We start from the raw sequence: 144,179 nt of genomic DNA on the forward strand, positions 1-144,179 counted from the left end.
CAGGAGATAGCGTGAGGCTAAGGAAGGGAGTGGATGGGTCTCAACAACAGCTCAGTACTGAACATTAACCCGTTAAATTGAACGGAAACGTCGAGTGACGTCGTCGAGTGACGACGTTAATTGCCGAAATTCACTGTTGCGAACTTCCACTGCGCTCGTTACACACACTATGACTGCAACAGTTGAGTTTACACGGATAGTACACTTCACACATTATCCACATTTATCAAAGAAAAATGGTCAAACAATTTACCTCCAACCGCGGACTCACGCGGCGTCATCCCTCATCTCACGGACGCACGGTGCAACTGTGTTTCAGCGCGGATCTCGGAGGAGAGCGAGAGACACAGAGGAGGAGCGTGATTGGTCGAAAGTGAGTCACGAGGTAGGAGCGTGATCAGCTCGTGCTCTCACCGGGTGGACGGGCTCGTGAAGCATCGCTAGATTTCGGACACAGTTCGTATCGGTTTTTTTTTTTTGTTATTCATTTGTTGGCCACGCACAGTTAAACGAAACTTCAAAACGGATATTAAAAAAAACTATATTTGTCACCCACACTGTTCTCTCCTAAAACATGAGTGTTTATGCGATGACAAATGTGAAATATGTTTTCCACCATCGGTTTATTCACATTTAATTCTGGTTCAACAGCAGCTCACTGCAAATCAAATGACTAGTATAACGGTTTATCCTGAAATAAAGCAACATGTATTGGTCTTATTTGATTGAAAAACTTCTACGTTTGATGTACAACATTCCGCGAGTCACTGTCACTTTATACTTGGTGTAATATAGTGATATATTTACTTAGTTGTTCTGTGGGTATTGTTGAATATGTTGTTATTAAGGTGCTGTATAATTGTGTGGTGGCGTACGTAAGGTACGTACGCTGTGGCACTAGAGTTACGCTATATAATAAAGAAACGTGCAAGTAACGTCCACACGAGTCTCTGTCTCTTTCGGATAAGAGCCAGTAAAACGGAACCCGAAGATATTACACTTGGAGTAATTTGCAGAAATGCACGAACCATCTTCACCAAATAGTTTTGTGTTTGTGTGTGTTTGGCTTTGGCATTGTAAATATCGGACTGACCACAAAAATACTGACAGAAACGTCACACATTTTAATCTCAATTCCTCTTAACAAAAACAAAAACAAAAACACTAATGTGTTCTGTTTAGCACCTTCAAGGTAGATTTGGCTGATATTTTTATCATCTGTATAATATTGCTCTCAATTAAAGCACCAGTAGTGTCATTCTAAAGTATTTAATCTCCAAATTCTAGTTATAGGGATATGAAATCCTGCTTCTATATGCAGATGAACAGGATTCTATTTGGCGGTCTTTGATAGCGGAGGAAAATCATTCAAGAATGAGGATGTAATCCAACCCTAAGTAAGATTCATGGGGATTGGAATGAAAAGTGTATTTTCTTTTAGGCGCTATATGTCTGTAAAGCCACAACTATTTGAGGCGCTAGGATTCAAAGCATTTACTGTGGAAGATTTGTCCGGAGAGATGTTCATTATAAACTTAAAATGGCCAGTCAGAAAACCCTAAACATTTGCAGTAATACACATTAAATTGGTTTGCGATATGAATTCTGGTGAGTCATGATTAGGGCCATAAACATTGAGAATTGTTACATGTTGATTCACAACAGATCCTGTGATCAAAATAATCCTCTTCCCTCTGGCAGGAGGCTACGGTCGATCCAGACCAGAACCTCCCGTCACAGGAACAGCTTCTTCCCCTCAGCCATCAGACTGCTAAATTCGTGATCAGCCTATTATTTTATTGAGGAATTTTATTTTATTTTATGAACAGCACTTTATTTCGAAGCACTTTCCTAGTTGGTGGAACCCCCACTGACCATGGCAATAAATTCTATTCTATTCTAAATAAATCTCGCCTCTGGTTCTCCCTCTGTGTGCTCAAAAACAAAAGGAAGATTCTTATTCTTGTTCCTTTCTTGTTTTGTGTATGGGATGTACATCTGGCCAACCCAGTCAGTCCCTCTTGAGCTTGAAATGTTCTGCATCAGATAGTCTCGGAGTCTAATATCAGATTTTTGTTTTTTCAAATATGTTTTTCCTCTTTTCCTCAGTTCCTTGGTGCTAACTTTAGGTGACTCATGCATTAGTGTAGTGATATTCAAATGTATATGGATGTAGACACTTAGTAGCACAGAGAGATGGCAGATGAGAAACAACGTTAACATAAGTCAGTCCAGTAAAGGACCCCTTGATGTAACCAATTTAACAAGAACTAGAAAGTAATTGTGTCCAAACAGAATAAAAATATGTCCCCAAAAAGTAAAAAACTAATGTCAATATCAAGCATCATTCTGACTTGTTGAACTCACATAACTGTGTTCGCCTCCCAGAAGAAACCGGGGCTTAGTAAAAACACGTAAACAAGTCCTGTTTAAACTCAAACAAAATAAAATTAAGTCCTTAGATAGAAAATGAAACTAAAATTCACAATATTTTTAAACAATTATAAAACAAGTAAAGTTGACATTAATGTCTATATAATTCAAGTGCAGAAAGTTTCATTCCATCAGTCTGTGTGAAAAGAAAAGTAACAAATCAAAGTGTCCTTCATGAAGATGATGATTTTTTTGAGTTTTGGCATTTTGAGTCAATTTTTCCAAAATTTAACGTTTGCATTTTAATCAATTTCTTCGCTATTGTTGCCGTTCAAATTGTCCAAAGATGTCATACAAGTTGTTCTGCAGTCATTTTTTCAGTTTTGAGTCACAGCCGGCCCTGTCATCGTGATGTCACAACCAGTTTTTCCAAAATTTGACTTTTGCATTTTAATCAATATCTTCGCTTTTATTGATGTTCGGATTATTCGCTGCAGAAATTCACTGGCCTGCACTTTACAACTCACCTTCACTACAGCAGCCTTTTAAAACGGTTCAGACCCAGATGCTCAAAATTACAGGACACAACACTGTAGCATGGAATCTTGGGACTGAAATGAAATCGACTGCTGCCTCTCGAGGCCAGATGCCTTTTAACATCGACCCACTAGCGGCTGAAATAAATGTTCACTAACAACAGCAGACAAATCCATTAATATCTTTAATTCTCCTAAATTATTTACATGGTCCAGTTACTTTGCCAACAGTGACCGACGTGGGTCAACACTGGAAAGGAAAAATATGGTTTAAACAAAAAAAAAAAAAAAACGCTGACAAGATGATGGATGAAGGAAGCAGCTCAGTGGTGACAAAGTCACATTAATTTGAGACAAAAACATCGTTCCAGTACGAGACATTTCACATTTTTTTTAAGAATTGAAAATAAAACAAGAGTAAAACATGTCTGGATGAGGTCTGTGAGGAGGAAAAAATGACTGAGCTGCTTCAGATTGATGATTGAACTGTAACACACAAGATCTCATCTTGATGCACATGTGACCAAAGTAAACACCCGAAAAGTCATGGAACAGTCGCAAACATTAAGACTTCAGCAGTAATTACACTTCACATTCTGAGGACAATGTGCGTTGCACCTGACTGTTTACTGGCGAAATAAAGGAGGTGGAGGACAGCGCAGATCTGACCTGCTGACCGACGTTCAGACCCTTCAGTTGTTCATGTTCGGCGGCTGCAGCCGCTGTGGGGCGGAGCTTATATCTTTGGCTTTATTTCTTCATCAGTAGACGGCTCATGTCGCTCGGGTAGAGGTCCGACGTTATCCCTTGGTGACCAGCTGGGACGCAGTGGTGATGAGGTATTTAGAAGACAAGCTTTTTCGGAACCTCCCAGGAGAACTCTGGCCGGCCGAAGTGGCCGTAGGCAGCTGTCTGCTGGTAGATGGGCCTCTTCAGGTTCAGTTCTCTGAGGAAACAAATGGAGGTTATTCAGTTCTTGGTTCTAGGTGTCAGAGGTAGGATGGCCATGGAGATATATATATATATAAGAGGGAGGGGGAAGGCATCTGAAAAACATGAAAAAATGCCCGACGCCCGATTCTCGACTGTAGCTTGGCTGCCAAATGCCGCCATATACTAGCGTAATCTGGCGGCCAAGCTACAGTCGAGAATCGGGCGTCCATTTTTTCATGTTTTTCAGACGCCCTCCGAGCTAAAACAAACTTTTCCTCCAGATCTTCTCATTAAAAAAAGGGTCAAAGTCTGGTGTTATGTACAGGGGATGGGGACAAAGATCGCGTGATTACCTGACGATGACTCCTGGCCGAAGGTCAAAGTTCTTGTTGACAATCTGAAGCAGCTCAGACTCTGATTTCTGGGAAGAGCCGTAGGTGAAGAGGGAGATGGAGAGAGGCTGGGCCACACCGATTGCGTAAGAGACCTGGAACAACGGCGACCGTCACTTTTGTGGGTTCCAGCTGGTGTTATCTGCATTGCTTGTCTATATCTAAATGTAATGTAATGTGTGGTTGGGGGGGTTCTTCTCGAAGCATGTGCAGCACTAACTCCGTCTTTTGAGGAAATTTCAATAGATTATTAGCTGGACAACCATTGAGCCAAATACGAGCCTCATTTCCCCCAGGACTCACCTGGACCAGAACTCTCCTGCACAGTCTGGCCTTCACCAGAGACTTGGCCACCCAGCGGGCGGCGTAGGCTGCAGACCGGTCCACCTTGGAGAAGTCTTTCCCAGAGAAGGCTCCGCCGCCATGAGCGCCCCAGCCTCCGTACGTGTCCACGATGATCTTCCTGCCCGTCACTCCAGCATCACCCTGATGGTAGGAACCAGGATGTCAGAGGGGAGACTTCTAAGGTTCCACGCAGCTGTTGAGAGCGTCACCTGGGGCCCTCCGATGACGAAGCGGCCGCTGGGCTGCAGGTGGTAGATGGTCTTGTCGTCCAAATACTGAGCAGGAACGACGGCGTCGATCACCTGAAGACACCGACGGAACACTGAAGATCTCGGACGATGAACAGGTCAGAGGTCACAGAGGTGCTCCACCTTCTCCTTGAGAACCCGTTTCTGCTCCTCCAGAGTGATGCAGTCGTCGTGCTGCACGGAGATCACGATGGTGTGGACGCGGCGAGGGATCACGGCTCCGTCCTTCTGCTCGTAGTGGACGGTCACCTGCGAATTTGATCATCTAAATACTGTGCATCTCAAAACCGCTCTGAAGATCCTTCACACCTGAAGCCTAAATGCGACAATAAGGAGAGACTACACACCTGTGTCTTGGAGTCCGGACGCAGCCAGGGGACGGTGCCGTTGCGTCTGAGCTCAGCCATCTTTGAGTTGAGCTTGTGGGCTAACACGATGGTCAGCGGCATGCACTCTTCTGTCTCGTCTGTGGCGTAGCCGAACATCAGACCCTGCAGGAACAAATTTTAACAGATCACTGCGATGATCTAGTTACCTCTTGTGAACGTAGCAGTAGCTTTTGGATAGACATGAAGACTGACGAATGACTGCATTGACATGTTCAGTTGGAACTAAACCTGAACCCGAGATCATCTTCCAGTCGACAGTGAAAGCTGGAGGTCGCACCTGGTCTCCTGCTCCGATGTCCTCCTCCTTCCTGTCCACATGGACGCCCTGAGCGATGTCCGGACTCTGCTGCTCCAGAGCCACCAACACGTTGCACGTCTTGTAGTCGAAACCTTCCCATCAAACAGTCAGCTTCAAGGTCTGTGCTGCAGTTCTTCACACATGGCTCCTCTCACCTTTCTCTGAGTTGTCGTAGCCGATGTGTTTGATGGCGTCCCTCACCACCCGCTGGTAGTCGACGTTGGCCCGAGATGTGATCTCCCCGCAGAGGAGCACCATCCCCGTCTTGCACACCGTTTCTGTGAGCAGCATTTAATGTATATTGTTTTCATTCTTTCATCCGCAAACAAACATCTTAAGACCTTCAACCCTTCACGGTGTCGCAACACCACAGTAAAACCAACACAGCTATCAGCCGGTTCACAGGGCTGGGTTCATGTTGTGGCTTCTGCAGGTTGGGTAAATACTTGGTCAATCTCTAATCTGAAGCTTTTGTGTGAATTTTAGGAAACTTAGGTCCCTGCGCTGCAACTACTGACCAGCTACTGTAGCTATTGTTAAACTAAAAACAGATGTTATCAACTTTAAGACATGAAACAGACGCAATAATGTTTTGAAGAAGAGCCGATCGGATCAGTCATCCGCTTTCATCTCAGCTTCTTCAAGAGGCTCGTCTGAAACAGAATTACAGGAGATCATGAGTCATCGGACTCACCACAGGCCACTTTAGCGTCCGGGTCCTGCTTCAGGTGAGCGTCCAGGACGGCGTCACTGATCTGGTCGCAGATCTTGTCTGTGAAGAGGCAACAGGATCAGTTCGGTGCTGGACAGTGCAGGACAAAGCTGATCGCTCTTGTGAGCCGTGCAGCTGAGGCGACGTGTCGTCATGGTTACATCATAAAACGCTCCAAAAACTTGGGAATGATGGATGATAAATGGGTGATGTATCAGTGGGAAGGAGCCAGACCTCGTGGGATCAGGCCTAAGCTCTTATCACTTCAGGTTCTGCTGCAATAGTGCCCTTAAAAAATACTCTTTTTTTATCATGACGTGTTACATAATATCTGGACCTGAAAACTTGTGTACTCAACTTGTTTACTCATTATTGATGGGTCAGGCAGGACTTTGTATCACGTATCGGTGACACAGTCGAGTCTGAGGAGAACAGCTGGAAAACATTGTCCTGGCTTAGTTTTAGTTCAGTAACACAAGATTTGATTTTAGTTAAGGTGAATTTAGTTCTACAGCTTTGACTTTAAATCCACCTGCTGTCAGCCATTTCTTCCTCAACATGTTGCACATGAGTGAGGGCTTGTAAACTCATGCTGCTGTGAATGAGATACTACGCCTGGACCTGGGCCAAGGACTTATTTGGGAGCTCACTTCACCTGCCTTCGTGGAATGCGTTCCACTGCGCTCACCCGGAAGAATCACACTGAGATTAGTTTCTGACGGACGTTCATTCAAAGTTCTCTCACCTGGATGTCCCTCTCCCACAGACTCGGATGTAAACATGAAAGAGCCATCGCTTAGCTGGTCGCTCATTGTGGTTTTGGGGTCGGTGGCTCCGGAAAGATCTGCTTTATATCCCAGCTGGTTTCTCTTCAGGAGATAAGAGGCAGCCCTGCGGCCAACACAGCGTCAGTGCGAGTGATCTGTGTCCACATGCTTCTATATATATGGCAAAGAGGGCACACTTGGACACACACACACACACACACTCGTGTCATGTGAATCTGTGGGACAGTCCATCCTGGGGGGACGTGAACGGTGGGAGGGACCTGGAGTGTGTGGTCCAGTCCTTGAGCAGGGGGTAGATTTCACATGTGTTTACGTTCACTGATCACTGGAAGACTTTATGTTTGGATGTGTTGCCGCTACAGCATCACACAGGGGGTGGGTTCACCGCCCGCCTACTCATATCCTCAGATGGGCCAGCTCTGTTCTTGTGGGTGCAGCCAGGTTGTAGCAACCTGAGGAAGTTGTTTAGCTATTGACAAAGTTTTGTAACTTCCCAACAAAGTTTTCTTTTTTTAGATTCATTATTTTATTTTATTATTATTTATTTAATAATAATAAGCAATTGAAAAAATAACTTGGTTTTCAGTGAAGCATTTGGGGTTCTTCGCGTACCCCTCCTCTCCTCCGTGCATCCTCAAACCCACGGTCTTGCCAGGCTAAACACAACAACAAACTGCTGCTGACTCAGCAGGGACCAGCTGCTGGCCGAGACTTATTCACAAATCAAGTTTGACAATGCAGCAGAGACCCATTGGTCAGTGCAGCTGGATGAGCCTGGTACTTCCATTCATCTGATCATATCACAAAATATCCGCATCAATTGAACTAAAAAGTTGTATTTCCTCCCTCTAACGTTCAGACGTAACTGACTTAAGAGTGAAATAGAGTTATATTTACATTGTTTTTATTATATTCTTATTAAATATTGATGAAATTAATCACTATGGTGAAGGATAATAACAATACAGTTTCTTTAAATATGTGTTTTTGTTGTACAGTACATTTTGTCATTTCATTTAACCAATATTGACAAACCAAGTGTTTACATTCATGTAACATACTGTAAAATCCTGATTAAACAGGATCCATCACCTGTTGCCAAGCTTTGACTGAAGAACGCTGAGATGTGTCCAAGCCAGAGTGTCGCTGTTGTCAGCCCTGAGGGCAGGGTCACCAACCTTTTGTGAGTCCACATTAAAGAGCAACTGTAATGGTCAGATCGATGTCTCTATGCGAGAGAGATCCCCACTTCTACAACGTGATACTGAGAGATGTCAGCACATGTAGCTTCATCCTGTGTCATATCTCAGAAGGCTGTTGTTTTCTGTCGTTTTAAATGAAGTTTTAAATGAAGTTTTAAATGACATCTTCGGGTCACGGTTTGACACTTGTTATAAAACTTTATCTACACAGCACTTTTCAGAATGCTGTTCACAAAGTGTTACATGTAACATAACAAAATATTGTTTATTTTGCATCAGTTTGACAAAAGCAAAATAAATAAATCAGGATGGTGGCTGTATTCAAGTTTTTACATCACCTTATTTAAACTAAAGCTCTTTCAATGTCTTGAAAATATTTGTATAATAATTTCAATTTTATACGAATTTCAAATGCATTCAGGGTAGTGTTCATTAAGTGTAAATTAAATGTATTTTGTTGGAATTAGTGAATCGTAATAATGTAATTCATTTATATATATATATATATATATATATATATATTTTTTTTTTTTTTTTTTTTTTTTTACTTTTTTTTTTTTTTGGGGTGGACGCACTGACACTTGACCCTCAGATCCGAGTTCATTCACGAGAAACGAGGAAGCTGATTGCGGCTCCTAAACCAGAGGTCGGAGGTCACGAGGGCAGACGTGAACAAGATTTGACCGGAGTGGAGCGGCAGTCGAACAACTCTTGTTTGTCCTGTTTTGAATTTCGATGAAAGCGGGTCAACGGCCCGGTTGCGTGTGCTGCATGTGCGCTGCCGTCAGAGACGTCTCCACTGCTGGTTTAAGGGCTCCCTTCGTCTTTGTTAATCACGGAAGCAGCAGGAGGGATGTCTTTTTCAGCAGCAACACGATCGTTCTGGTCATGCTGACTGATAACACCTATCTGAGTTGGACTACGTGTCAGTACAAAGCAAAGAAGAAAACAACTGCACTAATATCGTTTTTAATGAAATACAGATCATTCACTCTATGTCCTTTGAGCAGTTTATTCTTGACTTTTCACAAAATAGAATTTAAAATAATAATTTTGTTTAATATAACCATATCTTAATAAGGGGAATTACATTCACTCTCAATACAATTTAAAAGCATGTTTGTATTGAGCATGTTCCTCATAAAAATATCAGTGCGACATGTGACTTGTATTTTCAAAGTTAAATCATTTCCCGATTTCAGTTTACAAGTATATTTATTTCAGTTTATAAGTATATGCATTGTCAATGCGATTCGCAAGTTCACCACTAGATATCAGGTATCTGGTTAAGATTTTAATTTAAAAATTGTCTTCTGAACACCTGAAATTTATGGACATAAACCGAGAACTGTCATGATTCAGCTACCCAAAAATACTCCAGCAAAACTATATGTTACTGATGGAGGAAGATAAAAAAAAAAAAAAAAAATCACCCATAAGTAAATTCTCTTCACTCCATAAACCATTGTGAAATAAGAACTACATGTCAAACAAACAACACAAGTGCTGGAGAGGATAAAGTTTATGATAGGTATCGGGAGCACTGTGGGTTCACAGTTCAGTTCCTCGCGAACCTTCATCTACTTGTTTACAGTGGGGCCCCTGAGAGGCGCAGGAGCATTAATGAGAATGAAACGTCTTTATTAAAAATATTTATATATAAAAATGTATTTATTATGATTCGTACTGGTATGTCAATACAGTATTCAAAAAAGGTATTCTCACACCCGAAGTCATGTTTAAACATCTATTATTTTCATTTATCTTTGATTCCACTTCGGACCAAAACTATTAAAAACAAAAATGCAAAGGTGAACCTTCTAGTTGCCTGTATTTTATTGTATGGAATGCAAATAAATAATGTAAATAATTTTGGGGGGTGATTTACAGGGTCTTGGAAAAGGTAAGAAACGTTGTTTAGTCGGTTCACATCCGTAACACGCGGCACCTCTTCAAACTAAATGGGAACAAACGTGACGCCTGTGGATGTGACTGTCACATACAAGTTCTTACTCCTTATAATGTCTGAAATGCAACGGGAGAGTCAGGGCCTTGAGTGCAGCATTTGGGAAAGTTCTGATGTGTTTGGCAGCAACTTGACAGAACAGGTTAAGATAAGAGAATCCATCGCGAGTCTGTTAACAAGTGTTTGCCTTTCCTGAGGTTCAAGGACACGAGGTTCACCTCCTGTGCTCTTTTGGTTCATAACCAGTTTTATCTGGCTGGATATTATGGCAGCTAGGACCTGTTTGAACGCCCCAGTCTTGCGTGTTGCGTAAGGAAACGTGGTTCACATTCTTTGTTGTTACGAACAGCCATTTAACGTAGGCACATTCTACGACTGCTTATCTCTTAAACTATGTTGCTGGCAATATTTCAACACTTAAAAGGACAAGTTTTCCTCACTGTGAACACAAAGTTCACTGAAATGGAAGCTCAAGAGGTGGATCTCGCGCTGACCTGTGCACACACAAACCGCACCTGAACTCATTAATACCCGACGACTCGAGGCCCTCTGATTGGCCCCGCTGCCACAATTGCGACGCCACGTGTCGACCAATGCCTCTCACTCTTTATTACACGCAGGAGGTGGGGTACAAACCCCAGCATGTGATTGGCTGCTGGCCCCACACACTCCCCTCATCTGAGGCATTGGGCCAGACTGTTCTCTAGTTCGTGCATCTGTGTTTGTGACCAGCACTTGACGCTCAATCTGTGAAACAAATACTGTGGTTTGTCTTAAAACTGAATACCTTTCCATTATTATCATATCTTCAGGTGTAAACCTACGCAACTTATATGAGTGAAACTTGTTTTGATTCAGTCTTTATTATGCTGGTCATATATTGACATGAATGAATGAATTGGATTAAAACAAATACATGTAATAATGAGGTTAAAAACTAGCTAAATCACCGCCTCACCATATCTCGGCAAGTGTTCCATGCGCACACACACACTCACACAAACTGAAGGGAATGGAGCAGCTGGGGTCATACGGTGTCATCTTATCCATGTGGATCTTAAGCACATTCCTTTGACGCTGAAGCCACAACTAGCAAACAGACCCAGCCCAGTAGTTGCTGCCTGAATATTTGTCAATGGAAACAAAATGACAGTGATAAACCTGTTAACTAATCTGAAAATTGAATCCATGTTTCATCGGTCAAAGCAGCCCTTCTATGCTGTGACATGATAACAGGAATAACAATAGGATGTTTAAATGTTAAAGATCACTTGGCCTGATCTCAAAACCACAATAATAGTTATGATGTAACAGCTGTAATCTGATGAACCATCACATGTACTGCTGTGACCTTAGTGGACCTCTTGGTGGAAACTCAGACACAAGCAACATAAAGAAACACACAGCTTCATATGCAGAACCAAAGATGAGACCATTATCTTGAGAGGTGACCAGGGTTAAACAGAAATATCTTCATTTTTTATCTCACAAATAATGTATACATTTTCCTCGATCAGCGATCAAACAATTTGTTTTTTTTTGCCCTTTATATTCATTTTTTAAATATAAAAATATTATGTTAAATATACATATTTCATTCATTGAACTCATTTGCTTATTAATTACATTTTTTTTCTCTCCTTAGATTAATTTAATTTTTACTTTATGGGGATTTTTTTTATTTTATATTTACTATTTATATTGACAATCTCTTTTGGCTGTTATAATTATAATTATTATTTTATATTGTTGTAATAATGACAACTAACGACTTGAGTACAAACCATCTTTAAGGTATTTTCTTTAAATTAATTTACAAAGATGCCAGTTGCAATTTAATAAATAATAATAATAATCATTTAATTACAACCTAGATGTGTGCAACAAGTATATGTTGAATTCAATACATTAAAAAAACGTTCTTCATACCTTTGATTTAGTGTATATTGGATGAATGGAGTCAATTGTGCAGTTTGGCTGGTTTTACGGTAGGGGGCGGTGTTGCTTAATATAAATAATCATGGGTAAATATCCACATTAAAACCTATTTTACAAACGTTTAAACAAACAAATCGTTCACCGTTAGCTATAATGTGAACCACGTTTGTGTTGACTGAGCAACAGGTGTAATTGTAGTCACATGAAAAGCAGGACAATAACTAACAGTGATGCAGTTGCAGGGCTGCATCAGTGTAGTTATAGCAGATCTAACAGCAGGCGCTCGGCTCAGCCTGCTTCACAGCTTTAAGGAATTCCTTCCCAGCTACGCTCACATAAGCAAGGATTTCACACTAATTGGGCTGAACCGAGTTTAGCCGGCTTAAGGCAGCTGCAGAAAACTTGACATTTCTTCAGCCACCGCAGACTGGTGAGTACCTCCTTCCACCGCTCCTGATATACTCCAACTGTGAGCTGTGGCGAAGGCAAAGGGGAATAAAAACCTGGATGTCTCTGGGGTCAGCAGGTGGTCTGAGGTCCGAAACCATGGTGACCGTGAGCGGGGCCCTCAAGGCGGTGGGCTGGTTTGTCGCCGAGCTCATCTCCTCCGTCACGGACTGGTTCCAGACGGCACCAACATGGGCCGACCTGAAAGTATTGGAGGAGACAGAGCTCAAGACCACTGGAGGAGGTGAGACAAAAAACAAATACATCTGCTATTGGGGTTTAGTGTGTTACATTCCACCATGTTTTATATATAGGACTCATTCAAAATAGTGTCCTTCCATCAGAACATTAACAACCTCTCCTGTGGTTAGTTCACGAACGGCACAAGGCTAAAACTCTGTGGGAGAAAACCGGAGCGGTGGTCATGGTTGTGCGGCGGCCCGGATGATTATTGTGCAGGGAGGTGTGTGATCGCTCTCTTTGTGTCCCAGTCACATGACTCATGTCTCTGTTGTCCTGTGGCCAGGAGGCCGCCGAGCTGTCCTCCCTGAAGTCCCAGCTGCAGGACATTGAAGTGCCTCTCTTTGCCGTGGTGAAAGAGAACCTGGGCAAAGAGCTGGACTGCTTCAAGAAGTACTTCACTGGGAAGGTCTACGTGGATCAAGAGGTCTGGTCACTCAAGCAAACTGTTGAATAACTCAATCCAAATAAGCGGCTTATGTCCCTCTCTCACAGAGACGTTTCTACGGGCCTCAAGAGCGCTGGATGTTTCTCTCACTTTTCCTGCGGTTTGGCGTGTGGAGCAACCTCTGGCGGGCATTCAGGAGGGGCTTCAGAGGGAACCTCAGGGGTGAAGGACTCGTCCTGGGTGGAGTCTTTGTCATTGGCCCAGGAGACCAGGTGATCATTGATGAAATGGAGAAACTGTACCTCTACAATTTTGCAATTCTGTTGTGTGATTTCAGGGGATCCTACTTGAGCACCGCGAGAAGGAGTTTGGCGATAAAGTGAACATGCTAGCGGTACTGAGGACCGCGAGAAAAATGCGAGATGATGCACGATAGAATTCAAACGTGAAATGGGCCGCAGGTATAAAGTGCAGCCGCTGGATCACGGGTTTCTGGAAACACTTGAGCTGCTGCCTTCAGCGGCCGTGTTTTGTGTGGTTACATGAAGACCTGTCTCTAAACTCTGCACTGAGAGAGCTGGTCTGATGCTCTGCACACAAACATGGCTCTGATATGGATGACGCAGCTGCGGATGTTTGTCAGCCGTGTTGTCAGCAATAAAGCGTTTATGTTCATGATGAGTCCTGTTCATTACCATCTCATGCTGAAGCTCACAGGCACCTCACGAACAAGTTCCTGTATTACACATAAATTAAAACACAAAACAACAAAAAAAAGTTTGAATGTCGATGCTTTACATCCTGATGAACTTTGAAATACAGTGGTGCCTCGGTTCTCGACCACAATCCGTTCCAGACGGCCGTTCGAGAAGCGAATTGTTCGAAATATGAATCGATTTTTCCCTTTACAATGAATGGAAAAAGAAAGAATGCGTTCCAAGCCTTAAAATAGTCTTTTGTAGGAGTGAATGTAGAGTGTCTGCTGCAGGTGCGCTGTTCCTCTATGTGTGTGGCCGCTGCATGTGGGAGGGGTTGCCGAGTGAGTGACGTCTCTCCAGAAGTGAAGAGGTGCCCGGTGCGTGTCCAGCTCTGAATGTGCACCTGTGACACTCTACCATGGTCCAGTGCGGAGGCAGGAAAGGTTTTACACCTCAATATGAAGAAAAAACACTCAGTAAATGTAGCGGGATACGTCTGCATACAGAGGCTTCGTTATACACAATAACAAAGCGCGCCGTGGGTCAGCTGATCAGGCCACGTGCGTTATGTTTTTTCCTTTTTTTTTCGGGGGCGTTCGAGTTCTGCATTTTCGTTCGAAATCAGAAGCAAAAAAATCTCGAAATTTTTGTTCGAACTCCGATTTGTTCGGGACGTCCGGGACATTCAAAAACCGAGGTTCCACTGTATATCACTGCTACTTACTACTACTACTTACTTATTTATTTTTTTTTTTTAAAGGACAAAAACCTGATGTGTCAGCTGTCGGAGGAATTATAAGAAACATAAATGTTCCCAAAAGTACACGTTAAGTACACGTAAAGGTTAACCAGATTTTATCGCCTTTAATCTCTACTCAAAGCATATGCTAACATGCTACTGTAGGGAGCTACGGTCCCATCGTCTTTGTACGCATGCGCGGTGCAGTATGTACAATCCGCTGGTTAAGTAACCGGCTGTGCGCGCGTCCTCGTTGATCCTGGTGAGTACGTCGATATTATTCCGTGGGTTCATTGATCAGTTTAACGGTTACTTCATCGAAGAAGTGGTGGTTTGATGCAGACATCAGACGGACGTTTGTGTTAGCCTGCTTAGCTGCTAACCGCTCGGTTGAAGACGTCGTGTCATTGGCGGTGAAGACCGGTGAAACGTTCAACAGCAAAGTATGACATCGAATCGCCAAACTAGTTTGTTGCTCCGCTGTTAAAATGCGAAGTACGAGGAGAAGCGCGTTGAACTGTGTTGTACATCAGGTCATTGACTGACAGGTGAACAATGGTTTCTGTTCTTACGTCAGTGAGTTTGTTACTTTCGTTTGACGTTTTACAACTGTAACGAGTAAGAAAGAGGAAAACAGAAGTAGAAGGGCTGAGAATTGTGTTATTATATTGTTTTCTCACGATTAAAAATACTGTGAAAGGAGCACAGTAAATCGTGTTCTGTGGGTCAGTGCGTGACTGTTTGCTGTCCTGGTGGAGAAACTGCAGGTCAGTGGGACTGAGGCGCCTCCAAGAGGGCGAGAGGTCAGTTAGTAGGTCGGACAATAACCGTCACCTAAACCACCATTCAAAACATACAAAACGTCCAGTTGTCTACCGTAATGAAAACAAGCAGCCCTAAGAAAAGCATTGGCCGGAACACGAAGACAAAAATGACTTTATCTTGTCATGAAACAACTCAACTCAAATGAAAGAGATGTGCTGTCACGCTGACCCGCCCACTCTAACTCAGCCCTGCCTCTCTTGTTATGTCGCTAACTTGTCACGATGACCCTCCTTTATGTGTCATCATAGCTGGCGACAGTTTCGTTTTGTAGATGTTTCACTGACTTTAATCTGAGGTGTGCTTCGGTTGTCACCGATCTCTTGAATATACGTGCTTTTATCACTTGTTTAGATGTTAAAATATCAATATTGAGTGACTGTACGAGTCACGATGAACTCATGACCACCGCTTGGAGAGCCAACATGGAGTGAATATACCTGTAATGCCACTTTGAAAGTGGAGTGTTTCACCAGTCGCACCACCCTGAGCGTGAAACGTAAGCTGTCCTTGTCACGGCCGTCACTCCTCCTCTTGGTGCTGCTGATATCAAGTGTTTTTTGTAGCTCTGTCGCCGCCTCTGTCCTCAGACACGTAGTGTTTGAAACTTCAGTTAAGTTGGCCTGAATTGAAGGGGATAATCTTTGGAGACAAGTTAGTACATTTTTTTTTCATTTTTGATTCATTTCTTTTGTTTGTTGTCAGCTGCTTTCCTGCGTCAACGCAACCACATGGCACTTGTCTTTATGATTCTTTTTATCTTACGCATTTTGTGTTGCTTTACTCATGGAAGTTTAAAAATGGTCCACCCGTCTCCTTAGTAATAATAATAATTAAAAAAAAAAAGTTTGGTGTTTGTCGTCGCCGAGACTTCAGAGCTCAGGTTGTCGACTCTTCTGTCTTCCAGTGCCGTCTTCAGTAGCAGTGTGTGTGTAGTGGCGACTTGTTCCATGCTGCCCATGCTAGCTGTGCCGAGAGCTTTGCGGTGGAGTCGCTCTCTCCGTTGTTTCCCCCTTTCTCCTGCAGCGGCTGCTCACTTTCACCAAACTAAAGCCAAAGCCAGGCCTGACTCTCTCCCTCCTGATCCAGGCAAGGACACTTTCGCCCGCCATCTTAGCTGCCTGCCTGCTGCCTCCACCCAAACATGCCGTCTGTGTTCGCTTGATCGTGTCTTGAAACGGTCGGCTCAGATATAGGGCCCATGATAGAATATATTTGGGATTAAAAACAAAAAAAGTGAGACAATACACATTACCCAATAAAAAGAGTTTTTTTTGTTGATGATGAAAAACAATTGGAAAAGTTGGTGACTGGTTGTGGGAGTGTTTTGCTTTCTGAAGAGAATGAAACCTCAAAAGTTCTTGTCTTTAAAGTCTTTATACCTCAGGCTCTAAATGCACAAACTAAGAGAATTGCAAATGACCATTGTTTGGTCTGTAGAACGTAGCATGTGCTTGTCGGTGTGTTAGCATGAGGCTGTCATGCTAGAGTTATATTGTGTAGTTGTTTGGCCTTATCAGCGTTTCCTGGCCTCCCTGCTGGAAAACCCAAATGACTTGTCTAAACCGACGGAGCCCCTTTATCTCCTTATTTTTTAAGGATGATAAGAGTGAGACAAGAATGTGGTTTCTGCGAACAAGATATATTTCAAATGACATGACGTGGATGGCCACCATCCCACAACTCACTTCTTTGTCAACGGACTCGCATTGTTTTCCTGGAGAACCTGCATGAGAATGAATTGAATTTGTCTGGTCTGTGCAGTGTCCAGCCTGCAGGGGGAGCTGGTCGGAATGGGCATGTGGTCGTTGGGTCTGGGCGCAGTGGGAGCCGCCATAGCTGGGATCTTATTGGCCAACACGGATCTGTGTCTCCCTAAAGTGGCCACTGCGCCGCTGGAATATCTGGAAGATGCCGACCTGCGCCCCATTGTGGACGGTAAGTTTGTGTTGCCGCTATGAGTTTTTTTCAATCTTTGAGTCTATGGCTGTAAATATATTTTTTTTTATAAAATGTTTTTGCTTGAGCTTAGAAAACAGATGACTGTTTGGCCGAGTTTTAAATGTGTTTTTGTTTACCGTGAGTCAGGATGTCAGAGATGTTGTGCTGTTCTGTCTGAAGCAGGTGAGGTCATCAAAGCCAAGACTCTCTGGGAGAAGAGCGGCGCCGTGGTCATGGCGGTGCGGCGGCCTGGATGATTTCTGTGCAGAGAGGTGACTCACCTGATGGAAGGGAGAAGGCGGCAAGAGCCTCGGCACTCATTTTCTCTGGCTTCCGTCGCCAGGAAGCCGCTGAGCTGTCCTCTCTGAAGCCCCAGCTGGAAGAGCTCGGGGTCCCTCTGCTCGCTGTGGTCAAAGAGAACATCGGCACAGAGATCCAGGACTTCAGACCGCACTTCGCTGGAGACATTTATGTAGATGAAAAGGTCAGATTCAAACTTGAAGGGAGAAGAGTGGTTGGTTTCATAAGTGATGGTCGTGTTTGTGTCTCTGTAGAAACACTTCTATGGGCCTCTGGAGAGGAAGATGGGCGGCTTGGGCTTCATCCGCCTGGGGGTGTGGCAGAACTTCATTCGGGCCTGGAGGTCCGGCTACCAGGGCAACATGAACGGAGAGGGCTTCATCCTGGGAGGGGTGTTTGTCATCGGCGCTGGAGATCAGGTTGGAATCCCGGAATACAATCTTATGAGGAGAAGTTCAACGTGAACAAGGTGTGTTTCGCTTTTAGGGAATTCTACTTGAACACCGGGAGAAAGAGTTCGGCAACAAAGTTGAGAAGTCGGCCGTTCTGGAGGCAGCCAAGAAAATAGTGCCTCAGAAATAGCTCCGTTTTGTGAGGGGAGTTACTGGGGCATTAGAAAGCAGCACTTTGGAGCAAGAACCTAGTTGTTGACTGGGCACAGCACTGCACACCCTTCCCCGAACATCCCTGAATACCTCCGTCCTGCGGTCACACCTGTGAAATAAGCCATGAACACGACCAACAGGACTGGTGTCTCTCTCTTTACCTCGGAACATTCAGGTGGTGAATTATTTAGTCACTCAAAAAACAGATATGCTGAGTCATGTTTCGACACGTCCTTGACCGTGAAATTTGTGCCTCGTCCTGCTGCACATGCAACATGGTGGAAACAAGTGTGACATGAGTGTGTGCGTGCGATAATGACAACTTGACTCTAAACTCTGGCCTGAGAGGAGCAGGTTTGATGCTCCAACACACAAACATGTCGCGCTGTTGTCACGGTGTTAGTGCATGCGCGCGGACTGAGGCAGCTGATGTTGTACAACTGTATATTTAAGTCTCAGTGAGTAAAATCTTGACCACAATTGTGGCTTTGTCGTCTTTGTGTTTGTTTCATCAGAATTTCTATCCAGGCCGCGTTGTATTTACAAAAGACCTAAACACTAGTGGGCGCCAAAAACCCATATTTGTTTCTGTCAACATGTAGTGAAGAGTGAGTCGCAAAGACAGCGCTCCCTCACTGAGGTAGACCGTTAAACTGGACCGTGAAAGATGTACAGCAGAGGTGAGCCGTTCAGTTTCCTAAAGGGCCACGTTAGAAACTGTGACTGTTGTGAGGGGCCATCATGCCAAAAGAAAGACGACGATGACTATGAAACGTGATGGAAAAACATCGTAACAAGGCGAAATGAACCATCCCACATGGATGCAAGGACATTGAGAAGTGTAAATACGGCATGAAACCTACAAAAGAAAACATTTCACGTGTATCTTAAATTAAGAGAAATCATAATAAAACTATGGACATTGAAGCTAAAGACCTGACATGGCAAAAAAAAAAAAAATGTGGCCACAAAATAAGTGAAACCTGCCCACGCATTAGTACTGTAATTCGAGGGAACAAAGTACTCATGTATGTTTGGGTCATTTCATTTTTTTTTTTTTGTATAAAAAATGAAATGACTTAGAAATACCATAAAATACAGTTAACATTCACAAAACTAAAACACAATTTTAGTCAATACAGTTGCATCTTTTATTCTATTGCTCTGAGTAAAATACATTTCACATCAAAGTAATATGTAAATACGTTACAAAACAACGTACACTGTGCACCAATAATGACAAACAAAATGTGTGTGGACTGACATGACAAAGGAGAAATCATAACCGGGGACACTTGAGAAAATGAAAAGGTCCAGTTCTGTGGTTTGTAAATAAACTTGTAACCGGCATCTCAAACCTGTACTGAGAGTAGCTAACACATTTTCCCAAGATCACATGAAATACTGTGTTTTGTGCTATAGACTTATGATCCAGCCTCCAAGATTAAAATATATCAAAGTAAATAAAGCTCTGCCACACATTCAGTTAAAATGCTGATCGAAACCTTCAACTTTGTTCTCCACTCTACCTTCAATCTACATTGCAAAAATGAAAAAAAAAAAAACCATAACAGCACGAAAACAAGGAAACTACGAGCAGCAGAAGCAAAATGTACGTTACAATCTTTGCAATACAAAGCTACATAAACACCAAAGCCCAGATAGCAGCACGGCAACGGTTAAATAGTGCAATTTCACCCCTGACACAAACATTTTTAAATCATAACCATCATTTGGTTTGGTAAAATCTTAGTAGCTAAAATGCTCTGGATTTGCGCATGTGCTTATTTTTTAACAATTTGGAAGATGAATTCTTGACTTCCTTTCAGGACCATGTGCGGATTACGATCCGCATTGTTAACCAGCCAAACAATGCAGCGAGTCTCAGATGAACTCGCCCACATGCATAGGAGTGTTGAACATTGCACACAATATTTGTTTAAATATCTTCAAGAAAATAATAGCTCTTTACAGCATGACACCCACTTTTGCCTCGAACGCCACCATCCATCACTACTGACTTAAACACGACATCGACTTTCATGTGGCACTACAACTATTCCAACAGCCAAACGACAAACAAACGCTTGCATACAGGAACCCTGTGTGAGAGTGTGCTGGGCTGCTCCATCCATGGCTACTTTACCACCACACGAAGAGCAGATGGAACATTCAACATTGTGTCAGACGCCGGTTTGGTAAGAAGCACGTGGGTCACCGGTTAAAAACTCACTCTACCACCACACGATAATATCAGTCATCACTTAATATTGATTGTGTTTTGTATGTTCTCTGTACTTCACCTCAGTACCTGCTCTGCCAGGGCAGGGGTATAAGTACACTTGAGGAGTCTGGGATGACAACAACAACACGGCTGTGTTTCAATACATTAAAGATACATGTCCTTCACAAACAATATTTCCCGGACAGCTAAAAGCGCTAGCTAAAACAAAGAGGTGCAGACAAGTGGAGAGACAGAAAGGACATTGAAACGTAGAAAGCGCGAGCTGCACTTGTCGCACACTAAAACCTTAGCATCTTCATGATCTTAAAAACTTATTTAGGACATTTTTTTTCAAGGACAATCAGGTGATTGTGTTCACAACTGACACACTTAAGTGGTCAGTTGTGCTACAAGACTCCACAATCTTCATTCAACATGATACATTTGTGCCCACGTCAGCTTCAGGCGTGTGTGTGTGTGTGTGTGTGTGTACAAGTGAGAGTCGACCTGTCGTGAGTGTTTGAGTGTGTGTGTGTGTGCTGGTCCTACAGGCCTTTATTGAAGTAGACGGTGGTGATATCGGGGTTCTTCTCTCGTATCCTCTCCTGCAGGTCGGCCTCCAGGCTGCTCACCTTCATGGAGCTAAAACCAGAGGTTGGTTCGTCACTTGGCTTATTCCCGGTGTGATGAGAGGATGTTGTGCTCGGAGGTCTTACCTTTTTTGCGGAAAGAGAGCGCAGCAGAGAGGGGTCGCGAACACCAGGCTGGAAGAACGATTGAATCCATTCAATCCAACTGAATTTAACACAGCTTCGAGAACAGAGCTTTGCTGCCGCCTAGTGCAGAACTTTGTGACAACAACAGCAAATACCTTCGACGTCACTCTTGACATCAAACACCATCTTTAAAATTCTCTTTTTTTCTCTTGAATACAACACCAATGACTAATTTTATAGAAGCACATATAGTATGTATATAGTACTTGAATGGAATATTTAAATCTGAGAACTCAATATTCACCTCTGCTCTAAATCCTGTTGAAATAAAGAGAAATTGAGCCTATAACAATAAACAATACAAATAATTTCTTAGTATATAACAATATTAAAATGGAAGTAATAATGTGTATGAACATTTTTTAGTTAGAAAACAAATACACTGGATTATTATTATTAAATCTAGTTATTATTTTGTCCCTTTTATTGATTTCATTTTTCTTATTTAATTTCACAGAACAATTAATCTAAATAAATGGTGGGAAGAAAGGATTAGTTTTTGTACTTATTTCCTCTCTATAAAACACGAATATAACATTCAAAGTGACTGAAATCCGTCGCCTCACCATTCATCACAGCTAGGGATCACGTTACGATGAGTAACAACTGATGCACTTACCACAGGCCCACCAGTCCCACCTGGACTGGAGCGTTGAGGATTGGGAACCGCTGCAAGAGGACAAACACAGAAGCCGTTAAACAGGAAACGTGAACTTTGACTGAACAGACCCGGCACATATTTGGTCCCCTCAACAAATAGACCAGAGAATATGTGCAAAAGTTCAAGCAAGGTGTGGAATGTGCAGGCAGCTCACCTTCATGAAGGCTCGCTTCTCCAGGGCATCCATTATTACGGGAGGAATCGCTGAGAAAGAGCAGGAAAACATGAAGAACATATGCAAAAGTTAAGCTAGTCAACAACCGTTTCAGTTTTATTTTGGGGCCGGTGAAACGTCCACACCTGCTATACTATAAGGGACGTCACTGAATTGACATAACCTGGATTTTCCCACTCGGCGTGAAAGACTGACTGCACACAGTTCTTACCCATGGCTGGCACCGCCATGCCGATCCTGGACACCACCACTTGTACGATGGCTTGCTTAGCAGCGCTGGCCGACTCTCCGAGTCGGTTGCCGTTCTCGTCTGTCACAGGGATGCCGTACTTCAGCTCCCTGTCAGCAGAGCCGATGTTGGTGAAACGTCTGAAACGGAGGGATTCCCAAGACTCACCTCTGTCTCATGAAGGGGATGTTGATACAGTTGGCAGCAGCAACAGCAGCGAAGGGAACGAACCGGCTGACGATTGGAGGAAGACGCTGCAGAGATGGGGAAACACCCTATGTCAGTAACTCAAACGGATCCACCCGACTCACACTGGGTTTTAAGAGCCTCTAGTGATCACAAACTCAGCTGGTGCTGATAAGACAAAGACGATCGCACACTTGAAAATTCAACGTGGAGTTTGCATGTTCACGGGGAAAACATGCAAACTCCACCCAGGAAGGTCCAGAACTGGATTCGAACCCTTGCTGACAGGAAGCAGTGCTTGCACTGATTTCCTCCCAGCCTCTGCACATTGAAGGACAGACAGGGGGCGGATCAAAAGAGTTGGTCAGTTGGAGATTTACTTAAAATTGCATTGCCAAATTGGTAGACTCATTGTTGGCATTACAGCTGGCTAAGGTGAATCAAGGCGAACCAAAGGTCACTTGGACCACCATTCCCAGACCAACAGGAGAAGGACGTGATGTTCCAATTTGCTTGAATTTCAACATGCTTTCAACCAGAGGTGTCTCAGTTCCAATTGTCAATAATTGTGGTAGAATGTTCTCCGGAAAAAAAAAGACATTTTCCTGCCTGACATAAAGGAGGCATGAGAGAGTCTGACAACACATTTGTAGAGCTGATCTCAGACATTACCGAAGCCAGAGACTTGAGTCCGAGGGCCGTGACCACAGCTCCAGTGGTGGCACTGACGTACGCCGCACCCAGCTGACTGGAGACAAGACGCCACATGTTAATCGCTCACATACATAACACACACCAGCACACGCTGAATTCAACACGCTATTGACCTAGGCGTTTTAAGCAGCTAGTCTAGAAGGACCACTGATGATGAACAGGCTGTTTGACCCTTTAGATCATGTGAAACACAGATGGAAATCAGCTGTTCACACCTGACATGGTAAATTACTGTGGAAGCGACGACTGAGCGCATTGTGACACCACACACACAAACATTGGTGCCACATTAAACAACCGTAAAAGGAGATGTCAGTGTGGCTATAACGTTTGGCAACAGTGACCTTACTTTACTGTGATGGGGGCGTCGCCACTCCGATTGGTGTAGTTGACCACAGCATTGAAGGACTGGTTCACCCACTGCCAGAACACCACAGCGGGGGTCGTCCTGGGGACATAAGCAAACGCCCAAAACACATGAAGTTATGCTACACATTAAAGCTGTAGTGTCAACACACAATATTTTGTTTTTGACAGGATGCAGGATACAAAAATTAAACTTGAGTCCGAGTAATCGTTTGGAATGTGGATTACATTTACTTTATTTTAATTCAGTAGTCATTTAACTCGTGATGTAAGCTTTTTTTTTATTAATAAGACATAAAAAAAAAATATCGTCATTGTTAAAAATAACATTTTTTTCTCACTGGGTTCAATTAAAAACCTGCTCTTTATACGAGATACATTTTTACCAGATGCTACTGACTTCCACCCACATTCACTGTGTATCAGTTTTGTTTTAATTTTCCTCATATTTATTGGATTACAGTCGCTGATGGCTACCTCAAACGTAATCCATCCCCAATACTTCTGATTTCATAAATTTGCTGACATATCTGAATGCTTTTACAGAGTTTTGTCATGTTTTCTTCAGCCGACAAACCTGCCTGTCCAAACAGCAGCACAACAAAATGCCTGTGCTCACACGTATTCAGCTGTTAAACATACATATTTGGACAATGGTGGAAAATCAATGTTTGCCTTTGTACTTTCTAAGAACTTTTTTATTTGAAGACTGTGTCAATAGAAGGTTAGAAGTCTACAGTACGTATATATATATATATATATATATATATATATATATATATATATATATATATATATATATATATATATATATATATATATATATATATATATATATATATATATATATATATATATATATAGACTTAGACTTAGACTTTCTTTATTGTCATTGCACAAAACATATTACTATATGATGGCAACGAAATTTCGGTCCGAGGCCTCCAGTTTCCAAAAACAAAACGAAATGTCCAAAAATAAATAGATACATAAATAATAATAAAATAATAACAGATAAGTGCCAGTCCAGAGGATGTACAATTGAACAAATAAACAGTATTGCAGCTATTGTCCAATGTTCAGCAACCTGACAGCACCAGGAACAAAACTGTTCCTGAATCTGGTGGTTCTGCATCGGATGTATATATATGAATTCAATTCTGTATGAAATTTCTGCACTTTAAGAGGATTTTCACTCTTTCTATTCATGGAGATAATAATCTGCTCTGGTGAGGATGAACTTGCAGTGGCTCAGATAATCATTCAGCGTGACGACACAAAAAAAAACACACCATTAAAATCCAAAGTACCTGTAGAAGGTGAGCATGCAGCCTGTGATGGACATGTTCATTGGCACCTGAGCCGACATCCGGCCAATGACAAACATCTTCTCCCCCGTGTCGGGGTGGAAGGCAGAGTCATAGATGTACTTGGCCCTCCAGAGCTCGTCCTCCGTCAGGCCTGGCTTCACAATACCGGCTCTGGGGGGGAAAAAAAGGAGTCGTGTTTTGACATTTTGCACATCATTTACAAGACCACTGATGCATGTGTGCAAAATATTTAAACTCCATCACGTCATGCTCATTCTATATACAGTATCTATTTACAAAACCTATATGTGTTACGAGTGACTGGAAGGTTAATACTTCCTGTAAATATCAACATAATACAGGAATTACATGGACTTAAAGGATGTTTCTGCTTCAGATTTACTGATAAACTCTCACACGTATGTCAGGAGACCTCCTTACCTGTAGTCCTCCACGATCACTCTGGCCTCATCCAGCGCCTGAGAAGACAACAGGACTGTTCGAGGGTCTGTGACCTTGAAGAAGTGCTTGGCGCGGCCCATGAACGTGCCCTGATCCCATCGTGGCTCCTTGATGTTGATGTTGAGGGAAAGCTCTTCAGACATGGTGACTTTCCTTAAAGACAACATTTAACATATTTATTGACACCTTTAGAAACAAGATTCTTTTTAAATGGTGTGGTTCTTTTTAATACATCAAAAACATCCGATGATGGATGATAGAGTCGAGCAGCTTTGACAGCATTCAGACAAGTTAGATAAGCGAGTGGTCTCCGTCACAGGAACAGCTTCTTCCCCTCGGCCGTCAGACTGTTGAATTCGTGAACAGCCTTGTTGTTATTTTATTTATTTATTTATTTTATTATTTATTTACTTTTTGACTGCATGTTATTCAAAAACACTTTCCTAGTTAGTGGGCTCCCCACTGACCATGGCAATAAATTCTGATTCTGATTCTAATTCTGATTCTGTAGCAACCAGCAACAAGCGCTCTTATTCCGAAACTTGGCTGGTCCAATAAAGATTTATCAGAGAACACGGTATCACCCCATAAATATTCAGAGATGATGAGAGTGAACTTAAACTCCTGGTCATTACTCCTTTTTTTCTCCTTTGTTGAGGATGAAAGAAAATGGAATGAAACTTCACAAAGGTTTGTTTCAATGAAAATGCATGTCTGAGTTCCAACAATATGTTGATGTTCAGACCCTGGTTGGGAAACACACCACACGAGCCAAACTAAAAATACCACTGAAGCATCACTTCACTCACATTAGGACGCCTACATACCCAATGTTTTGGCTGATGCAATGCTTTAGAGTAATTACTTAGTCGTAAGAAACTCGCGTAAGTAATAATTACTCATTACTTACTCGAGTTTCGGTTGTTTTCATCTACGTTCGTTCTGTTCGAGGCGAGTATCGACGACTTCAATCGATGTTTGGCTATTGTTACCAGTGGGTTTTTCACGGTAAAAAAACAAAAAAAAAACAAGACTCAGTTACAGTATATATTCGCCTGTCTCAATTCAACACTATCTCATTCCGTAACGAGATGTTCAGTTCAGTGTATTTTGATGGCAAAAAAAATTCCTAAATTCACAGACAATGAGGTTGAAAGTGCCAGCGAATGAGTCATGATCGCATGTTGCCAGCGAGGGTTTCATCGTGGAAATTGCGTGCAACGGCACCGGGACTAGAAAGTCACGACACCCTGCGAGCACTAAACGACCATGCTAATGAAAACATATCCGAATGATGTGTTTTAATAAAGCACCGCAACATTTCACGGGTGAAAGAGCGTGAAATCATCCAAACATTTCGCTGTTCAGCTCGTCACCAAGCCAACCGGTCTGGAAGCTAGCAGTCAAGCTAACAGGCTAGCGCCAAAAGCGTCTTGACACGGAGCTCGGCGAAATGAAATTCAGATTAAAATGTGTCTAAAAATATAGCATGCAACAAAGCGCGAGCGGCGAGTCCTCACCAGATGCGTATCCTTGGAGTTTTGATAAGAAGTGACCTCTACAGCGCCGCCGGGTGGACTCCTGCTGCCTTCAGGGACTGAATGGAAAAATTGAGTCACACTGTGTTTGGTTCATCACACTTTTCTAACCTACACTTAAAGGAATATTCTTGATTTATGTAGTATTTAATTTGCATGAGGGGAAAAACTATCACAAATACTAAACATCGTATAATATGAGAACAAACCGAAGTAACGCTTTATCACGAGGTCATTGAACGCACCACAGTAGGTGGCGCATAGATGGAGTGTAGTGGGTGTTGTCGGCGGATGGTAGCCACGTGGGAGGAATGACGGACAGTGATTGGTGGGTTCCATGTTTTCATGTGAAGGAATAAAACTCAATGGATATTTCAACTCAAATGTGACGATCGTTAGCGATGCGTCCTCTGTGGTTCAGCAGGTCATTTTGACACGTGACTTAATATTAAAATAGCCACATTTAATTTTTGTTTTATTTTTCAGTACACGTTCCATGGACAAACCACTGCCACAGTGGAGCCTGTTTATATCGTTCCAGCCATCGCTTGTTTTGCTCTGTGATTGTTTGTTTTGTGTATTTTGCTTCATGATTGTATGTTTTGTTTTTCGATTTTGTGTATTGTTTGGTGATGTTGTTTTATGAGCGAGTGTTTGTTAGTTGATGTGACATGCTTATAGGTTATTTGACCATCATTTTTTAAAACTATTTCTATAAATAACGTTACAACAAGTTGATATGATGTTCGCAATTTGTTGCTGAAAATTGACAATATATTATATATATTTCAAATATTGAAGTGAGGCTGTTGTATAAATGTGCGATCATGTGATTTCAAATCAGTTTGTTTGGTTGTTGAAACAGTCACATATTTCTTGTGTTGTGTCAATATTGACATGAACTTTTTCAATATTTGAAAAATAAATAATACCAATAATACATTTTTGAAGAATAAACCAATAGAAATACACTTTTTTAAAGTAAATAAAAATCTAAAGGGGGAAAAAGATAAGTAAATAAAAATATTGATGTTTTGATGAGTGGCTTAAGTTTATATGATTTGAAATCCTCAAGCTCAAACATCTCAATGATTTGGTCTCAGAAACTTACAGTTTCCTGTTTCCAATAAATGTGTTCATACAAGACATTTAAAAAAAATTCAAAGTGCACACTCAGAACACACATGATTGTGTACATTCCAGAGAAAATATTAGTTTACTCACAGCAAAAAAGAAGCTCCTTGACTCGGGCCATTTTGTATCTGTTGTAAATGTAAGTTAAAGGAAGCCATTCTGTACACCAGAGTGGTCAATAATGCTTTCCTCATAGAATCACTTGTTTGCTACAATAACCCAACATAACAGATGCTGCCAAGAACACTTTTCAGAATAACCTGAGAGGCACTGAAAATGTTAAAAAACGTGCTAAAACCTCAACATTGTAAGCATTAATGTGTGATTCAGCCAGACTAAAATTGAATTCTGCCTTCAGAATTGTTGCTCACGACTGCCACCCAGTGGCAACTGAAGAACCATTGCCAAATTGAAGCTGTCGAATCGATTACAAACGTTTATTTAGTATCAAAAACATGTAAAAGATTAATGAAAACATCAGTGTTAACGTAACACATCAGTTTGAGGTATGAACATTTAGGTTCAAACGAACTTCCCTCATGACACCAACAGATCCGACTGGTTGAGAGAGTTCCACTGCCGACTTGGTTAGTGCTTGGTAACCAGTCAGATACAGTGGACGATGAGAACCGAGAGGGCGGATCCGACCGCGAGTCCCAAAGTCAGAAAGAAGGACATGACTACTCCGGTGGCCTCGGCCAGCTCTCGCGGGACCACTTTGGGCCCGTAGATCATGGGTAGGGTACCGAGGTAGCCGTTGGTGAGGCCCAGGAGGCAGTTAAAGACCACTGGGAAGGCGTCATGGCGGAAAAAGACGGTGTGGAGGTGGTCCCGAGGCTGGAAGTTGCAGAACATGATCAGCGGGACGAGAATTGTCCGACAGAGCACCAGCGCAGGAAGGACCCTGCTGGTGGGTCCAGGGACCTGCAGCCAGGCAGTGGCCTGTCGACCGCAGAAGTCGGCAAAGTTGTACACCAGGAAGCTGGTCAGCGGAACAAAGTAGGTGCTGGTGAGCAGGCTGCCGCTGTCCTTGTGCACCGACTGGATCCCGGAGGACACGGCGGGGAAAACCGTGATGGAGATGCAGAAGACGTAGAAGACGCTCAAACCCAGGACCCACGTCTTCCTCAGGATGGGCTTCAGAGGTGGTATGGAGCGCACGGCTGACCCTTGGTCACTCATTCGTGCAGCACTGGAGGATGAGGCAGCCATCATGTAGTGTCTGCAAGGAGAAGAAGAGCACAGGATCTCTGAATATCACAGACATAGGCATAAAACAAACAGCAGAGAAAACATCCAAGCATAAATGGCAGGTCTGGTGGGAAGGGTTTGCGCTTTGGTGACCCAAGGATCCAGTCACTGCTATGAGCAGATGATTTGGTCGTCATGGCTTCATCATGGTGCGACCTTCAACTCTCGCTGGATCGGTTTGCACAGAGTGTGAAGTGGCTGGGATGAGGATCAGCACCTCTAAGTCCAAGGCCATGGTTCTTAACTAGAAAAGGATGAATTTCTCTCTGCTGGTGAGGAGTGAGTTACTGTCACAAGTGGAGATGTTTAACTATTTTGGGGTCTTGTTCTCGAGTGGGGGGGGGATAAGGGAGTTGGAGATTGGTCGGCGAATCAGCGCAGCAGGGGTGGTATTGCGGTCACTGAACCGTTGTGTTGTGTGTAAAAGAGAGCTGAGCCAAAATGCAAAGCCGATGAGTCTTAATCCCGACCCTCACCTACGGCAGGTGGTCACGGGTGAAAGAACAAGATCCGGGATACAAGCGACTGAGTGTTCTCCGACGGGTGGTGGGCGTCTCCTTTAGAGATAGAGCGAGAAGTTCTGCCGCTCGGGAAAGACACGGAGTAGAGCTGCTGCTTCTCCACGTTGTGAGGAGTTAGTTGAGGTGATTCAGGCATCTCATCAGGATGCAACCTGGACACCTCCCTGTGGAGGCGTTTCCATCACGGTCAGATGGGACGAGATCGAGGGGTCGGCCCAGGACCAGGTTTAGGGATTATATCCTTTCACCCAGTCGGAGTTGGTGGATGTTTCCTGGGAGAAGGCCGTTTGGTGCGACCTTCTGAAGCTGCTGCCCCCATGGCCCGGCAACAGATAAGCGGATGAGGATAGATGGATGGATTGAAATGGAAATCTAGGCATCACAACTTAAAAACCTAAAAAAATACTTGTATTCATCCTGAGAAAAAAAATCAGAACGCAGGTTCCTTCAATGACCACCAGAGGGAGACATTCCGCAGACTCCTATAACACTTGACCATTAAAGTGGAGATCAGTTCTCTCCTCCGCCATGTTGTTTTCGGCCCCAAGTCTTCCATTCCTATCTAAAATGTGATGGTATGCATGACACATTTCCACCAGACGACTGACCGTGAATAAGCCAGTTTGGGCAGCAGCATGTAAGCAATGATGCAGAGCAGGATCAGCACGTCAGCTGTCAGGAAGTAGGCCAGGGCGCTGTCCGTCACGTCCTCTGCTGCAGCCAGGTCAATGATGGACGCCACAGCGGTCAGCGTGCCTCCCATGGCCTGACCTGAGAGGAGCACATCGCTCATGAGCTGTGAGATCAAGTCAGCCAAGGGAAAACCCCAACATGTTGACCCCAGTAACATCTATTTTGGATTGAGTGAATAATACACAGACAGCGCCACCAGCTGGCCAAAGAAAGACTCAAGTTCAGTGTTCCAGCACCTGATATTAGAGCTTGAGAGATCCTCATGGGGAAATGCCCGCTGATGCCAAAAACGCTGCCACAGAAGACGTTGGAGGCGCCACTGACCACTGCCACGCTGACCAGCGTGCAGGCGAAGAACTCTACCCTGCAGCTGGACATGTCCACCTTCACCAGGACGGTGGTCACCACGAACACCAGCAGGATCAGCACCAGGGTGGACAGGATCCGAACGTTTGAGGACAATCTGCAGACATTTGAGCGACGACAGTCCAGCACTTTGTGGCGACATCTGGACGACGCTCGTGTGTGTACCTGTTCACCAGGAGATAGTTGAGGACCAGGGACAGCACGGAGGGGATCGTGGAGGCGATGACCAAATAACTTTCAAAGTAATCCTGTGACAAGCCACATATACAAACAATGACCACCAAAAAATCCAGTCTGCATGAAAGGGGAAGCGAAACTCGCAAGGAAGGTTTCTTCTGACAGAAACTCTCCTGACCGCTGCGGTTTCCTTGACAAATTGAATTAGGCTAGTCAAACCAAAAGTGTCTTTAAGGCGTAGTGGCCTCTTTAATGTCCACTGTGAAGTCGCACAGAGAGCTCACTCAGATGGTGTTGAGAACATCTGTCTGCACTTAGAGCCTCGCTGTGAACTGTCATGTGGTGCGTCTAATGGTTTAACCTGGTGAGGCGGGGACACCGTGTCGTACACGACCAGTGTGTGTGTGTGTGTGTGTGTGTGTGTTCTTGTACTTCTGTCTTTGTGAGAACCTGTATGAGTTTTTAATCAACAGAGCGAGGACCTTTTGGCTGGTCCTCACTTTGTCAAGCCTGATTTTGAGGGTTAGGTTTAGAGGGAGAGGCTGAGGATGTATGTCGATAACAGTCCTCACTAAGATCGGAAGACAAGTGTGCGTGTGTGTGGGCTTGCTTATACCGCCTTGTGAGGACCAATTCTTGACAAAACACTATCCTCGTGCAGACCTTATGTCTCCGTGGGGACCTCTTGCTGGTCCCCATAGGTCCAAACCTCAATTTGAGAGTGAAGACTTCAAAATAACAAGATGATAATAACTGTGTTTCAATTTGGTTCAGAGTCCTGGTTCAGACGAGAACAAGTTAAGGGTGAGAGGCTGGGCAAAGCATTATGGCAATGAGAGGCCCTCACAAAACTAGCGAAACATGTCTAAATATGTTCCCTCCTTTACTGAGACAGGTTAGCCAAGTGATTACAAAAGCAAGTTCTGCTCAGTGGGTGTGGGCATGAAACAAAGACAGCATGAGCTGCCTGGCAACAAACCAGAGGAATAACAAGAAGACTTGAGCAGAAGAAATGTTTTCGATTTGAAGCTGTAAAAACATATAAGCTACTATACAAGCCGTGCTTGGTTGAGAACTTTATAAGGTGGCGACTGAACAGTTTATTTTAGCCGTCTAATTTCTCTGGTTTCCTCCCACTCTTATTCTAAAATATTTTGATGCCGAACACAGTCAAAACGTTGACCAGATCAGAACTTTGTTCTTGAATGTTTTGACACAGTATTGCTTTCATGACTTCCAGATATCAAGCAGAACCTTTTCTACTTAAGTACCTACCTGGTGCAAGAGGTGGAATACACACTTAAATCATGTTGAAATGACTGTTGAAGGTTGCAAACAGTCATTTCTTGACTGATACCATGGGTTAAATGATACGTTTTTCTATGATCTTTGCCTTAAACTTAACATGATCTGATAGTGAATAGTTACAGTAGAATATATTACGTCATTACTTTTGTTGCCTAAATCAATTACCACATAAAAATATAAGTCGCCTCGTTGTTCACATTGTACTCACGCTGAGCTCAGATCGTTGCTCTTCAGCGCCTCCTTCTGAGTGGTTGCTGAGCTTGTACATCCAGTAGTGTTTGGCTGTGATGAAGAAGTTCCATGGCAGCAGCGACCCGATGCCCATCAGGAAGAAGATGATGTAGACCAGGCAGTAGGAATCCGTCGGGCTGTAGCGCACGGCCAGCGGCACCGAGGAATGTTTGGGAAGGAGGTTGGCAGAGGGAGTTTGGTCGTCGCTCTCCTCTTCGTCGGACACGGCATGGTTAGCGAGCGCAGCTGGGATGTAAGCGGAGTTAAGACTGGGCACGATCGGCTCGTCCATCTTTGCAGAGAGACGACGGGACGGTCAGCCAGAAACGGAGCGATGACAAAAGAGGAAGGCCAGGAGGGAAGGAGTGAGAAGTAGAGGCAGGAAGTGTTACAATGAGAGCTGTGAAAGAGAAGAAGAATGCGTGTTGAGAAAATCCATTGAAGCCTCTGACACAGTGATTTGGATGGAACTAACTTGAAATGCGCTGTGTGCAGGAAGGAGGACACGGGCAGCCATAGCAGGGGGGTCTGAGGAGTTCACTGAGGTGGTCCGAACATGTGTCAGCACCGGCTGAAAAACAGAGACCATTCTGGTCTAATACATACTGGAACTTTAACCCAACCCTCAGTTTTGAAAGTTTATTAATATGAATTTATTTAGCTCTTAACTAGTCCGCTGAAATGTATAGAAAAATAGATGGGTTTCTCCTCTTGTTTTCAGCATCAACACTACTGTGTTTGCCTTCAGAATCGGAGTTCGGGGTAATGTAGGACGGCGCTCAAGCCTTTTTTATGCCACATGCATGAGCCATAACAATGCAGTTTTCCTATTTTGTCGCTAAAACACCACCACCTATTGGCCTGGCATGTGTGCTACATTGTTTACAAGTCACTTAACTTATCATGAACCTTCACAGATTCCAAAATAACTCTTCACTAACACGAACAGATGTAATGAAGACATAAAATAACAAAATTAAGACATAAAAAAGCAGGACGTAGTGCTATACTTAAAACCTAATGAGTGTTTCTTGGGTTAAAATAAAATGGAGGTCATGGAGGTTCTCTAGTAAATGCAGAACAATTTGTGAGTGACCCCTGAGCAGCCAGCTGACCTCTTAGTTTGCTACCCTACATTTAGCGATTCTACGGTTAAAACCCCAGCGACGTGTTGAGCACTGTGTCAATGAAGACTTGAATCATGGCCCATATGATTCGGAGAACATCACATGACGAACAGGATTTCAGGAGACCGCAAATGCGCAGCATGATCAGAGCTCTCTGAGGATGGTGACGTGATCCAAATATTTTATGAATTACTGGTTGCATCTGCGAGAAGAACAAGTTTCCAGTCGATACATTCACGGTGCTTCTTGTCACTGAGGTTGCGATGTCAGAAATTGACCAGATCTTCTTAAAGTTTCATGAAGATCTAGTTTCCGTCTGTTCACAAGATAAGAAATACTTGCGTAAAAACAGGAAAACGGAAACACAACAACTGCTCATATCATGTAGAACTAGAGCTCAACAGTTGGAAATGCAGATTTGTACCTTAATATATATGTATTATTAAATATAAACATATAATATATATATATTTAAATATGTGTAAATACATTTAAATATTAGAGGAAGACAAAATAAACAAACAAAAACTTTTTTGTTTCGTTCATTCTCTTTTTAAATCCAACGAGTCTCAGGAGCGCATAAATGGAACACATGCTTTCATTGACACGGCTATGTAAACCCTTTACACACGTCGCCTCATGAGAAATCACACACGACAAATCACACACCGCGGTGCAGCAGTTCCGTCCCGCTCACACTGAACGCACCAGTGAGTGGAACACCAACCTCGCATGTGTGTTTCTGATGAGGAACCGCATAATGCTGAGCCAGGGGGAACAACAGAATGCAGATGTAGGACTTGGGTCTGGACGTTTCCTCCATGTCAGCAGCGTGTTTACACTATGCCCCACTGTTATCTGACGACCGCAACCTGTTCTCTTCTCGCTGTACGTGAACTTGACGCACAGTCCACCGAACGCAGCTAAGCTAACACATACAGAGCGCGTGTCTGGTCTCGATACTCACCTCCGTGAGAGGGTCGCCGTCACTAGAGACTCGGAACTCTGTCTTCCACAGACAAACAGTTCCATTCCACACCGCACCAGCGCTGCCTGGTCAGCTGATCAACACGCAACACTGCCGAACACCCACCTCACAACAACTCCACATCCCTCGTAGAGCTTGTCGAAATAAAAGCCTTCACTCTTTCAATCGCATAAGTTTCACATTTAAAACGCAAAATTTTGGCATGTATAATTCTGGAATCAGTATAATAGAAATAATTAGTAGATACATGTTAATAAATGGGCAGGATAAAACTATCAATAGATATTTTTAAACAATACTGCTTTTATTTTGGTAACAGCAATTCTTGCCTCAAGAAGCATATTTCCGTTGCTGCTATCAAATATACGACCTGTCGCAAAAATACTGTCTGGAAAATCAATGTTTTAGTTGCGATACTAAGTCAAACAAAATTATCTGAAGGCTGAAAAGCTGTCAAGCACAAGATTATGAACATTTAAGATACTACAAAAACCGAATGCATTTATTGTCTCCATAAAAAAATAAAAAAAAAAATCCTACATTGCTCTATTGTTCTTGGCTGACTGATATCAGGAGTTATTTCCCAATATAAAACCAAACCCACGTTTGTTTCACTCAGAGAGGTTGACCTTCTTGGAGACTGAAGTTTGTATGGACGTTTCACTTCCCTACAATGATGCTGCTTGAAAGGTTTGTCCACGAAGCAGTTTTCGCTTCAACCATGTCAGACAGCGTTGACCTTTCAACTAGTCGAGAGATGATCGCGCATAAACCACGTCAATAAAGCGTGTTACAGATTCATAATACATCGCAATGTCAATATCACATATAAATGGTTTTCATCGAAGGGTGCAGGTTGGAGTGTCAGACAGCAGATGTCGCTATAAAACAGCGTCTGCAATAAACTAAGTGGATCGCTTGCTCCGTGATGACACGCTGACATTAATTTATATTTACTAAGTATGTATTAATATTCTTGTGTGGACCAATCTTTGACGAGACACTGAGGATGTTTTGCCTTAGGAGATGACATTTTGGGCGGTCCACACAGTGTTTTCAGGGTGAAAACGTCAAAATAGCTGGATCTTTATAACTAGGTTTAAGTTTGGTTCAGGGTCCTGGCCAACGTTAATCGTTTATTTTGGATGGATTAAGGGTGAGAGGCTGGGGAAAGGGTTTTGGCAATGAGAGGTCCCCATAAGGATAGTCATACAAGTATGTGTGTGTGTACTGTATAGCAATACTTGTGAGGACTAATTCTTGGACAACACATCTACTTGCCAGTACTCACAAGGTTAAGACAGGGTATCTCTGTGTCCCCTCCTCACAAAGATGGTGGTACAAGTGTGAGTAGATGACCAACAGACTCAGTTGATACTTGCCCACAACGCTGGACAGTCCCTACACAGAGAGACATTGAAAACAACGCTGACGTTTACACCAGTTTTGATCATAAATCCAAGTTGAATCAGTGCATTTCTCACTAGTCACCGTAATTGAATGATGAATCGATGCATGTCTGTTCAAGTAGCACATTATTATTATTATTATTATTATCTCCATCAAGGAGGTTAGGTTTTCGACAGAGTTTGTTTGTTTGTTTGACTGTGTTCAAAATATAGATAGATTTGGAAGAAACTTTCAGGAAATATGTGAAAAGGAACAAGGAACTTTTTCGGCATTTGGATCCAGGAATTCATTGGGAGATATGTGGTGATGGACTGTCACTGCTTGGCGGAGATTAAGCACTCTCTGAGTGCTTTTGGAATTGTTATGATAACATGAATGTCCTTATAAATGTGTATTAATTCTATGTGTAGCAGGTTCAGTCAACGCGTGAGTTGTCCTCCTGTCCAATGGCAGTCGGCCTAGGTCCTTATCCATCTGTATCTTTTGGTTTTGAGTCCAGACAGTCCAGTCGAGCTGGATGTTCCAGACTTTCTGCACCTTATCAGGTGTCTGGCTTTGTCATCACATGAAGAGCTTTGCCTTTTGACCCTGCTGGGCCCAGATCAAATCTGGTCAGACCGTTCCACTTACTTCTGCACTGAGAACTACGGTCTCTGACTTTGAGGAGTGGATCGTCATCCCAGCATCACCAGACAGATCCTGCCCAGCACAATGATGCTGCGAGCATCATGTTCATCATCATCATATCAAGGTTGAGCTGAGTCTTCTTCACTAGCTGTTGGATGTTTCACTTCCACCAGACAGAGCCGCCACATCACCAGCCGCTACTGCTACTTCAGGGCAAAACCAGCCATCAGCTTTAATTCCACCTCATTCACTGCGAAGGTTTAATGAGGGGTGACGTGTCGGCGCTAAATTAGCCGTCCGTCTATGGAAACAGGTGCAGGATGCTGGTGCCACTCAGCGTGGAGACAGAGTCTCCCACAGATGAATCACCGGCCGATCCAAAACCCGAACTCATGAAACATTCAGGACGGATTTCTGGCTTAAAAAAAAACCTCATCCAGGGCCATTATCAGTGATTCTAAAACCTTGTTGTTTTGAGGGTCGGTCAAACCTCCCGGTGAGAGGCTTTCCAAGCTAAATGGACCAGAGGGGAGTTCTGCTGAAAGACATGATGTTGTTGAAGAAAATCTCCATCATGGTGGAGAAAGAGCTGAGGGATGAAGCTCAGTTTACCTGTCCTGCCTGTGGTAGAGACTAAAGACCCAAGCAGATGGACTTCACTCTTAAAGTTTTAAAGAGAAGCTGGACCATCAAACCCAAGCCAAAGGTTTACACTAGTGTGGTCGTCTAATCCAACCCGCGGAGACAAGATCACCAAAGACCGAAACCAGAGCATACAGACACAAAATCCAAGACTGTGAAGGCCTGATACTGAAGACTGAGACGAAAAGGACGGTTGCGACCAAGAACAAAGTGAATCCAGAAGCACAAGTCTCTTATTCATTTGAACACACTCATTATTTCTTGTCATTGCAGCTTGTTTTCAGTTTGGTCTTGGTCATGGTCTTGTACTAGTTATGGAGAGTCCATAACTAGTCTATCCATAACATCTGATCTCTCATAACACAAGATATACTTCTGTTTTTCTTCTTCATGCACGAGCCATTAACCCATTTTCTTTTGTCTTTTTTGGAAGGCGACCAGAAAAACTGTTGAATTGAATTTGTTTTTTATTAGTGGTGCGACTTTAATGGGTCAATTACGATTAAAACAAAAAAAACATTTCAATTTAATTTAATTTAACCGTTTGCTCTCCAGACACCAGGGAACCTTTGTAAGTGCAGGAGTACCTGGTCCACTGATCACACTGATGCACAAGACACGTCGCAGCTAGGATGATAACAACAACAACAACAAACATGGAGGAATCCCTGAACAAAAGCATCTGTTTGCTTTAGTTCAGGGTTGTTTTTCACTACACAATGACCAGGGTTTCCACTACTCTGGATGTACTTGAAATTCTTACAAAATTAAATTCTTACACAAATATTTTCAAGACATTAAAATACCTTTAGTTTAAATAAGGTGAAATAAAAACTTGAATATAGCCACCTAGTTCTTATCCAACAATAGGTCTTTATCTATCTTGTGGTCCACATGAAATAACTTGCAGGGCCAGATCTGGACCCCGGGGCTTGTGTTTGACACACACTTGAAACAGAACCTCCTTACTAAGAGGAGCAAGTTGCCAGGACTTACCAGGCTTGACTCAGGTCCAGTTGACCAGGGAACACCTCGGGCAAGTCGGGCCAAGCTGCCGCTGTTGAGCAACACATCAGGAAAGGAAAAGGCCAAACACACATGCTTTGTTTAAACTAAGAAATATAATTTATTGCATAAAAATTATATTTAGTTACAGGTAAGAAGGCTAGATGTTTCCAATCGATACTTTTGCGAGATAAAATGTCACTGAATCTGTTTTTCAATCCTTGTTTTCATCCTGAAAAAGTTCCTGGTCAGCAGTCTCTGTCATACACAGTCTGAGAAAAAGGGAACCAAATCCACAGTCCGGTCGTGTTCAGAAGCGACATCTTGTCAGCTGTTCAACATGTCGGCCCTTTGTGATCATTTGCGCACTTTGTCAGCAGTGTCCTGTCGCCTTGCCGAATTCCCACCAATGCCAGCGCCACTTTAAGGATACAAAATCAGAACCCTGTCAATGCCCTGATTTGAAAAAATAGAGTTACTCTTCCAGGAAACAAAAGAAATCAAATGCTTTTCTTTTCTCTTTTGCATAGCACTTACAAAATGATGACAAGTGCACACACGCATTTAACATTCATACAGATACACAGCAAGGCTGCCAGAATCGTGACACTGTTTTGGTATTGTGACTTCAAACATCAGCGTTTTTTTGCTTAGAGACGAAGGAGGAATGGAGAAATGAGGAAAGCCTGAAGACCCTGACCACAAAGCAGGCAGCTTCGTAAAACGCTTCTGTCATCAAATTAGAAGATTGCGTTGTGACGGTTGCTCACTGACAAAAACGCACGCACACAAACACACACACACCGTTCATGTTGAGGTAAATGTAATGGTCTCCTGCAGACTCAAGGCAAAACTAATCTCCGCGTAATTCATCTCCGAGCAGCGAATGCAGACGAAGCACGGCGCTCAGACCTGCTGCTATCATGGTGTCTGACAGTTGAGCTTCAACATTTCACGCTAACATCGTCATCTACAGTCAGAAACGGCAAAAGCAGCTATGAGCAGAACAAAAAGAGAATCCACAAATATGGATAAAAAGCTCACTGAGCGTTCCCCAAAGGAAACTTTTAAGAGACTGTGGAGAGGAAAAGGAGAGATGGATTCAGCAACCACTGGCATTGTTTATTTGGGTGAGAAGAGGAGCAAGAAGGTGGGGCTGTGTTTACATGTGCTACGGATCATTTAACTTGAATGTAGTGGGGTTTTAATGGTGCGTCTTCGTGTAGGTTGTACGCAACCCCCTGTGGAGCTGAGCTCTGTCTCACAGACGTGGCAGGTTAGACAGCTAAAGCCTTGGAGAAGAGCTTGGTGATAAGCCAAACCATCCCTTGGACCGACAAAGAGCCTCTCTTCTAGATTACTCAACCCCCCCGGTCGTCAAAGTGAGCCGTGCCTCCTCCTCCTCACTTCACACAGGTTTCAGAAAAAGGCTACCTGTCACTGAGACATCTAACCGGGCTTCAGGATGACAGGAAAGTCTGCCAGTCAATGGATCAGTCGGGAAGACCACTCGCAAATGGGCTTGGTCTAGGAAGCTGGTGCCTCTTATTATTTGAGTCAATCTGAATATTTCCTTTTTACATGGACTGATGTGAACCGGATGCACCTGAGACCGTTCTGTGTGGTGCATTCAATGTATCTGTAAATTTGGTTGTTAACTTTTAAGAGACATAAGTATTCAAATTTAAGCTTTTGACTTTAATCTCCTCACTTGTGTCATGCATTTGCTCTCTCTTCACGCACCTGTTCATAGTCTGCTTCACAAGAATCCATGGAAAATAAAATAAGAAATTTATATTGGACCCTGGTTGGATTTAAATGCAAGTCCCACATAGAATCTGCACTTAATGTATTCAAAGTTTTGAGGATTGTGCATGCGAGTTTCTTTCAGGCGCAGAGGTGGCATAAGCTTGTATAAAATAGAACTGGAGTTAGACCCAGGTAACTCCAGGTCAATGACACCACAGACAGCATCACTCAAACCCTTACACCAAAGTCTTGAGTCAGAAAGTTGCCACTATGATTTACTGTTTTGTTTTTGGTAGTCAATCTTATATGTTAAAACATTCTTATGTGAATGTCTTAAAAATGGATGGTCCAAAAAAAAACAACGCCAAATAGAAGTGGCACCGGTTCATCTGGCTGAACTGGACACCTCCAGGGTCAAAGGTTTTCCCTCTTGACAAGCAGGTTTAAGTCCTCCTTTCAAATTGGTAAGAGGCAAACCAGTCTCTGTGGCCTACTGATACCTGTCAGGAGCAGCTCTCCTTTGTTAGCCAGACAGTTTCCTTCAGCCCTGCGCTGACTTCCAGGGTCAGGAGGTTTCCAGCTTGACAAGCAATGGAACCCATCCTGGCTCCACGTCCTCTGCTTAATGAGCGTGAAGTGGGAGCGGCGGATCTTTCCGTCCGGAGACACGGACTCTACTGAACTGCGCAGGCTTTCCTTTGAAATGACTGACAACAGAGATTCTTGAGCACCAGTTCTTGAAACACAAGCCCCCAGACCTGCCCATGTTACTGCCAGCCAGTTCATGACCAGCTAGTTTCCAAGCCTGACACAATAGTTTCCATGTAAACACAGCCACCTTCCTCCAGTTCATAGTGTGGGGTGAAAGTTTGGGCGCTTCCACTGTAATGACTGTGATGGAGTGTGGGCTGAAATCTGAAGGTGCCCCCCAGTGAGAGCAGGCCGACGTAACCCTTTCAGAGAAGGGCGGCGTTTACTCCGGTGATTTGGCCCAAAACCTTGCGGGTCCAGTTCTAATGATTAGTCGTCGGAGAAATTGGACTATAAATTCTTGATGAGTCCATTAATGACCGCTTGATGTGTGTGCAGCCTGAGGAGGTTGTTGCTGTCAGATATTGAGCGCACACACACCGATGACAATGATTTTTCAGTAGAAAAAGCCCCTGCCCTGAGGTGAGACGGTGTTCAATCATGCACTCTCATGCTGCTACTGAATTGTGGCTAATCCCTTGTTAGCCTGTGTTTGCACTTCGCTGTTTCCTTTTTCGCTGTTTATGTACAAGAAAAGCAGAAAGTCAACACGACGTGACAGATGACTTAACACCCATTTTACGCTTCTTTACCGACAAATTGCCTCTCAATCTTCACCACTTTTAAGGATTCCGGTCGAGTGAGCAGGGCATTGGTCGCCGGATATCCCGCGTGCCGGCGGTGCATCGCTAAAGGGGGCTGAAGAGTTCCGACAGGATCAGGCGCCGCTCTTGTGAAACCAAAAATGCGCCGCGTGTGCATATTCATTGGCAGGTATTTGTCATATCCATGTGTATATATATATATATATATATATATATATAGTTCGTTCCCTTGGACCAATCAACAATCGCCGTCCGTCGTCATGACAACAAGCACTTCACTTTTGCCCATCTCCTCCAGCGCTGTTGCCAAAGAGACCAGGTCTGCATCGCCTTGGTGACAAGCTTCCCATAGGTCCAGTAGAACACCTGTGGGGCTGGGCTTTGTCGCAAAGTAGTTCAGGTACCTGAGGACAGCAGAGGAAGGAGAGCGCGCTGTTAGCCGGCTGAATTTTGGTTCGTCCACCGCTGACTCACCGCACAAGCCCAATGAGATGTTTGACTTCTAATTGAGAAAGACTCTGATATAATTATTATCAAACAATAGTAGAATATTCATGATTAAGTCGCACTGAAACACCCAACGTGTTTTTTTTACAGTCCATCTTTTATCCTGTTCCTTGCTTGTATCGACTAAATATTTCCAAAAATGAAGCACCATCCTGTGCTGGTCACCGACCTGTCGAAGCCCAAACTGCGGGCCAGTAGCCTCCAGTCGCAGCCTCGAGCACTGGGAGCGTCCAAGCTGGCGCAGATCTTCAGCCGAATGGACTCAGGCAGGCGAAAGGCATAAGGTCCCACTTGAGAAGCAGGCAGGCAGCTTCCTCCAGATGGGAGTGGGGAGTGAGGTGGGAGTGTCTGGACACACAATCAGTTACACACATTAAACCGGTGTCACAGGGAGGAATGATGGGGGGTTGTGTTGAAGTACCTCCTGGATGTCGGTGTGCAGCTGGAATATCTGACCTTCACCTTCCACCTGTCGCACGCAGATCTTGCAAGTGAGCTGAGACACCACCAGGCTGCTTCGCTCCAGGCTGAAGGTGCAGTGCAGAGGTCTTTGACTGCCGCTCCAGATGTGGTAGAAGGGGATCTCCTGTAGAGAGCATGAAATGAAAGTCTCAGTCTCGGACTCAAATCCTTATCACACAACTTCACTGTCTCCTGAATCACTTTTTTTCCAAGTCAATAAACTTCAGTTTGGAGCCCCACACTGGCTCTCAGCAGGCTATAATTTAATTCTGCCATGTTTGCATTGGTGTCCCAGTTTGTTTATTCAAAGCAGTTCCAATCTCCATAGCAACCCATCCAGAAGACACACAGCGCACAGCCGTGCAGCAGCACGGCGCTTGATATTCATTCACACAGGAGGTGCCATGCAAAGCCTCCGACCTGGTACTTGGCCAGCAGCTTGCTTCTCCAGTGAGCGTGCGGGATGTCGTGGATGGAGAGGCGCAGGTTGTGGTAACTGTCTTTAAACAGCAGCGGTTTAGGATCCTCCAGCAAAACCCCGCCCAGACTCCGCTCCAGGTCCAGCACCTCCTGCACACACACAGAACAGAGTGGGTTTACTATTGCTTCAACAAGATGATGTGGCGTGAGGCATCATCAAAGAGGGTGGTATCTTAGCGTAAACATTGTCAATTCTCGCTCCACAGTTTTCGAATGATCACTGCAGTCGACTTCAGGAAGCAGGACGAGAGTGGTGTGAAATCAACTCAGCTGTGGAACATCTCTGGAGTCTCCTCCACAGTTGGCCAGGCAAACTTCACTTTAAAAACATAAAGCGATTCACCAAAAAAGGAAAACTGTTTAATCCTGCTTTCAAAGCCAGAACTCTCTTTGCTGTTTATCAGGCGGTTCACACTCGCCACTTTCGGCTTCCGGTGGGACAAAAGATGCCAATATTTGTTTGCAAAATTAAATTTAGGAAACACCAGATGCACCTGCAGGGTTTGAACGACGTGCAGCTCTCCTGCAGCCTTGTGTGCTTTTTGCTTTAATTTACTCATTTGAGAGCGGCTGCCACGACTTGAAACAGAATTGAAATAATGGATAGTTCGCAAATGAGCTGAAACTGGCGATGAAAGCTTCATAAATCTGAGGAGAGCTGTAAAATTGGGTGATTATTCACGAAGATTTATGAGTCTGTTGCGCGAGTTTGGAACTTATTTTAGAGAAACTAATGACACGCTGGATGAAAAGGTGAAAAAGGACCTTCAGCGCATGTGGGGTCTCGTGGATGCAGTAGATCCGGAGGCTGTAGTCCAGTGACAGGCAGGGCGCTCTGGGGGCGAACAGCGCCAACTGGAGGCGTTTGCAGGCCGGCTGAGGTGGGCAGGACTGTCCCACCAGACCGTACGTTCCGAGCTGCTCCATCAGAACGTGACAGCACTCCTCCTCCAGCTGCAGGTAGCAAGGAGACGACAGGGTTTCCTCTCCCACCGTCAGGACCTCCTGAGTAAGAGAGCAGGAACGTTACTTGAGTCAAGAGCAGTGGAACTTTTTAGTGAATAAAGACAGTAAAACAAAAGGAGAAAATAAAATAAATAAAAAATCAAAAGCTGCAACATGAATAGATAATCGACTGAAATGAAATAGGAGTGAAAGTGACAGATATATAGAAACTTTAGAATGTAAGAGTACAAACTGTGCTGCAACATATATTACTAAAAAGATTTCAAGTAAAAAAAAAATGAGCAGTGATAAAACTACAGATGCTAAAGATGAAAGAAACACCACTTTTTAGGAACTACATTAATCTGCAGAAAAAGTTTGGGATGTTCCAGATGAAAAAAAATGGATCAAGCCAAAAAGTAAAAAAGCAGATTTTTGGAACTTCATCATGTAATTCATTGAATGAAATCGACATAACACAAATTTAAATACTTTAACAGTGATATTAAAGGAGGATATAATAATTAGTAGTAATGTATTTGATAATAGAAGGATGGAAAATAAATGTGTGGGAAGAAGAAAAGCATTCAATCTAAATTTCATATGAAACATTCTTCATGATTAAAACTAGACAAAGGAAAGCATTATCCAAAATAAACACATTAATTTTCGACTCTCATGCAGTCATACGGGTATCAAAGTCCATCTCACCTCCCAGGCCCCTTGATGGGTCTGTGTCTTGAGCGTGAGGGTCCAGTCCGGCGTCGGTGTGTCCAGTTGGGCGCAGTGTGGCAAGGTCAGGACCACGGGACGATTCAGCAGCATGCCGGACGGACCACAGCTGACCACTGGGCTGAGAACAGTCTGGCTGCCCTCGGAGGGAAGGCTGGAAACAACCCAAAAAGACAAGTGCCCTCTTTAGTTCAGAACTTGAAGTTTCATCTCCGTTCTTTCATGCACATTCAAACCAGTACATTCGCAGTAGTAGGAATGAATTAGTTAGTGGATGGTGCCAGATATAAAACAGAGCGCCACAGAGTGGCAAGGAGGTGCCACAACATACAACACTCCTTATTGTCACACTCTTATCGATCAACACTCACGTTGTCTTGTCCCACTTGTTGATGATGAGGTACATCTCGTAGAACTTCCCCTGTGGAATGGTGCCAGGAGGAACCAGCAGGCTCACGCCTACAACAGAAGTTATCGTTTTCAATCTTCTTTTTGGGTCAGCAGCACCGAGCCGAGCCGTTAGACCATGACACACTTACAACAAGTCTCCAACGAGTGTGACTCATAATCACCTGTGTTTGGGATGGTGAGGCGTCCACCCAGGTGACCCAGAGTGGTGCTGGTGCTGAGCCCCGGCTCCCTGGACAGGGTATGATAGGGGTACTCTCTCCCCATCGTCCCCACCGACTTCAGACTGAGGATCTCACTGTCAGCCGTGTACATGTCAGCAGGCAGCTCCAGAGAGGAGAGCGTGGACGAGTTGTACACCTTTATCTTCAGGCTGGGTAAGGGGTCCAGCAGAGGGGAGGTGGTCATGGGGATTTTGTGCAGGCTGTCGTTGACCCCCTGCTGGAGGGAGAAGAGAGGGCTCCGGAAAGCCCCTGCTGTGGCTGTCAGATCTGGAGGAGCTGATGGATGCAGAGGATGTGGGTTATCTGTGAGGGACAGAGAGACTGTGACTGAACCAAAACAGGAAGTCCAATAAAGACGTGAAATCAAAGAGTGAATAAAGACGATGAGTCATTCGTTAAGCCTGTGCTCACCTTGTCTGGGTGGCTTGTAGTTGCCAGGGTGAAAGGCGGCGGTGAGAGCAGACGAAGAGTCCGTGATGTCCCCGTGGAGATGGCGACATCTGCGGCGGTATGCCAACACGCCAACACACAATACGAGTATCACACACAGCAGCAGGGCTCCGACCAAACCAGCGTACACCGCGACGCCCATTCCAGGAGCCAGAGCTGGAAACACAACAACGACATTATAGCAAGGACGAAGAAAGGAAACGAGAAACCCATCACTCAGTTTGTGCAGAGCTTTTGAGGAGACATCATTTGCTAACAGTGCGTGTACATTTTTAAACCTTCACAAGTCAGTTGAATGTGTAATTACGTATTTATTATTGCATAATGTATTTAAAATTTCTTCCTAGTTTCCTATTTATTTATCTATTTATTCACTGTAATTAGGGAAGTTACTGAGTCTATTTCAACTTTTCTTACTTGTTTTTAGGGCTATCAATAGATTCCATTTTTAATCTCAATCTCAATCTTAACTCGCGATTAAATTTATCACACATTTTAGATCTGTTCTCTACGTAACATAAAGAAAGATTTCATCGATTTTCTGAGACTCTAAGGTTCTTCTTTTTCGTTTGTGACCTGTGGCTGTTATGTTGCGTTGTTGCTGTAAACAAATGTTTGCATGAAGAAAGCATTAATGGCCACAGTAACATCTTCCTTCAAGTTACATTTAGAACAGTTCCAAAATATGTGATACATGTGCCATTAATTTCAAGTTAACCCAGCTATAGTGCGATTAATTAAGATAAAATTTTAATGTCTTGACAGCTCTACTTGTTTTATAAGAAAAATCATTTTGTCTTTAAAGGACAATATAAGATAGCTTTAGTCAACACTCACAGAAAAGACATACAACCAATGTTTCGATTTATTACTTAACTTGACTGTTAAGTAATAACTAGCACATTTCAGAAACGTGGGCTTCTATGAGCTACAAGACAACAGAGAGGTGACACTGTACTCTTGTTTCAGGATAAACTTAAGATATATGGATTAGAGAAATTCAACACCACATTTAACGTCATAAATACATTTTTTTTGTGAAATTACTGATTCAATTTGAACATGCTATTTCTCTTAGCATCCAAGGAACTGCTCTCTTCTGTATTTTTTCTCCTTTTTTTAAGTCTCTTGTCACTCCTACTAGTGTTTCCTACACTTCCCGCTGACTTGTTGCTTGAGTTTATCTTACGATTCAGACAGTTTCATTTCACAATTCTAAATATTTGGCCGATACATTTCACCTATGTTAGTGTACAATGTAAAATTATGTTTGATCATAAGATGTTTTTGAGACATACAGTGTATATTTTAGTTTAAACTTCAGTTGGAGTTCTTCAGAGCTGGAAGCACATAAAAGACCGGATAACTTCTTAGCAAACGTGGACACAAAGAATGAAAACACCGTTTAGAAGACCAAACAGGAAGTGCCAAAATGGCGCCTGCGTATTTCCTTTTGTTACAGCCCAACTGAAATATCTTCCATAGCTGGTCTTAACTTCACATAATCCTTATTGGATTGCACCTCCTCCTCTGCTCCTACTGGGAGATTGATCAGCAGGACCACCGGAGCAGCTCTGATTCCCAAACACTTGCAAGCCAAGCTGACACGTGAACCAGTCACACCATGGAAAACAAAAGCAAGGTTGGCGATGGACAAAGAATGAAAAAGCCGCCGTGGGTAAACAGAGGAGGATTGAGAGCTACCAGGGAGGCAGTTTGGCTGGGAGGATTGTGGCTTTAATTTCGCGAGAACACAAGGGTTTGAAGCGAGGTGAGTAGGAGAGCGCAGATAAGGACAGAAGTGTTGGCGTTAAAGGCTCGTGTTAACAGAGCAGAAGAAGTCTGAGGAAACCACAAACCCAGCGGAGAGACGGTGGAGGGGAGCTGAGCCGGAGGCAGACGTGCCGGCGCACAGAGCGCTCCAAAGCTCACGTGGCACGATGGAACCAAATCTGACAGCCGTCCACACTTATTTCCAGACACAGAACAATGGTGAATTAGGTGCATTACAGCTCTCCACTGAGCTGACTGACCGTTTCATTTTGAAGTGGACATCACAGATCAACACTGTCGGATTGTTAGCAAATGTTTTTGGTCTTATCTGCTTCCACCTCCCAGCTCTTGGATCAAAGAGTCCCATTATTTGGTCTGCTAACCGCTTCCCCGGATTCCCTCTCTCTTGTTGGATTACAGAGACATGAATAGATTAGAGGGTTGTTAAATCACTCCAACGTTTTCCAATCAGTTTGTTTGCGTCGCTTCTTTCTCATCCGCTGTAAAGTTACGCAACGGTGAGCCATTAGGAAGCCAGTTCAGAAACCTATGCTACACTTGCACACAAGACAACAACTCTCGTGAGCAAGGGAGACAAGAAGGCCAGGCAAGAGATGGCTGACGGAATCCACGATGACACACAAGCAACAATCTCCCCGTACAGATGTTAGGACTCACAACACGTACAGATGTGCACACACACTCTCTCACACTGAAGCACGAGTGCGGGTAACAGAGTGCAGTCATGGGAGGGTGAACTTACGATGGCTTGCATGTTCAATAGAAATCTTTTTATCTGTTCGAACAGGAGAAACAAAAACAAACAGAAGAAAGCAAATATAAAAATGGATGAACTTGTTATTATGCAAATCATACAGTTACGCATAGAACTGAAGGGAATGTAAACTCATCAATATGAAAATAGAAATGTGGACATGAAAGGAGATGAGCGGAGAAGAATCATCCGAATGGAAAATAATAAAGATGAGTGTGTTTCATAATTACCATAATATGAAAGACACAAGTTCAGTTGCCTATGTGGGACTGAGGATCAGAGATTAATGTGCACACATTGTAGATCACACATGTATGTCATTGGATTTTAGATTGAAAATTAGGGATTCCAAAATGACTTGTCTCTTCGTTTAATTAATATGGCTTATGAAAGCGGTAATTGTGACAGTCATGATGGAGTGTTTCAGCATGAAGAAGAACGTGATATTTTACAGCCTGTTTTAGTCCCATATACGCTTCACAGGCCATATCAAGGTTTGTTGCTTTTCAATTCATGACCATATGGTGCAAATGCTGAAACAAAAAGTTTGTTTGGTTTTTTTTTTATTGATGATAGTATTTCTTTTCATATGTTTCAGAAATCTAATGTAAGAAATGAATAAATATGTTTGTATATTTTAACTTTTTACTAAATTATTTTGCATTATGTTTATTATGAAAACATTCAAACGAATTTTGTCTAAAATATCATGTTCACCCCTGAAGACTACAATATTTATTGGTATGTTTATCATCTAAATCTATCATCTAAAACCATAAAAGCATTTGAGCACTGGTGAACAATGAATTCATGGTTAAACTTGTGCAGCGATTGTTCATGCTGTCGGTTCCAATCACTTCGGTAAATGTTGACTTATCAGGGGAAGGAAAGAAAAGAAACTTCAGTTAGCTAAATCTGTTGTCACACGCAGAACAAAAAAACTTCAGGCAAAGTTAATTAAATCCAAATTGGATTTACAATTATGTCAACAATTCATCAGACTCCTTGTTGAAGCCAAAACAGCTGGCAGGGCAGTTCATACCCCAAAACTCCTGTTTGTTTTGTAAATGCTGCGTGACTGTTACAGTTACAGATTGTCTCCAACACTGTGCTCGCCCCGGGTTCACCTCTGCCGGAGTCAGTGCCTGTTTTCCAGACGTCCTCCTGGGAAGGCGAATCAGGGCCCAGTGCTGTTGTCTGCTCTGTTCCTGTCAGGCCGTGCGTGCTTGTCTGTTGGTGTTCTACTCCGAGTGTGCATGAATGATCCGCGAGCACGTGTATTGAGGGAGCTCTGCCCGCATGCTCCGCCGTGACGCTCTTTGGAGAACGTCTTCTAAGTGTGTTCTTGAATGTATCTCTGCGCCTCTGCGGATCTGCGTCTGTACTCTAATGCGCTGTCAGCTGGATTCCACCCAGCTCATCACTTGCCGCACGTCGGGTGTCAGCGTGCGTCTGACTCACTTTCATATGCTTTTCTCTGTGCTAATTTCCCGCCTTGGCTGTGTCATGCTTCCTCTGCCACTCTGAGCGCTCCTCCAGCCGACGCTCATTGTGTCTCTCCTTCTCTCCATCTGTACTTCAGAGATGCAGATCCATCGCCTCTTTGTGAACGTAAATTCACCCTCTTGAAACATCTGCTCACGGCTTCTCTCTCAACATCACTGATATTCTGTTCAGTGTAAACACCCCAGGAGTACAAATCTGTTGCTATCAAACACAGCCCACCTTACTGCTCCTCCTGGGAAAACTCCTTTTGCTCCTACGCCTCAAGAAATCACAAGAAGTCATAGCAGAATCCGTACTCGAAAACAAAGGCGCGGATGCCAAATTAAATTACGAAAAAGTATCTTTTGAAGGCCTTCACCAAGAGAAAACCAGGTCCAGATGATGACCTGGATACAGCTACGTGTCTATTAATAGCACTTTGGAAGTCAAGTTTATCTCCTCCCTCTGAGCTTGTGTTTCTATAAAGCACTGTCGTTTTAACTCAAGTGACCTGAAGCGTTCACTTACAGCGAGCGCAAAGCCCCTCTGTACAGTTCTTGCTCTCCATCATGCTGCCGCTGCAGTGCTTCCCACCATTCCTGGGCGGAGGGGCCTGGCATTCTCGGCTTCGCCAGTGGGTGCACTCGGTCCCACAGGCGGACCACTTGGCCCACTCCGTCCAACCTCCGTCCACTGGAATGGGAGAGAGGCGAGTTCAAACAAAGCCAAAAATAGTGAACTGCAGAACACTTCCATCAGCTGAGGTCGAGCCAAATAAAGTGTGATGTTAGCACATGGCAGGATGAACATGCAACGGTCTGAGTGCATAATTTAGCAAATTGCAAAAGCATTTAGGGAACTCAGTTTTAGTTAGGGTGATGAAGGGATAAGTAGGAAAATGAGGGGCACTTGGAGATCCGGAGCTACTCTAAATGGATTATCATGATACGGCACGACGTTTTCACTAATAAAACATCATCTAATGCATTTCAATTTAGCCTTAAAAGCTTAAGACTTTTTTTCTCATTCTGTGCAGGAAATATGATAGATGCTGGTGCGTGACTCGACTTTACCTGGACAAAGAGTGGTGCAGGTGATTCTCTGAAATGGAGGCCCATCACAGAATGCGCCGCCATTGAGAGGCGTGGGATTGGTGCAGCTACGTGTCCGTCGTTGCCAGCCCCGCCCACATCGGGTGTTACATTCAGACCACTCAGTCCATGAAGACCACCCTCCACTCACTGATGGACAAACACACAGGAAGACTGTTAAAAACCTCACCACAAGCCCCGCCTCCTGTCAGCCATCTTGCCCACACCCATAACCTACCGTTCCTTCTACCCTGAATGAAGTTGCATTCTCCAAGCTCTAAATGTGAAAGCTGGAAAACTGCTTTCCTCTCAGCTGTATTTGTGACCTTATGACTCTTCTGCCTATCTTCCCCTCTCCTTCATTTCGCTTGCTGTTTAATTAGAGGATTTCACTTTAAATTCTGCTGAGGATTGTGTCGCCGTCATCACTTTTTCAGCTTCTGACGGCGATATTTAGGCAGTGCCTTTGACAAGAAGGTTAGAGGTTTGCAGTGGCCTGTTCTTCACATAAGATAAAGTTCTTTATGGGGCTCACAGGTGGGAAGTTTCCCGTGTACGAGCGGTGAGGGTCTGAAGTGATCTGGAGATGGATTTGTCAGTTGGTGGAGCACAAATACATAAGAGAGACATACATGGATGCTAAGCCCTGTAGCCATACTTCCACATGGAGGTGTCATCGCTAAACCAAAATATACACATAGAAGTGTATGTTTTCAACACACCTACTGTAAAATTCCGGTACAGTTTAACAGTCTTGGCAACAATGAGAACAGATAGGGCTCGAGAGTGGTGATCACATTGGAGTTACATTGTTATTCAGTATTACAGCCACTTTTTTTCCTAACAATCCCCAATAGCGCATGAAAACGTCCATTATCTAGCCAGTTTTTTGAAATATGAACATTAAAACTATGAGCCAAGAATCTGCCACCACCGGCCCACTGGTTGCTTTTCTATGGAATGAAAATTTCTGCAGCGCTTAAATCAACACCCACTTTTCTAAAAAAGCTGAAGGGCAGCCTGAGACATAGCAAGCTGCCCTTCACAAATATACCAGTTGTATCCGACTTCTCACAAACAGTCCAGAGTCTGTTTTGAGTTTGTTTTGACCTATAAACTTTCATGGAGATCTGCAAAAACATAGCTATTCATTTCATTAAAAAACAAAAGAATGGTGGAGGTGTGTACAGTATGTGTGTTCATGCAGTTCTTGATTCACTTAAGTGTTGGAACAATGAATACGTAATTAAAAAAAAAAAATGTATCAAGCATCTTACAGTGTTTTCAAAAGAAGTGAAGTTGGGATTGGAGTTTTCACCCACATACTATGACACGTAAAGTCTAAAGGAAGTTGACAAATCCGCACTAGTGGTTTTAATCAATCCATCATTGTTATTTGGAAACACTGTAAACTGATGGTCTTCAATCTTCAATCTCCAACACGCAGTTGGATGTATCTTTCAGTATAATTGAGCTGCTGATTTTTTTCATCACAACATTGTTTGACCTTCCTGGGACCTTCATCTTCCATCTCAGGTGTTAATAAAAAAGAGATTACCGTAGACGATCAGAGTGGCAGTGCTGCTCCGTCGTTTGGCCACCACGTTACGAGCCACGCAGGTGTAGTTGGCGGTGTCTGACAGTCTGGCCTGCTTAATGATCAGATCGTGATCGATGGTAATGAGGAAGTTGGAGTCCTGTGATGGATCGATGGTGTCTTCGTTCTTCAGCCAGTCCACCTACGAGCACAGACATCATAATACCAGTACATACCTTCATGAGCTAAGTTCACTCACAGCGCTAGGTGCCATGGAGATATTGTCATGAGCGAGTGTGAATAAAATTGAGTTGTAAAGTAGGGGACATACACTTGAGGGAAGCTGGAGTGGAGTGACAGAACAAGATAAAAAATCTGATTAGAATAACTGTGTCGAGACAATTTGTTACTCAGCATACTATCTGATCTTTGAAGGACATCCAAACTGGATAGAGTTTTTGACAAGCTAAAATAAATGGGATAGTGTAAGTGTAATTTGTCCAAGGAGTCAATCATAGAGGGGGTCAAAACACTTGTTCAAATGTACCATAAAGACATTTCATCAGAACTACTCATACTCCTGGAATACCAAAAGGCTCCACAATAGACTTTCTCTCTTTCTAAAAGAACTGCCTCTCCACGCTGTTACTATCTCATGAATTAGCCGGAGAGAGAGCCAGAACCATGGCTTTAACCTTGTCATACAGTGACAAGGTTACCAACATATCAATTGGCTTTTAAATCAAATCATATTCATGTCATACATTTTAATTACAATTATTTATGTTTATCTGCATATTTATTGGTTATAATGTCAACCTACTCTTTTATTTTCTCTATATTACTTACAGACTAACATACTGTATAAACTTACCTCAGCGACTGGCATGCCCTCTGGGGGGCGACACTGCAACAGCACTTCCTGCTCCAGACGCACCTCTCGCCCCAGTGGCTCCTGCTCGAAGTTTTTCCTCAGATCTGTGGGTTGTTAGTAAGCAACAGTTGACTGTCACAATGTTTGCACACTCATTCACACTCCAGCTCACGCCCCAGGGGACGACGACAAAGCGCCACAGATACACAGTATATATTTAAAGTGACACACTTGTCAGCAAACATGTCTGCTGCTGCCCAGCCTTACATTTCTTTTTGCTATATTTTGACCATCTGCCGGAGACTCGGACATTGTTAGGTTTGACAAACATGACGCAACACCACCAGAATGACCACCTAATACAGGGCAATGTTTCGGAAGAGGACAATTTGGTTGGGCAGACTTGATACATACATGCAATGCGAACGTAGGCACGGTTGCTCTTCGTGGTGCCCGCTGAGCTCCAGGCGACACACTGGCACCAGTAGTCCTCCAGCCCAAACAGCTCCTCCACCTGGGTCCTTGACACGGAGATGTCCACCTCTCTCACCACCAGACCTGCTCACAGATACGGACCGGTAGAGAAAATTAGTGGGGCATATTTAACAGCTCGCATATAAACAGTGACTTGGCTGCCGGCCGAATCCAGTTAACAAGCTCATAAAGTCCTATAGGAGCTAATGGATTATGTAGTCGCTAATGATTTCTGTAATCGACTATGATGTTGGGGTCTGTTAAATACAAGGTGACTTTACAGTGGGATGAGTTCACCTCGTGGTACAGTGTTGCCATTCCACCAAATAGGTGCCTCCAGTGTCAGGACCGTGCTCAAAAATGGATTTAAAAGGGTCAAAATATCAATAGAAGTGCGGTGAATTACATAATGCTATGTGATTGTGAATACAAATGATGGCCACGATGACACGATGGCCACAAGTCGAGAAACCCCCAGTAGCATTAGCATCAAACATATTCATTAAAACTCTGACTTTTTATCCAAATAAATATTAATTGCATAGATAAATTATGTCATTTACGTTCGGAAAAACAAAAGCACAATGCCTAAAAAAAATGTGAAAAATGCCCACCTAATAACACTACATTGTTAGCTTATGGCTATGACAAAGACCCTGTTTCTTCAAGTTGACAGATGACATCTCTCCATCCTAAAAGCCAGTTATTAACTTGTTCCTTTTTAAAACCTGTATGTACCTGTACACATTTTTTTCATCTGTAATGCTAAAAACCTCTCGGTCCCAATTAAAAGGAGAACATTAATAGGGATTCAAAATAGCTTGCGTGAAGTTAGCTGCTGGATTCTGTGTGCCCTACCTGTGATCTGGTCCACGCTCTCTCTGGTCACATGATCGTTCTGGTTGACCCATTCTCCGTTGCATTTGAAGTAGATCTGCGTGGCCGGCGACGCCCTGCAGCGGAGCTGGACTGGGCGGTTTTTGACAATGAACGCATCCTCTGGTTCCAGCAGGAATTCTGGTAAAGGTTCTGCTGGTGCCGAAGGAAAGGACTCGGGGAGAACCTCTGCGTCGCTGTAGTCTGTGCTCTCTGTGGAAACACAAGAATAGACCATTAGAATTGGCAGCTACTTATGAATCTGTGTTGCCGTTGTATCTAACAAGACAGTTTATTTCCCATCAGGGACACATTTACAGGTCACACGGTAAATAAGGGGCCGCATGACATTTTCACCTCCTGCATTGGAGGTAATCTGGTCAATGCAGACCTTCCACAGAGACCACAGCGGGCCGAGTCCAGGCCTCTGCAGGAGAGAGGAGCCCATGACCTTCTCCAGACAGATTCCTGTTGATCGTGCATTATCTCCTGACATTTTCCACGAGATGCAGTGTGACAGGAATGATGCCTTTTACCCAGCAAACTCCTAAAACGTTAATAAGAATTCAGGCAGTTTTGTTGTAGTTCAGAGTGGAAGATGAGGTTGAAGTCTGTGGCTAGAGACATGGAGATGATCCACCTTATATGTCTCACTAATCTGACTTGTCCTTTCTCCAAAAAAAAATCTTTTAAAAAAATGATATATATATATACTGTATTTTTGGGATAACACTACTAAAGGTCAAGAAAAGCTGATAAATTAGATATAAAAAATATTATTAATATTTAAATATTGAGTTATAAGTTGCGTGCCTGAACTACATCAGTTTGTAATGTGCCAGTGGTAGGAAAAAAGAGGGAAGGATCTTCATTTAAGAGGAAACAAGAGGAGAGCAGTAAGAGACAAAAAGTGGGGGGTTTTCCAAGTATATAAAATTGTTGTCACTTCATTCTCTTTTCTATCCCATGTAATACTATTTTATGTTTCCTCTGTGTCGAGCAATTCCTTGCGAATGAATCGTGCTTCACAAACTAGCTTAAAAGAGCACACTTAGGATGATCCATTTTCAAACGTGAGCCAATAGAGGGGGCTCCAGGAGGCACATTTTTACTTCAGGGGTCGATAAAAGTGAGATAATTTCACTTGATCACATCAAAAGAGTCAATATTGCTATCCATTTTCATTTCACTGCACACTTCGAGCACACATAAGCTCATGTTCCTCCAGGTTTTAAGCGTCTCCTGGATTAGCTTGACACCTCACCTGAGTGACAGAACCAATGACGCAGCAGGCACATACAAGTCTGTTCCAATTACATCCACGCAGCAGGCACGGAAGCGCTCCTCCCTGGCTCTGGATGACTCAGCCGCAGCATAGACTGAACTAGGGGCTTTTGAACTAAGTTTTTGCGGTGGCTTCACACCACACTGGAACTTGATCACAGAGGAGGCCAACATGTCGCAGACCAAACAGGACTCAAGGAAACTTTGGACTTCTCAAAACTTCAGCAGCAAAGATTCTCAGAAAACAAAAGGAATCGTCATTAGACTGTCGTGTTCATAGGAAACTGACTCATCTAATGTCTCGCAGATCGTGTTACACACTTCCCATAGATGTTGGAGGTCAGCAAGGCTTTCGCCCGTGGCCACTAATAATCAAGACGCTAATGAATTGGAAATTAATCTGCAATTGAAACCTCCTAAACCGGCTTTATTATGAATAAAAGAGAGAGCGGCACGAAGCATAGGGAGAGGAGGTGTGACGGACGCTTGTGCAGCTCCCAACAATGAGACGTCAGGCAGACAAATCTACGGTGTTCCGCTTTCAAAATGCATCAAGCCCAACACGATCAGTTATTCTGTGACCACCGAACATGAGAAACTACTTAGAAAGATACCATCTCGTATTTTCACTTCCCCGACTCCCCCTGTCTGATTTTTTCCTCTTGACAGACTTTGCGCTCAGAGCAAGGCGGAACACTTGGAGGAACCAGGCGAAGGGCTGCAGGGATTTATGGGGATATTTGAACAGCATTACATCGTGACCCTAATCTCCAACACAGGTGGTTTCAACTCAGTCTCTTTTCATCCGTCAGGTTGTTATAATTAAGGCAGACTCATGCGCTGAGGTGACCTCAGGATTACACAATTAAAAGGCAATATTAATTTCTTAATGGCATTACATCTCATGCTCAAAGGTTCAACTGGCAGGGGCGGACTTGAACACGGCAGAATAAATGACCAATTACCAGACACTCCTTTGTTTTCACTTGAAAAAAAGCTTCTTTTTGCTTCTCTTAAAAGCCTAATTATCAGCTCTTAGACAGCGTCACAGAAACTAATTAAATGATTTAATGGTGTCTTTTCATCATCAGTGATATAAAATATCCCTCAAAACCACTGGCAAAAACCACAAGTATACACATTAATATAAATGGACGGATGTAAAAATATGTTTCAATAAGAAATGGCATGCATTTATCACAGTAAAACAGCAATATAAACCATAAAACAACGACATACAGTTTGTCTTTCATGATATATGTTGGATTATACAAGCAAAACACTTCCATTGAGTCCAAAACTCTATATCAAAATATAAATCAGACTATTAACTATGAATGCCATGAGAAACAAATATTTAAATAGTTTGATATGTGTTTATACAGTATAAATATCATATCTTATATCAGGGATGGGAAAAGTAGAACTTTTTTCAAAGTGTTTCCATTTTTTGTGACCCAAAATTAGGCAGATATTGTTTAATAATGAACTGAGTGGATGGCTTATTTTTCTAAATAATATTTATAAATAATAGAACAAAAATCTTCATAACATGTATGACAAATTATGAAAAAGAAAAAGTAAAATAAAATAGGATAAAAAAGGTCATTCAGAAGTTTAGCTCAAAGCTAACCCTCATTTATGGGTCAATCGGGGCTATTTAGCTTCTCCCTGTTCTCCAGTTTCCCCCGAGGTCCTCGACATTGATAGCTGTTGTGAGTGTGACTGAGTGGTTGCCTGTCTGTACTCTATATGGTATGTGTCCAGGGTGTGAACTGATTTTCACCAGATGCAGCTCGGCTCTGTTACACCGACATACCGGGCTCAAAAGGTCAGACCTGGAAGGAAACAATTGCTTTCAATTTTAGTGAAATAAAGGAATGTAAAATACCAAAGCTGTGAAGCTGAAATGGGATAAATTGACAAAGATATTCTGCTCAACGTAGAGCAGGTCTGCATGGCCACCTTAAACAGGTCACGTGGCCTGAAACAGTTAAGAAGAGCTGTTTTACATTTTTCATGACGTCAAGTCAAACCATGCAGCATGGTCTGGATTGTTTGAAACAATATGTATCACTTGCCTGCCATGCTGAGCCTATTTAACACCTGGAGACCCACAACAATGACAGAAGTCTAATTCCAGTGTGACTCACTTCCAGTTCTGCTGGTTAAAATCGGAAGCACAGTCATGACGTTTGTGTAAATTCAGTGTATCAACACGGCAGACATCTAATCAAATTCTGCACATTTCAAAGCCAAGCCATGGAAGTTCACCACGAGGCTGTCTCAAGCCCCCGTCTCTCTGTTGTCCCCTCAATCCTCTCGCCTCTACTCTTGCTAAGCCGCCGCCTGCAGTCTTCCAGACTTTGAATTCCCTGTCAATAAGCAATTGTGCTTCCCATCCCCACCCTGCAACCCCCCCCGCTTCTTCTTTGTAAAGCATTGATCGTCCTGTGTTCAAACATCAGCGGCAAAACACAGCCTGTCAGTCTTCATACGCGAAGAGAGCGTGCGCGGCGAGAAGAATGGCAGCGGAGACAAACACGGAGAGACGGCAGTGCAGACAGGATGGGAGGACTTCTCTGCTTTGTGTTTGGGTTCTGGGGCCAGTGGAGAGGCACGGTTTAATTAAAACACTTGTGGATGACAGAGGAGGAAGACAGCCTCTTTCCTTTGCCAGGTCTCCCCGCATCTCTGCGTCTGGGAGAGCGGAACGGCGGGGTTTAGAGTGGAACCTGTGTTTTCAGGCCGGCATGCTAACATCCATCTGTGCTCAGCAGCCGGCAATTTGCACGGAATGAAGGAGCCTTAAACATAAGACGTCCTCGCCGTGCAGCACAGCAAGTCTTTTATTACTCTAATGATAGACAGCAAGAAAGCAAACTGCATTCTGGGTATTCTTTTCTTCAGCATACAATCAAGTCTACAAACACACTAGCAGGATTATTCCCTCTGCACGGAACCATCCAAATCCACTATGTGAAGCTCAAAGGTTATCATGTCATATACATATTGATAAAGGGGAGGAGTTAGCATCAAGCTAACATGGCGGCAACTTGTGACAGGAATGACGTCGACATCACATATCTAAATTAGAAAATATAGAGTCAGTCAGCAATGATAGTAAAATGCTAAATGTTGCCCGGCTGGTGTCACTTTTGGAAGACTTTTTGGTGCGTCATCTGGAGCATTTCAATATCATTTTCTTAAACTAAACACAAGCACTAGCATGTGACCTCTTTACAGTGAACGGTCAGACCAGACTCAAAACTAGTGAGGAGTGGTGTGTACAGTCGTGCACATCGATGGTTCAATCGCTGATCGCTATGAAGACTATTCAAACACCAGTCTTGCCATCATATAACTGTCATTATCATGGTGGGTAAAAAAAAAACCTTCCCTCAGCATCGATTCTGTAAATCTGCTGAATTGATTCACCACCTGGCCAAAAGAGGCGCTCTGCGCGTGACTCATATTTCGCGGATGGAAGCCTCATATGACCAAACAACACAAAAACAAAGGAGAATCAAGTGGGAACCAAGTGGGCTGGACGTTGGAACAACATCCAATTGATTTCACCCCAGTTCTACACCCCAATATGACCCTAAATCGAATGATGGGGTTAATCCGGCATCAGCAGGAGCCACACCCAGCAGTGGTTAGCAGAACACGCTAACTGTGTTAGCAACGGCTAAGTGGATCCAGCAACAATGTGTTGGTAAATGTGACCCAAGTTCTTGTTTGAGTTGGGTTTGAAAATAAACGTTTGCGTTGAACATTACACTGAGACATGAACTTTCTGAGATACCTTCAAGAGACACACCTGAGTTCATCTCAGCGATGGTTTACCACGTTACCGCGCCACGTCATGGCTGCCCATCAAAATGTGAAAAAATAATAATCCATATTGATTCTAAGGAGAAGTATAGACATTACATGAAGCCCAACACACTGGGAGACCACCAGAAACACTTCACATTATGACAACTTTGGTACGATTGTTCAAACGTGAAAAATCCAGATGGCTTTCTGAAAGCAGAAAACTATGCATAACTGAAAAAAGTAAAAATTTCAGCACCAATTATTTAACGAAAAAGAAACAAGACGAGGAGTCTTATTAGTGTTTATTAGTTGATTTTATTTCAGAAAAACACCAGCCCCTCCAGCTAAAATCACCTAGACATTATGCTAATCCATGAGCAGAAAGAGTGAAAAATGGAAGGGCAGGGGCAAAATTTTGTCGCAGTAAATATGTAAAATAAATATTGATTCAGTTTAGTTTAGTTCTTTTGAGTTCCAGTTACATTATCAGACTTATAACACCGGTGACCTAGACGTAACTGTGGTCGTAAAAGGTTCGTTCCCTGACCATGACACACAGTTATTGTGTCATCTGAAAAATATATCTGCATCAACAGAGTGTCTAAAGTGCCGTGTGTGTGTCACAGCGGCGGACTTTGGTGAGAGTTGGAGTGACAGCAGAGGAACGAGGCCACACAAGCCGGCAGGACTGTGTGGGAGAGAGATGAAGTGAATCTGGACAGAGGTGACAAGACAGGCGGGCCCCGGGCCGGTCAAGAGACACTAATGGACAAGAGAAGGACAGCGTTAGACAATAACGGCTGAGGAGACTGAATGGAAGCAATGTCCGCCGTCGTCTCCGCTGAATCTTCCTCCTCTCTCTCTTCCCCACGCACACACAAGCGTGAGGGCGAGCAATTTCGCGAGCCACACTGCCTGTAGCCAGAGTGGAGTCTGGAGCGTCTGTACTTTATCATTACCTTTACAGAGTTAGTCATTACTGTCCCCTCCAGTGCCCTCAACATCCCAACACTCACAGGAAGGAGGACAAAAGAGAGAGAAAAGCTAAATAGTTTGAAAGAGTCGGACAAGAGAAAGACTTGAGGTCACAGCGTGTTCGGCAAGGTCCAGTGTCTTGATTTGCCCTTCTATTATGCCGAAAGTGCCCTCCCTGCGACAATCGAACACAGCTTTAACGGCTTTGAAGAAAAAGGAGTACACTTAATTAAACTCAAGTTGAATCTTACAGCCTTGGTCTATATGGGTTTCCTTTTAAGCCACCGGGCAACCCTCAAACTACCAAAGCATGAAACACTCTACACACTGTATCAACGCTGCAAATAAGATATTTGTATATTTGGTTTGAGAAAATGCACATCCAAGTCGCTATTGTTAGACTGTTGCTGTTCATTTAAATGAAAGGATGAAGATATGTTGATTTCTCTTATAAGCTCAACAGCTGTGGCCAAGTCGGCACAACTATGGGGTCCAGGTTGAAGTGCAGACTCTTGGGATGCAATTACGTCCTCATGTTTAGTCACTTCATGTGTAATACAAGTCAGTTTTAATAAGCATAAGATTCCTCTTTTTTTTAACTCATCATCAGCATCATTGACATCTTCACATCTTGTTTAGTTTGTGATTTATTTGAAAGGAAAAAGACCAAGTCTTGATAGTAAAAGTCAACTTTTCCATTTCATTCTGTTTTCAAGTTACTGATATTGGAGTGAGCCCTTTCGGCTCATACTTCTAGCCCTTCATCTACCGTCTGATGGATTCAAGCACTTTCTTCCTCTTCACTTCAAATCACATCCTCCAGGAGTAAACAACTGAGGACGCGGCCACTCAGAGTGACTCGCTGTGACCAATAAACAGGTCAGAGAACACAGAGCAGGTCAATAACTAAAGCTGATAAGAAGCTGTGACGGATTGAATCTGTCTTCTTGCACCTCATCCTCACCATCGTCATCGTTCTCAAGAGAAAGGTGCAGTCAAAAGAGATGTATGGAGGGAGATGGACTCTCCCCTCTGATGGACACAGAATGACTCCATTGACATTCATTCTAATCAGCTGAAAAACATCTCTTCAGATGAGCCAGAAATGAAGGTGAGAACTGAGAGAAGCTGATATTTTTCTGAGGTGCGACGACAAGTGTCCATTTGAGAACGTATGCCGGAATCACGGGGTGCAGGTTAGAGCGACACTTTCACAGGGTGTGATGATGTTTGTAGTTCAACACAAATTCACACACTCTTAACAGCCTCTCCGAGGACGGACGGAGAGAGTCAGCAGTTTTAAAAGTGCAAGTCATTCACATCACATGTTCCATTAAGTGGGGAACAGGAAAAACTAATTCACGATTCCAGCTTGTTATTTTGAAGAGGTGTGAAAATCCTAGGAGTCAGAATGTTTTCAAGCATCAATTACTGACAAAAACCAGCTAGAGACGACAATCAAACGGGTCGTGGGGGCAGCAACCAGAGTGAAGAAGCGCAGACTGCTCCTCCACACCTTCTTAGCTCAGAACCTCCAATTCAATTTTAGGGCCATACATCAGAACACCATCAAACAAATGTACATCTGTCTCCAGTCAATGTAAACTTTCAGTGGAGGCCACCTGTCCATCTCATGGACACAGGACTGGACTTCCACCTATGGACAGTTTAGAGCAGGGGTGTCAAGTTGAATCACACAAGGCCAAGAATTGAAACTATCCAATTCAGTGGTGGAAAAAAATGCAAATGACACTCATTTAAGCGCAATTATATATCACCGTCCTCATCTTTCACCTAGTTTTAGGACCACTCCAAATGAAAATTTGACCCATTACCACACCTGATTTGGTGGGTCAAATTGACGCCATGGGTTTCACACTTTATCAACAAACTCCTGAACGGTTTGGGAGTGCACAGAGGAAACTTGTTGGTCGACATTAGTTGATGCTTAAATAAGGAAGAGAAGGGTTTCTAAGAATCACTGAGAGGAAATGTCGCACCTCTGATTCGCGCGTGTTAATGAGGAAGCATGCACAGGGGCTATTTCTGTTGTGAGAAGCCTAACCAGGTTCCAAGTGTGAGCATGTAATTGATTGTGCAGGAAAGTGTAGGGGTCTGTGTGTGTGTGGCGAGTCACACAGGCAGGCTGAAAAAGTCTTGAAAACTAGAGGGAGGTGACAGGAAGGAGTGACAGCGGAGGGGTTGTGGGGGGGGTGGCGACGGAGACAGAGGGTGACAGAGAAGCTTTGCTTGTCAATCCTACAAGTCTGGGCGGTGATGGTTCAGGACTCTGGACAAACAAACTCACCGCCTGACCCACTTTGCAGATCACGTAGTGTCTCATTCTAAAGTAGTACTTCGATGTTCAACACCATGAATCTGAACTATCTAATGTATGGATCTACGACTGCAGTGAGGCGTGTGGAGTTGCTATGTTCTCCTTGAATTTGTGTGTTTCCTCCAGGCACCACGATCCAAAAACTTAAACTGACGGACAAACAGACAGATACATACACAGATTAAATAAAAATAAAATACAATGGTGGTCTTAGGCAACACAATAGGGGTAAAAAGCCTCAAGGCAAACTTCTAATTTATTTAAAGAAGGTGTAGGACAGTGGACCAAACACACACACACTCACGAAATACACAGAGAGAATGCTGCAGATGTTTTTTTTGGGGGCACACGGAGTGTAACAGAGTGGAATATATCTACACAGTGTGCATGTTTTCAAATAAAGGTGGGTGTTTCTGTGCCTGCAGCAGTGGGAAGCCTAAGAGGATTTGCATTTGTGTTTGTTCACCAGTGATATCGCTGCATTTTCGGGTGCTCACTGGGAGGGGGAGTTGCCGAGATGTTCACAAAGTTGCAGCTAGAGGGCGCCACCCCCTACTGAGCTTTGTATTAACAGCCCCTCAAGATGTGGCCCTGCACAGCTTGTGTGACCTACAGACCACCTACCGCATGAGAACACGGTGGTACACAAGTTACACCATCAATCACCATCACAGACGGTGGAGTCAGAGAGAAAGAGGGCGACGGAGGGGGAGGCAGTGGAGACAAAGTGGGTGAGACTGTTATTTTTCAAGTATCCTCAAGAAATTACAGAGCAATGTCACAGCTATTACAGGGAGGTCATCTTCCCGTGTGTGGGGCGTCAACTCAAGCGCAAAGCACAATGCACTTATCAGCTTTCTACATTTGTCTTTTTTGAATAAAACATATTTTAACAAAAAAAAGTGTAAGTGGAGAAGCCTCTTTTTATTGTAAATAGGCTTCACTTTTGTGTGCCTGGCAGCAATTGCAGTCCTCGACTCACTAAAACAAAGTGCAGTGAATAGATGCATACATTTTTCATCGCCATAGCAACCACCGACAGCATTCCACAAGCTAATATTTTATGGAGCTTCTGTTGCCACGGCCTGAACTGTTTTTTTTCTAGAGGTTATGAAGACATAAAACACCTTGGTGTCTCGCAGTTCAAGACTTAGCAAGCCTCTACTATAGGAGCATTCGATTCGGCCTGTAGATCAATAATGACCGCTGAAGATCAGGTTATTAGGACTATAACACTCAGCTGGTTTTCTTGCAGGTTTTGGATGGGAGCACTAGCACCCTCAGTCAACGCCATGCTCAAGCACGTTCGACGTGTCGCTTTGTTTAGAGCTTAGTTAAGGTGAGTCAAATCCAGTAGCAAAAATGTTTTTTTTTAACTGAATTATAAATGGCTTCCACCAAAAGCCCAATGAGTATAAAGGTGAACAAACTTTAGCTATGTTTGACTCACTTAGTCAAACCTGTGATTTGGTAACCTTTGAATTAATATAGCAACACTACAATCACCTTCCTAGATCCAAGGTATGACCCCTGGTTATGACACCCGATGCAGGATGCAGGAAAGTTGGAGAAACCTCTTCACCCCGGCGAGTATGCAATCCAACATGGCTTCCACCGAACGTAAATAGGAAGTAGAAGTTTTGAATCGCAGATATATATCAAAAGAAACAAACACATTCAGCGCTTTTATGTTTCCTCTTCCCCCGGCGGGATTTGTAGTTTCAAACAGAGTGTGTGAGAATCGCTTTTGTGGACTTAATCTAAAAGCTAAAAAAAGCTAAATCTAAGCTAAAATGTAATTGCAAGTTTGGACTTCCCACTTCCACGGCAGCATTAGCTAGTGCTAGCAGGAGCTCATTTGAACTTCTAGTAAAAGTTATTACCTTGATGACCTTCACAATGTTACAAAAATAATCATCTGGCAGTTATTATAGAATGAATATACCGTAGGACAACACCTTTTTCCATTAAACAAGACAGGGACTGGAGAGTTATTGATATAGAGTGAGTTTGAGGGAGTAAAAAGAATAATCTAGCAAGCTCAATTGTTGCTTGTCCAAATGTGTTTAACTCTCAACGGAAGGTGGCAGAAATACAGTGCCATAAATAGCATTTTGTGTTTGCACAGAACTCTGGCGACACACACGCAGACATTGTCTGTCCGTAGCTTCTTCTCCCTCACCTTGCCTGTTCCTTAATCAGTGCATATGTGCACGTAAACATTGTGAATAGGTGCGCAGTACAGTGGGACGAGTGTTTGGAAGCCGAGGCCGTTTAAATGGGAGTAATTACATGAGAAGATGAGCTGCATTCCTTCCTGAGGGCAGGCTGATTATAGGCCTCTCCTCTCCGGGCCCCTGTAATTACCCACTCCAGCCCCCCTCCTTTCTCACCCCATGCCTCACCCAATATTCAACTGTACTTGTTCCGACTGTGCTCCGCCTCAACAGGGACCCCCACCTTTGTCCTCGGATCCACCTTTGCCAACTTCCTCAGCCCTCCATCCCCTGAGCAGGTCACTCTCTTGGCTGCTCTTCAGCTGATTAACACTCGCACAACAAATTAGAAGCCCACTCAGAGGACACTCACATAACAGAAAAATCTCAAGCCCTTCTCCTTCTGGACCGAGGTTTCGGCAAATGTCAATCATTCCTGATGGCCACTCCTTGAGTGGAGACATTATGACAGCTCCTGCCTGAGAGATTTATTCCATCAGCCTCTTGCCCCATTTCAGTCTCCTTCACACAAAGAGAGGGTGGAGTGGAACCGTTCATGACCTCACACTCTACAGACATAACCAGTAAGTCCACCCCGGTCGAGGCATTCCAGTAAGTCGGACGCACAGTCAAATTACACATTTGGGATCCAAACCAGCATTTGTTGCAACTGTGACTACTCCTCTTTCATTTGACTTGGAATTCTTTTGTCTGGCCGACATGATGACTTTTTACAGGAAACAAATATGGCACGCCAGTCTGTGTTGACCAAAGTTTATCTTATATATGGATTCATTTAAACTTTTACTACAATCTCAGTGCTGGGGTTGTCTTGAAATCAATACCCAGGGAGATATTTTATACGCCATGCCATTTTTCAATACTGCAGGGATTCAACAGAATCGCAGAAAATCACTATCAGAAAATGAATTTAGAAAACTATAAAAACGACAGTCTCATATTCAGTTGCTAATGAAGGAAAAATAAACAACCCAGCAATCTGTTAATTTTCAAAGCTTCAGGAGAATTGGGATTATGTTTTAACGTTTTTTTTTTTCAAAGACTAGTGCTACAATTTTAATTCCAAGTAGACTTCTGTCTGCTTCAGTTTGTGTCAGGGAAACAAATTTGAGTCACGACAGCTCAGGACTGCCAGCCACAGCTAAAGGCTAATAGCAAAACAGCCTACATACCGTACATTGAGGAGCAAGCTAAACATTACTCGTGTGGACTCAAGTACAGCATCAGTCACTGCTAATGACATAACAACCGATGATGTTGGTGCCAACAAGATCCAAAACAGAATTCAGTTTAATATAGTAAAGATAAACAATGTACAGGACATTAAGTATCCTGTTGAAAATCGGAATTCTGTGCTTACTATTGCACAGCTTTATTTTCATGAACTACTGATGATTTTTTAAAATAACGAACCTATATCAACAGTCTAAATTTTAAATAACATCTTGGTGACCTGCCAGCGTGGGACAGGCATCAAGTGTTTTGAGTGACTTCTGATTTCATTGTTTTGTTGTTGGTCAGTCGTTGGATTTTTTTTTCTTCTCTTTTTCCAATTCTCAGCTACTATGTGAAATTCAAGTTAGTCCTGCCCAAGCGTAATATGTTTAGTCTGAGCTCCATGAACTTCTACGCTTCACAAAACATGTAAATAACAGAGCATGTTTACACAATTGCAATACCTAGCCTGCAGTCTACTATGACTCATTGCATCCATGACGACAATCTTATTGGCAACGGTTGTCTCCCTCTTGATCTCCTACCCCTCTCAGCACTTTCCTCCTCACCAAATTAATAACACAATTGAATAAAAAATGTTTTCTATAGACGAACATTCACTGCTGAGATTGAAGGTGTTCACCGTCAATCTAATGGCACCAGGGGTGTAAAGTCGGTAAGATAATTCACACAGAAGATATACTGCAATTGCTTTTCGAAATGATCAGCAGAAGTACTTCAAAAGAAGACGAGACTTCTGGTCATGAGTAAACAGGATTATGGATGAAAAAGCTTACGAACTAACATGAAAAAATGTTTCATGTTAACAGTCACTGTCTGAGGTTTTCCAATGCTGACCTTCTCTGAAGTATTCACCCCACTTGTCCGTTTCGATGATAACACTACTATAAATAAACATGAAAATACGACGGTGTGGATTTTAGATATTGTCCTGTCAGGTCCTGTCACGTCACAGATTGGTTCAGACAGAGAACATGGACTGTGTCGGTGGAAAGAGTCGACAAAAACGTGTCACAACATGCGCCTTTCTGATTATTTGATATGACAACTTGCTTCCCCGGAGACAGGAAGTCGAACGTCTCAAACTTCCTGTGCAAATCGCATCAGACACGCCGAGCAGGTGATAATGAAGAGAAAGCAAAGTGATGGTGGGGTTCTAAGAAGTGGAGAGGAGCGGAACACGTTGAGGAAATCTTTGGACAGATTAAAAATGAAAAAGTCTGGATCGCAGAGCATTATGAAGACAGAAATAGAGTCGGAGAGGGAGTATTGTCTGAGACTGACAAGGAAATGGAATAGATGGATGGTGAAAAACAATGTAAGGTGGGGATGGAAGCAGGAGCTGTAAGTGGGTAGCCATGCTAGAAGGGGGTCTGAGTGTGTGCATGGGGAGAGTAAAGGGGATAGGTGTGTGAGTTCTCTGGGCCTTGGCAAAGCTTGCCACTACTGCTGGTCCTATTAGAGAAGCCTGCTGCTGTAAATGTGTTGTGACAGAGACTGATTCTTGTGACTAACCGCTTTGGCAGCAGCGCTCCTCTGTCATGCTAATGAACAGATGAGAAGATGAGCCGGATTGACGGCGGATCGACAGACCACCGGCATGAATTCTCCACACACTCCCGCTCATCCATACACACCATGTTCGACAGCACATTCATGAGCAGAACCGGCTGTGATGAACAACATGTGACACTGTGATCGCCACTTCCACAAATGACGGTCACAAGTCAGTGACAACACCAGCGAGAACAAACTCAGATTAAAGCCACACACAACAGATCAGACAACGATTCCAGAAGTCCGGAAATACACGGCGTGTTTATTCATCAGTTCTTTGGAAAGTAGCATTGTATTATTCCAAAGCATGAATAGCCAACAAATATAGAGAATGACACACAAATGAGGCTCACCAACTGAAACCTTAGCAAGCCAAACCCGGCGGTAAAAGAACTGTTGACACACTTAAATAGATGGAATGAAGAAACAATGTGCAGAAAGGATTAGGGCAGAAAATCCATGTTGGATGAGACAGATGACGAGAGGTGATGAGGAGTGGGAGACAAATGGAGAAGAAGATGAAGGTGAGATGCTGCGTCTTCTACCCACAGAGTGTCGGGTTCCTGAACATCTATGTCATTCTATCCAATCTTTCCTCTCGCTCCCTGCAGGGTTTGCTTGAATTCTGGTTAGAAATGGCAGCACCTGCCTCAGCTTGAATACATCACCGAATTGTTCTTCGTCTTTGAACGCGAAAGGAAAAATGTAGCTGTGATCCTACTCTTTGAAGTAAATGCTGCACTGTGCTGTTGACAATCACAGAAGTGTTCCAGCCATGTCTGGATGAATAAATGCTGTATATAAGAACATGATTTTGAAGGCACAGTTGTGCCGTGCAACAGCAAGTCAACGTCCGAGCAGTACCGCCATACTGCTCCATTTGGGGGCAGTGTTACTGCCCGATACGTAGATCTAATGTGACACGAAGACGACATAACAATGGTGTAAATTCTCCATCCTCCAGTCGCGATACATTTAACTGCCTCCTACAACGCTGCCGCTGTTTTCGTGCTTTGTGCAAGAGGTATGTTATCAATACTTCTTCCACAGTTGCCATGTTTGTTTTGGAGTTTGTAGCTGGGCTGTCCCCCATTGTGGATGAATTGGCGAACAGCAACATAAAGAACGCATTACCAGTGACGGCAACATCGGGAATATTTTCGTATGTCAAGGGAGCATAAATGGGTCTTAAAATTAAGGGGAAAAAAATAAATCAAATCAAAGACAGTGTGAACTCTCTTGATCACCTCCCAGAATCTCTTACTTTAATCTCCATCTTAAAACTCCATCGTTAAAAAAAAAGAAAGGACACACAATTCATGGTTAAATATTGTCTTAAAATAAATGTCAGTGAAATCTTGATCATTTTTAATTCCATAATTTTTTAAGACGTTTGAAAAACAATGAAAACAAAAAGACTGCGCTTGACATAAGAAGATCAAAGCTTAATTGAAAGACTCCAAACACAAAGCCTGAGCTTTTATATCTTGGTTAGACAGGGTCACATGTTTAAAGTTGCACACTGATACCGATTTCTTGCTGTATTGAAAAAGCATCTCATTTTAAGCAACGAAATAGTGATTTTCCTCTCACTCCATGATTGTTTTACCTCAAGTCTCTTTAATTTATAAGTAAATTCTAATGGAAATGTAGTTTCCTATGCTTATTTTAGGCCCTAGTTCTTCTTTAAGTTGTGTCTTATTTTCATCAAGATACTTTCACTCTCTGTATTGATCGATTTCTTTGCTTACTGCGAGATAAAAACATCTTGTTCTTCTTATTTTTTATATAACTTTTCCACTGAACTGCCGAATGCTATTCATCGTCTCTTCCTCGCAGAAAAATCAAACAATCTTTGATCTTTAATTTTGCACTCACATCTTTATTTCTTTTCAGATTTCTTTTAACTTTTGTTCAACTATCTTCATGTTATTCACCATTTTGGTCATTCTTTTTTAACTTTGAAACGTAGTTGAGGCACCTTGGTGGAGGAGTGCTGCGTCAATATCTGTACCTCTTCTCTAAGAATGTAAGTACAATTTATTATGATCCAGGTCAACATATTGGATCTTTCCCCCGCATGATGAGTCAGCATCAATCACACACACACACACACATCAATCATTCATGAGGCATTATCTGCTGCCTGATGTCAAAGTTTTCCCCCTGCAGTCCCTGTCCTTGACCTGGAAACAGGACAGTTGCTTGGCTAGAATGGTGAAACGGGGACATCCCAGAGCTATGGGTCAGAACCAGTAGGACTGAACTGGCAGGAGTGGAAAGCAAGTGATGAAGAGAGCATGACGAAAACTCCCTCTGGCATTGATGTGTGTATATAGGTGACTGGGAATGTGCGAGAAGCAAGCTGGAGCTGAAACAGAGGGAGAGATGGATGGACAGAAGCGCGGGCACCAGGCGCCCAGGGCCGTCACAAACTGACGGTGACACTGAGTGGTCAGTGTGTGACAATAATGATGAGAGACTCCTGATCTCTGCATCACTCCTCCGCCTCTCACTGCCAGCAACAGACTTTAATACACACCCAGACTGGAGTCCTCCTCCAGACACAGTGCGTCACTCTCTTCATCCTGCAATCCAAATTTCTAAAACTGGGAATCTCCAGTGGCAAACCAAATTAATCAGCTTCCTTGACCTCGTGAAGAAATAAGATTCCAACCAAACAGTTCAGGAGAGTTAGAAGACCACCCCCGTCTGCTCAGTCCTACCACATCAGCTACAACACCAACAGCAGGCCAAGAACACTATAACTGAAGTCCAGAGGTGAACGTTTGGAAACAAAAGTGGATCTGGTAAAATATTCAACAGTTCAACATTGTATGCAGGTTTTGAATCACACAGAAGTGTCATGACAACGATGGAGCTGATGATCTCACTAAACACTCAACACCATGGACAATGCGGAAAGTGATTTAAAAAAAAAGTAAACATGGCATAGGTCCAGATAATCGTTGACTGATGTCAAATCACTCCTGCTTGGTCATCAGACAGAGCTGTCACCGGGTGAAGGCACGGCACAATCTGGTGGAATGGGTTGCCAGCTCTATGGTGAAGCGAGTTGCCAGATTTTCTGGCCCGGTCTTGTGGATGGTGCGCGGCCTTTGCGATTCAAAAATGTCTTTCTATTACATTGTGATGTTGATTGGAATCAATCAAATTGTGCAGGCCTACTGCCAGGTGGAACACATCCCGGGAAAAGAGACAAAAGAACTCAATCTGAGCACAGATTTGGACAATCTTGCAGCCACTCTAAATAAACAAACTCAGGCCACACATAAACAGTATAATACTGTCTTATAGGGTTAAATTTCCTTCATCTCATTGCAACAACTCCATCTTTACTATTAGCCACACCCTGACTGAAGTGGTGTATTCAATGGCAATGAAATACTCACAATCTAATTGTGAGATACAAACATCAATCTTGCAGAGAAATGGAAGCACACAATTCTTTCATGACATGCTCTTCTAAAGCTAGAGAACAAAGAGTAACCATAGTGGTCTGGCAGTGATCACACAGACGGGAATGAAGTTCAGTTCTTTGAGATACAGTGCAATCTGTTATTTATTCTTCTGTTAGCTTGTAGCACTAGCCTCGTATGTACACAGCTGGATGTCAGGAAGTGCGTTGCCATACATGTTAGCTGGCGCTACTTCATTGCTAGCAACGATCCGGACAGGTTCTCCCAATCCTCCATTCTCCAAACCACAGCGGACCTACTATGGGGCTTGTAAACCCCCGGCCACACCGAGTCAGGCTATCTCTGCCTCCCATGTTGTTTTGTTTATACACAGCATATTCTGACCCGTTTTGTTCTGTGAACCTCCAGTGCTGTGTGGCGACCCAAAGCGTTCGCTCTCTCCCTCCGTCTCTGTTGGCTTCACCCAGCCAAAGCATGGCAGCAGTGCTGGTTAAGAGGTTTGTGTATCCCATTAGGATGATGAAGAGGCCTTTCATCAGTACACTCCCTCAGGCTGCGCGCTGACAGGAGCTTTACGTCGACAAGCCTCTCAAACACACCGCTTGACATGAGACAGCACCCGACGAAGAGTTCCGCAGGCGCTACACATACCGACAAACATTCACTGCTGTTCATACAGTTGCTTAAGATTCAAAGAAAGGCGGCGGTTTTTAATGATTCAGGGTTTTCAAAATGAGTTCAGTGCCGAAGACAGACAAGGCAGAGGAATCTAAATCTGACTCAGATCTATTTTTCATTAGCAACACATGGAGAGTGACAGTCCAGAGGTGCTCTGTCCAGATGGGTGAAGTCATTTTTAGCACTGAGACCGAGAGGTGAAGGATGACCACCAGGACAAAAGAGGAACAATAGCATGATCCATGATGGAGGGAAGGGATGAAGATGGAGTGGAAGCGAAGGATTGATTCTCAGAGAACAGGAGCAGCCAGCACGACCAGGACGGATCCCTATGAAAAGCTGCTCAGAGACAAGATGAATGAACTCACACTGAGAGACAGGAAAGACTGAAGTGAAAATAAACAGAAAAAAACATCCCACAGCCTGCTGGGTCCAAAATCTGACAAGGTGGGTGAGAGTCAGTGGCTTTCTTTGTTGTGGGAGATAAAAGCTGCATCTCTGAGCGGGAACCAAGTTTGATCAGATTAACTTTAACTCCGGTGCGACTCTATAGTAGATGCACATTATAGATGATGTATACAGACGATTCAATTCATCTGGATCAATGTTGGATAATCCAGAGGGGATTTGGAGATCCACAATAAAAATGAAATACCTGTAGACATCAAAGCACTTTTTATGGTGAAGCCTGACTCAAGCTGCTACGTCAACTAGTTAAATTAAAATACTCAGAACACATGCACTCCAGCCCCCAGAATCGAGGCGTAGTGGGAGTAAGTGGTACAAAATGAATGAATAGTCATCAGCCATTCTAGGAGTAGCAGGTTTATTAATTTATACTGAGTCACAGGATTATTAATTCAGTATCTACTGAGTTGTCGGAGCAAGTGTGGGTCAGGGGGTCCATTATAAAGGCGGACAACAGGGACCGCTGTTGATCATCGTCATTTGATCAACAAAAACTATGATGGTCTCGATCAGAACTCCCTTTGAAAATGTCTTTTTTCATGAACATTGTTGTGAAAAATATATTTTTTGTAAGCAAATTTTTCCATTTTATTTTCCTCACCTTTTGGTCATCATTCTACACAGGCTTTAGCATTTACATTTAATTTTTAGTTTAAATATCAGCTTATAACAAAGTCACGCCTTTATCCAATAACTGATGTACTTTATGAAATTATTTTAAGTTTGTAATAACTGTTTTACCAAGATATTAAAATGTTTTTATTTAATTATACTGTATACAATATCGAGCATATTAAAATGAAATTTATATGTCAAGAAAATGTGTATATTCAACAGCCCATTTCAGCCATTCTTAATAACCCCAAGAAGTAATTACATTCTACACTGGTTGAAGTTACTATTGTCATTTTCAGGGTTTTTTTATATCTTGATTGCAAACCTCTGAGATGGAGCCCTTTCTAATTTGTGAGTGAATGTTCCACTTTCTCACTTTATCTTGACCACGACTTCCTCATGGGGTGTTACGGATTAAATAGCTGAATGAACAGTTTACCAGATCTGCAAAATATTTATTTGGCAGGGCACAATAGAGGGTGGTACTTCCTATGCACAGAATGGCTGCATTCAGACTACATTCAGAAAACAAGAAAACTCACATCGCAATCACTGCCACGAACAACAGTTGTTGACAACAAAAGGGAAGTTCTTTTTAAATGTCTATCCACCCTCTGACTCCAGTATTTGGGTAATTAGGATAAAAACATTAATGCATGGTCAACAAATGTAATAGATAACAATTATATGTTTCCGATATACACCCAATTACACAGCTAACTTTCTACCGTAACTTCTGTTTTGCCACAAATGAGTGTCTCTCTGTCGACACGAGCGTGTGACAAACAACGCAAATAGAAACACAAATAACTGAACATTTCATGTCCGCAATGAAAAGTTTGTCTGTTTCTACCCTGACAAAATTATAAAGAAAAAAATTGAGCAAAATGAAAAGTGAATGCAGCTCCTTTCATAAATATGCAGAGAGCAATATTTACCCATGACAACACAGCCTTATCACGTCTACAGCTGCTGCAACAAGTTAATAACATTCCAGCTTCCTGTTGATTGTGTTATCAGAGCAGCACTGCCACAGTAATGCATTATGCATTCTGTCCTGGGCAAGTGTGTAGGTCACAGTCCCCGCTTCCAACGTTATAATTCTTTTACAGATGAGGTGCGCTGAAGTCTCACGCTAGATAGACGCTACCAGCAAAGTAATCAGCGCTTCAAGCACACATCTGGGCCTTGACCTGGACCTTCAGTGACCCCCGATCGTCCACCTTTATCTGAGATAGATGAGCATCTCTGATTCAGAGTTACAGTCCCATATCTCCATAGGCACGTATGAAAACAAGATTTGCAGACAATGGCTCAATTTAATTACCAGACAGAGCGGCTCGCTTTTCCCTCCATGAAACAGCTCAACAGCTCTGAGTGCATAATGTACACAACACCGTCTACTATCATTTTAATGACTGCAGAGACACTGAGAGCAATCAGCGCAGCAGATAAAAAAAAAAGTCATATTATTGACAAAAAGACGCAGGAGGACTGAGGCGGCGGGGTAATGTGAGGCTATCAGAGGAAAGATGGGGAAAAAGTAGAAGCAATTTTGGACAGAGTGAGATTTTTCATGCCGTCTTGTCTCAGACTCATCATGTTGTGAGATGTTCCACATAACAAACTGTGGAGATCAATAGCATCCACTTACTGGGGTGCAGCTCATCTAATCCTCAGTCCTGCCAACACGAGGGGCAACAAAACAACACCCGCTGAGAGTCATCCAAAAGTTAGCTTCGCTAGTAGTTGCATCCCCACAAATACAAACCGCGAGGTCCGTCAGGAATCACAGGGTGTGAGACGCAGGGACCAAAATATCCACAACACTTTGTTTCCCTCTCCAACTCATTGACTGTTGGCCCCGGGGTAAAATCGCAACAAGCGCTCCTGTCCCCGCTCCCTGATGCAATTCTATAATTCATCTTAATTTAGAAAAACAAGCAGTACACAGGAGCAGGGGAGGGACGTGAAGTGCCGGTCGTGTCTGGCTTGGCACTCAGGGGCTCCATGTTTGTTTCTGAAAAGTGAGCGTAAGTGATTAACGTCGCAGAAGTGGATTCACCTTTTCGGTCTGTTTTGTGCAAAGGCTTCACTCAGAAGGTGTTTTTTTTTAAACACTGTGTAATGACTGTGACTAATTACGGAGAGAGGACATAATTCTTGGTTAAGACTTAACGGCTAATTGGCTCACTAAAGATTATAAATGGAGGAAATTTAATTACGAGGTAGTGTCATTCTGTCACACTTTTTTTTCTGGTCAAATATTCATTGTTGAAACAGAAGCAGTTTTCTGATTTCATTGATCGTTGGTGATATAACATTTCAGTATTTCAGATTACCAACTCACTACAGTGGTGCCAGGCCTGGGCGAATACGGCAACAAAGAAAATCCCGATGAATGATTCAGTTTCAGTGATTGTGTTGCTGGGTCCTATGGAGACCTCTGTGTCAGACGCAGTGGAAGAAAACAGAGCAGGATCTGGATTAGAAAACAATATTTACCATAGCTTTGAACCCAGAGACCTTCAATCACACTGATGGTGTTAAGCATCTGCAACCCCAGAAAAGCAACACTTAGCAACATGGGTCCTTGGTATTTGAGTACTTGGTATTCTCATTTGATTCAGGCTTGAAATAAAGGTTTGACTCATACATGAACTGGCTGCTCTGTTGAGCATTTTATTGACTGTATCCATGATGCCTTCAGGAGACATCACAGAATGCAACAGGGGAAAACTGAAAGAACAGTTTAGAAGCCCAAAATTCTGATTTTTGGTCAACAGTCAATCGGTACTGTAGCTATAGCTGCATAATGAGCAAAGCTCGGTTCTACAATTACTGTATAATTATAGTGTAATATCATTTTAAATAATGTCATGAATGACTGCAGGATTGATTCTTTTATTGAACATTTTCATCAAAACATGGGAAGATTATCTACTATTTGAATTTTGTACATTCACTTATTATAAGAATTATATATTAATTTGATGCAGAGTCTTTAATAAAGTGTAATCCAGTAATACACTATTGGTACAAGTGCTCCACTCCAAATTAAAAATGTGTTCTGAAGGTTTGAGAGTATCTCATAGTGAGTGGCTGGGCTTTGATATGCATGTTTGTATTATTTTTGGATAAGGCCAGCGTATCACTTGGTTATACTATTATTTTTCATCCACTTTTGTATTTCAGTCAGCGCAATCTGGGACAGCGGTCAGACGGTTTAATCAATTCTGATAAGAGAGGAACAGTACAGCAGCCAGGATTTCCCAGCAGGATCGCAGAGCAATAATAATAACAACGCCAAAATCTAATCTGAATTATGTTCTAAAGCGATTAGATTGGAATAATCCCCAGAATAAACACAAGTGGGGGGGACGCGATCAAATGAAGGAAGGTGAGCTACGCTTTCATGCTACTGTCCTGGGCGATTTGTCAATGATGATTGACAATGATGAACGTCCCTTGTGTGTTCATTTTACTCAAAATGCAGTGAAAATCAAGAACATTGAAATTTGGCGGAATGCTGATATGAGTTCCTAATAGATGAACATTTTCATTGATGAGCGATAAACTGATGTTGGATAGTGTTAAAAAACGCCTGTTGTTTTATGAGCAAACTTGAAAAACAGTTAATCCCCAACTGGATCAAGTTTTATACACAACTAACATCAAGTCTCCATAAAACTTCCCCCAAAAACTGCTCTGTAAACTCTAGCCCATTACGTAACCCTGCTTATGGCTGTTGTTGGGGTGGATGGGTCAGTTTATTGCAGGCTCTTTCTTTTGGGTTTTCCCAATGCTGACTCTGTGTGTTGGAGGTTCAGGGATCAGTGTGGACAGGACTGGAGAGGACCTCGGGGTCACCGTCTGCCTTTCTGCTGAGCGAGCTATTGTCCAGCAGCTGCGTGCTCGCACCACTCCAGATCCATTCAGAGTCTATTCAGCAGCTTTGGCTAAGTGCAATGGAAGGACTGTCTATTGTGTGATGCCGAGTCTGTTTGAGCTGCTCACTTCATCTCCCTGTGAGTTCACAGAAACAGTTAAGTCTCAGTGAATGGGGGCGGATTTACACAAGTAAAAAGACACGTTAAACACATTCAGGCCGACTCCAGCTAACAAACAGTGAAGTAATTGACCTCTTGAGGTATCCAACTACACTGGATCACCACGCTTCACTTTTTTCTGCCCACATTTTGGTTAAAAATATTGAGGAAAACCTGCTGTAAAGACTAATTATCTCAAGTATATTTCTTGGATAGTAAGTTTCATGTTTTAAAGTAAAGAAGACTCCACTTGCAGTACAATTCACATTGAACTTAGTTCATTTTTGACGGAGGTACATTTCGGCAAGTTTTTGGAATCCTATGAGATAAAACTTTTGAGCCATGAAAACAACTACCTGTAAAAAGTGTTTAAAAATCCTTCCATCCAAAGCATTTTTTCACAATGAGATCATGGACGGCGGTGTTGGATGGATCACCCTGCCCTACAGTAGTTACATTATTATAAAGCTCTCCAAACATCATACATACATACCTATAAAAAGAGTGCATACATTGATAGCTAATGCTCATAGGTGATGCTACAGACAGTATTGTCTAAGCAACCAAGATAGATGGATGGATGGATGGATGGATGGAAGCAACCAAGATGGATGGATGGATGGATGGATAGATGGATGGATGGATGGATAGATGGATGAACAGACAGATGAATAGTATCAAAATTTACCACACTGTTAGGTGGTGAGTTCCAGACAACAGAAAACTAGTGTGCCTCCTCCAACATCTCCTTCAACATTGCTGGTCCTTGATCTACAGCATGGGCCTTGTGTGAATTTGCAACACAACATGCACTGTGCTGCAGGTCTGCATGACAATTACTACACAAATAAAGTTTGATTTGCCTCATCATTCCAGACATCGAAAGTGAACGCCTCTTCCCACATAAACTGTCCACAATGGTAGCAGATAATGATGCCAACCTACGGCAGTAAAACGCTTTCATTTAGCATTATTACTTGATGAGTTGTCATGGCAACAAAGATGCTGGGCTAAGCGCCTGCAACCTAATTAAAAAAGAAGCAGAGAATTGATGACGGTGAAAATCGACGCCATGGGAGCAGTGGCTACAGTGGCGAGCAACCATTTCCCAGCGTAATGTACAAGTGCACGATCATGGAAAAAAAAAAAAAAATTCCATATCTCAGACAGTAAAAAAGCCATCTGGAGGATTCAGCACGTCTAATAGAATAAAGTTAAAGTGTAGTGGCTCCTGTTTAAAGTGTCTCCATTATGTCCTTTCCTGAATGCAAATACGCTTTAGGCCAATTAGTGGTCGGGCCAATACCAATGTGAGCCCATAAAGGCCACCCCTGCACAATCATTCAGCAATGTGACTCATGGGAAAGAACGGACCTGTAAACGTGTCATGCTTATGACTCAAAATGAACGATCGGGATTGCATTCCCACGGTGCTGGATCTGCGCCACGCATATGTTAGTGTCAGTGCGTCTAATGAAATAAATAGACTGGTGATGGCACTTATTTGGCCTCGGTAAATGGCAGGTAAAGAAAGGGGCCTGCGGTGGATCAAAGCTCCTTAAGTGTCTCATCTTAGATCTCCCCTTCTATCAAGAGGTATTTAGGAGGGGAGCTAGGGTAGAGGGGGAGGGGGGAGGTTGCTATTTTGTTTGTCGAGACAGACGCCCTCATCCAGGATGTCTCTTTGTAATTACACGCCACGCAAGACCTTCATTCCTGTCCCCTTCACAGAGAGATGAAAGACGAGAGAGACAGAGGCATGTAATCGCTCCTGTGTCTGAAGATGGGGTGAGGGACACACAGAGAGGGAGGACAAAAGGATATAAGTGGTGGTGGGGTTTTTAATAAACCTCCTCTGTCTCTTGTTTACTGAGTTTCCACACACACACACAGGCAGGCAGAGTTACTCTTTGACTGAAGCTTTCATTATTCTCAAAGTGGCCTGTTCTTTGCCTCGGGACAGATGTGTAAATTGTTGTGCTAATGTAAGTCCAGTTGCTCCAAGCTTGAGGTGGAAGGAGATTTAAAACACCCTTGTATAACTGTCAATCACAAACGCACGAAGGGCTCCAGCATGGACGACAACAACTGTGGGTGGACATTGACATGCACGCAAGCGTTCCACTTCCTGTCATTGGTCTCACCTAAATCTAAATCTAACAAAAGACTCCCTCACCTCATTACAGGGGATTTACCAGCAGCAGAGGAAATACAATCTGCCACTGTTCCTATGTAAGTCGTGAATTATTATTTTCTCCGTCTGGGGCAGCGGGAAAACATGGTAAACATAATCGCATATGATATACGGGTGCAGTGTTTCCATGATTAAAAATCATCCAATCGATCAGTTGTATTTGTAACTACTGGTTCTTTCATACAGAAGAGAATAACACTAAATTCTATAATTCCATAAATCATTATTATATTTTTATACATGCAGAACAGTGTCTTACTCACAACCACTTTATTAAGCTTCTTTAATATGCGTTCATATTGAGTTATTGACCCTTTTTTCAGTGTTTATCACGTATGAAGGGAAAAAAAGTTTAATGTGCTAAAGTGTTGTCATCACTCTCCATAATTGCTATATAAAATGTCATTTAGCAGAAGCTATGCAAGGACACAATCAGGGCATCAAACCATCATGGGAGTTCAAACCAAGAAAAACATGAGCAAAAGTTCTTTAGAAACAAAGGTAATTTCCACGTGCAAAGGTTCAACAACACAGACGGCAACTGTATTAACTTGCTGCCTCTCCATTCAGAATACACCACAATATATGTGCAGAATTGAATTTTCATTGCTGCAAAAGTATGAAAGCTTTGCTATGTTTTGGTTAAATTGGTTCAGTCAGACTTTTATGTAACTCGTACGAGTTTTCGGGAGCCACATACATGTAGTTGATTGGACGATACTGAGTGGAGTGGGTGCTCTAAGCAATTCTAATATGAAAAATCAACAACAACAATGAAAAACAAGATGAAATGTACCATTATCTTTTATTCATCTTGAGAGACAAGAAAAACTAAAACAAATTTCATTCAACATTTCCATATAAGTATCAATTACAATGAAGTGGGGGTAAAAAGAAACGGCCACTAATTGAAATGGTAATTGATGATTTCAAAAAGGACAATTTTTGTTTCTCACAAGGGCCACATAAATACAGACCGAGGGCCACATGTGGCCCCCAGGCTGCACTTTGCCCACGTCCGCTCTTCAGTAATGTCGAGCAACATTAAAAATTCCACCATAAATTGCAGATGTTTACAACAAATTGTCGTGTTTCCACGTCTCCTGTTAGTGCTGTAATAAATAATGTTTGATGGGAAATGCAAATTTTACCTTCCAGTAATTTTCCGTCAATACAATTTAAAGATGAGCCTTTCAGCTAGATTATGATGTAATTGCATTTTCTCATTCTGCACTGACGTTTACTGATAATCGACGACATTAATCAATCAAACACTTGAGATGATTTAATTGTTTATCCCCCCCCGACTTTGTTCCATCTGCTCACACCAGGTGAAATGGCCGTCTGACCGGCTCCACTCTGTGGGACTCACCAGTCCTCCCATCTGCTGAGGAATCCGTCTGTCTGTCTAGCCCCGTTTCATTTACTGGTGTAATAGGAGGACAGTGGGCTGCAGCGTGAAGGTTGAAGTCATACAGACACTGTTGTGTTTAATGACCCACTGAAAATTCACCCATTCATCTCATCAGGCTGAGCTCCCGAACCTCATGTAGATGGTCCTCATCAACATGAAACCGCGCGACATCAATATCACTTTGTCCCTTAACAGAATTTGCCGGACGTCATGAGAGTAGAAATGCGTACTTTAACTTTAAACTCCACAGATAGGCACATAGTGTTATTTGCCTGTGCATTCCCAGGGCAACAGTCGAGTGGCAGCAGAGAGTTAATGACCCCTCACCAGTCAGCATGGCTGTCCATCTGCTTTCATAATCCCAATAAACAGCAAGCCAAGTCTGCTTCCCAAACAACTTTCCAAACACACACTAATAAACAGCATATTGTCATCCTTAATGTCGCCTGTGAGAAGTTTGTTTGGGTGTGTGGTGCGGGATTATCCGTTAGAGAGGACAAGAGGGGGGTGGGGGTGGCGGGTAGGGTTGCTGCGACCCGTAACGTGCCTTAGCTTAGCTCATCAGCTAATCTTAGCGGAATGATGGGAGGAGAGGTGAGCGTGAGGTCGACTGTCGGGGCCCATCTGGTCAGCAGCAGGTAAGAGGCTTGAAACCCACACCCGCTGACACACTTGATGCTGTGTGTGAGCTCATACACTTAAATCTAACCTTAATTACACGCTGGTACATCTGCCACATTAAACCAGAGCTTGTCCTCTCACTTCAAACACCACACTCGAAATGATTACTGCCGGAGATGCACAGTGACAAAGGTGCCAAAAGCGTTTCCTCCGGCCAGTCTGAAAAAACAAAGTCTGAGACTTGGACTGAGACTGTACCAGGGGGGGAAAAAGGGAAGTTGAGAAGCTGAAAATCAAAGCAAATTAAGACGAAGAATTAGGAACGCTAATTAGGTGTGACGGAATTAAGAGGATGGGTGAGGACGGATGCGTCACTGGTGAGAGCAGCATAAAGTTTGAGGCCACATATGTCAGGTGTGAGGATCAGAACCACCCCAAATGTCCATGTCACGCTCTCGATTCCAAAGTGATAATGACTTTCAATATAGTCAACTTGTCACCGACTAGCTTAACGATGAGTCGGCACATGACTTGCCGACGCAAAAACGTCATCAGCGGCCAAATATGGAGGTGATGACACGTCATGAATGTCAAAAATAGGTTCTCACTCTTCGCACACATTAAACGGCAACAGCACGACAGTCCTGATGTCAGCAATCCGCCTGTGCTGGGAGCAGAATAGAAGCATTTCTGTTCCGCCTCTCTCAGCTGGAGATGTGCACGTGTTTGCTCATCAATACACCCGTCACTCAGGGGAGGTCTGTGAACCATTCCTTTACTTTCGACACAGCAGCTGCTCAGCGCTTAGGATCCCCATCCCACCTCACATAAGCCCCCAGTGGCACCCACATCCACTTACACACGACCATGACAAAGCCTTGCGCTGACTCTCCTCTTTTACCGACCCGTGACAACTCCGACACCCCCCACATTCATAAGTACCTCGAGGGCAGATGGGACCCTAATAAGCGTTACATTCGGAGAAATGGGATTCTTCACGGTGGCTTCTAAAGAGCAATTCCCAAACTCTGCCGCTGAGCTGAATGAAATGGCAAGGGAGCCGGAGAGATATGGATGACAGGAGGTGGTGCTGTGTGAGAGCAATACGTGCACCTGACGCGACAAGTGATGGATGGAAGAGGTGATGTGGGAAATTAAAGGTCTTTTGCTAACGCGCTTTCCAAATGAAGGAAGCGTCACGTGAGAGAAAGTGGATGTGACACAAAAGCACTTGCCATGCTGAATATCTATTGCCAACACTGAAGCTCATACAGCAGCTGCTCAATACATGTGTGGAGTCCTGACTTTGGTGAGAAGAGATGCTTGACACAGCAGGTGGGCTAATTTTGTGCAGAAGAATGTAGTAAACAGTGGAAAAACATGCAACTAGAAAAGAGAGTGCAGACCACAGCCAAGCAGCTCATATTTAACGTTCCCCTCCCAAAATCAGGTCGTATATTTATTTTATTGATATAAGTCGACACCTTTGTCTAGGGCCATACAATTCTGACCAAAATAATCACAATTATCAATTTTGTAATCACAATTAGAAATGATTATTTAGGATACACCAAGGACAACTATAAATATGTCATGAGATTTTTTTATGGTTCTGTATTTCATGTTAATAACAACAACAGCAACAATAATTTTACATCAAAATTTGTATTACAAATCGTCCTGATTATTGATATTGAGTCTGCAACAGCAACCCCTCGTACAGAGTGCAGTCACGATGTGCAACTCAATAGAAACCATTATGGGTCACATGAGCAAATACAGTTGCAGTGTCCCTCTCTATTTACCTTTGACACAATGAGCTGGCAAGACCATTTAGCCTGTGAATATGCGAGCATGGCAAATAATGTCCAGCTATTGCCAGAGGGTTTGGCACTCCCATGAGTCAGCATTTACAGTTATTTCCTGCCGTCACACTTCCGCCAGGGGGTGGGTTCACACGTCACAGACTGAAAGGTCCCAGTCACGGCACTGTTTTGTTATGTTAAATGGGGAATCTCGGGGAACAGTATGACACACGAGGGTAAGTTTGAAATGCAAATATAGTTGACAATCAGTGTAGTTTTGAATTGTGCAGCCCAAACCCAAACCTTTTTCTGCATTTGAAATATTACTAAGAGCAATGAGCCCAATGGGGCAGCAGGTGGCAGCTGTTTATAGAAGCTTGCTTGCACAATACACATAAAAGGTGGAAAAGATTTGTGGATCCAGGTGGTAATCCAGAACACCACCCAAAACATAACCTGCTCCTTGACCGACTATAAACCTGATTCCGATATTCCTGTAATTCCATTGAAATCTGTGTGATTAGGAGTTATTTTGCTCACAAACACGGATTGCATCCTTACCAGAGGCAATAAATCATTCCAAGAAACTATGTCTCAACTGTCTCACAGTTGCAAAGTTAGCGAAGACAAGCTGTATTTTTTTTAGATAAAAATAGCACAGCAGTAAGATAAAGAAAATGAAATGGTAATCATGTACACATTTAGCAGTTACAAAGATCAAGTCACGTCAATTCCTCCACTGACCTGGAGTGTGTTATTAACATTCTTTTCAGCAGCCAAGTCTCCACAGACACACTTGTGTACAAACAGACACAAACATCAGCATTAAGAGATTGACTTAATCTGCGGGTGAACTTGGCTCCACTCGCATCTAAAGACAAAAATGCCTCAGCTAAGAAGATGAGGAGACTCGACATGGCCTGAAAACATTTTCAGCAGAGGGCACACGCAGAGCTCTGGTCCAAACCAGTCGAACCCAGAGTGTGAGTGTGCGGTTGTGTTTCAATCTCCAGGGTTGTTGAGGATCCGGCATGACCCCCCACGGTGAATCCTGATCCTATTGGTCACGATGCTCAGAATGCTGCTGAGATCTAAAATGAAAATTCCTGCACTCGCTCACTTCCTTCTCCCGAGTGACCCAGCAGGTCTTCTGCATTTATGCGCATAAATGCTGCCTCTTCATCAGAAGACCTGCGCGTGTGTGTGTTGGGTCTGCTCTGCTTGATGGCCATGAACATGTCGTGGCATTTCAATCAGCGAGAGACTCAACCGTAACAAGCAGGTGTGGTCTTTTCCTGTGTGAAGAGGACACGCAACTGAGACACGCCTCTGAAGAACCAAGGACAACACGAATGCCACGACAGGTCCTTTTGAAAGTGTAAAGGATTCCTCAAGTGTGTGTGTGTGTCTGTTCCGCTCCCCCTTCACCCCACACAAAGCGCCAGAAAAATCTCAGTGGAGTCTCCTATTCATGTGTAGCACAATGGAACCCCACAGAGGTTTTCTTCCTGTTTCCCTGTCTGCCCCACCCTTCTCCCCCCACAGGGCAGGACGGAGGGGTAGGGGGTACCTTGTACCGCCGGCCCAGCAGCAACTCAGCTCAGCTCCTGTCTGCCACCGAAACTCTCCCCCATCGCCAACTTATTGATAACCGGAAAAACGACTTTAAAGTTTCACATTAAAGTGTATGTGTTCGGTTGAGATAAGATAAGATTCCTCCATTAGTTGAGATAACTTAAAGATAATTGCTGAAGAACAGCAGACTTTTCAGCGACGCCTTACAGCCAAATTATTCATTTACGTTATTCATTAAACAGCACTTTAAATGTCACCTTCCATTCTTCTTCATAATGAATTCGCAAGCAGGTTTGTCACGACAACAAACGCATTTTAAACACACAATGAATCAAAGAGATTGTATTTCTATATCCAATAGCTTCATCGTAGAGAGGAAAATATTGATTGACAGCTGTCACTCAGCGTCTTCATAATAACACTTGAACACTGTTGTACCGACCAGGCTCAAACCTCACCCACTTATTGTATTGAATAGTGTCGCAAGAGGACACAGTTTACAAAAGAGAAAACCTGGTAATTGGGTGGCCCAGGCTCTCGTGATGGTCACAAAGAAAAGCAAAACAAAACCTGCTAAACGCTATCAAATGTTAGCACGCAAAAGCAGGTCAGCCAAATTGGTGCACCGATGTTTGTTGAACTATGTAAAGAACGGCATTTGTGCTGAACACATGAGGAACCACAATCATAGCAGTGGAGTGACCTCTGACCTATCTGTTTTTAGCGGCGATAACTCGTGCAATTATGGAAGACATGATGTCTGGAGGCACAAAGTTTCAGGATGTGTTAGTGGACGACTGTAATTTCTGGACTATGAGATGCTACTTTTTTTAAAGAACACTGCGGCTTAAACAATGTTGCCTCTAATATATGGACTTCTACCAGCAAACCTGCTTCTTGCCATCAAGATATTAAGCCTTGCCACATCAGATCAATGAAATCACAGGGGTTTGATTTACAATAAAAGGCTCCGGCACTTTCCACCACTTCTCCAATGTTGCCTGCAGCAAAGAGATCTGGGAAAATTGTGGCTTAAAATATATATTTTTTTCCATTTAAATTTAGGTCCAGTTTGTATTCAACTCACTCAGTAGTCTGGAAATTAGGGTAGTTTGAATTTTTAAGGAGTTTTAGAGAAAAAACAAGGAGTTGCTAACAAGTCGTTGCGTTGCCGCTAGCTCTTAGCGCTCACTCATCTCATTCATGTCTGTCTTTGCACTCACTTTAATTTGAAGTATTCAGAACTGTACCTTGTAAAACTATGAAGCTACACCATTTTTTAATCACACAAATATGTTTTCATAGAGAGAACATACCGCTACATATCGTTAAATCAAACAGTACATTTCAATGGCTGGGGTGAAATATTTCCGGACTGAAGGATTACCCACAAAAAAAACGAAATTGACCTTGCGTGGGTTCAAATGGAACATTCCCTGACATTTGATAATACGAGAGCAACCATCTGGTGATGAATGAAAAAAAAACCTTTTAATATTACTCAATACCTGCATGGCTCCGCCAACAGTTTGAGTATTGATTGAATGGTGATAAGCCCGAATGACAGCTTGTGCTTAAAACTGCATCATCTTTTGGCTTACCCAGCTCTTCTCTGGAACTTTCTCCAGCCACTAATATCGCTTACACTTCTTTATAGTCAGCTCTCTCTTCCATTTACCTAGCTCCTTCGCCTCTTCCACGGGGCTCTTCTTGCTGCTTGCTGCAGATTTACGGTCGGGTCTAACATGCCCAGTATTGGCAAAGCATTAAACATGTCTGCTATGAATATCATGCGCTCTCTCTGTCGATAAGAGCCTTAATAAAAACATCCCCCTTGTGGATTTGTGTACGTCTTCCTCACTTCCCGCCCTCCACCTTCCTCCTTGAACATATCCTTCACTCTGAACTTCGGTTTCGTCTCTAGCTCTGCGAGGTTCATTGTGGTTCTGATGCACATCACTTCTTTTGATCTCATCCATTTCTAGCTCCTCCACTCCCCCCATTGCTCGCTGCCTCATTTTCTCGCCTGTGCCAGTGGTTTAATGACGCTTGAATGCCACTGCTATAGAGTTTTCTTCTTTGCACTTTTTTCATGAAGGGTGTTTAAAAGTGACAGCCCTCAGATCAATCCGTCCCGGTGTGTCTTTCAAACATTAAAGTCTTGTCCGTCCCTTTGCACTCACACGTTACTGGTCGAACTTTGAACGCTAATTAGCTGCGTTAACCGTCGCGACTTATTGATACCCCGAAGACAGAGCCTGTTTCCCCTCCACTTATTGTTCTGTTTTTCTTGTGGTTGTACACTGTGGACAGCTTATACTGCTCTAAAATAAGTGGTACTGAGGGAGCATCGCAGCTTGTTAGCGGGCTAGCTCTGTCCTGATTCTCAAATGATTTTGCTTTACAGCAGGCGTGACAAACTCAATTATGTTAGGGGTCAACATTTAAAAGTCACAGGCTAATCAAAATTGATTTTAAAAGAAAAGGCCATAACTGGCACTTCTCTCACAGGAAAATATGGCCAAACATAATTACATTTTTGGAAGCTATTTTTAGCCTGTTTAACTGTGTTAGGTGTCAAAAGTTACAATCCAAAACTTTTTTTTTAAGGTTTCCGCCACAGCGTGGCTTAAAAAAATGTTGGACGGGAGCACATTCACAAAGGCATTGTTCTCTCAAGTTACTCAGGAAAGGTTTAGAATTATTTACATCTAGTGTAGCATTCATTCATCAAGATCAGGACTTGACTGTGAAAGTTGTGTCTCAGGTTCACACTTGAACCCAATGAATAGTCTTTGAATTTGCTTGTGATCTCAGGGATTAGAAAAAAAAAAAAAACATCGATGGAATATCCTGGTCATTCCACATACTTGGACAGCCACCTGACCTCATCGTAGGACCACATAACGCTGTTGAACTTGGGCCTGACCCACTGCTGAATCCAGGTCCATCACAGCACCACGAACTGAACATCTACTGTTGAGTTGACTGTGATAGTCCTCCCACAGTTCTGCTTGTTGGTGAGCAGGATCAGTTGAGATGCTTTCAAAGAAGAAGTCAAGACAAGCATCTCATTCATATCAGTCAATTCTGAGGATGCTGCCAATCATTTACACCCTTTCATCTGCTTAACCTTTTTACTTGTTGACTTCTCGTCCACTTCAATTGCCCCAGGCAGCAATTGGCACACATGCATGAGCTGCTACTCCTTCATCCAGTCTATAAATGCCTATTGCCGCCCTAAAGGCCTCCATCACCCCCTGTAGCTGTCCTGGTAGGCCTACACTTACGAGAGCATCTGGTCGCCACCCACTTCTTTCTCCTTTGCTGTCTCTTATGTCAAGGATTTGAGCATCATAAGCACATTTTAAATATTAACAACGACCACTTTGCACATATGAATTATACAGCAGGGAAGGCAGAAGCTGGCCAGCGATCCCATCCCGTGCCGCCTGACAGCCATAAAACTAATGCACTGCTGCGGGACAGAACGTGGCGGGGTCTAGTCTGGACCAGCTCGAGGAACTAATCCGCTCCAATGAAGTCTGTCTGTCTATTTATCAGGACGCCTGTCCTCATGTCCGTGCTTCTGCACAGAAAACAGACTGGCACCACTTTTGTTATGACTCCATGTTTCAAGAAATCCTTATCTAATCTGACATCTCAATCTGCTGAGCACTTTGAAGCCGGCTCTACTTAGGCAGGGAATTTCTATCTTTTGATTCACAAAATAATCCAGATTAAGTTTTCTCACATTTGATCAGATCATAAAGTCGACATTTACCTGCTAATAGTGGCTGATATTGGAAAGTGTTTCTGAGAAGTATGGATGAACATGTAGTGACTGTACTGAGACCAGAAGACAATAATTACATCAGGAAGAAGTTTCAAACAGGTACACAACTTCCCTCTTCCACTGTGAATCTAAACCGGTCAAGGAGAACAGGATTCAATGGGTAGTTTGTTTAAGGTTGTTCCACAAAACTGGTGTGTTCTATGTGTGATCCATTTTATGAGCCTTCAAATGAGGTATGAGTCAAAAATGTATTCTAAGAGTAATGTTAAAAATTAACACACCACCCCGTAACGCCTCCACGTTCCAGACAAAGGCACAGGAAGTGACATCACAGACAGCTGATGACATCACTCAAACAGGAGCCCAGGTATCAAGCAGACAAGTTTCCAGACAATTTGGGCAGTTACATCCGGAAAGCTTCATGTTCCCATCCCATAATACACAACTGCCCATCCCACGGCAATGTCTAGTAAAGTAACTGTAGAACTTATTAAGACATAAACTGTCCATTAATATACCAAGAATGAACAACATTATCACTAAACTATGGGAGAAAAGAAAATGACCACCCCTTAACAGGATTGACAACCTGAATTAAAAACCTAAACTATGTAAATCTATTATTTAAAAATGTATTTTTCTTGATCTAAAGCTGAGATAATAAATACTCATTGTGACTCAATGGAGTGCATCTTTCAAATTGAATGTTGTCGGGTGGTAGAAAACATGGCACCTGGGTCATAATAAAAAGGACAATATTTATAGGGATTTCTGCCCGAGGTGGGAAAACATTTTTTTGCAGGTCTTACATAACGTGAATGTCTTAAAATGGCTTGTCCTAGATGTTTTTTTTTTTAATGCAAAATGGATATGGCAGCGGTTTTGTTGAAGGACCCGAGATTATTTGCAGCTTTAGTCATAAATATAGGACATAAAACTTTCCATGATGTGATATTTCTCATAGGAATTACCATAGTAACACCTTTCTTTTTTTAAGTCTCTGCCTCAGAATACGTTCATCTCCTTGGGTACGGGTAAAAGATGCACTGAAGAGGATATATATTTATGTGAAAGTGTTGCTCCAAGCAAATTGAATAAGTGAGAAATGGGAGCTGGAATTGGGAGAAAGAGTCCTGGTTCACTGCTATTAATACTTGATCTGTCAACAAAGTTTGAATCATTTCCACCGACTCAGAAGGCAAATTTTTCAGGAAGGCGTTTGATTTGTTTGTCAAAGTTCTTGGAGCTCCTGCGAGCACTTCCTCAGAGGGGTGTCACTATTCATCAGGCTCTTTTTTTTGGGAGTGGCGGACATGCTACGCTCCCTAACTCCGAGCATTCAGCAACTCTCAGACGCTCTCAGTCTTGACCCCCGCGTCTGGTCTGGTTTTCCTGTTTCATCCTGATCCATCAAAGGCACATTTCCCTCATGTCTGACTCTAATTCTGATGGAGTTGTTTCTAGCAGAGCACCAACCACGACAGGGAGACTGTTACTCCAGACAAGTGTTCCTGGCAGTCCGGGTAATTAATGTGTGTGTCAACACGGAAGAGAGGCACCAGCGCCGAAATGTGAGCTCAGCACATCCACAACATGGGCACAGACCAAGACAGGAGGCATCGGGGAGAGGCAGCAGAAGAAAGGTAACACACAACACAATAGCTGAGATGATGAATGTTATCTGTCTGTTCCATCATGCTACGGCTAAAAATACCTCCTCCACACTCACAACTTTAGTGGGCCACACTGAACTATTGTCCCTTAAGTGGAAGGAACAGGAACCCAATCCTCAACATCAACGTTTCTCATTTCTTGCACAGGGATTTTACAATAGTCCACAATTTTAATAACCATAAGCTGCTTTTCTGCTCTGTCTGTTCAGGGAATAATACACACATGAGGACCTTGAATTATACAAGGAGAGGCTCTTGTCCAAGATATTACCACAGACCTGGACACTTAGTTCTCCCTCCGCAAGATTAATGGTGTCATTAGAAGAAAAAACATTGTTCGATTTCCGTCTGACCTTCATGCAAAGCTTATGTGGTCATTGTTGTGCACATTGTTCTTTTCCCCAAACTGTAAACCAAGCTTAATCCACAATCCCATAAACCCACTGATTTATGGCTTGTGTTTCAATCTGATCTGACATTAGGAGGAGAAGACTGAAGCCACAGTCAAACACTGTCATCTTGGCACCCAAATCCCATCATCTCACTAACAGTCTTTTTAACTTTGTGCCAACTGATGCCACGAACATTGGGCAGTTGACCGCGCTTCAGCCCGGTCTGACAGTGAAGTCCTGAGGGGAAGTGGTCAACTTGTCAACTGCGTAGGTCGCCAGGAAAACGTGGCCGTTTCTATTGCCTTTCTCATTTCGGCCAGGCCAAGAAGGCACCGAGCAAAACTTGAATTACTCCCGACTCACCAGGGGACTTTGATTTTTCCGCTTCAAGTACAAAGCAGCACAGAAGCGCTGGAGCTTTAGGAAAAGCGCAGGTCAGCAGGAGACTTTTTTAAACGAAGTTTGAAAAATCGAGAGATTTTGACATTAAGAGGAGAACAAGTGTGCGTGTTCTATGTTTGAAAGGGATGTTTAAAATATGTACTTACCAGTCCCCAACACGAAATACACTCGGACCAGGAGCACAAGCACCAGAGCACCGACACCAGCTCCACTCGGCATCCGATGAGAGAGCATCTTTTCCGGCTACGCGGCTCCAACACGTCCCCAGCTGCAGCACACACACAGTGTCTTTTTTTCCTCCAAAATTCTCTTAATATGCTCAGGAACAGGTGTTGAGGAGTCTGTGGTTTAGGTTCGAATGTCAATAACACATCCGTTTAACTTTAAAGAAGTTGAAAATCCTCGCGTTTACATCTTTGGTTTATCCCCCAAATCGTCGTCCACAAAAAAAAAGTTTCACGACTCAACCCTTCCCCGGGAAAGAAAAGAAAAGAAAAGAAAAAGAAAGTCCGACTGCCCAGGAATGGACATATATGGCGAGGTCTTTGGGAGAGGGGCGAAGGTGTTGTCAGGTGGCCGAGTGGCTCGCGCTCTGGTCGGTTAAGTCCGCGCGCGGCCGCCGGGTCTCCTTCTTCCTGCTCCGCAAGGTGTAAACAAGAACACGGGGACGATCGCTCCGAGCTCAGTGCCAGCCTCCGGACAGCCAGTCCCCGCCCGGCCAATCACACTGCTCCCTCCGATCCGCCTCCACTCACACTGCACGAGTGAAGCTGAAGTCTGCGAGGGAAGAGAGGATTGAAGGGAGGAGAGAGAGAAAGAGAGAGAGAGTGAGAGCAGAGAGACAGAGCAGAGAGGAGAGGAGTCAACCCCTCCTCCCCCCCAAAAAAACAAACAAAAAAAGCACCACCAACATCACACATCTATCTATCTTTCTATCTACCTATCTTTCTATCTATCTATCTTACTATCTATCTATCTTCCAATTAAACTTTGCCCCCATGATAACGGCTCCCCTTGCTCACCACAAGAGGGCGCCCTTTTGCAGCTCAGTGGGGTTCCAGCGTGAAGGGGGAGGTGGGGATGGGGGCCGTGGGACCGCTCCGCTGGATCCTGATGCTGATGTTGCTGACGAAGGGCAGAAGCTGATTGATGAGTGGACACCTCAGGGGTCGGGATGAAGAGGGGAGCAGCGCTGTGAAGCATGGTGACAGAACTGAACCATCCGAGTCCACGTTCTGATGTTGGACAGGACGGCAGGCTTGAATGCGAGCATATATATATATATATATATATATATATATATATATATATATATATATATATATATATATATATATATATATATATATATATATATATATATATATATATATAATCATTGCATTTACAACCTTCAGATTCCAGATTTAGTATTTTCAGGTTGCATTCAAACGCGTCCTGGGATTAATAAAGTCATATATAATATACATAAAGGATATTTGAATTCGTGAATGAGTCTTCTTTCAGATGAGCAAACCACATGTCACGAAAGACAAATTAAAACAGCACAAAGTAAAGAAAATTAGTGTAACTTTACAAAATACTTGAAAATATCAGTGCAAAAATTGAAATGAAAGTTATCTGAGAGTCCAAACTTTCACTTTGTTTGTAGAATACTATTGGATGGGAATGGAACATAACACTGTCATAATCTAGATAGATAGATTGATAGATAGATAGACAGATAGAAGGATAGATGGATGGATGGATAGATAGATAGATGCCTTTTACTCAAACTGTGTTGTCCATAAAGAACTTGATTTAGAAGATTCATATTCACACAACTGAATATGAGAGTTTACATGAACTTAACATATGAGTGACTCAGAATATGGATTTATACCATGTCAAACAGGCATTGCTGAAGACGTCACCCGTAATGTCAGAAGAAGAATCACGTGACTTCAGCAGAGTGATACTAATATAACAAGAGTTGGAGTGACATTTAAGGATACAGACGAAGCGAGAGGTAAAAAAGCGAAAACAAGTGCACGTCGGGAAACAGACAATGAAAGCTGCCTGTGTGACAGAATGTCACTGGTGCACTTCAATTCCAACTTCAAAGGTTATAATCTGTGTGGACAAGTGATGACTTTCGGCACCTCCCCGCTCCGATGGCAATTATGTTGTTTCCTGCAGCACCAAATACATTCGGTGTTATTTGTTTACTCTCCTACTCTTTATTCGTGGCTGATGAGAGTAGCAGAAAACAGCGACATGTATCAGAGGAGTGAGGCAGCTGAAGACACAGAAGCGAGTGTCAGAGTGTTTTGAGAGTGATACAACCTCCTTGTTGTCTTTTTTTTTAAAGCAAGATTGCGAATATATATATATAACTTAATTAAAACAGAGTCTCTTGTGCATTTTAGCTCACTGCACATTTTCAGTGACTCAATCCAGCCCTGCTATTTTTATGATTTTGCTCTTCCTCAGCTTTCATTAATTAGAAATATAAGTCAAGGACACCTGAAGCAAAACAGAGTGTAGAAGCGCTGTAATTGAGTGGGATGTAACTCGCGGAAGCAGAAGAGACAACAAGAAAGCTGGCTCCATTATGAAGACATAATAAGTCATCAGCTGAAGCCTGTTTAGGGCTGCTGACTCTCCACTCTATTGTGTTGGAGTCGTGACATAAAAAGAATCAAAACGGCTATCTCAGTAAAACAGAGGCGCCTAAAAATAGGAGCCATGCTCCAGAAGTTGCTGTGAAGATAATTGAATATTATTTTCAGGAATGATTAAGTTGACCTATCCAGTCGACTAATTATTTCCCACATGCCAGAGGAGACCTTGTTTAATAGATTTTAGGGGCATTGAATAAGGCAAAAAAAATAAAGCGGCGAGCCCACAGGCATTCTGCTGACCAAGACAACACTTTATTGGAAAATTAATAATGCAGAGATGCAGAGTTTGGAGGTCGATCCAAGTTATTTAATTGAGGATGTTCTTTCAGATTGGGGGTTCTTTATATAGCTTTTTGACAGAGTGATGGCTGTAAGCACAGAAATTAATGTCAAATTTAATTAGAATGAACTTTAAATTGAGTGAGACCAATCCAGAGTTCCTATACTGTGGGATTCATTTTCCCTACAGACACATTTACAGTTCATCATCCAGAAATATGAGCACATTTTGGCCAGGCATGTGGCTCTGAGCTCCATCTACATCAATGTGCAAGTTAATATTCCTGAGAAAAACAAAAGTTTTAAGCGCTGAATATGGCTGCCGTGGGGTTGGTTGCCAGATCTGGCATTCTCACCCTGGGCAGAAGTTCTATCTCTGCATATTTGACCAGTTGTCAATATCCTCTGACCACTCAGTGATGTACGCGACTAGGATGCTTTTTTAATCCGTTTTGGTAGATCTCTTGCAGGTAGTCCTCACATTACCCTCAGAAATTCACTGCATTCATATGTCATCACTGTTTACAATATCTGACCGGGTCTACAGGCTGCTATTTTATTTTATTTTCAGGAAGAAGGGATGTATCATAACAAAAATCCATTTCTTCCCTAGAGCCGAAAAGACTTCCGTTCCCTCCGAAACCTGCTCCTGCCAAGACAGAGGAGTTTCACTTCCAAGCAGAGAGAGTGGGGGTTGCAACTCTCCTCATGTTCCTGATCCTGATGGTTTTGCGCCCTACACTGACCCAAAGGCAGCCTTCAGCATTGCATGTTGATGCATTAGGTTTCCAACTGAAGCATGTTCCGCCTTCTATGGCGGCGCGACATGAAAAAAATATATGATGGAGGTTGGGGTTAGGGTTAGCCATAGGATGACTCAGCTTTCACTCTGTTTTTTTAATTAAATGAAGCGCCCATACGTATACGTAACATGCCATTGTCGTCACGATAGGGCCACTTTTCTGACCTCAATATATTATGCCATGAGACTGAGATGAGTTGGTGGGTCTTGGCGACACAAGTTTGTGCTGACCAGGCTGTTTTTAGTTAGGGGAAGTTGTTACTTAAAAACAATGCAGGAATCATGTTCGCAACAGCCATTGACATATTTATATCTTCTGCAATTGATCATTGCTCACAACACAGGCAGCCACAGAGATACAAGATTGAAAAGCACATGCTCACCATGGAAGCCAGTCAACAAGTTAAGAGCAAAACATGGACAGGAACTTGAACTCGATTTAAATTTACTGTATACACACCTTCTCTACAGGCTTGAGTACTACATGATGTGTTTTCATGAGGGCATCGTGACCTTTCTGGCATGTCCTGTGTCATGGAACGCCTCACCACAGAAGCATCAGACAGATGGATAGATAGATAGATAGATAGATAGATATGTAGGTAGATAGATAGATATGTAGGTAGACAGACAGATAGATAGACAGCTAGATAGACACCTAGAATGACAGGTAGATAGATAGACAGACAGACAGACAGACAGATAGATAGATAGATAGATAGATAGATAGATATGTAGGTAGACAGACAGATAGATAGACAGCTAGATAGACACCTAGAATGACAGGTAGATAGATAGACAGACAGACAGATAGATAGATAGATAGATAGATAGAAAGAAAGATAGATAGATAGATAGATAGATAGATAGATAGATAGATAGATAGATAGATAGATAGATAGATAGATAGATAGATAGATAGATAGATAGATAGACTAGTCATCAGTGTCCATCTGAATCAGAAGCTCAACTTCATGTGAAAGTCAAGTCAGGTTCCCACTGAGTCACTCCATGACACATCAGGAGACAGCGATGATGCAAGTCATTGGTGCTCAAAACCAATTGCAGCTCTCAGAGTTGTCGATTTTCCCCTTAGACCGTCTGAAAAGCAACATTCCTATTTGTGTACAAGTATGTTCGATCGCACCCATTTTCTGTCTGAATCCTCGGGTGCGGAAGGTATTTGGACTTCAGGGCAGATTTTTAGCAGATTGCAAGTGTCTGAATTGAGACTTTGCCTCAGAAACTCCCGCCTGCCGAGGAGTCAGACAGACATGAGGTTCAAAGAGTGAAAGGCGCGGTTTAAATGTAACAAAACTCCACATTTCATGTAGAACAAAGCTTTAATTGGAGACACTTGCGTGCAGCTTATTTCACACCCCCTCAGCTGCATCATTAGCTATACCCCGATAGTTTGCGCTGTACACTCTAGCAAGGTAGTCGGAGCAGGGACCAGTCCCTAAAGACTGGTGTCATCTCAGTTCGGATGAGAGACCCACGCGTGACAGAGAGTCCCCAGCTTCCGCCTTTTGAAAGCTCAATTCTAAAACAGGGAGCTCCTCCAGCGTGAAAGGGAGAGCTGCTGAGAGGTGTTGAGCCTGGGATGTGGAGTGGGTGTGAAGACTAATTAAACACAACATCTGTTGGAGGGGAAGGTGCCGGCTGCTGGGATGTTGATGATCAAATCATCTGCAATTACAAACAACAATGTTGCTGTCATTTCGGATCAGGCGCTGCATTCTGCTGATTTATCGTAGAGGGAAATAACTTCAGTCAGTCGGAATTGTGGCACATTACAACCCTCGACGGCCCCTTCCCAGTCTCAGTCTATTGGCCCTGATAGGAACTATAAACAGCGTTTTTGTTTATGATGGGGGCATCGTTGACTGGTGATATTTCAGAAGGGACGCATTATATACACTGTGTAATATTGGTTGCTCAGCACATACGTTATTCTCGTCCACACCAGTCTTTATTTTTTATGGCAGTGCGGGGCTTCAAGAGTTCCATCTGTGAAGCAGCGTTTCATGTAGGTGTGAGTCTTCGTGGCCATTCATACAGACTTATGACTACAGGCATGAAGACCAGGGCGAATAACTTTCAGCTCTGCAACAATGTACATCACAGCCTCGGGGTAGAAGCATGCCGTCCTCCGGTACTCCCTCCATCCCTCCGTCTCTTCATCATCCATCGCTCCTGTTCACCTGCACCACCTCGCTAATGATTGCTCAGTGGCAGTGAGTCAACCGTGCATAACTTACCACAGGGCTCGGAGAGGAGAGGCGACAAAGAGAGGGAATGATGAAAAGGAAATCTTTTTTTATGGCTGTAAAAAGAGAGCAGCAGCAACATCCCAAAGGAGGGAATAAGAACAAGGAGAAAAGCTGACAGAGGCACGGACATGACAAGACTTGCATCTGCTGCAATGTAAAGGGAGAAAGGTGAGAATTGGCTGGAGGGGAACAAGACACCAATTTTATTAATCATTGCCTGAACCTGGAGGGGAGCGGTGACATAACTTCTTAGAAAGCACACCACGGTTCAGGTCCACTATATGTTGATAAGACCACAAAGGGGATGCATGTTGAGCTATGACTGAGCAGCTTGTTTGAGCATGAAGACACACACTCAGGTTTCACTAATAACAAACTAATAAGTAGGGCTGCACAACGTTGGAAAAAATGACATTGCGATTTATTTTTCTTTGCGATATAATCCATTCTCATCTGCTTATCTGTAGCAGGGGCACAGTTGCACCAGCTTCAAGCCAAATGCCCCTCTCCCAGAGGATCCTGAAACCTGGGCCGACCCCTTGCTCTCCTCCCAGCTGGCCGTGCTTGAAACACCTTCAAAGAAAGGCGTCTTGGGGGCGTCCTCATGAGATGCCCCAACCACCTCAACTGACGTCTTTCAACTTCGAGAAGCAGCAGCTCTACTCCGAGTCTCTCCCGAGTGGCAGAACTTCTCATCCTGTCTCTAAGGGAGATGCCCACCACCTGTCGGAGAAAACTCATTTCAGCTGTTTGTATCCTGGATCTTGTGTCTTTGGGATATGATCCACAGCCTTTTAGCTCAGTCCTCTTCATATATATATATATATATATATATATATATATATATATATATATATATATATATATATATATATATATATATATATATATATTAGCACTACTTAACAAGGATTCTCACCAGACAAGGTTGATTCTCACAAGTGGATTTCAGATTTTGTTCACAAAAACTCAAAAAAGAAATAAAAATCAGAGGCAAAATAAAATGAAGAATGCTGAAAATATGGGGGGGAAATATGAAACATAAAATGGCTGTGTAATTCTGCTACAGGGGGCGTGTTGGCAGATCGAGTTCCCAGTAGATAACTCTTAACTCATTGTTATTATTGTTATGATAAGTAGTAGTAATTGTAGTAGTAGAAAGAGGAGGAGTATCGAACAGTAAAATACTCAACAGAACCAAAGTAAATTGTAAATTATTCAGGTAATTTATAACATCTACCATTAATTGAATTTAAAGTGATGTGGTCTGAGAGTGAAACAACTGCAGCTCTGTAGCAGTTACATCATCCGTGATGTCTCTGTGGCATTTGGACTTTTTGTCACGGCAACAAAGAAATCCTTTATCATCTGACACTCTAAAGTTTATTTGAGTCATCACATTGCACTCCATCACTGTAACAGTGATGCACTATCGGTGCAGAAGGGTCTTTGGGTCGACATGATATTTTCCTAAAATCCAAAATATTTCTGTATTTTTGAGATTGATTGTCTTCCAGGGACTTTTAATTCACCCTGGTTCACAGACTTTTGAGAGCTCCACGGAGAAAAAGATTTCTCAGTGATACTACAGTCTGCAAAAAAGAAGGAAAATATTGCGCTGTATTCTGATGTCACCATGAACACAAACCGATTTATTCAAGTGCATCTCTAATGAGATATTTGAGAAGCTACCAGGAAACCTAAGTGTAAACAGAAACTGACTTACTCTCCCTTTTAATTCTTGGAAGCTAAATATAGCGAACTCATCGCTGGCCTCCATGTGTAATTGTTGACATCTCCGTTCGCTAGCTTAGCTTCAGCATCTATCTTGTGGGACGCGTGAAAGAACAGGGTAGGACTGGCACTGGCACCCAAGGCCTTGACTTTGACATACGATAGCCAGGAAGCAAAGTGTCAGAGATGAGGAGACTTCAGCTTTTATTGGGAGTTTCTAGATCAGATGTGAGCGTATCAGAGTGACGCCTCATGTGGAGAAGATTAGAGATGCCAGCAAGTCAGGCAGGCCATATACAGACAACCTCTCGGTTGCATAGATGAGATGAAAGTTGAGATGGAGAAGAAAACAAGGATGCTAAAAGCAAATTATTATCAGGTAAGTGAAAAGTCGGGACTTGCCTCACATAATTCCATGTCAAATTGCTTTGAGCAGTTTTAATAGTGCCTGGGTATGGAAATGATTTTCTGTAATTTAATATGAAAGTTTTCTGGACAAATACACTGAAATGAAGTCATCCAACAGAATACAAAGCACTCTGTGGTAGAAAGTACAGGAGGCACACTTGCCCAGAAAGCTTATCTTTCCTGTTTTTATATTGAACATTTGACACGTCTGAGCTATTTCTCAGTGTTTCACACTTCGGAGAAACAGGACAAATGCTGTGACAAAAACAGGAAGTATTACAGCGGCGGAGTGTGATGTCGGAGGTTGCCAAAGTATGATTAGTTTTCTGATTAATGACTTGTGTTGCACACTTAGATGCGGTTCAGTGGCGTCCCATGATCCAACACAGCAGGGCGGTAAATTATCACGGGCAGTCTGATATCAATCAAGGGGTGCATGTATAGAAGAATGAAACTTCGCGGAGTTAAACGCCAACAAAGATGTGGTTGGAGAATGTCGGGACGAAAGATTTTCTACTGCTTAAAAGCCACTGATGGCCATTGAATGAAATTATTTTCTATCAATTGGGCATTTTAAAAGGAAGGGCAAGTGTATCTACAAGTCTTATAACCATTCCACAATGTTCGTGTTCTATGTTTAGAATGATGGTAGGTATAGGCCAACTCTGACTTTGGGGGCATCTTTTTTTGGTAGAATAAATATATACAATTTACACAATACACTTCGATCCTTTACTTCTCTCATGTCCCATACTTCTGCACTACCTCTACAGTCTTAGGCAATTTGGGGGGGAATCCGAGCATTTACAGAAAGGGAGCCCCATCACAGTGGGGTGAGACAGTTGATAAAAAACAATTATAATAACAATAAAAACAGACCTTTGGGAGGAGTCCCACAGAAAATCTGTAAACAGCAGCAGTATATCACATAGTTTTACTGGCTTGTTTTAATGAAGTGTCATCTTGTTTTTATACTGTTTCATCTTTTCCTGCTGTGATATTTTATTGCAGGCACATGCCCTGCTGAACCATGATGTTGATGCGTAACAGATGCTCTTGTTTTTCTGCTTAAAATAAATACATTTAAAATGATAATGAACTTCGCTAGCTCGTGTAAGAGCCGCCACCTCGCAGCAAGGAACGCCAAGGTTTGATTAAAGCTTGAGGCCAAGTCATTTTTTTGTGGACTTTCATGGGGTTCTTTTTGTGTCTCTGCACTCCTCCAGCGCTCCAAATACAGGCTCAGTTTTTGGGGATAAACTCACCCTTGCTGATTGCCTGTCTCTCTGTGAGTCTCAGCCATTGGGATCATGTTACTGACTTATAAAAACATTATTCACTAGACATTTAAAAACCCTGTAAAATAAAGAAATGATTATGGCGCATCAGCACAGACATATGAATCATTTGAAAATATGAATGCTGACATCGTTTTACATTACAAAATGAACCTTAAATCAATGTCATAAAATTATTTTAATGCTTGCTGAATCAGTCGCATTAAAATGGCTTCACTAATGGTTGCTGAGTGTTTTAGTTCAGTTTACTGGAAATGTGGGATGTACTTAAGCCTGTGTAGGCTTTCAAAATTTCACTGAGAATATCAGAGAATAAAATAAGGCTTGAGTGACTCATACTTGTGTCGCAGGTACAGACAGCAGTGATTCCCTGCTGAAGATCAACTGCAAAGTATAGATGAGAATGAATTGGTGTCATCTCAGTCATGCTCAGTTCCTTTGTTCTAAGTTTCTCCTTTCATGTAGCTGGTGAGTTGACTTTAGACTGATGTTTATTTTTATGTCAGATTCTCTGAATGTACAGAAAGAAAAAATATTAAATTTGACATTTACTTTTCTTGAATTGCTTGAAGTGGTTATCTTCAGGTACTCCCACAGTCTGATAACATTCAGGCCCATAGGTGGAGTAATGACTCATCTTCCAGGTGTACGGACTGTATCTACTGTATTGTTACTATAATGCATTGAGAAGCTCTTCAGAGTCACTGGCCTTTTGTAGCTGGGACTAGGACTGGGACAGGCAGACTTTAGCGTTACTCCAGGCGCAAAAGGGTTGCCACAACATCTCACTCCAATGGCATAATATATTGGCGTTCGAAAAGTGGACTTTTGCATACTGTACTGACGGGAAAGGCAGCCTATAGCATGGCATGTCTGCAGCATATCTTGGTGTCATGGGCAGCACGTCACGTAAAATAAAGACAGAGGATGGAGTTAGGTGAATCATGGGATGGGTCTCAGTTGGATGTACATCCGATGTAATTCACTGAAGAGAGCTTCCGAACGTCTCCCTGTGCCCCGTGCTCCCACCTTGTGTATGAAGGTCCTTATTCGAAACAACTACACGTCAACATGCATGTCGGAAGGCTGTACCTTTGCGGTCAGCATAGGACACATAAGTCCCTATGTCAATGTATTACACCATGAGAGTGATGCAAAAGTCCACCCAACAACAGTCGCGTCATGACAACTTGGGGAGAACAGTCTGTCAACACGGGAAGGAAGTTTTACGCCGACAGAAGTGTGGTCAAATCAAATTCCGCAACGCTTTGATTGATTTGGAAAGCACTTGTGAGAGTCCCTGTTTCTGAATTGCAGTGTTCTGCCAATGATTGGAACACACAGTGGAAGCGTTTTGCGCAGTGCTTAAAATAATACACCAGGAAATGTGTTTAGAAATTGGCACTTGAAATTGCAGGTTTGGATTCCCTTTGCAAAAGCAATCACACAATCGGACATTATATCAACTCGATGGACTTATTCTGTCTTTGAGATTTCCATTTCCTCATTACCGCCCAATATTATCAATGGGAGTCTGAGCAGCCAACCAGAGTGATAATAATAGGTCGGTTTTCTGCAGACGGGGGACGGATAACACTGGAGCTGACCTCGCATAGTGGCCAGCTGAGGGTCATCTTATTAGCCCATAAAAATCCAGGTGTGGGTGGGTTTTGTTTGCCTTGACATCATCTCCCATCATACCAATATTATCTATTTTCTGGAGATGGAAGATAACAGCGGAGAAGAGGAGAGGAAATGTGAGAGAGAAGTGCTGCGACTATTTCTGTAATAAACAATTACCAACAGCGCGAGCTGGTTATCAGCTTCCATTTAGAGATGAAACACTCAACTTCAGGGCTCAGAGGGGATTTGAATGTAGTGAAAATTTGAATAGTCAATATATTGGATGGTAACCAGAGGCTGTTAAGGACGCTATAGAGTTTGACTTTTACTTTAACCTTTGTGGTTGGCAGTTTTCTGTCTTCAAGTGATGCAAATCCTTCTTTGGTTTCTAGGCAAATCAATGCAAAACGTTCAGTGGAGAATGAGGCCAAGCAAACCTCGACCTGAAGTCATGCTATAGTACATGAACACATTGTTTTAATAACAGGGCTGTTTTCAAAATTCTGCAGTATTTTGTTGCACATTATACCTCACACGTTTGTCACACCATCTATATGGGGACCGCTGATGGACATAATGATAATGACCTTGCACCCTGGAAGTCGTCACTCTCAAATTGAGATTTAACTTTGTGGGGTCCAGCAGAAGGGCCCCACAAAGATGTAAGTGCCCAACAAAGAGGTGTTTTCCTCACTAGGATAGATATGCTTAAACACACATGCATGCACACACACACATATATTACAGTAGGACATATGTTAGTTACAAGTCACAACAGCCTTGACAACAGAAGCTCTAAAACATGGGTCTCGAAATCAATCTGGCATATGACCAAAATGTAGAAAAAAAATACTTTAACATGTAATACGAACCTTACCAGAACATGCTATTGGTCATTTTTTAAAATATTGGACATGAATGTCAACATAAAACATCAATGAAGGTCAACAATGACTCATGGCGTAATAGGTACTCTGGTCTGGAGATGGGAATCGAAGACCCGTTCTGCTTGAGAACTGGTTCTTTGTGTTTAGATTTGTTGACAAGAGACAGGTTTAGCTGTAAACTGACTTCGCTCACAGTTTTCACATCAGTGCTGCACAGCATTGTGCCGTGCAGCTGGGACCTGAAGTGTGGTACTGCCCCCTGTCTGAAGCCGCAGAGTTCAGGCTGCAAACATTCTGAGATCTGTGTTTCAATGAACGTTGACCGGGAGAAAATGAATGTCAATCACGGCTAAAGAGAGGACGGGGTGTTTCTCTCCTGAATTAACAGGCTAAGTGAGCATGCTAACTGTGTAAACAAACAATGCTGCTCATTTAGCCAAACTGAAATCTACATGATCTCATGAGCTTTGTTGCTCTCATATTTTTTTTATTCTCATGGAGTCAATTGAACACTGGACGATGCACCTTTATTGTGTTTGGTCCTGATGTGAGAGTGTGACACTGTGAAATATTTATTTACTCATATTTACCTTTAATAACTTTCATTATACTATTCTTATGTTATTGTCACATTTTGTTTCTTATGACCCTCCATATCATGCCACTTTAAAATTCTAAATAAAAACGGATTGGTTATTTTACCATCCCCTTTTTAAAGGCCCTCGGTAATAAGGGATTGAATATTATTAAAAACAATATCTTGAAATAAAGCACCATCTATATCATATTGATCTACCCATAGCAAGACACTCACTATTTATCTTCCAATATTGAAGGTTTGTATTTGGCTTGATGTCCCCTCCCACTAGTCTAAGGGGTTTAGGGGCCCAACCATACCATGACCTCACTGTTTGAAACCCCATTTTAATGCTAAAGTAAACAAGGTAGATTGTTGTCTTCCTTTTTCCCAATGAGAATCAATAAAAAAGACTTAAGCACTATCAAAAATGGAATAGTAAAAATCTCATCATTCCTGTTACGACCCTGGTCTAAGGGGATCTAGTTTTTATGCATTGTATTATGTATTTGAAGCACTTGCAGACCACATAAAACAACCAAGTGGGCCGGTTCACCCCTCCAGGCTATGTGTTTGGCACAGAAGAAGGTAGTCCTGCAGAGGTACTCACTGTTCCTAAGTCTTATAGCCGCAGGCACAAAGGAAGTCCAGGTATCTGACTGATCGTCCATCTGCCACAGTTCATCACAGACAAGGGGTGAGGGGTTGGTCACGATGGTCTCAATTTGGCGCCTGATCTTCCTTTCCATCACCTCCGTACGGTGCAGCTTCTGAAGGAGTTTGTTACTCATGTTGAAGGACCTCGGCTTGCTCAAGAAGAACAGTCTGCACTGCATCTCAGAAGAAAGATGCGAAGTGTCCAGTGCCATTGCGACTGTCAGACTACATAACACTGTAATGCAGCATGTGGGCATGAACTCTTATTAGAAAACACAATACTGAATTCTTTGGCAGGTGACACTGTAGTTTGTTGCTACAGATGCCGCACAGTTGCAGATTCCTGGTTGTTTATATTGCGCCGTGCAACACTGCCAAGAGAAACGCTGATATCACTGTGCTGCGGTGGATGCAAATAGTTAGTCAAATGGGAAACAGGAAAGGCAACTAAAGGTTGGTAACTTGCTAGGTGCAAAGAATACTCAACACCTAGCTGAAAAAACAGGACACACTCACCTGCTTGCGAGTGTAACAACCAGCACACCGTTGTAGTAGTTCAACATAATGGAAATAAATGTATAGGTGATTCTGCTACAGTTTAAAAATGCAGAACAGGGCATTTTAAGACTTACATATTGTGCAAGACCTATGTCCTGCAAAAAATATTTTCGCACACCAAGTGTATTTTCTTTAACCACCCCAGAACAGACAAGGTGCATTTGAGACATAATACATTCAGTTAAAAAAATCAAATTTTTCCCATCATAATATGTCCTCAATTAGACAACTAAAAATTAAAATTAAAGGTTTATGTTTCCCCTACTTTACATTTGTGGTGGTATAATAATAACAACAACAACAACAATAATAATAATTCTAATAGATTTCCTATGTATGATGGGGTGACAAGATTAAATTTAACTGACCCTGTCAAGCCAAAAAGAGCAAATAACTCATATCCAACTGTAAAACCTTCTTCAGACATGACACTTAAAGAGACGGTGACTTTGTCGAGCCACAACATTAGTGTCTTGGTGTGGCACATAAAACTGCAGGACAACCAGAAGTCATGATTGCGATATAAGAAATATACTTTTATTTAAAAAAAATGAATAAAGCTAAAAGCATGACTTTATTTTGATTGTTTTGCTTTTGTAATGTTTTGTAATCTTGTTTCATGTTTTGTTGTAATGTTTTCATCATGTTGTCGCATTATTTCAAAATGTGAAGCACTTGTGAGTCATCTCTGTGAAAGGTGCGATGAAAATAAAATTTGTTTAAAAAGAAAGAGAAAAATGTCTATATACAAATATATAAGAAAAAATACATTTGCAAGACATGATAAAAAAAAATTAAGTGAAGGATTAATATTTACATTGACATTAAAACACAGAAATCACAATTCTTCACAGTTTCGAACAGTTTTTAAAAAAAACACTTGGACACATTTCTATATTTGTGAGCGCTCATAAAATGGACCACCCACAAAATCCACTTATCTTCATGCAACAAACCCACAACGGAAAAGACTATTCATTAGGAATTTCCAGCTGATTCAAATGTCAAAGGCAAATTTTGAGGAATTCTTACAAAGCAGGACGCCTCCGCAAAAAGCATAGAACCTTGGTGATCATCTCATACCCACAATAACACCGCGATAGAAATATTAATATGCGCTTCAGCTTTAAGAGCGGCTCCACTGGAGGAAAGGAGACCAACAGGAAGACATCAGGGGTCAAGTCCAGCAAGCGTATTAATGAGCAAGAATCACAGCTGCGTGTTGGACACAGGCGAAGGTGAGGCAGGTGAACACCTGATCCTGGAGACACAACTGCTTGTCTCGTCTTTGATATGACTGCTATTTGTGACATGACCAATAGTTGTGACTGGAGGGGGGGGGGACTCTTCTTCAAAAAACCTTGACCTCCTTTTGAGGAACAATCTCACAGCTCAAGCGTCCGATAGACGGTCTTTCAGAGACGAAAAGGTCCGCCGCTGATCTGCTTCTCCTCTCACATATCAGGCTTTAAAGAAGATCTCTCGGCCTGAAAGAGAGAAAAGAACAATCATGCAGCTAACAGTGTGAGTAAGGGAGCTCCCACATTCCCTTTGGAGGACACACTGTCTCCTTTCATCTGTGCTCTTTGCTCGTTATCATCTCATCTTTCTGCTTTGTGTTCTGCTTTCTGAGCAGGGTTCAAACTCTGGAAGCCTTTTTAAATACAGGCGGTTCCCACTGCAGCATTCTAGTGAACTGGAGCATAAAGTGAAACATGCCTTTCGTCCGACTACACAGAAAAGTGTTACTGGCTTTGTTTTCATGAATTACAGAGGAGATGAGATGGATTTGTTCTGCTGTGATTCTCTGAATTCCTGCAATATGTCTCTCATAAAGCTTTCGGGGTTTCGCCGGTCTCCCCGTCCTGCCATGGGTCACGTCCTACTCTGGTTTCCTCCAACTGTTCCAATACATATTGAGGCCAATTGATGACTCAAATTGTCCCGAGGAAAATACAAGCGTGTGAGTGGTTGACTGTGTGTTAGTCCCAGTGGCAAACTTCATCCAGTCTTTCTTATGCCTCTCAGAGTTTGTCATTCATTTTCTTCCGCTTTTCCCCATTCATAGGTTCGAGGAGGATAGGCTGGGGGCATCCTGGACACGTCACCACTCCATCTCAGGACACGTATATACAGTAGACAGCCACATAGAGACATTTTAACCTGACAGACATTTGACATAAGGCAGTGCTTCTCAATTATTTTCTGTTGTGCCGCCGCCCACAGGACGAAGTAAACGTTTCATGCCCCCCAACTCTCTGCCTCCTCTTCTCTATAAAATTATTATAAGTACACCTCTGCCTAACATTGTATCCATGTTAACATTAAAGAAAAGGAAAAAAAGAAAGTATAGAAAAATATAAATATAGATAGATCAATTTACAATAAATAATAACTTTATTAACATTGTTTTTGTCTGTATCCATTGTGTGTTATGAGGTCACATTGCGCCCCCGCCTAGCATCCCTCCACGCCCCCCCACCCCACTATTTAAGAAGGGCTGACATAAGCTCTCCAGTAGACGTTCCATTCTGAATGATCGTTTTGACGCCATAATGAAGCAGGTGTTCAAGCCAGTTCTAAAAGCCAGTCATGTTCTTTGTGAAGCTAGTTATTAGGGTTGCACTGAAAATGTTGCCTTTAGGTGGAAAACGGTCGCAAAGTGCATCTCTGGTTTTGAGCCAAAAGGCTTGTACCACCAAAACAACAAGACTGAAAACGGATGTTAATATGGCACAAGCAAATCCGCGGGCAGAGCGTGATCCCTGGATACAGCCATGTCTGTGGCGTGGAGAAATTTCGGAGAAAGACTGGCCTATAGCGGTACGTAAGTTGTGTAAAGATGGAATTACAAGAGGGGTGTATTTGTACTTTCTCTATGTTGCCCTTATTACGTCCTCAATCTGCAACAGCGGGACTTTGCTGCATATCGCACTAGAGGCAAGCTACCACGACATTCACAACAGTGGGTGTTAATAGTGAACGCAGAGCACGGTTCGAGAGCGTAGCCTGACCAAGGCAATAGCAGAGTCCGATGTTCTCCCGATTTACATGCAGTGGAGAGAAAGTCGGATTATTGAGTAATGCACTTGTGTTACGAGGAGCGCCGCTGTGAGCTCTTCAGTTCTTCCGGTTCTGCTGTCAATAGAAGAAGATCAGGTGAAGCTGACGGGTAGCGAGGAGCCGTTTCAGGCTGTTATATTGTAAACTGTACACAGCGATTGTACTGACCGATCAACTAGTTTAACTTCACAACCAGAATCAACACCCTCCCTGCCATGGTCAAAACACTTCCTTCAGCAGCTGTTCGGATTAAACTAGCAAGTTTCCTGAATAACATTTAATATTGAGGAGATGCTGAATGATATCACAATGATCACAAGAATGGTATATGTGAAGCATCTAAAGCAAAGTGTGAGCCTCGACCAACTTAGCAACTATGCTAGCGGTTGATAATGTGGTGGTAATGTCGTCTTGTGAAACCAACAAATCATGTCCTCTAAACTTCTTGTGTGAACTAATGATCAAAACGCCCTGCTGGAATGCGTCCGAAGACAAACCTAAACTTTAATATCAGCTATCAAAAGTTATAGTATTCATTTCTTTTATCAGTCAGAGGAAAGGTCTGAAACGCCACTGCTTCACCTCCATCATGGTTTTGTTCAAAGCCACAAAGTGAATTGATCCTGGCTTAAGTCAGAGAGTAGGGCCTTTAGCTTTCCAATGATCCCTCACAAAGAGCCTCTTTGAAGAGATTAAGAAGTTTTGTTGGATCATAAACTCAAATTCATGTTTGACTTGTGACCAGTCTGCAGTCTAGACCTCAAGAAATGAACACAATTGATCTCCAGTGGAACTTGATATTCCAGCAATATGGGATTTTGCTTCCCAAATACACTGCAGTACAAACAAAATCAATACGTGGAAAAAGGTACAATAAATGAAAGGAAGGAGGAAGCCCCTGGATCGATAAACCTGCAGGTGATTGAGTCGAAACTGGATCTTTGTGTGTCTATTCGTGTGTAGTGCGCCTTTTGTGGCTGATCTCAGACCTGCCCGGTGCTTGTGCACTGCACTTCTTGCTCTGTGTTTTGTCTTGCGGTCGCTGAGCTCCTGCTCTTTATCGACTGTATTGGAGCCTTCAATAGGACAGATTTTTCACCAGAAGAAGGGGCTCATTTCTGCCCCTCAAAAGTCCATCAATAAACGGAATCCGAGAGGCGACTGGAATAAAAAACAGGCAACCAGTGTGGAATCCTAAACTCCAAACTCCAGTGCTGATGACTCCACTTAGAAGTTAAACAAAAGTGAATCAATAATTTCTTCATAATGTGGATATTCATCAAACATACTCCGCAAATACAATTATAGGGATCAGGAAGAGAAATAATCTGCTGTTCAATTCATAATATAAATCTGATGAATCCACGCAGATTACATTTTTTAATTAGCATAATGGAATCTGAAAACACTGCTGTGAATATTTGGCGATTCTTCCAACACTGTTTGTGCATGTGCGTGTCTCCACTGTGGTGCTCCGGGTTGACAGGGTCGGTCTGCTGGTCGAAATTAGATTACACAGTCACAAACGTCCCAATCAGGGCTCATGCATATTTCATCTCTCAGCCTGCTTTTCATAATTACTTAATTAATTCCCGGCTCTAAAGAGATAGGCCGGCGCTAATCCGCCAGCCTCCCGGGGGGATGCTACGGATGTTCTGTCCCAGGATGCACCGCCGCAACAATGCGCGAGACATCCCGGCCTGCGTGGTCTGCCGCATCCATGGAGCTAAATCTGATTTATTTTGAGGCTTTGTATAGTTGTGAAGATTCTGGTTGTGTGTGTAGAACATCTAGCAGAGGAATCCGCTTGTGCACAGATCGCAATCAATTACGTGTCCTTCGAGTCACCTTTCCTGTCCACGCGCCAGTGCCAGATGATGACATCTTTCAGTATTCTATGAGCCTCTGAGGCTCGACCTGCTGAATCTATAAGTAGAGCATTTTTTAAGAGAAAAGCCTTCTTGTCTCCTCCCCACCCTGGTTTTCTTGAAACATAGATGTGGGGCTACAGCATATACTTAACTGCAATATTCACAGAGCAACTCATGTTCTAGCTATTCTGACAACAATCTGTGAATTAGTCCTGCACCTCAAAGGAAGGAGGTTCTAGTTCAAAAGAACCCTAGGTTTTGGTCCTTTCTGAGAGGTTTTCAGAGGAAGAGGAAGGAAGCTGCTTGAGCCTCTGAGGATTCAAAACGACAGGAGAGAGAATGGTCAGTTATAGTAATCTAAACGAAAAAAAACAACAACAAACAATTGTATCGACTCGAAGCGTGTCGGAAACACATCGGATGAGACTATCGAGGGTTTCAATGGGAGTTTCAATGCGATAGTCAGCTCATAACAAAACTCACAAAGAAAATGGAATCAAAGATGGCAACACATATAGATCAAGTTTAAAGTCAACAACAGGAAACTGCCAAGCTGAAAAAGTCACAAAAGAAACAAAGGGAGGACAATGACAAAATATAGGCAGTGATTAAAATACTGTGTTTGGCGTGAAAGCAATGCATCCACAAGAGAACCAATGCGAAACAAGTTGAACAAATGAAGAAAGAATTGGCTGAGTTGACACGTAATGGTCAAAGAAGTGTAAGTGATCAGCAAATGTTCTCTCGCTCTATCTAACAATCTACACTTAAATCTACTTCCAGGACTCTGGAAAACAACATGGTATTCATAAACAAAATAGATCATCTGTCTGGGAAAAGTAGATATATAAAAAGGGGGCAGAAATTATGGGAACTGTTCTTCACTCTCCTCACCATTCCTTTTTGAACCCTCAGATTCAATTGAGATGAAAGAGTTGTTGTATGTTTGTTGTGGGATTGAAATAAACTGCTCTATTCTGTAGTTCTACTCTTAATTTCTGCGTGGTATGAAAGCCTTGACTTGGCATTTGGTACGTTGGCTCCAACTTCCTTTTATTAAAGCTAGATGTGCCTCTTTCCAGATGAATGTCCGATGGCTCATCCTCTGTTTGTGGTTTGATACTGAAAGTCTGACTTGACAAATAATCTGTGAATAAACACCTAAACCTTTCTTGTATTCTAAGTCAGATGGAAACCAGAAGAACACAAATATGTCTAGAAGTAGCCACAGATGGTGCCACCTCTCTTAGAAACAACGGTGGAGATCAATTTTTGTCTTAAAAATGGCAACTTTAAATGTCCCCACTACACCTTTACCCTGCGCAGTGTCTTGAATGCCGCTCACTTTTAATGATGCGTCGTGAGAAAAATAGATATTTTGATGAACCGTCTCACTTCTCACAAGCGCCATGTGCTGAGCTTGTTTGAGAGTCTTCCTTCTCTGGTTATTTTGGAAATGAGCACAGCATTTCCTGCGCACAGTTTGAAGTGGAGCCAGATAAAAAAAACAAAAAAAAACCCCTAAGCCTCCCGTATGCACTCCCACATAGTAATGTATATTCATGCTTACTGGGGCGAGAAAAACATAATGCAAAATCACATTTACATTTACTGCTGTTTTTCTCTTCGGCGTGACAATATTATCTTCGGTCTGTGTTGTTGGAATTAATTACTTTTTGTTCAAATAAAGGGGGAAGGATACAAGGCGAAGGAGATAAAGGAGTGGGATGTGTTGAGATGTAGGAAAAGTAAAATGAAATTAAAGAGGACCATACTCAGTCATGACTAATGCAAACAGATAAGCTGCATCTCCTCCGGCTGTCAATGTAAAAGTCTAATGAGCTGGGAAGGAGCGTCCTGCTGGACCCAGAGATACTTAAACTCTGATGAATGGACGCCGGCGATACATCGCAAGACTTTTGAATTCAATCGCTCCTCCTTAACGCCGCCGGTCACGACATGCATCATCTCTCAAATGGGTTGTTTTTCACCCGACGGGAGCGAGGTCGTGACCTTTCCTCTGGTTTGAAGGTGCGACATTGATCAGACTGTCATTTGTGAAAATGATTTGCAAATAAATTCATTCAGAGTCCAAGAGGAGACAGAATCAGCCGAGACTCTGTGTCAACATTGGACAGAAGGACGTGCTGAAGTGGTGGGACGTCGCAGGCTGATGCAGAGCGTCCAATCAATGTGTGATTTGACTGGAGGCCAAATCCATGTTGGTCATTAGCCAATCAGAGCAGGTTGGGAGGTGGCAGCGCATGTGTCGGCCCGGAGGCTCGCAGGGGACCCGCTCCGTCTCGTCCTCTCATTAACTCGGGTCGTCCTCTCCCCTTGTCCGCCTGATCCTCCGAGCAGTCGGGGATGCTGGGTAATTCAGTCGCCTGTCTCGGAGGTGACCCCACGCCGCAGGGTTGAGCCGAACCAGGAGACGAAAGACGGTCAGCTTCACTTGCTGTTCACTGCTTGCTATAAATATTCCCATATGCGACTATATCGACGGCGTATGTTGATCTGTCATTTTTGTGAAACAAGGTTTGTGCAGGACTTGTCATTGGTAAATTGGCAAAACAAGAATCCAAGGACATCAGAGCATGAAAAAGAACAATTTTGGGAAATCAGAAGAGCTTAGCATCTACAAAACAATTTATGCTTTGAAGGGTTGAATTGTTGTGGAACTGAAATCGAAGATAAATATGGGCTTATTCTTCTATTATTTCAAAACAGCCCGGAGATCAAGCTAAAATTGATTTTTTTTGTGTGTGTAGGTGAACTTATGTTGTACATTTGTCTATTCCTTTTTTCCCACAGCAATATTTTTGTAATTTTTAACACATAAAAAGGCATACTACATTTACACCACATATTGCTGAAACAATTTTTTAACATTTTCATTTACACAGTCTTTCGGTCCTTTCAGTAAAAGGATATCATTGTTTTATGGTTACTGTTAAAAAAAGCTAAATTAATGAAAATGTCTGTGGAATATCAGATGAAATGTATCAGAAATTAGTATCAGAATTGTCCATCAGTCAGTCTCAAGGTTTAGCAACATCAGGGGTCACCAATGACCACAACTTGCGGGGAACATATGAGTAGCCCTGTTATCACCTCGGAAGGGTTGGGCCAGTTGGGCTAGGTGGACTGGAATTGCGAGAGCCCAGTTTCCACAGTGCTAGCTGTGGGTGTACAGCCAATAGCCATGCAGTCACATGACCAGACATGTGGTCTGGTCATGTGATTAATCCCTTCAAGATGAGCAAGAGACTCACTGTACCCCTCAGAATGAGTCCACCCATTTTGGCTACAACTCGCAGTCCATTTATTTATGAGTTGTTTCTGTTTATTTTATTTTATTTATTCTATTTTATTTTGTTTTATTTTATTCACGACAGCACTTTAATCCAAAGCACTTTCCTAGTTCCCAGTTGGTGGGATCCCCACTGACCATGGCAATAAAGTTGTTTCTGATTCTGGTTCTGATAACTTTGTCAGACAAGAAGTAGTTCAAGGCATTTGAACGCCACCTCAAGGAAGGTCCTACCCCCGACCTGGAGTAGACTTTTGAACCATGAACGTTACGGTTACCGGGTGTGAACAGAAACTGCAACAAGAGAGCAACAAGTTTCTGAGTGGAACTGTGTTCCAAGTCATAATTTAAGGTCCAAAAAGAGAAACAGATTGAATACAATTGGGACACGTTCCCCCCTTGATATGGCAGTGAAATTTGAAAAGCACAATGTTTGCTTGTTCATTTTATTTCACTATCACCGGGGATTTTTTTTTTCCTAGACGCCACATAACTTCGATCGGATGAGAAGAAAGTTGCCACAAAAGGTTGATGCTATTAAAATTATAGACGACGCAATAGCAATTATGGCGGCAGCTGAATGATACTTTGGGTTATTGGTAAGGGACTGCTGTGAAGGATTTTGAGGGATGATTAGAGACCGGAGTTCAAACCTCCACCTCAGATTTCACATCACTTTATTATCCCCCATTACCATTAGTAGACTGTGCACACTTACTCACAGGAAACCGTGGACAGGGGTGATTTTATCTCCGCAGACGTCGGGTTTGATCTGAGGATTTTCTCCAAACGCCTTGGCGCGGTAAACAGTCCCTCTTGGATGATGATTGTCAGAACTCATTGTACCACTAAACAACCCGAAACTCTGTGGGCTTTGAAAGGAAAAAAGGAGGCAGAGCTGATGATGTGTCAAAACAGGGGAGTTGTCATAATATTCAACTTTAATTGGGAAGACGCCGCCAAAGTGAAAGCCAGCCATCCACGGCTGCTCGCAGTCATCAGTGGGATTTCACTTTATGATTTCACACACGGCCATTACTGCTGAGTTACAGCGTGATTATCGCCTGTGACAAATGAAGAGGAAAGATTCAAACTATTAAACAGCTCATAGATTTTGATGGGAGACATATATGATCAGTAAAGGTGTTTCAAGCAGAGAAATGATTTCTGTAATTTCCTTTTCATTGCCTTTTGCTTGCTGCTACTGTTTCCCCAGAATTATGGAGAAATGATTTGATCTTGGAGGCAATGCAGTTTGTATATCCAACTTTTGTGGTTCAGGTCATTGTCTAGTGCTTCTCCTGGTTACAGCACAATAACTTGCCTTCAGCAAGGTTTGGGGTGATCTAGGATAGTGGTCCTCAACCCCTGCGACAGGGACCTGTACCAGTACGTGGATCAATTGGTACCAGTCTTGCTATGCAAGAAATAATCAATTATTTCTGTTTTCTGTATGATCTAAGTCTGAAGGATCTTTTATTATGAAAAACCTTTTATTATTATTTTATTTATGGCCGCCGTCTACCATCAGTCCCAGATGGGACTGTCTCGGGCACACAAACATGCAGAGGCCTTTTATGACGGGTCAAAGTGGCAACTACCTCCCGGACCACGTTCCAATTGTCAAGTGTTGACCGGTCCGCAGTGATAAAAAGGTTGGGGACCACAGAGCTAGGTGATTCATGGGGTATGATCCAAGAAATCTATTCTGGAATCATGTTTTACCAGGAATGCAAACTGGAAAATGTAAATGTCATAAGGGTGTGTAGTAAGTCACTGATTTCTGGCTTCAAATTTGTCACTAGATCTAATGATACAGATTTCAATTCTCAGCTGTCCACGGCACGTGTGTTCACAATGATGGTTTGCTGCTATTAAAATGAAGACAGGTTTTTGTGTTAATATTTACATTAAGTTGAACGGCTGTTGCCGAGTGGACACCACTCTGTAGTCAGCTGTTTGGTCAAAAAGTATCAGATACAATGACTGAAAACACCGGATCCGTGTGGATGAAAGTCCAGAGCTTGCGTGGATACGACCGACTCCATCAGTTCGAACAATAAGATTTAACGTGCGCCGAATAAAAATGTGGATCGTTCTCACACACAAGTCTGAAAACTCATCCAATTCTTTACAGGTATGAGCAGTGCAACAAATTTTCACTTCAAGGTGACAAATTGTTTTTCCTCCAATGAGGTTGTGTTTCACTTGCAGCTAAGGTGCTATTCTGCCCACGGATCACGCTCACTGTACCACTTCCATGGGACCTGGTCCATTGGGAAAAGTCATTGTGATGACCTTGCCCAGCACAGTTTGTCTTGGGCAAGTGCCTGGAGGATTTGTCAAAGTCTAATAGGCACAAGACTGAGGGTAAAAAGAAAACCGGAACATTGTGTTAGAAGCTCCCACACATGACCTGTAATCCATAATTCCATTTTGTATCTGGAAGAAGGGCATCTGTTCTGTAACAAAGTGTTCAAGGTAAAGTTAAGAATGCCATCCACAGTCTCACTCTTCGTTTTCCCCCTTTTTATTCCTGACAGTGACAGTAAATGTGCCACAGATATTAGCTACATAACAAAATGCAAATCCTTGTTCAGAGAGAAATTGCCCACAGATGGTTGTCAGTGTTTACTGAACCAGCATTCCCCTCCTGAGGTGCATGCCAGCAATTATTGAGGAAATAATACAAATAATACAGAAAAATGTCCCATAAAAAGGATCTATCAGTCCGCTTTTGGTCAGTGAGAGTTAGGATTATTTTTAAAAGGGACTTAGGTTGGTTTGTCAGATGAATCTTGCTAAGTTGCAGGGGCTCGGTCCTATCCTTGCAACAGAGGTGGGGGATGCCCAGGAAAGGTTGCCAGTCCATCCTCAGACACACCAATGGAGGGATTGAAAGTCAGCAAATAAGATCTGTATAATTTTGGTCAGAGGGAGGAAACCTACACAACCAACACATTGTCACTTCCAATGCGTCAAATAGTGACGTTTGTGGTCATTGCTGATGCCAAAGTCGACTTTCCACATTTCATGGTGACGAATAGGTGTTTGAATGGAGTCAAATGTGACCCCGCCCAAGCCACGTTCCATATATGGCTCTGCGCTTCACTGATGTGACCAAATGCCACCAAAAGGTGCTACATATACCAAGTGACAACACTGGTTTCGGAGGGGGAAAGGAGCACCACCTCAGGCTTCCCCCTTGAACCCAACCTCTGCTTTTCTGTTAAGTTACATGCAGCCCACAGCGTGAGGATATGCCATGGAAGGCAAAACGAATATATCAACATGCAAAGGAAAGGGCTGACTCCGGCGTTCACACAGGATTAAAAAGCAAAGTGGGAATTCCCTTCCAATTTCATAGTATATAATTGCCGCCAACAGTTATGGCCACACATGTCTCCTGGGAACAAGTGTACACACCATCAGTTCCCAGACCTCTGACATTTGCCTTTCAACCTAGAGGGACACAAACCTTTAATCTTAATTTTATGTTACAGAATTCCTCACAATGCAACAACCTTCCCCCAATCCACACACACACACACACACACACACACACACACACACACACACACACACACACACACACACACACACACACACACACACACACACACACACACATACACACACACACACACACACACACACACACGACACTACTGTATTTAAGGCTCAAGTCTGTATTAGTATCCTGCAGCAGTGGGACCAGGTCCAACCCAGGGGGAACCAGAGTAGATCCAGTGACTCGAGTGATCTGCGTCTCCCGAGAGAATTGCCTTTTTTTGGTTTGCACTCTCCTCCAGTCCAGACTCAGCGAACTCCTGCGGGGCATAGTTTAATGACTTCCTCACGCCTATCCCTCCCTGCATTAAGGTGTGGCTGTCTTCTAAAAAAAGGAAGAAATAAGGAAGGAGACAGAGAGATTAGCATATCAGAGGTACAGATTAGTGTCTCTGTGGTGCCTGCATGTACTGACAGAGGGTGGTAATGAGGAAAGGGTGCCCCCTCCCTCCGCCATCACCCTTTTTTTAAATGGAAGCAGTTCAAATGAAATCACCGATAGCCGTGCCTCTTATCTCGTAGTTACAGTTGGAGTGAGCTCGTCTGTATTTTGCAACAGAAAAATTGACCATTGAACATGTCGCAGACAGATAGTGAAGTACAGTCTTTTTTTTTTAAGGCTCAGGTTTTTAAGGGTCAGTTATTCATTTTTATTCATGCAACAGAGGTAGGGGATACCCTGGAAAGCTTGTCCTTCAAGATGCATTTCAGGGCTACAGAGAACTGGGTCACGAAATTATACCCAGCAAAAGTTCTATATGGCCTGAAAGCCTATAGAGAAAGGAGCCTGGTTGCCACCACGTTATTCCAGCAACTGAAAATCCATCGTTCACCAACTGTCTGGTACAATAATTTTCTTTGTTTTAAAAGAAGAATGCTCATCTGAAAACTTTTCTGATTAGAGTGAAGGCTGTCCATCTCCTCCTCCGGAGGTCCTGACTGAAGTCGGTACTCGGAGAAACTAAAGAAAAGTAGTGACGCCATCATTATTTCCTAATAATCCCCAAGTTAGGAATCAATTGTCAGAACTGTATTGTGCATCAAACCCCGGGAATTGGCTTCAACATCAAACCCCTATTCAGTTTCATTGGACCGAGAACGGCCAAGTCTTAATAAAGACACTGGTTATTATTTCCTTGCTAAGCTCCAAACTAAACATTCTCGTCTCAGCGTTGTTCCCAGCGGGCGTCCTGCTGGTTCGGTTGGTTTTGGCTGATGTCCAGCAGATCCAACTCCACCCACTGCCACCCAGCGAGAGGCCCGGGTTCAGTGTCAGTGGTGATGCGAGCATTATGACTGCTGGTCCCCCGTCTCTGCCGCAAGGGCTGCAGAGATCCTCAACCCCATGGATTTTTCATTTGTGCATCTTGCAGGATCAATGTTCTGTTTTAGCATTACCAGACAGAGGGCATGAATCAGCAATTTCTCTCACCACGGCTTATCGTTTTGCATTTCTCAGTGTGTAGCTGTGTGTAGCTGTGTGTCTCTTTGTCGTTCTTATTTTCCTCAACCTTTGCCCTTCTGTCTGCCATTAGCAAACCACATTTCCCTCTGCTGCTGTCTTCTAGTTACCTCTCAGTTTCTTCTCTCCACTCTGCAGTTATAGTCCAATGAATCCCTTTCTCCCACACAGAGGTTTTAATTTAAAGGACGCGTTTGTCTGGAGCTGTTGTCTTCAAGAGGCAAAAAAGCGGGAGAAAGTAGGGCAGGAGTTGCTCTTTGACCGACTAAAATGGTTTGAGTAGTTCTTTAAAGCGCCGCATGGGGCAGTTTCAGTGATGCTTCTCCACCTGGTCTCTGTTGGACAGCAGGAGTTTTTTCATCAATGTCTTCGCCTCGGAGAGCTTCATTCTTTTGATCAGTCAACTTCTGCTCACGTATTAGGGTTCATTTACTCTGTTTGAATTTTGCCAATTTTTCATCGATACTGTGGTGGAGTTGCCTTTTAAGTGTGTCTTTTCATTGTGTGAGGCAATGGCTCCCAGTTGGAGAGGAATGTAATGTTGCTTTGACCGGTTTCACAAGTGAAGGAAGGATGAAAAGTGAGATGGAGCTGGGGGGCTTTCACATTGGGATGAAAGTCTGATCGTCACCCGCTGTGTCACTTCATAGCACTGCCTTCCGAGTTGTCCCATTCTTTCAGTATTCACTCTGGTCAGCTGGGGGCAGTACGTGTAGCAAAAAAAAAAAAATCTTTGAACTTCTGTGATTCGACAACTGAACTTCACATCGTCACTTCCCGCATCATGAGCTGAGTTGCTGCAACCCACCCTCACTCCCATGACGTTGGCAGCACGACGCGTGGAAATTCGGGTTAGATTGGGGTTAGGGTAAGCCATTATCATGTCAGATTTCTATTTAAAGCCCATAGTAACTGACATATGTATATAAGAAATGGAAATAAAACATGTATATTTTTCTCTCCCCCACACGATGCGCCATGTGGCCCCACGCAACACACGATCCACACCGCCCCGCCTGGAATGCTATGGAAGGACACCATTCTTTTCCATTTTTTTCCATTGAAACACCTACGGTGAAGGCCTCCTTTTTCGTCAGTATAGTACGCAAAGTCCACTTTCCCAACGTCAATATATTGTTGGCTTAGGGTGACGTTTCACCCAGCTGTTTGTCTGCTTGAATACTCCAGGATGAAATTGACCTCTCCAGGCAGAACGATGGCCTGGGTCAATCCTGGATTGTTTGTCTTCATACAGACTCTCCAATATCATCCAACAACTGCCACAAATAGGCGTAGACCGGAACACCCTCGCCACACAGTTGCATCTCCAATCCTGGTTTCAACACTGAGGGTTTTAAAAGGGTTGTTTAGAATTCCTATTAACCGGCATCTTTGCTCAAATGACCAGGAGGAGAACAGCAATGTACCCATTTGCAAAACAATGCCCAAGTGGCCAATTCAAAGATATGTAAAACCCTGCATAGGTGTCATGAGGGAAGCACCCAGGCTGCAGCTGGTCCCGTCAATGGCACCAAACGGACTTTGTCTCTGGAGTCCCTAGTGTGCTCTCAAGTCATCAGGGCACTGCATTTGTTTTTCCGGGTGAAGAGGGGTGTGAGCGAAAAGGCTACTAGTAGTACATTAGTACTGTACTTACCTTCACCTGCCTACATAAGCTTTGGGTGGTGACTGCTGCCCTGTCATGCTGCAGACCCAAGTACAAAAGGCCATTTCACCCCCCACGGTGTCACTTCACACCTCTACCCTTGCGACAGTCTGATTTTTTTCAGTACACCAGCCAGCTGAAGGTGGTGTGCTCAGAACTGTTTGAGACCCACTTATTCAGTCACTTGCAACAATTGACCTCAATTCCTGTATCTTGTGTGGAGTTGCAAAATACCCAATCCCATGCATACAAACTCAAGTCCAAGGCCAAAGCCCGACTTGCGCACATCTTGGATTCACGAGTAAAAGTGTGTAAAAGTGTTTAACTGCGCATGCACATGAGCCACAGAAATGAGGGCGAGATGTCATTTGGAGGGGCTTAGAGTGGAACCACTGCTCCCAAGAGGAGTATCTTCTCCAGGACTCCGGACGTGAAGCCCATGGGTCGAACTAGAACATGCGGAATAGACTATGCCTCACGGTTATCCTTGTAATGCCACTGCATTCTGCAAGTTTCACAGAGTTTTGGAGGTGCGGGAATCTGGGCCTCTCTGCCCTGAGATAAGCCAAAGATGTGTTACAAGCGTGGACACTTCCAAAGGAAGATCATAGGCTTCTCATGAAATTTCACTGAGTCCTCACACCTCAACTAAAGTCATTTTCCCCCACGTCTGAGGATGGAAACAAGAACTTGCACGTCCTTCATATGTACATGAATAGTGGGAATGAAATCTACTTTATTTTCCTGTGAAGAGCTCTGGAAAAAAAAGCTGTAAAAAGTGTCAAACAAACTGACACATTAAATGCTCCACATGCCGCTGACATGTATATGATTGAAACCATAATTGCGTCCTCACACTCGGAGGAAAGCACCTCCCGCTGACATTTGTGTTGGTTAATTGAAATTCCACTTAGCGCCGTCAAAGCCAACAAAGCAAGACGCGGCGCTTCAGCTGGCCAATGTTCATCATGTTGTGATGCATTCGATATTGAAAACCTCCCACACTTCACTAATTGCCATCCTCTAGACGTTCGGAGGCCACTGAGTCAGCTGGCGGAAGAAATCTGTCGCAGTGAATTCAAAATGTCTGTTTTAATACGAATGATTACTTGTGCTTTGACTTGAATGAGAGCAGTAGATGCTTTATATTTTAAGTCATTGACAATTGCAACTAGTCTTTTTTAAAAATAGAACAAGCCTTGCTAAGGGTTTCACTCACCCAAAATGTGCTTTTACCATTTAGCAAATTCTGTGATGCCAAAGTGTGTTTGCTCCTCTGACAAATGCCCTTAATTTTCTTAATCATATATTGCTACACAGAAGATTGTGTGTTGCTAAATAGCACACTGTGAGCAGCACACACATATTGGCCCAGGTGCTGCTCTTAAACCCAGCAATAATGTCTCCACACAAAGCGTATTGAAACCTTTATAACAAATAGAGACTCTGATGTACTTGTCTTGTGTGATGTTCACCTACTTCTGATTCAGGTCTTGTCTTGTCTGACTTTCCCTTGTGTCTTCAGTGTTGTTTTTTTTCAGTTGCTGCCAAAAGCTCACAAGTGAGAGTAAGACTGTTGACTGGCTGGTAAACCGAGAGCTTCATTTTGGTCCTTCTTCACTGACCGATACAGAATCCATGCGAGTAAAGACGCTGCAAAGATGTGGCTGGCAATCTCACACTGCATGTTCTGCTGTGAACTAGTCCACAAGATAGTCCAACCTCCTCCCTCCACTTTGAGAACCATGGTCTTGTCAATAAAAGTCTGATAACCATTTAGAAATGTCTTTTATTTAGCTTTACTTCTGGTTATTTGTTTGTTGTAGCAAAAACTAGCTAAACCATGAATAAAAACAAACATCCTTGTTTGACCTGAACGACATACTAGCGACTGAAATGGAAAACATTACTTCTCTTGTCCGAATATCACCCCGACATGTGAGTGCTGCAGTTATGTTTGTATGTTTTTTGGGGGCATTTCATTGACCATTATCCTAAATGGCTCAACCTTAACCAGGACCTAAACTTCAATTCAATTATAATAACCTGGTTATTTTCAAGTTTTAATCCTAAAATTGAGGCTTAACCTCAGCCCCAAATTGCAAAAGGTCCCCACAAGGACGTGTGTTTCGAAGGATTGGTCCTCACAAGTGTAGCTATGAATGAAGTCTGCACACACACCTCCACACACGCACATCGATCGGCTCCTCTGGACTCCTGCTGTGGACAGAATTAAGTGAACATGAGCGGGATGAAGGACGGTCGGCCGACGGAACCACGCCTTCAAATTCAAATGAACGACATCATTCAGGCCCGTACGCAGCCGCCAACCGTCGCTAGTTCACTTATCCAAAGTCACATTGAAAAGACGCAGCAAAGACAAGTACAGAACCCGCACACACGCACCCAAGTGTATTTAAAAAGCAGGGCTGCAACAAGAACTGTGCTCCCCGCCCTCATTCCATCCTCCAAGGTGACTGACAGGTTGACTGATAAAATCAGAAAGAAATAGATATTCACGGTCAAACTAAATATTTTGAGCCTCGGTCACCTCTGAAATTCTATTGGCGATACCTCATCCAGAGGTTTTCTTAAAAAATCCAATGTAAGGTTTCAGTGGGACTCATGAAAACTGACTCACAGTAATGTTGACATGTCAATGCGATTGAGTATCATAAGTTAACCACTGCTCTGATCACAAGATCAAGATCAGCATCAAAGGAAAATCCCAATATAAGTAAACATCTGGAAATGAAATAGTACCTGCCAAAGAGACGAGTACAACATTGAAGATGAAGGTAATTTATCAGTGTTTGTGTTTATCAGGGTCTGCTTGAGTTGAGAGCACCATAATAAGAGAGTCTGAGTCCGATGTTTCGTGAAGACATTTTATCCCTCCACCTGGTCCTGGGTCGACCCCTCGGTCTCCTCCCATCGGGCCCTGCCAGAAACACCTCCAAAGGGAAGCATCCAGGGGGCGTCCTCATGAGATGCCTGAACCACCTCCAGAGAAGCAGTGGCTCTACTCAGAGTCTCTCCCGAGTGACATCCCTAAGGTCTACGCTCACAATCCGTCAGAGGCAACTCATTTGTATGAATCATTATGGTTCAAATGCTGGTTGCAACTATTCAAGAGAACCAAAAAAAAGGCTTCAACAAGTGCTTCTTAGATAAGTTAAACGAAAATAAAACTCAGCTACATACAATTTAACACAATTTAAGAGATTTCAATGAACAAATTATGAATAACACAGGAAGCATTTTTCGTGCAGCAATTCCAGATGCACCACATGTTAGTATGTGATGTCATAGCCTAAACATTGAGGATAAAGGAGACTAAATGAGGCAGAAAATGTAAGTTAAAAATAAATCATGAAAGAAGCACCTAAAGTGTTCGCTCAACTTAAATTTGATAATACTGGTATCATATCTTAATATGCAATTAATCATATGATTCATTCATTTTTTTTAATCAAGCCCGGTTGCTAAACATAATATAAAGACTATAAAAGGCTTTTGCAATAGAATGTTTTAAAAGTGGCCTCCCAGTCTTCTTTGGCATATGTTCAAAAGTGAAGTATCCCAGTTAGAGCAAATGTGTCAATTTAAACTCACTCTAAAATGGATAGGAAGCTAATGGTGTGAAGCTAAAACTGGTGATGTTGAAACTAGCTTAGCTGCTGAATTTGGGCCGTTCGGAAGATGAAGAGGTTGAGAAAAGCAGCACTTTTCTTTTGTCAGAGATGGTTCTTACTTTTGAGATTATAAAGAGAGTCAGTGAATTTCAGATAATAATGTTAGAATGCAAAGGGATATTCCGATGCTTTGTATGTGGTTAAGCTGAAACCCTGGCGCGAAGCCTTGTCTGCTTGATGTTGTTGTTGTTTTTATGCTGGCGCACTGCTGCTGTCCTGCTCATGAGAGCTGCCGCTTGCTCACATCGCTCTCCCACTCCCTCAAAGCTCCCCATCATGAGCACGTCGCCGGTGACCGTTTCGTCATGCTGCATTGTCATACCCCGGTGGTTATGTGCTCCCACCAGATAGTATCAGTGTGGAGCATTATTTCTAAGACTTCCCTCCCTCTATCAGGGGAAGCGTTAGAGCAGACAGAGAGCTGTGTTGGTCCGGCTTCTCATTTCTGCCTCCTCCAACTCATATTAAATCCCACCCACTCCCTTGAAAAGCTGAGGGGCTGTAAAAAGCACCGAGAGAGAGAGCGAGAAAGAGAGGGAGAGAGGAAAGGAGTAATCATTATGTGCAATTTATAAACCATTAAGCGCCGTATTAAAAAGCCTGCAATCTAATTCGCCCAGCGGTGGGTGCTGCCAACGACGCAGGCTGAGGGAATAGAAAGAGTTCATTGAGGGAGTGTGTTTTGGCCACTTGGAGTGTGTGTGTGTGTGTGATGTTAATAGGATCCATGGGGTCACCTCTAGCCAAGGGAGGCTGCTTTCCTCCGCACAGATGCCCAAGTCAGCAGGGCAAGGGCAGAGGGAGAACGTGAAGGCTGAGGGAGAGCGTGAAGGCTGACAGACCCGGAAAGATGGTGGAAAAGGGGATAAGAGATTTGAAGGAAATGATACTGCTGAGCCCTCTCACCTGGTGCAGCTGGTCAGGTCTTAAAAATAAACCTGTTTCACAGCTGCGCAGGGTGAAAATAAAGGAGAGTTTTACTCCATCACAAAGAGCTTGTATACAACATGTACAACAATGATCTGCAAAGAAAAAGCACAGCTATTATCTGTTATGTCTATGTTCACACACTGGGCTAACACATAGATGGAACAGTACCGGCGCACACTTTCTGATTTTAGTTCCCGATACAGTGCATGTCTTAGAGTCTGCTCAAAACAAGTTTGTTTCCACTGATGGAAATTCAGAAAAAAATGTTAGCCAGCTGTTCTCTGCTTAAACCCATGAATCCAAGCTTTCGATCGATGCTAATATTGAGAGCACTGAGAGGTTTGAAGGTGATTTGCAGTGCTAATATTTGCTGACAAATGAGGAGTTTAACTTGGGACTTGACGGTGAGAGCGACACTATTATAATCCAACTGGTAACCACTGACTCCGGTGTTCAGGTGTTAAAAACAACAAATAACTCCATCTGTCACATGCAAGAGCAATAAGATGCTGGTAAATTACAGTCATCCACGGACTAGCCCTAAAGTTAATCTAATTCTCTGCTAATAGAGTGGTTTCGCATCATAATATTATTTTTACATGTTCGTAATTTCATTGTTGAAGCAAATTTAGATTTGGAAATTGGCCACTTTGCTCGTCGAGGAGAACAAAGAACTACAAACATGGACGACAACCCGAGCTGAGAACCCCTTACAGTTTCAAATGTTTCGAAATGTGAGTTGCCAAAGCATTTAAAGCTGCTTAATGGAACTGTTAATAAAAACAAAAGTGACTCACAACTGGCGTTGCACCAACTCCCGACCGAGAAGTTAATTTGAGATTCTGACTGACACCAGTTCAAGTCCAAGTTCAAATCCAGGATCAGTTATTGGAAAAAGCTCCTGGATTGAGCATGAGTGGTTTTCCACAACATCGTCCAAAGCACACACTTGCTCTCTGTTGCATGGACCCTGCAGCCTCCACCACAACTTCAAAAGCAAGTTGACTGTAACCTCCAGAGCCTAGACTCTTTAGACAGGCATGTTTTCATCCCTCACACCTTCATATTTCACGACAGACAATAGTTAGCCATGGTTAAAAGGTTGCTCTGTGAAGTCCCTAAGGAAGACCACAATTGGTCCTCTTTAAAACTGCAGTTTTCCATAGTGACTGGAAAGAGTGATGTGTTTGCTATTTTTCAGGTGTGTCTGTGAGAGTAATGCAGCTTTCCAGACAAAAGATAAACCCACATGTATATAACAACTTGTGCACTAACAAAGACCGAACAAGTTCAGCCATTTGTGGTTCATAACCAGTACACGCTGCCTTCTCTGCTTATCAAGTGATGAACAAATGCAACACATTTTCAGAAGAGACGAAGGTCGTGGGGGTCAATAACTGTGGCGGGGAGAGCGTCTGCCCGGAGCCCAGGGCCCTTCCTCACCGTATCACAACAACACCGCGGTCAATACAGTTCAAATTGAGCTCTCATGCAGAACACTGCGCCGATCGATATTCTTAAAAAGGTTACACGTCAAACTATTAAATAGTTTATCGATCTATATCTGATATCTGGTGCTTATATAGATATCTATAGCTGTGTCAGGCGGGCTTATCGGCACTGAAATAAGCATCACGATTTCCGAGGGAATCGCTCCGATAAGTATTGGAGATGCGAGGAAAATAATGAAAACTGTTGGCCAAGTGCCCCTGACAACCAACAAGAGTTGAGTGAGGATGCAGGCGGATGGCATTCTGCGAGAAATATCCCCCTTTCCATCCCTTCCCTTTTCAGCAAATGTTATATGTTATATAATGTGGCAATCTTTACGCATTCTTTACGCAAGTATTTCTCACACATAAAAACCTGTACATCGAGTGACACCATGTTATATAAACAGCGTAACGTACAGCAAGTACAGTAAAGGCTCCAAGAGCTGAGGAGAGCAGGAGCCCACTCATGTTCAGGAGCTGGTTATTTCTTTCCTATTTTTTGTTCTGTTAAAGTCACACGTGATCGCTCGAAATCCGCGTCAATACTGGGCAATAGGGGGTGGGAGGAGTGACTGACATGCGCTGTGAATAGAAACAGCGATAGAAACAAGAGGGGTGAACCAATGCACTGCGGGTCCAGAGGCTACATGTTGGTAAGGTGAAGAAATTGAGAAAACAGTAACAATACAGTCTGTTGACATATTCCACATGTTCATGTCAGATCGATCAGCAAAGCAGGAAACACAAGTAGCTCAATGATAGTCTTCAATATGCACTGATCCTCCAGTAATCTCAGACTATGGTGGTGTATGGAGGCCATAAAGCAAGTGTCCTATTAGATGGATTCATGAACTTTATCAACGATTTTTTTAAGCTGCATGAAGTTTTTTAATAACCACTCCCTTCAAAGTGTAACTTCTATATATGACAGACAGTTGAAAGGCTTTATTTTGATGAATTAATGTGATTTAACAGTTCTTACTATCAAGTGCATCCTGCCAAAGTAGCTGCAAATATGTGACTTATATAAATATGTGAAAGAAAAGATGCCAGTTGTGACCATAAATTGCTGGAGCGTCACCGTTTTTTGGGCTTATGGTCAACAGCTTGACAGACATGAGCTGCTATGGTTTTGTGATGACAGCGATGGTCATGTTTGTCGACTCAACTGTGACAATGTTTGTTCTAAACCTGCCACTGTCTATCTGAATAATGGGGCGTTTAAAAAAAACACCAAAGCAGATGTTGAGTGGGGTCAGAGGAGGTGTGGGGCGGGGAGGTTAGCGTGCCAGGAATAAATCTGGCAAATGGGCGCTGAAAGAGAGGCTGTAAGATGTCGCTCCAGTGAGATGGATGGACTATTACTAGGTGTGCGGGGGAAACATGTAGCATCCAAGGGCTTGGCCAGAGAGGATTTGAGCTGCTATTGATATTGTGATCCATACTTTCTGGCTACAGTAGAGTCAGAAATGCACCAATGGTCACAATATTGCACCATTTAAACAAGCAAATCTACAAATATGAAGCCTGATGTAGTTACTATTTTACCCAAGCATGTGGCGCACACCTGTAACTTCGATCTAGAGCAACATGGGTATGTTTCTGTCAAATAGTAAAGTGAGTTCCATAGTTGACACCAAGACTTCTTTAAAGCTGAGTTCACATTCCAGTCATCCTGTAAAAGAGTAGGCGGAGTTGTCCTAACAACAGTGGCTGAATAATAATAATAAACAACACATGTCAACTGACAGATCAGTTTAGATAGTGTAGGCACAAAAATCAATAATTCGCCAATTAAGTCATGACCACGCAGATTTCCCAGTCTGATCATGAGCCATGCAGGCACAGTCAAGCTAATGTGTGCATTTAAAAATTCTGATCTCACCAGACTACATGGTCCCTTTACGTACAAAATTGTACCCGTCCGTTTAAGAAAGTCAATGACCACATGCTACCATGTGTTCTTTATGTTGGTATTACTGTTCACAAATATATCCACCAGGTGGAGCAGCCCAGAGTAAAAGGTTTATGATCGCGGCAAAACCAACATGGTGACTGAGTAACATATATTGATGGTGAACCTTTTGCACAAGAGAAAAACGGAGGCAGCGTTGTCGGAGGCGGTAGTCAGTGAGACTGTTAAATATTTTGCAACTGGAGGACGGAGAATTTCTGCCATTGTTGTCTTCTTCGTGTTTCATTAGAGCTACGTATCGGTTAGTAACAGCAACATGGTTTCTGGTGGCACTGCTCCGTTTGGTCTGTATCTATAAGCTTTGTGCACAACATTCAGCATATATGGCCCTTATACGGTGGTACACTCATATGGATTTAAGCATTTTTTTCATCCATCATCGACCCTAGACATGAAGATCTGCTGGTTGGTTGTTATGGCACACCACATACGTTAAGATTCTGTCCCACTACTGATTCGGAAGCTCGTCCTTCAAGTCATAAGCATGACACAACGTGATAAAAGGTGAGAGGAAGCATGTCAACTACAGGAAAGGATGGTAGTTTTAGGTGCTTTTTAAATGGAAAAAAAATGAAACTTAGGACTGAGTGGCTGAGGACAGCTGAAGATGGTTGTGAGACTTACTTCTCAATAAAAGCTTACTTCATTGTCATCAGTTCCAAAATTGTCAAAACCTTGCCCTATGTTTCCCTTTATCTGCTCAAGGATTCATGTTCGGGAGTGATCGGCTCCCCCCACACAGAGTATCGATGGTAAATATTTAACATATGTCTGCTGGGACCCTGGTTATTTGGACAAATTCACTCTTGACACACCCCAAACAAGAGGATTCTCTTAGAGGATAAAAAATAGTTCGGCATGAAGGAGCCAAAATGGGACAAAGGCTGCTGTATATTAGTAATATTAATAAAATATATATTAATAATTCAGTTTGAAGTTCAAATGACATCTTAAAAAATAGATGAGAAAAATTTGGTCATTTAACGGTTGCATTACCATCACTAAACATAAGTCGCACATTATTAGACGCTGTTTATTGATATTGTGATTTCAAAAACCTCTAGTGCAAAGTTGGGCGACTAAAAGTGAAGTTGGGATGAAATACCACGCTGACACAAAGGCAGAGGTTCTTAAAGAATGAGCTAACACAGTTATCGAAGGAAGCGGATGAGAAAGTCGGCTGGAGAGGAGGAAATCGAAAGGGCATGGCGGGAAAGTGACTAAAATGGAGAAAAATGGGCTGACAGTGAAAAATGTGGGCAGTTAAAGTTATCTGCAGAGTGATCTGTTATTACACAAGCAGGAAGACAAACAGCTTCTTCTTTTACACGGGACTGAAGACGCTCATCAATTTGAAGCAGCAGCTTCACCGGACCTCACCTTCACTCTGCCGGGTGCCAGACGGTGTGGGCGGTCAGTTTCCTCTTCTTCTGCATGCATTCATCACGTAGAAGAAGACGACGACGACGGCCCTCCCGGGGCATCCCGGGTAATCTTGCGTGACCGGACAGATTCGGGAAACGCGGTGGCCAGAGAGCCGATGGTGGACGGGCCCTTTGTTATTTACTGCTCACTTAGCCCCTCTGCACCCCGGCGCGCACGCAATTTATGAGGAGGATGGTTGGGAATGCTGCGCTCTACTGGAGCACTCCCTGATGGATGTTGGGAGTCTGGAGAGGAGAGGGAGGCGGGAAGAGTACACAAGACAAAGATTGAGGTCAGGAAGTCATACGGTTTTCATTCTTATGAATTAACCCAGACTTTGAGCCTCATGCTAAGAAATATGTCAGTTAAATCCTTTACACCATGTTAGCTTGCAAGCCAGGCACATCAGCTTGGAGTTGCCCCAAGACTTAGGGCTTCATTTCATCAACTGTTGATGTTTGCCTTGAGAAATTCCAGAATGAGGCTTCTGTTCTGAGGGAGTTCCTCTTCAACACTTGAAGCCGCTGCCACCGAACTATGCAAAGAACATTTCTAGCTTCAGCACTGGCCAATGCCACTTCAATAGTTCATACAGGTGTTCGTATTTTATTTGAATTATAGTGCTATTTGCTCACATTCAAAACACTATAAAGTACCCTCTATAAAACAGTTTTTTTTGTGTGTGTTCATTTTTCACACCAGAATAGTCAGCATTTTTCCCCATTGATTTACTGATAAACACTGAATATTCCCACCTGCACTTTTTCAATGGCGATTTTGATATTTTTGCTTTGCATATGCCCCCTGGTAGAAATGAACACAGATAAATGAGTGCAGAGAGAGGTGAGTGACTGTTATCAGTGTTTTGTATCTTTACTTGTTTTGCATCAGCAAAATGGTTGTTGTCCAATTGCAATTGAATGCACCACATTGTTCACAAGGTCCTGTGTGGGGGCGCATAGTTCTTAGCAACCAATCAGAGGCTTCACAGTCCACACTCAACCTGATAACTTCTTTTTAGTCAAGGGCCTCAATAGACAATAAATTCATTAGAAATGGTTTGGATTACTTTTCTGTGTTCTGTAAAAATTATACGAGCAGTTACTCAGTTGGAATTCTTGCGTTTGCCTTGTTGTGAGTGTAGCATCTTCCGATTCTGGTCCAAGTTTCATGACTAGCAAAGATGTTATTACGCTGTTATTCAGTTTTGTATTTCCAAAATTGGTTATGCCTAACATATTATTCTCCTGTAAAATCTCCATGTTATCTACACAAATCTACACATTATTTTAAAAATACTATTACACTTTGAAATATATTGTTTGCTTATTTTTGCGCTTAAAAACTTTTTGCCGTTTTTGCAAAGTGGTTTCCTACTAGTACAACACTGATACTGCTACTAATAATACCTTTATTGAACTTGAAAACATGTTTGGTGCTCACTTTTACTTCACTTTTAAATGTAAATGATATTTGATAAAACACATTTATCAAAGATGTATTTATTTCTCCACTGCAGTCATTGAACATTTCATCCCATTCACACGTCACCTAGTTCAGACCATATTTCCCATCCTCCTCAAAACTACCTTGAAGCCTTATATGTTCCAACTGAATGTAGGAATTCATCGGTCAGTGATAGGAGCTCCACATCAATCTGAGCTTGACATCACAGTACAAATACTTTAGATACAAGACAAGCTAAGAAACTGGATTGTACAAATTCATTTCAGTAATTGCTGAAAACAAGTCCTTTTCCATAAGAGAGGCAGGAGATGAATTAATGAGCTTAACCCTACTTATGTTCCGTCCATTCTCTGCTGTAAATCAATAATCCGTTAATAATGTTCTTGAGCGGGGGCAGGGGGGCAGGAGGGCTCCCCCCTTGAGCTGCTTCTTCACGAGTTATTTGAGTCGCCCTGGTTTGTTCTCCATAAAGTTCTCTTGTGGGACGAACAGAACCAAACACATATATATTTTTAGCCTTCTCTAAACAGTCTGGTGTGGAACAACACAGGGGACTGATGAGGCTCCACGAAGCAGAGAGCACACAGGAGGGGGAGAGAGGGAGACAGCGATGGCACGGAGAGCAGGGGAGAGCTTGAAAGGGAAAAGAGGGAAGACGGAGTAGATCTGGGAGTTACCAGATTTAACCTGTCTCTCACCAGTTTAGCTCAGCTGAAATCACAGTGGAAGTCTGGGAACATTTGTGACACTGGAATTCAACACGCCACTTGACTGATCTTCACCAGCAGCGTTTTCACATTCTGCTCTCTCAAAAAGATATTGTTAGTTGGACTGCGTCCAAGTATGCTCTTTGATTTACAGAGCTCAGACGGTGGAAGATCTTGATTGCCTGCTCAGAAGGCTGCAGATCAGCGGAGAATAAATGTTTCACGCACCTTTTTTTTCCTGGATAACTCTTCACCCCAATCCACAACTTTCAGATGCTTTGCTGCTTTTATGGCAACTGGGACAAAGTGTATATTTTCCACGATGTGAATAAAGTTGTCTGACTTGCCTTTGATGCTTCGATGCATTCAAATTCCTTTGATGTGTTTTATACATGTTCTAATTATTGGCTGTGCCATGTTGCGGTTGATTTTTTCATTATTTATTTTGTTTGTTTTTTATTTGTTGTGTTCTGATGACATCCTCACTTCAATGGTGTAAAATATTGGCATTAGCAAAGTTGACTTTTGTGTCCTTTACTGACGACAATGGCAGCCTTCAGCGTCGCATGTTGAGGTTTTCAACTGAACATGTTCAGCCTTCTGCGGCAGCATGACACGTAAAAAAGAAGATTGAGGTTGGAGGTAGGTGAGCCATGGGATGGCACTCCAGATAAAAACTTTTCAATTGCAGCTTAGAGCTTTTCAAACAGCCATGTACCGTCAGGAAGGAGGAGAGACGCTGTAGGGGTTATAAATAGCAAATAACACCCAATATGATTCAGGGAAGACAGCTTGCGTAGGTGCGATTAACCCCCCTTGGAAAAAGTTTACAGGTCATGTAAATGCACCAACATGAAATACTGAAGGCTGCCTTTGTCGGCGGTATTGGACGTCCAACAGCCGATATTCCCAACGTCTATATATCACGATAGAACAATAGAAGTGAGGAAGGGTTGTTGTGATCCAATGTGCAACTTCCGTATGGGGCACTGTTTTTGTCCTTTCACTTTAGTCAGGTCACATGCTTGCCAGACGTAGCGGTGGCCCCAGACTTCCACCATGTCTTCCCCCGAGTCATACAATGAATGAGCATATGCAGCCTGTTGTAAATGGATGTAATGTGAATGTTAGGAATGGAGGTACAGGATCAAAGAAGACGTGGGAAACAACAATTAGTTGAGGTTACATGGACACTTTTTTTTAATGAATGTATCCTGCCAGTAGATTGAATCCTCTCTGCTTTCCTGATGCAAAACAGTGCAGAACATGAACATGAACTAAACGACTCCAACATGCACAGTAGTGTAAAGACAAGCATAAATAGCAGGAGGTGTAGAAGAGACTCTTCCGCCACACCACTTCCTCGATCCATTTGTAAACAAGCCGCGGTCCATGACCTTGCAAGCCGTCATTTTGAATCTGTATTTGAATTTGTTTCACATTATTTTTATAATAACGTTCAGACAGTGGTTTGTTTGCGGAGCTTGTGCTGTTGATGCGGGCTGCTCCGCAGCTGGTGCTGTTTCTGTCGCAGACACAGATGTGAAACGAGTTAAGAATGAAAGGACTAGTTGTGTCGGGTGGGGTCCACAGACACGGCGTGAAGATGTGTATGTGGGCGCCGCCCAAATGGCAAGGATATGCATTAACGTCCATAGATGTTCATAGATTCCATGGGCAAGGCACCACACTCATGAACTCATGTAGTACCACAAAAAAAGTTTCATAAATTGGAAAACAATCCAAATGTTTCCATTACATTAACAGACATATTCCTGTAACAACTTTAGTATTATATAGGATTGTATTATCCATTATAATCCAACACTTCTTTCTAGTCAAACCTAAGTGCAGTTTAGAAGCACAGTCAGTGGAAGTTTTTAGACTGGGTGTGAACTCACCTCTCTCCAAATCTAACCAAAGAAATATCACGCAATTATTAAGCGATAAGAATTATAAGCAGCAGCTCAGCACTCCTGACCGAGACTCTTCCACCTCTATGACTTGTTATAAGGTTGCCAGGCAACCGCACACATCTCCACATGAATCCTCATACAGCAGAACAAATCCCTGTGTTTTTTGTTATAGTCACTTTGGCACCTTAAACGCAAAAGTGAAGAAAATTAATTTTTGGTGGTGTGAAAGTTTCACAGAGACAGAATTAGTTATGCACATGTTTTAGAGGTGAAAGCTCCAAGTTGTCAGGTTCATGACTTGCTGAAGAATGTCTAACATTTCCGATAATGAAGAGAACATACCAGGAAAAGTCTCTTTCTACGTTTTCTTTTGTATGCTTTGGCTTTTTTTTGTGTAGCTGTGTGTCCTGTTAGAGCAGGAAAACAACATGCCATAGTTTTTTCTTTGTGTCCAAGCAGAAGCTTGGACTCTCTGTGGTGTCACCTGGGAGACCTGTTCTTGGTTACTTCCACGAAGTTTGTTAATTTCTTGGGCCTCACCAGAATGATTTAAAGGTGTTGTTGAAACTACTTTCACTTTCTTTTTACAGATTATGAAATGCCACCATCAGCATCTGACTGATCTCAAACTGAATTGCTGCCTGTCCATATGCAAAATAGCTCAAAAACAGATTAAAAAGTTTTTTTTTTATTGTCAAGTACTTCTTACACAACTTAGGTGCGTTGTGATTCGCTTTCAAGCCACAATTGTGAAACACTTTTTCAACCTTTGATGCCTCGCCAACTAGACCACAATAAATCCTCTACAAAAAAGGCATCTCATCAGGGTCATTGCAGTTACTTTGTGCATCGGTTCTAGGCAATAAACCACATGCTCATTCCCTCCCAATCTTCTAACAAGCCAAAGAGATGCCACACACAGTGGTTAATCCTCATCCTCACTCTGCTTCACTCTGAAGGTTGATGAAACTAAATTGACAAAGTGAAAGGAAACTGAGAAGAGACTCTGGCGCAGTTACAGCTTTACTTCTTGCATAACCTAACCAGTCAGCCTGGGAATGTAAGTGTTCGTAAAAAATGTATTTCCTCTCAAGCTCTCATTTTTATGAACAGCTTCTCATTTAGAGAATTAGGAAAGCTAAGCTGACTACAAAGCTTTCATTTGTATATTAATTTAGCAGTTTAGGATTCAAACCTCACGGCTGCAAAAGTGGTTTTTAAGCTCAGACAGTCTTGTCGACGGAATCGTTCAGAAGAGAGATAGGAATTTGATTATAGCGCGGAGCTTATTTAAGTCAGTAAAATGTGGGAAACATAGAAAGCTTATACACGCACATTACGCATGTAAAGCAGCGGAGAATTTCTTTTACTACAAGTGCACAACAGCATAACTCGCAACGGAGCAATCAAAGCAGCGCAATTGACAATAACCGACGAGCATTTTGGGAGGATTTAGAGCTGAAGTGCAGCATCTTAGCGGGGCCGACGGAGTTCATCAGATGAGTCCAAGATAAGATTTTGCTAAGAAGCACCCAAAGCCGTATGCATGTGCCATTAAGCCGAGCACCGCCTCGCACTAAATCCCAACACTGGGAGAGGTTCCAGCGCTCAAAGCTCATATGGCAAGTGAGGAGTGTCTGAAACATCCTTCAAATATAGGCTAATGAAAACAGCAGCAGGTCGGTCGTCGGATGCATGGCACATTGACAGACACACCTGTGATCTGGGGTGAAGAGATAAGAATATTTATAGGAATAAATGGTTAAAAATAAACTGTTGTTGTTGTTATAAGGCAGTTATTTTCAGTTGCGCCCCCGTAGGAAGAAGTAAACGTCACCCCCCCAACTCTCCGCACACCTCTGTAAATAGTATCATTTGTCCATAAAATTATCATAAGTACACCTCTGCATAACATTGTATCCTTGTTGACATTAAAGAAAAAAGTAATATAGATCAACTTGCAATGAAGAATAACCTTATTAACATTGTTTTTGTCTGTATTAGCAAAGACATATAGTGCCTCAATTTGCCTGAAATTAAAAAACAAAAACCACGAGTGGATGTGCATTCACACTTTCTTTTAGTACGATAAAAAAGTATGTTCCGAGGACACGTGCTCCTCCTGGCATCGCCCCCCCACTATTTGAGAATGACTGTTATAAGGTGACATATTTGTGGGGACTAGTACTGTATATTGAATACTTTGAATGTGTTTTTTTCTCCTCATTTAACTGTTCATCATGACTTTTAAAAATATAATAGCACATTCTCATTCCTAGGCTGTGCATGTCGACACACAGGGAATTCAGTTCAAATATTTCATTTATGGATGACTCAAAAGAATTTTTGGGGTCGCGGTGAGGACATGTGAGAATGACAATCGAATGGCGAGTATAAAAAGCACAACATAACCATAATCTTGAATCACGGTGCCAACTTTTTGGCACAAGATCACCAGACTGTATATACAGTAAGTCAGTGATTCATAACCAAAGGGCCGGGGCCCATGGTTGGGCCGCGAGTGCCTCCTAGAGGGCCGCTAAAAGTTTTTTTTGTTTGACACCTTTGGGCCGTGAGGGCCATAAGATGCTCAGTTTAATACACCAGCCACATATGGTGGCAGTAGTGTGTCACTGAATTGTCTTGACAGCTGCAAATTTGTGATATGGAGAAGTTCTTGAAAAGAAAAAATTATCAAGTAAAGTCACCACCGTCAATAAAAACTGTTCAAGAAAGCACCAGTTGATGCAGTTTTGAAAATGAATGACAATGTTTTGTAGCAATACTGTCATTTACTTATATCTTCTTTTAAATAAAAAAAAAAAATCATTTTATGATGTTTAGACAGGGTTTTATTATATTTATTTTATTAATAATTTTATTCAATTTTTTCCAATTTTCTCAACAGTTTGCATCAACTGTATTTTTTTTTCTTTATTAAATTTGATAAATATGACTCACACGTAGATCATCTGGTTTCGACTTTTCGATGACAAATATCTTTGCAACGATCACATAGTTTTATGTCATTTCACAAGGTTTCGGTTTGTTTAAGTGAAAGTAGATTAAATATGGTTATTGATCACAAAAGAAATCAGGAGTCACGAATCATTTATATTACTTGAATGGGCCCCGGGGCCCATTTGTTCTGGAAATGGTGGAAGAAGGTTAAGAACTTCTGACCTAAGTGACACATTCTATTTTTTTTATTGTGTCACCCTGGCTCCTGTGTCATGGCACGCTGTGGAAGTCAAAATACTTGTAACCGAATGCACAGACATGCAACGCAGAAGGGTGACTTCAGCATCATCTTGCTATGCAAAAGTCCACTCGTCGCGAGACAGGAGTGAGAACATGCCATAGCAAAAGCAGAAGTAAGAGGGAAAACAGGACCTTAGTACAGACAGTAAAACAAATCTATCAAAATAGTTTTTTGGAAGGGTTTGAAATGTGGGAGTACGTGTTGGGTGTTGGATCTCCTCAGGGTTGCTATTCCAGAGTCTCAGTGCGCTTACGCTTATCTGTGAGTCCTGTGAGGGTCAGCGTTTGTATTAGTTATTCAGGGGTGAGCCTGAGAGGCTTTAAAAGAAATCAATAACGTCCTAAAGTTGCCCCTAAGTGGACAGGGAAGCCAACACTGGGGTGTCCGCTAAAAACACTTAAAGTACTGTACTTTGTGCCGAGTTCTGGATCAGTTCCAGTTCAGACTGGAGAAAATCAAACAAACCTTTTTCTACGTTGCCACAAGAAGCATGATTTAAGAGATTATTTTCGACTGAGGGAACCAGGACCTCATGAAAAAGTGATGTGTCAAACAGGATGGAGAGATTTCAGTCAGTCCATGTTTGGCTTGGGGATGGAGCCTGTTATCAGAGAAGCCAGGAGAGTTTTACGACTCATAACGGCACCACTAGAGACGAGGACGCCAGCTCCGAGTCCATTCATCAGAGACCGTGAGGAGCTAATGAAACACACAGAGAGTGATTAAGACACAGACACCTTCTCCAGCACGGCTCTCAGCCTCTCGCATTAATCACAAGTGCCGTCTGCGGGTGTCGCTAACCTCGCTGCCGGTGTGTGTGTTCTTCTTACACGCACAACTTCTTTGTGGATTTGTCAGGGAATTCGCTCGTGTAGCTGCGCTACTGTCCTTATGTGCTGCTGCCTTCACAAGTTCTAAACGTCTCTGAATCACCTTTTTTGAGTCGAGTTGGGATTTAACTTTGTTTCAAAGGGCTCGACGCAATTAGAACATGTTAGAAGATGCGTTTGTGCATACATACGCTGCGCCGTGCATCACTTATCTGGAGTGGCAGTATTTCTTGTTTGAAGTCCCCAGCAGCCACGCCACATTAAGGCTGTGCAACACATTTGTTAGATCATCCAAACACCATCTGTGGTGTCACACCCAGACAGAGCGGCTGCATATTGTTTATGACAGAGCCAAGATGAAGCCTTAATACCGACTTTATTGCCTAACAAATGAAGGCAGACTGAGAGTGATAATTTATATCCGCAAATTAAGTTAATTAAGATGGGGGGCGATTGCTTCCCCTGTTGTTAATGACATCTGTCGACGGCGCAGGGTCAGGCTGGTGAATTCAGGTGTCATCTGGGCGCAGAGGGGAGGAGTGCATCCTATAAATCCGTCTGTGCACAGGTGATGACTTTAAAGGGGCGGTGTGTTATCGCAACGCTTCTTGTCGGCTCCATCCTTCATTGCTTTCCATGCTCATCTGATGAATCACCAAATGAAAACAAACAGCAGGAACTTAATGACCCTCAAAGCCGAGTCCTCCACATTAGCACTTGGATTCCAAGTCAGACATTTGGTCGCCTCCTTTGAGATCCTGAGCGGTTTTTGCAACTATAAAGGAGAAATCAAGTCAATGTGTTTGTGTTTTCATACTCCAAGCCCAGGTGGCGTGAATTCAGAGGCTTCAAGTCACAAAAACATGGTTCTCCATGTCATGGTTGTCTATGGGATCAGACCCAATTGCTGGATGACAGGAGGCTCACTAGAGCGAGAGTAGTTTTAACAAGGTTTATTTGACAACTACACGACAACTCAGAAGACAAACAGGAAGAGAGAACCAAGGATGCAGGAACAGAGAAATACGGAGGAGAACACAAACACACTCAGAAATTAACTCACGAGGCCCAAATAACAGAAAGCGCTCGGTGGTGGAAAACACACACACACAAGGAAATAACTATGACGAGAGGAAAACGGTGAGTTGTACAAAGAACTCGCACACAAGCTAATAGCGAGAAGCGAGAAACAGAAATCTGAGAACAAACTGTGAGGACGCGAAGCAACCATCTGGCAGAGCAGACTGGAACCCAGGTGTAGAAATCAGTGGAGTCTGATCAGCGGAATGGGATCCAGCTGCGCTGCTGTGAAGCTGAAAAGAGTGAAGAAAAAGGAAACAATGCAGGAAACAACAAAATAGAAGCTCAAGGGAAATGAAACATGACACTCCACATAAGTAGCAGTTGTGGAAACAGTTTTGTTTACTCATTTAACTAACGTTTCTGTTTTTCTAAAAGCGGAGGCATGGTGCTGTGGTGGCCGAACAGAAGGAAGGCTGGGGACTCCCACAGCCAAACAAAAAACGCACAAGGTTATTTGGGAACTGCCAACTAGCAAGCCTCTCTCTAAGTGCTCTGGAAAGGACCTGTCACCAGACCAAGGTCCTCGCCATTCAGCCCATGTAGCTGCGATAACCTGGGAAAAAAGCATCTTTAAGGTGGGACTACATTTGAAAGGCAAATTCTTATAAGGGTTTTGAGAGGAAGTTTTATATTTTATATAATTGCGTCCTACCTCATATGTTCCTGTGATGCCAACCTCGAATTTACTGTACAATGTCAGCTAAGTAAGAGGGACAGCTAGCATTATCTCCTGACCAAGAGTGTACGGGAGAATTAGATGTGAAGGTTTGATTTGGCAAATGAACAGAGAAAAAGGATAAAGCAATATAGAAATAATCTAAATAAATAATAAACTCAAACATGCTACTGGTTCTTGTATCTGCTGTTTTCATGAAGGGACTGTGCCATCATCCAAGAGTATTGACCGTATACTACCGGCTGACTTGGTAACTTGGTTTGTGTCCAGCCAGTGCAGTAAAAGCCAATGCATTCTTAATTCCTAAAGTGTAACATCTAGCATCTAGCGGAGTTTTGTGTATCAAGGTGTCGCAGCCTTCTGTGTTGCATGTTGATGCAATAGGCTTTCACACTTTTCCTGCCGTTTTAAACAGCATGTCACCACACAGGACAAAAGTAAAAAAAAATAGGGACGTGGTGGGAGTGAAGGGTATAGTCATGGAGTCGTGTTTCTTTTGGAACTCTCATGCTCTACAGTAAGTAGTATCTAGTGTGACCAATAACAGCAGTAATTCAATTGGCTACATGCAACGTGGAAGGCAGACTTCATCGTCAACATCAGACGCAAAAGTCCACTTGTCGATAGTCAGTTTTACGCTTAGGAGCGAGAATGTTCCAGCAAAAACAGGAAGTGGTAATCAAGTGGTAGTGGTAGATTTGAGCAGGCCTGCGAAAATAAGGATTCTGCGGTAGTAACATTACTTATCACCTCTGAGAAGGTGCCTACCTCCAAAAAAAATAGTATCAACAAGACATTGTCACATGACAGTTATTTATTTTAGTGATTGGCTTGCTTTATATGGAGTGAAATACGACACCTAAAATCCAGCTGCAACTTCAGAACACCACCAAAATCAAATACATTTCCACTTCATTACTTTCAGAGCGTATGAAGTTGTTTCGCAAACAGGTGAAGACAACAACATATTAACCTCTGAGGTGAAGGTAAAGAAGAATTTCACCACCAGTGAGGTGCCTCTGCGGCCACACAGCTAGATTGGAGCTCTGTACAGTACAGATGGATTACTTGTAATCCCTGCTGAAAAATACATCCTCTCTTTGGAGTTCTAGTGTCTTTGTCCACCCGGGCCCAGAATTCTGACCTGCTGAGTAAGCAAAGTTATTCCCAACCCATTGTATCCCTGTCCCCTCCTCAGACTCGCTTCTGTTGCTGCAAATGGGACAGCAACCAAGGGGTCCGCGCTACAAGCAGCAGATTAAAGGATTACCATTAATTAGATGTCAGGGACAGAGAGGGGCTTTGCCTGTCTTGGCCATGATACAATATCTGTTAATCTGCTGCACCCCCGGATAAAAAGAAATCAGTCCATTGACAGGAAAATAGAAAAAGAGGGAGGGAGCCTGGAGAGGAAAATAAGAACAAAAGGTGAGTAGAGACATACAGAGGCATGAAAGGAGAGGAATATGGCGAATATGATCACGGTCCACTTGAACGTGGGTCGAGAGTTTTGATGTCGGACGCAGAGGCAGCTGCAGATAATACAGGCATGAGGATGTTGGGGAGAGGGAAACAAAGAGTTCATAACGGGCTGATCTATAGAGAAACAAAGGCTGCGGAGAGGGGTCGAGTGATGGAGGGGGAGCACTGTGACTCCAGAGAAAATGGACCAGGAGGCTTACTCCGTGTATTGTTATATCTATAATTACATTTTTTCACATTGGGATTGTGTTTCGCGGAAATCTGAACCTGACTGACATTTGTCCATTTCAGGTGTCAGAGGAAACACGGCCGCCCTGCGAAGTGAAAAATGAGCAGCTGGACTTCACAGATAGTGTTTCTTTGTAAACACTTGTCAGATTTAATTGAGCACTGGGTCAGATGGGTAGCAGGTATGCAGGGTGATTGACAGGTGAGCGGTCGGCGTTTGATAAGGCGCCGGTCCATAATAGAAGTCCTGACCCTGACTTTTCGTGCCATTAACCCAGGAAGCACCGACTTCATCTTTCTCTGACAAGAAGTTGGCTTCTCTGCCCAGGGCCAGGTGAGGAAAGGTCAGGGAGGTCATGTTAGACACCGCCCCGGAGATAAGAGTCGCCCTGCAGGCCTCTGAACTGTGACTTGGGTTTCTGGTCGTCTGCTCGATGAAGATATCGTCCATTAGAGCTATCTGAGAGGCAATATCGCCTTCTGACAGTCGGATGCAGAGCATGTAAGGAAATGGAGATCATGCTTGGTTACGGGTTTTTGTTCAATACTAGAAAATATTCTTTTTTTTGTTGCCAACTGCGTCGACATAGTTTGTCAGCAGTATATTAATAATGTAGAAACAGAATCTTCTGCGGCTTATTGGACTAAACCGCGACACTTTTTTGCCAGATTCAGACTTATTTTCTCCAAAATAAATAAATAATGAATACAAACATTTAAAATAACGACAAAATGAATAATAATAATAATAACAATACATCTTGCCTTTAAAATACTTGTTATAGTAGAGGTAGTGCAATGCTGTAAGTCTCTGTTACATGTTAGATTGTATTATATTTCATATTACATATTAAAGAATGGCATGATGTTGTCATCAAAATTATACTTTTTTTAAAAATGTTTGCCTACAAATCTTCTAAATAAAATGGTTTTGACTTGATAATTTTGATAATATTTTGATTTTAAATCAATTTTAAACTGTAATTTATTGGCATGCATTCTATACAGTTCTATATTTTGATTCAGAACTACAACAATTTTTAAGCTCATATTTAAAACAGTATAATGATTACAACATGTTTTTTGTAATCTTTTTTTCCTTTTTTTCCCACAAAATAAAACAATAAAACACCTTTTCTCCACAGGAGTAAGACTAAATCCACCCAAGCACACAAAGCAATGGCTCTGTCTGTGATCAATGCATTGTGATCAGAAGCCCATGCGCCAACAATATCTCCCTCAAATATGTGCAGTTCATTCAGAGAAATCCCTTCAGCTGGAGCAGAATGCGGTGTGACAACAAGCATCACTTAATTTGAGAGGTGAGTGGGTAATTGTCGGAGTGAGGAGAGTGGCCTGGGATAGGGCACTCCCTCCATATGTGTGACTGCGGGCACCCCTTTGAGCCCCTCTCGCCCGAGACTCTAATTACTTTTGGGACCTGGAGAATTCAAAGGATTTAGATACGGGGAGAAGGAAGAATTTCCAATTTACTGCACCACTTGATGTTTGTCTTCGTTTGGGCTTTGACTCGTGCTCCAGGAAGCGGATGGATGCAAAGTGCACATTTGTGCATCCTGATAAAAGCGAGACACTATTAGAGCGCTGTCGTGCCGGAGTTTATCTCAGGGGAGAGGATATGTGTGGATCATAATCTCCTGGACAAACACATTTGACAACCCCTGCCTTCACACCGGACCTATCTTCATCTGGCAAAGATCGACCCCTTGCCTGCCCGGCCGCTGACATTTCTGCTCTTGCTGTGAGTCTCGATCATCAACTCCCTTTCCACGGAAACAAAGGCGGCAGAAAGACAAAGCCAATTCTTGGTTTAAGTCATTGGCATTGATGGTGGACCAGTCACAAGCTTATCAGTTCAATTTAAGACCATTTAAGATCTTAAAGTAAATAAAAACTGGATTTTGACTATAGTTGATATAGTGGTTAAGATTCCTTTTCTTTCCGAGTCACTGATTTCCAACGGTGTTTGCAAACCTCAAAAAATGCCATTTTGAAGTACATATGAATTGTGTTTGAACCAGGCCGGTGTTTGAAATGTTGGCACCTTACGTGATGGGTTTGACACCCCGACCATGTCAATATGTGCGCAGGTGTGTGTGACCAGAGCTGTGAATTCTGAACTGATGGAACAAGATCTAGGTCACAGCTGACTTGATCTATTAAATGATGGAGACCAGAGGTGTCAGAAGCTGGAGTTCCAGAAACATCTCCTGCAGTAGACCAGAGTGGCAGACAAAGGAAGGTCTAGGGCTGTGTCCCATTTATCACCCTAACACTAGCACTTGGTTTTGAGTTGCCTCCGCTATGAAGTGCCCTCCGACAAAAGTGAAGTGATCGACATCCCTAAGAATTGGGACAACAGTTCATGAGGTCACACGTAAAGACAACGTGTCATTGGCTGCCGTGCTGTGTTTTGTTTCCTGCATATCGGGTGTTGGAGACGTTTTGAAAATGCCAGCTCCAACGTTTTTGCTACCTCTTGCATCGGCGCTGATCATCTCACTTGGTTTGGTGAACCAACGGAGAAGAAATGGGTGGAGCCAAAGCCAACTTCTCCTCTATGTTGCGGTGACAGATCTGTTAGAGGTATGAGGATGCTAACGTTAGCCTGGATGCTAGCTGACTGTTGTTTGTTAAGAAGAAAGAAAAACATACTGTTGTACATACATGTTGTATTGTTCATGTTGTCGCTAACGTGTGATACGATAGAAAGTAAACAAACAGAAGAGTTGTCCTTCTAACTAAAATGTCCCTGTTGTCCTCTCCAACATTGTTTTTAAATAAAGTACTTTGGTATCCTGGAAATCGATCCACACTTCATATTCCCACTTGGTTTCAAGTCAGCTCCGGAGCCCCCTCGGTTTGAAGGGTTTCAAGTGGTGAGTGCCCTTGGTCTTAGGAGTATTGGGACACACTGCACTTACACGTCAACGTGCAAAACCCAGTGTTAGGGTGAGAAACAAGTGTTTGGGTGAGAAATGGGACACAACCTAGGTTTCTGCTAAAACCGTGGACGAAGGAGTAGTAACTTGCCCAAGGATAAGTGGTTGAAAATGGCTGTTTTGAAATAGGCTTGGGCACTGGCAAACGCAAAAA

General features: G+C 42.9%; 5 protein-coding genes and 1 pseudogene across 15 annotated transcripts; 2 read left to right on the forward strand and 4 right to left on the reverse strand.

Annotated features, from left to right (window-relative positions):
- Positions 1 to 3,075: 3,075 nt before the first annotated feature.
- On the reverse strand, positions 3,076 to 7,188 carry mat1a (methionine adenosyltransferase I, alpha). 2 transcript variants are annotated; one of them, XM_053876113.1, is made up of 10 exons: positions 6,972 to 7,186; positions 6,209 to 6,286; positions 5,670 to 5,792; positions 5,494 to 5,606; positions 5,175 to 5,318; positions 4,951 to 5,076; positions 4,789 to 4,881; positions 4,538 to 4,720; positions 4,196 to 4,329; positions 3,076 to 3,855 (listed from the first exon to the last, which is right to left on the reverse strand). In XM_053876113.1, the coding sequence occupies exons 1-10, from the start codon at positions 7,036 to 7,038 to the stop codon at positions 3,753 to 3,755; spliced, it is 1,164 nt and encodes a 387-aa protein (XP_053732088.1). In that variant the 5' UTR covers positions 7,039 to 7,186; the 3' UTR covers positions 3,076 to 3,752. The 2 variants fall into 2 exon arrangements, with proteins under 2 accessions (XP_053732088.1, XP_053732090.1); XM_053876115.1 differs by lacking the exon at positions 3,076 to 3,855 and having other exon boundaries at positions 4,192 to 4,329; positions 6,972 to 7,188.
- Positions 7,189 to 12,045: 4,857 nt separating this feature from the next.
- On the forward strand, positions 12,046 to 13,870 carry LOC128765039 (peroxiredoxin-like 2A; annotated as a pseudogene).
- Positions 13,871 to 14,793: 923 nt separating this feature from the next.
- LOC128764784 (peroxiredoxin-like 2A) lies at positions 14,794 to 18,780 on the forward strand. Of its 7 annotated transcripts, none has more exons than XM_053874917.1 (7): positions 14,835 to 14,894; positions 16,362 to 16,543; positions 17,219 to 17,392; positions 17,576 to 17,667; positions 17,739 to 17,879; positions 17,950 to 18,114; positions 18,182 to 18,780. In XM_053874917.1, exons 2-7 carry the CDS (start codon positions 16,405 to 16,407, stop codon positions 18,275 to 18,277), a joined length of 807 nt encoding a protein of 268 aa, XP_053730892.1. In that variant the 5' UTR covers positions 14,835 to 14,894; positions 16,362 to 16,404; the 3' UTR covers positions 18,278 to 18,780. The 7 variants fall into 7 exon arrangements, with proteins under 7 accessions (XP_053730897.1, XP_053730892.1, XP_053730894.1 ...); XM_053874919.1 differs by having other exon boundaries at positions 17,579 to 17,667; XM_053874918.1 differs by lacking the exon at positions 14,835 to 14,894 and adding an exon at positions 15,982 to 16,108.
- Positions 18,781 to 19,437: 657 nt separating this feature from the next.
- On the reverse strand, positions 19,438 to 27,059 carry sfxn3 (sideroflexin 3). 3 transcript variants are annotated; one of them, XM_053875474.1, is made up of 11 exons: positions 26,924 to 27,059; positions 25,383 to 25,556; positions 24,942 to 25,112; positions 23,615 to 23,713; positions 23,224 to 23,299; positions 22,534 to 22,619; positions 22,348 to 22,475; positions 22,116 to 22,165; positions 21,920 to 21,969; positions 21,241 to 21,288; positions 19,438 to 21,166 (listed from the first exon to the last, which is right to left on the reverse strand). In XM_053875474.1, exons 2-11 carry the CDS (start codon positions 25,544 to 25,546, stop codon positions 21,070 to 21,072), a joined length of 969 nt encoding a protein of 322 aa, XP_053731449.1. In that variant the 5' UTR covers positions 25,547 to 25,556; positions 26,924 to 27,059; the 3' UTR covers positions 19,438 to 21,069. The 3 variants fall into 3 exon arrangements, with proteins under 3 accessions (XP_053731449.1, XP_053731450.1, XP_053731451.1); XM_053875475.1 differs by lacking the exon at positions 26,924 to 27,059 and adding an exon at positions 26,314 to 26,485; XM_053875476.1 differs by lacking the exon at positions 22,348 to 22,475.
- A 1,425-nt stretch (positions 27,060 to 28,484) lies between these two features.
- On the reverse strand, positions 28,485 to 34,857 carry slc29a3 (solute carrier family 29 member 3). 2 transcript variants are annotated; one of them, XM_053875472.1, is made up of 7 exons: positions 34,717 to 34,857; positions 33,098 to 33,193; positions 32,600 to 33,022; positions 31,072 to 31,154; positions 30,777 to 31,003; positions 30,456 to 30,618; positions 28,485 to 29,297 (listed from the first exon to the last, which is right to left on the reverse strand). In XM_053875472.1, exons 3-7 carry the CDS (start codon positions 32,912 to 32,914, stop codon positions 28,682 to 28,684), a joined length of 1,404 nt encoding a protein of 467 aa, XP_053731447.1. In that variant the 5' UTR covers positions 32,915 to 33,022; positions 33,098 to 33,193; positions 34,717 to 34,857; the 3' UTR covers positions 28,485 to 28,681. The 2 variants fall into 2 exon arrangements, with proteins under 2 accessions (XP_053731447.1, XP_053731448.1); XM_053875473.1 differs by lacking the exon at positions 33,098 to 33,193 and having other exon boundaries at positions 34,717 to 34,838.
- A 3,710-nt stretch (positions 34,858 to 38,567) lies between these two features.
- unc5b (unc-5 netrin receptor B) lies at positions 38,568 to 91,939 on the reverse strand. The gene is made up of 17 exons (XM_053874788.1): positions 91,336 to 91,939; positions 54,601 to 54,831; positions 53,683 to 53,826; positions 53,269 to 53,372; positions 52,416 to 52,596; positions 50,840 to 51,007; positions 50,295 to 50,459; positions 48,270 to 48,302; positions 45,695 to 45,889; positions 45,224 to 45,586; positions 45,023 to 45,110; positions 44,631 to 44,805; positions 43,740 to 43,979; positions 42,915 to 43,064; positions 42,454 to 42,618; positions 42,202 to 42,380; positions 38,568 to 41,929 (listed from the first exon to the last, which is right to left on the reverse strand). Exons 1-17 carry the CDS (start codon positions 91,421 to 91,423, stop codon positions 41,764 to 41,766), a joined length of 2,835 nt encoding a protein of 944 aa, XP_053730763.1. The 5' UTR covers positions 91,424 to 91,939; the 3' UTR covers positions 38,568 to 41,763.
- Between the last annotated feature and the right edge of the window lie 52,240 nt (positions 91,940 to 144,179).

The sequence above is a fragment of the Synchiropus splendidus genome, chromosome 9, assembly GCF_027744825.2.
Source record: "Synchiropus splendidus isolate RoL2022-P1 chromosome 9, RoL_Sspl_1.0, whole genome shotgun sequence".
Classification (NCBI taxonomy): domain Eukaryota; kingdom Metazoa; phylum Chordata; class Actinopteri; order Syngnathiformes; family Callionymidae; genus Synchiropus; species Synchiropus splendidus.

What these genes read in the sequence shown, in the direction of transcription:
- unc5b (XM_053874788.1), bottom strand. Translation starts at nt 91,423, where the DNA reads ATGCTCTCTCATCGGATGCCGAGTGGAGCTGGTGTCGGTGCTCTGGTG. An exon ending in AGGGCATGCCAGTCGCTGAG is followed by an intron (nt 52,597 to 53,268) that starts GTAAGTTTATAC and finishes CTGTGCTCGTAG; the next exon opens with GTGGACTGGCTGAAGAACGA. An exon ending in CCTCACCATCCCAAACACAG is followed by an intron (nt 45,111 to 45,223) that starts GTGATTATGAGT and finishes CTTCTGTTGTAG; the next exon opens with GCGTGAGCCTGCTGGTTCCT.
- slc29a3 (XM_053875472.1), bottom strand. Translation starts at nt 32,914, where the DNA reads ATGGACGAGCCGATCGTGCCCAGTCTTAACTCCGCTTACATCCCAGCT. An exon ending in AGCAACGATCTGAGCTCAGC is followed by an intron (nt 31,155 to 32,599) that starts GTGAGTACAATG and finishes GGCTTGTCACAG; the next exon opens with GATTACTTTGAAAGTTATTT. An exon ending in CCCAAACTGGCTTATTCACG is followed by an intron (nt 29,298 to 30,455) that starts GTCAGTCGTCTG and finishes TTCTCCTTGCAG; the next exon opens with ACACTACATGATGGCTGCCT.
- sfxn3 (XM_053875474.1), bottom strand. Translation starts at nt 25,546, where the DNA reads ATGTCTGAAGAGCTTTCCCTCAACATCAACATCAAGGAGCCACGATGG. An exon ending in TGCATGCTCACCTTCTACAG is followed by an intron (nt 23,714 to 24,941) that starts GTACTTTGGATT and finishes TTATGTCCCCAG; the next exon opens with GACGACCCCCGCTGTGGTGT. An exon ending in GTGGGACTGGTGGGCCTGTG is followed by an intron (nt 21,289 to 21,919) that starts GTAAGTGCATCA and finishes TCGTTCTTCCAG; the next exon opens with CCTGGTGTTCGCGACCCCTC.
- mat1a (XM_053876113.1), bottom strand. Translation starts at nt 7,038, where the DNA reads ATGAGCGACCAGCTAAGCGATGGCTCTTTCATGTTTACATCCGAGTCT. An exon ending in ACATCGGAGCAGGAGACCAG is followed by an intron (nt 5,319 to 5,493) that starts GTGCGACCTCCA and finishes TTGTTCCTGCAG; the next exon opens with GGTCTGATGTTCGGCTACGC. An exon ending in CGGCCAGGAGTCATCGTCAG is followed by an intron (nt 3,856 to 4,195) that starts GTAATCACGCGA and finishes TTGTTTCCTCAG; the next exon opens with AGAACTGAACCTGAAGAGGC.